Source organism: Tachypleus tridentatus, chromosome 1, assembly GCF_004210375.1.
Source record: "Tachypleus tridentatus isolate NWPU-2018 chromosome 1, ASM421037v1, whole genome shotgun sequence".
Classification (NCBI taxonomy): domain Eukaryota; kingdom Metazoa; phylum Arthropoda; class Merostomata; order Xiphosura; family Limulidae; genus Tachypleus; species Tachypleus tridentatus.
In genome coordinates this window covers 74,073,030-74,200,175 of record NC_134825.1, presented here as the reverse complement: position 1 = coordinate 74,200,175, position 127,146 = coordinate 74,073,030, and the positions used below count along the sequence as shown (strand labels likewise).

Genomic DNA, 127,146 nt, shown 5'->3' with positions numbered 1-127,146 from the left:
TTGTTTTATGATAACATGGTTTACTGCGTTGCTTATGGTTGTAAAAACGGTTCGGCATAAGGCAAAAGCTTCTTTTCGTTTGCGTGGAAGGAGAAGGAACCGGCAAAGTGGCGACAGTGGGTGCGGATGGTCAATAGGAAGAACTGGACTCCTTCACATTATGCAAAGCTTTGTCAAGATCACTTTGAATGCTCATGTTTTGTGTTGGATCCTACTGTTTTGGATTCCGTGGGTTTCAAGTAGGATCATAGTTTTGAATAAACAATATCTTTAATTGTAGGTTAAACTCAAATATACTATTTTAGGTTTAACTGCATCTTGAAAAATATACACTCGTGACTTGGCTCCTCATCACCGAAGGGACCATTCAAGTCAACAGATTCATAGTATGATGCTTCCAAGACATCAATATTCAGGCAATTTCCATCAAAGCCTTGGGTCTGGGTAATGCATTCTTCATCTTTTAATCGGTTTGACACCTTGTCGTATGAGCAACAACAAAAGCAATATCTTCTGGTTAGCATCTGCTCGCATAAACCACACCTACATCTTGCACAAACATACGGAATATGTCATATAAATTATATATTTATGGTAAATATTAAATTAACTATTCAGACTGCTACATCTAGTTTGATTTTATAGACAGAATTATGACGTATAATTGAAATTCATTTTGTTACGAGTCATAAATACCCGGTACAATGATTGTGGAAGGGCCGAGTATTAGTTACCATAGTCGGCAAATTATAAACAATTAAAACCCAGTCTGTGATACCAATAATTTATAAACACCAGACAGGTTTCGAGATGCTTAAAATTGCACGTGAAATAATACAGATCATATTTGTTGTCATGACTTAGACTTACCATTCTTCCACTGGAGGTATGACTGACTCGCAACCGGCCTGGGCGCTATCAATATCACTCACAGTTCCGCTACTGTCGCTCGTGGAACTGTCCTCATCACTGGAACTTGTCAGATCTGTATCAAAAGTAACTGTTCTAGGTTCGTTCAGAGTAGGTTTGAATTGATATGGTGCTACTCGACACTGTTCAGAACACAAAGTCAAAACAGACTCCGGCTCTGTTTCTCCGATGCACTTGCCATGTTTATTTACATTCAACGCGCTAGTGTTGGCAGTTTGTTTGGCAACTATTACGTCACAGTACTTTTCCTAGTGGCAAACGTAAAAACTAAAGCGTTCGGATTGCCGCTCGGAAAGGGCTCTTTCTGCACCAAGTTCTATGTTTCATTTATTAGCACATATTTTTTATAAAAATGTGAACCTGCAAAATTAATAAGTATGAGTAGTTTTTTGACTGCAAAGTTTTCTTTTTTCTGTAAAATTCATCTTTAATGGGATATTAGTGTGATGATTCTGTTCTATAGACTGGTTGAAAGAAAGCTAGATTCCCGAGATATTTAAACATATCAAGACTATATTTTACTGAGTGTTCATTGGTAATAAATGGTTTTATAAAATCATCGAAAATTTTCTCCAGTTTACCTTTCATTATATGTAGGTCCGGCATGGCCAGATGGGTTAAGGCGTTCCACTCGTAATCCGAGGGTCGCGGGTTCGAATCCCCGTCGCACCAAACGTGCTCGCCCTTTTCAGCCGTGGGGGCGTTGTGTCATCTGGGTGGTGATGACTAGCTGCCTTCCCTCTAATCTTACCCTGCTAAGTTAGGGACGGCTAGCGCAGATAGCCCTCGAGTAGCTTTACGCGAAATTAAAAAAACAAACAAACATATGTATAATTATACGTGTCTGTGTTAAATGCAATAGGTCTCATAAGACAGTTTCGTGACTTATACAATCCAAAAAGCATCGCACAATCTTGAATTTATGGGTTTGATACTCTGATGAACTATTTCAGATGTGACTCTATTCTTTTTAGTTTTAACATATATGTTTGTAGTTTATCTTCTTTTCTTCGAGTAGGAGCAAACTTAAGTTTTATAAATCATGTGGTCTCTAACAATATGCGATTGACTTTATCTATATATGAGTCTATGTCTAAAATTACAATACCATTACCTTTATCGGTTTCATAGACAAATCAAAAGCTTCAGCGCTGCAAGTTCTCAATAGATAACTTATGTATTCGAGACCAAACCTGAAAGTTAAGTGGCTATGTTGTAAAAATTATCTCCTTCTATTCTGACAAATGTTTTATTTCTTAAATTGTTATAAAATTTCAAAAGAAGTAAAGAAATTTGCAAAGTTTAATTTAAACTTAGTTACCGAAAAAAGTTAAACCAAAAGAAAATATAGTTTCTTTAGTTTTCCTTTCGGGAACCGAAGACTGCCTGGAGGAATCACTTGTTTTAACCACTCTCACCATTATACAGTAGTGTGTTGTCTGTCAGTCAGCAGACACTAAAATGGTTTCACATGTGGGTCGCTTAACGATGCAATTTGTACTGCTGTGATGCCAGTAAAACGTGTACGTGCCATGAATCACAAAAAGTATTATGCACCCTGTAAACTACAACACAGTATGACATATGAACCTCAAAGACAAGAAATAAAAATATTTGCTACTCTTAATTTTAGTTTTATTTACTTTTGAAACAGAACAGTTTCGGGCACCCTGCGCAAGTATTTTTAGTTATAGTCAGTATATAGCTAAATAATTGTGTATTATTTTAGATGGGTTTACAACTTAACTACCTTCAAGTACATTTTGTCTTTTTAATTTGTTTAATTTCTTAAGTTCAACAATTCTCTATATAAGGAGACATTTATTGCTTTCAACTTCAATACATTTGTTATGTAGTGAAATATCAACTGTGTTAGCGACTTACCAGTAGGTTGTTAAACAAGAATGTTAACTTGTAATGCTTCAACTGAGATTAAATATGAAACCGTCACAATTCAGATTAGAACTTTAGTTAATAAAATATCAACACCTTTTAAACATAAATTCACAGTTTGTTACCATAAATAACGTAGCATTAACTGTGATTAAAGAAGAGAAATTCTATATTTTCCCTCCTGACAAGATATGTTACTCACACAGTGATGAAATCCTTCTGTTTTAACGGATTTCCTTTCTTTTCTAGTAGTCCAGGAAACTTTGATTGCCATTTAGGCTTAGGTTCCCTAAATGTAACCTTATGTGTACTTGTGCACAAAATATGATAAAGTTTTTCTTCCTTATGTGTTCAGCCTACATATAAATTATTTGTATGTTTTTCAGAATGAGCAGTTTCTGTCTTAATGTTTTATCGTCACTAATTTATAGCTAAAATGTGATTGTTTTATGTTTATTGTGTGTTAAACATGTAAAATACAGCTTTATTACGATTGGCGCCTCTGCATAACAACACCTTCGACGTTTAGCCTAAATTTAGTCCACTAGTAACCAAAACATTGGCCTCAAGCACCACTCTTCTTATAGGACGTGCAAGTAGAGATTGCAAACGAAACACATTTTACAATTTCGTAATAATACTAATTATTGTTTCTTACGAGTTTTACATAAAAGATAGATATATGGGCCATGTTCGTGCATCCACAAGTTCTTCGCGCCTTACCTTAAGAACCACTGTTATACATTGAATAGATACAACAAGCTTCTTTTGCTTGCTGGGGTCACTGAGGGCAGATGAAGCATGGCTTGTATCTTCTATAATGGTTGACGACCGCGATTTCTGAGAAGATATTCCATAGGCTTTTAGATGACTTACAAGGGTAACAGTCAGAATAGATACGTCAGTGTTAACATATTATCATTTTTGTTTTTTAGCTATAGAGATCTGTAACTCTTTAAGTGCATGACTGATAGTCCAAGATAATTATTTCTTTTCATAAGTTACGTAACTGGCATTAAACAAGTGGAGTTCTCAACGAACACGTATTTTTGGAGATTTTAGTTTTTTTACGTGTTGATCTTAGAAATAATCCTTATCAGGTAGTAAAGGCTAAAGATGGTTTGTAATCGAGGCTTTTTAAAGTGACGTTAACGAAACTTCTATGTATCGTAATATACAGAAGAATAAAGTAAATGTTTTCTAAAAGACAAAAATGACAATCACACTTACATTTTTTTAATCATAAAATGACTGGTTAGTTTCACATGTCGAGAAAAGCAAAGAATTCTGTGGACGAAATCCAGACATCTACTCTGTGTGATGTTGCACTTAACATTTAATAGATCACTGTAAAACTGCTTTGAAATTCCGAGCCCTATGGGAAATGATGATAAACAAACAGTAATACTTGAGCATTCCAAAAGGTTTTGGGTATCCTTACAGGGAGCATAACACACTAACTTTAGAGTAACAGAGGTACTTCCTGCCAATTTTAAAGTGTTTACATAATACGCTTAACGTGTTTAATGTCCATGTAAAATAATATTTTAAGAGGAAGGACAGTATACAACACAAAAAAGTTATTTAAATATATGTTTATTTTATGGAAAAATATTTCGGTTTCTATCTCATTAAGAAATAAAACGCCGTCAATAATGAGACTGTAGTGTTTTACTATTATATTATATTATATTAATAAGTCAGATTGGAAAAAAATCTCGTTTGTACAATAATTACCATAATTAATGCCATAAAAACGTACAGAAACCCATTTAAATTTACAAGAGGAAGAGACTACCAAACATACAGGTTATTTGGACACGACTGAGGTGTGGTTAAATATGCATTTGTTTCATTGCCTGAAATGGGATTTTCGATTATATGTAGTTAAAGAAGAGGTAGGTTTTGATTGGAGAGCAAGCACACTTGTTTAAGTAAGATTTTGAGGCAAGGAGGTGGATAGCTTGAAGAAATAAATAGGCAGAAAGAAAGAGTACTAAGCCATTAACTATTATTTCATTCTTAACAATTCCGAATTCTTGTTTACGTACAGTACAGTGAGGGTTTTTACTTGTTTGTCAGTTTATTTTGTATTAATGTTTACGGCCGTTCATATACACGGGTATATATATGTAGGTGTCGCTGTTTTTTAACATCTACAACTAAAAGTTTTTTGTCAATGTAAACAACATGTCCCATTTCTCTTCTCTCTAAACTAGATTGTATCCAACGGATACTCTCAGGCTTCTAAACTTATCATATCCAATGTATTCTATGCCTAAGTATAGTTCATTTCCGATCCCTCTTCACTCGTGTTTGGGAATTTTCCTTTTTGCTTTTTTAACTGAGGGTCCTGCATGGCTATGTGGTTAGGACGCTTGATTCGCAATCTGAGAGTAGCATGCTCGAATCCCTGTCTCATCAAACATCCTCTCCCTTTTAGCCGTGTAGGTGCGTTATAATGTTACAGCCAATCCTACTATTTGTTGGTAAAAGCGTAGCCCGAGAATTGGAGGTCGGTGGTGAAATTAACAAAATAAAATGTTTTCTTTATATTAACGTTTTTAGCGAATTTAGCAGTACAGTTGGAAATGTGGATGTTTCCTTTCCATAATTATGTAACTTTCCCCATATCGCGGGAGGGATTAAATATTGAGAAACGCTGCTCTAATATTCGTAAATCATGAATTTCTTCTACTTAAACATTTCCAGATTACGAACTAGATACAAAACACGTGTAATATGCATATATTGAAAATACGATTCAACACGTTTCTTCTATTAAGATGACGACACTGCTCTTTTATGTTGACTATCAGAAATACTAAAATTTTAGTTATTTGTATCTTGTCTTATACTGTCAAGTCCTGTTTAACGTAAATTCTTTCAGATGTACTTTGGAACGTCATACCGATTTGGTGATAAAATAAACTGCCAAATAACTGCCTTAATAAAGAATAAAAACAGAGTCTGAACTTGAGTCAGTCTTTTAAGATTTGTTTTATGGAGTAAAAAAATAAAACACCATGACAAAAACGAAAGTTAAAACACATCAAATTCCGAGGATAGGAAAGGAGAAAGCTCACCAGGAGAGGGAACAATATTTTATTTGTTTGTTTTGAATTTCGCACAAAGCTACTCAAGGGCTATCTGCGCTAGCCGTCCATAATTTAGCAGTGTAAGACTACAGGGAAGGCAGCTGGTAATCACCACTCAACGCCACCTGTTGGACTACTCTTTTACCAACGAATAGTGGTATTTACCGTAACATTATATCACGCGCACACGGCTGAAAGGGCGAACATGTTTGGTGCAACCAGGATTTGAACCAGCGACTCTCAGAGTCGAACGCCTTAATTCACTTGGCCATGCGAGGCCTCATTTCTGTCACACTTTTTTCTTTTATGTATGAGAATCAAAAAAAAAAAAGAACCTTCGCATGTCAAGAAGTAAAAGTTGGTGACGTTTCTATGTGTGTGCGTATTTGCGTAGGTAGGTAACGAGGGGTAATTAGTGGACAACCCCTCCAATATGGTTGTAGAATTTTGCAAGAGAGAGAGAGAGAGAAAGAAAGTGAGAAAAAATTAATTATTACCAGCTTTTAACACTTCAGTTACTATTTTTGTATTTGAGCTGTGCGTGAAGACGCTATCGCATTATGACTAAGCATTTAAATCTTTTTATATAAACTTCGTCACGATAAAAAAACAACAACTTTTTATTAAGTTGTTGATCTTTTCTTTTAGAGGTGCAGTTATCATCGTAAAATAATCTTTCTCTCGAGTACACGTTGCCCATGCGGTAGGCCTTGGATTTAGAAATTGGCAAGCCAGGTTGGATCACATGCGCTATCGCAACGTATTCACACATTTTATATCGTGGATGCGTCATAAATGTGACAACCAATCTCTTAACATGGATGGTAGATGATAGGGTACTACTGGCTGCCTGTCCACCCTCTTGTTAGTAGCTCAAAATTAGGAAGTATCTGTAGTATTTTTCCCATAATTAGAAAATAAATATACAAATATCCCTCTTCATATATAAGTCTACACACAAATACACACACACACACACACACACACACACACACACACACATATATATGTACCTACCAGTGGCTCAGCGCAAGCTATTGTGGGCTTATAACGTTAAAAAAACAGTTTTTGATAATCGCGAGAGATAGTCAACTATGTAACTTTGTGCTTAAAAGCTACAAACAAAAGCATTTTGTTCACTAATTATTGTTCTTTACTATTCGATAAACTAAAATCAATGTAAAACTGATACATATATATGTACATTAACATTCAATTACTGCTTAACTGTGTCAACATAAAATAAATACATTTTTATTATATCCAAGCTAGAGAAGTGAGATGAGTCATCCTGTCCTTCAAATAGCAACATTTATTGCTCCTTAATTATAATGGCATCGCCAGGTGGTGAAGGCACTCGACTCGTAATCCGAGGGTCGCGGGTTCGAAGCCCCATCATACCAAACATGCTCGTCCTTTGAGCCGAGGGGGCGTTTTAATGTGACGGTCAATCCCACTGTTTGTTGGTAAAAGAGTAGCCCAAGATTTGATGGTGATGACTACCTGCATTCCCTCTAGTCTCACATTACCAAATTAGGGACGGATAGTGCAGATATCCCTCGTGTAGCTTTGCCCAAAATTAAACAAAACAAACAAACAAGTATAATGTTCGGGCTCCCCAATGAAACGTTTCTTGTTCTAAGGGTCGACGCACATACACACAAATAAACAAAACCTGACTGTATGTGAACCTGAATTCAAATTTGAATCACATGCAAGTAATTTAGGTTGTTAGAAAAACTTGATTTGTGCAAAGCTTTGTATCGGACCACCTGTGTTCTGACAGTTACTGCTAATCCATCGTGGGAAGGAAGGAGCAACACTTTTTAGAAAGAATTGGTAGTCGTCCTTATAAACAAAGTTTTTGACTTGAATGTAATATAAACCAATTGAACACTTAAACATCGAGGTTTTCCTTTCTATGTATTATCTATTTTAACAAGTAAATTTACAGAAGTATGTCTGGAGACTTATACCTGTAGAAACCGGGTTTCGATACTCGTGGTGAGCAGATCACAGATATCCCTTTATGTTGTGCTTCATAACGAACAAAAAAAGATAGTCATTAACCTATAACAAATTTACTTTATTTGAGCTTATAGTTCCAATGAAAATGTATTACAGTTACTATGAAAGTAATACATTGTTTTGTTTTAGAATTTCGCACAAAGCTACTCGAGGGCTATCTGCGCTAGCCGTCCCTAATTTAGCAGTGTAAGACTAGAGGGAAGGCAGCTAGTCATCACCACCCACCGCCAACTCTTGGGCTACTCTGTTACCAACGAATAGTGGGATTGACCGTCACATCATAACGCCCCCATGGCTGAAAGGGCGAGCATGTTTGGTGCGGCCGGGATTCGAACCCGCGAACCTAGGATTACGAGTCGAACGCCTTAACACACTTGACTATGCCAGGCCTTATATCATTGTAGAACTTCATAGGAACAACATTTTAATTAGAATGAAGTTTAAAACTTTAATACATCAAACACTAATTTATTATAATAAAAATACTAACACAAAAACTACAAAGACAAAACTAGCTGTGTGTGTGTGTGTGTGTTAGTTTCCGTTGTTTGGTTGGTTGGTTTGGCGTTTTATGGCGCAAATCAACTTGGTAATCTGCGCCATAATTATGGATCGTTTGATATAAATATTCGTCCATAGTCTCACTTTTGAAGTGATAGACTAAAGGGAAGGCACTATTCAACAGCACGCAATGCAGAATCCTGAGCTACTCTAATGTGTGACTGAATAATGCGGAGGAGATCATTATTATTATTTTAACAGGATTAACCTTTGACCTACACACCCATAGTCTGGCAAGCTTATCACAGAGCCGTGCTCTACTCTATCAAAACAATTACAAACAGATGATGATGAAAACGTGGTTGACCTTTGGCTTCAAATGTCTGGGCAGTCAACGAAAAACCATCTTGCTCACTTTTTTTTTTTTTTCATGTTGTTATTAATTCTTTTTAGGCCAGTGAGCCTATTAACATCAGGTGGTCGTGGAACTAGAAGAGCAAAAAGCTTAAGATGGAATAGGTAAAAACTCTAACATGAAAAAAACAAACAATAAATAATATATAAAGTCACAGAAATCCTGAAGTGTGAAACATCGTGATCCCAAAGAGTATTTCTACCAAGAAGAAATCAACAGGGTACAACTAAAGAGAAATCATTCAAAACGATTGAGAAGATGACATAAGAGAAATATTTGTACTCATTTGGAAACAAAGATATTCTCTGTTGGAGAGTTAAAGGAAGGGAATAAGAGTGATATCTTTTAAGAAGTTGATCCTACAGTCGAGTTGCGTTACTGGAGGAAAGTTTTTTTGGTTTGTTTGGGAATTTCGCACAAAGCTACTCGAGGGCTATCTGTGCTAGCCGTCCCTAATTTAGCAGTGTAAGACTAGAGGGAAGGCAGCTAGTCATCACCACCCACCGCCAACTCTTGGGCTACTCTTTTACCAACGAATAGTGGGATTGACCGTCACATTATACACCCCCACGGCTGGGAGGGCGAGCATGTTTAGTGCGACGCGGGCGCGAACCCGCGACCCTCGGATTACGAGTCGCACGCCTTACGCGCTAGGCCATGCCGAGCCCTGGAGGAAAGAATAAAAACTTTTAACTCCAGGAAACTCATGTAGTGCAAAAGAAGTTTTCGTATTTTGCTAAGTATTACATGGCTAGAAGATAGATAACTGGAACATTCTATGAATTATCATCTGAGGAATGGTTCCACTGACTCTGCAAAGAGGGAAGTGTGGTACTTCAAATTTATGTAACGTGATATTCAGTCCACGAGTTTCAAGACGAGTGTCGGATATATCAAGTGTTTTCCACCCGAGAATAACGTGTGTTTTTTTTATTTTTTTTTGTCACGGAAAGGCTTCAAAAGTGAAACACTTTGTCGAGGGCCAAAGAAAGGATTTGATGTAAAAGTAGAATATAATTACATGTGTCATAGAAAAGATAATACATTAATGAGACTGTGAAGACTTCTTATGCTAATTCTTAGAGTATTCTTTACCAACAAAAGCGAGACTGACCGTCGCATTATAAAGCTCCCACATATAAAAGGACATGCATGTTAGGAGATATGAACGATCGTTCTAACCATCAGCTTGATAAAATGAAAAAGTTGGTTAATCAGAAAAACAAAGTAATATTTTTATTCACAGAGAGGTTTTACACGATCTTTTCTTCTAAGAAGATACACTGATAGCGTTTAAGTCAGATGTCCGAAGAATTACTTCAATCCTGTCCATTCGTTCGGATTTATCCAAACAATTGTCGCGTACTCCTGAAGGAACTGTGCCTGTTTAAGACCTTCTCTGGACAACTGTGCTATGGTTTACTGTTTCTGGAGGGTGTCATTGTTATTGAGTTTTATGTTTATACAATAATTGTATTAAGCCTGGATCTTTACGTGGTCTTTCTTCAATTTTTGACAGTATAGATCAGGATACCATGATCCGTTGGTCTCTTATAAAATATTCCATAGTTTGTTTTCCTGTTAATATCAAGGATTTCAAATTTCAAAGATGAGGATATCCCCTTTATTTAATGGCATTTGAAAACAATGGGTAATATGGATCACTGGAGAATCGGGAACATCCAGAAAGAGAAGAAAACAATGGGTAATATGGATCACTGGAGAATTGGGAACATCCAGAAAGAGAAGAAACTGCAACAAGTTGTATACAAATTTCATAAGTTAGTTGGAAGGAGCAGAAACCACGTCAAACAGTCATGTGATTAATCTGTTTTGTGCACTGAATATATAAATATTATCTGTAAATTTTGAAACATTCAAATACTTTCATAAGTTATATCACTGAACAGTTGGTTTTTGCTTTTATTGACTTCAGTATTTATTGAAAAGACTTTTTCCCTGGTATTCTACAGAATTATTGTTCAGAAATTCTTTCTAACGTGCTCTCTACATAAAATCATTGACTACTTTGTCACAGGGTCGATGGGGTGATGGGTTTGCACTTATACAGGGTTGATGTGTTGTATTTAAACCATTCTTAATAAACAAATCGGTTCACTTTGCAGCCAGAGTTGATATAACATTCGTAGTTGAATGGTGTAAAGCAAAACTATATTTTAATATTTTTTTTAGTTTCTTTCGTAGCGCGATACCAACGAAAGTTGATCGCTTTTATAAATGTTGTGTAAAAGTGGCCAGGTGGCTAAAGCAATCGACTCGTAATCCGCGGGTCGCGGGTTCGAATCCTCGTCGCGCCAAACATCATTGCCCTTTCAGCTGTGGGGGCATTATAATGTGACGGTCAATCCCACTATTCGTTGGTAAAAGAGTAGTCAAAGCGTTGGCGGTGGGGGGTGATGACTATCTGCCTTCGCTCTAGTCTTACATTGCTAAATTAGGGACGGCAAACGCAGATAGTCCTCGTGTAGCTTTGCGTAACATTCAAACAAACCCAGTTAAAGTTCTGTAAAATCGTTGGGGTATTTTATTTGCTAACCCTTCCTCTAAAATCCCGTACATGCGGTAATTTAATTTCTTCATTTCTCCGTCACCTTTTTATCCAACATCAAAAGATATTTATAACCAATAAGTTATTTTAAAAATAAAACGATCGCAATCTGATAACGGTTATAGTTACAATTACTGGAAACTTCTCTACGGTTCCTTTTGATCTGCGACGTTATTGGTGACTTACTAAAATTCGTGGTTACATGTTTTTTATCGTTTTCAGATTTGAAAATGATCGTTCGGTGCTTCCAAATATTACTGGAATTGTTAAAAAACATCGTACAACCTGTGCTCACTCACCTGGAAAACTCGATCGCTACTGTGTCCAATAATAAGAAAGTTAGTCAAGTCTTTTAACAATGGATACTTAAGCAATTTTCTTCCCTAGAGCTGATCGCAAAGCTAAGAAAAAAGGTATTGGGATGTTTCAAGTTCATAGTTTGGGGAGGTTGATGATTAAAACTTACTCAGTAATTCTTGTCTTCACGTTCAACAATTTTCGAGTAAGCTATACAAAATTAAAAAAAAACATTATTATTGTTTTTCAATTGTTGTGATTCTTTTTAATACAATACAACTAAATATTGCTGTAACAACAAACGAATGTATTATTTATTAGCACTTTTTTACGTGCATTAATTTTCTTATGTAGTTTTTAAACTTTAATTGTTTTACGAATCAGTCAATCTGTAAATGGCACGCTTGAAAGTTTGGTGAATTAATATTGAACGTGAAGGCAAAATCGCTACTAATTTTTTCTTGTCTTTTGACAATTTTATTTTCAGAATGTTGGTTTCGTTATTATTTACCTTTAATATTAAGCCTATGCGATTTTAGAAGTCTCTGATGTTGTTATAGTGTGTGGTATTAGATTATGCTATTCGCAAAACACGCGTTCACCTTTGCTGTGCCAGTGATAAATCAAACTCGGATAGCTAAAGAAAAACAAGTTTACACAAGCGAACAAATGAGAACAATTATTAATCACAAAATATTGCGTGTTTAATAAATTATAAACACTTGTTGGCTGAATTTCAATCCGAATGGGGCCTGGCATGCCCCAAGTGGTTAGAGTGCTCAATTTGTAATCTGACAGAATTCCCATCACACCAAACATGATCGCTCTTTCAGCCGTGGGGGCGTTATAATGTGACGGTCAATCCCACTATTCGTTGATAAAAGAGTAGACTAGCTGCCTTCCCTCTAATCTTACACTGCTAAATTAGGGACGGCTGGCGCAGATAGCCCTCTTGTAGCTTTGCGTGAACATTCAAAAGAAACAAACAATCCAATCCGAATAACTACTGGCCGTTGAGGTCGAGAGTAGAAACAAGAGCTTGGTACAACAGACAAGTAGGCTCAAAGTAAGTGATATAATCATGGAAATATCCCCCTTTATGGTCGGACCAAAGCCTCTAGTAACGTATCCCATAGTGAATTTGGTTAGGCACTTAAACCAATAGTCTACATATAACTCTAAATTACGTTAAGCTAGTTTGTGAAGGCAATTTTATCACCTGTTTGAATAGGTTACTTTCCTAATGGTCTTAACTGAAATGCAATTACACTTGCTTGAGACTTAAGAACAAAAATTGTTTTGTGTCATCTTTACTAGTGTATAAGGATTAGTACATTCTTACAAACTTGTTATATACGATCAAAACGAATGGGTCTTACTATATGCAGAACCCACAAGAATATAATTAGAAAATTTGCTTGAATATAGCTAAATAAAGACATATTCAATATAAAACACGGAAGGATAGAGTTAGTACCTATTTCAGATATGACAGCTGTGTTGTTATACACACACACACATACATACATATATATATATATATACACATACATATATTATCGAAATGGATTGTTTGTTTGTTTTTTTCCGAATTTCGCGCAGAGCTACATGAGGCCTATCTGCCCTAGCCGTCCCTCATTTTGTAGTGTAAGACGAGAGGGAACGCAGCTGGTCATCATCACCCACGGCCAACTCTTGGGCTACTCTTTTACCAACGAATAGTGGGATTGACCCTACATTAAAACGCCCTTACGGCTGAAAGGGCGAGCATGTTTGGTGTGACGGGGATTCGAACCCGCGACCTTCGGACTACAAGTCGAGTGCCTTAACCATTTGGCCACCAAATAATTATAGTTTGAAATGCTTTTATATCTCACTGCAAACTATGTTCCTGTGACATGTTTTAACTAATGCAAGTGCCAAGTAACAATTACATTTCAAAAGCAAGTTTCTAGGAGAAGATAGCCCTAAGATTGGAATTAGGAAAATGTGATGGATAACGAAATATTTCAGGCTATTAGCTTGTGAGACGATCTGTTTAAAGTATGTTAGCGAACCTTTTAATATTTGAAAATTTTAAACTCAAAAATTTGTTTTTGAATTTCGCACAAAGCTACTCGAGGGCTATCTGTACTAGCCGTCCCTAATTTAGTAGTCTAAGTAGTGGGAAGGCAGCAAGTCATCACCACCCACCGCCAACTCTTGAGCTACTCTTTTAACAACGAATAGTGGGATTGACCGTCACATTAAAACGCCCCCACGATTGAAAGGTCGATCATGTTTGGTGCGACGGGGAGTCGAACGCCTTAACCACCTAGCCATGCCGGGCTATCTTAAGTGGATCAACTTGTGTTTTTTTATAGCAAAGCCGCATTGGGCTATTTGCTGAGTCCACCGAGGGGAATCGAACAAAAATTACTAGAGGAGAATTCTCTGGTAGATTAATACAATAATGTTCTATACAACTTGCATCGCCTGTTAATGAAGCAGTTAGCAAAATAAGCAGTTTGTCTCGGTAAAAATAATTGATAACGGGTTTCTGTATAGGAAAATCTAGCCTACGACAGTACTACAAGGTGACAACAGAAATGACGTATGGGCCGCTAAAGTATATTATAGAACTGGATTGGTAATTTTCGTCAACTAGTCTAGACAAACAATGTGCTTTAGGTCGTTTCTCTGTTACATTTTGAACGGTTGACAATCAATCTTCCTCATTCGGAACTAGTTTGGTTTGTATTACTCTTATTTACATTTCCTGGACGTTTTGTTGTTGTTGCGGTGTTAACACTTCTAGATGTTGCTCTGGTTGTTATTATCCATGAGTTCCTGTAATTCTTTCTGCTTATACTTTCTGTTTTACTGTATAGTATAGTTGCCTTTTTTAAAATTGTCTTTCTTATTTCTTCATAAATTTCCCAGTTAGTTTTTAAGTTTTGTTTTTTAGCATCCTGGCTTTCTATAATGTATCGAAAAATAAACTTCGAATGTTTTTATGTACTATTTTGGTTTTTCTTTGATTTTATCTATCGCGTTTTAGTGTTAGCAATTTTCTTGCTGAAAGTTATGTTTTAGTGTAACTTTGTCTTTTGTATCTCATTCATCATTGAACTTTAATAATTATTCTGGTCTAAAAACCCACTTTTTCGTAACACCTAGTCCTTTCTTTTAAAACCTGCGATTATATTTCGTGTCCTTTTTAGATCACATCTTTTACCTTCAGTCTTTGTGGTATTTTTATCACATCTCTTTTTATCAGTCTCTGTAATCTATTGGAATACTTTTATTGTAGCGTCTACGATATCCTTCAATCGCATTTATTTGTTTTCCAAGCTTTTTAATTATATGTTTGGTTACTATTAAGAAACTGTATTTATTTGTCAGTGTCAAAAACCTGTTCTGCTCAAAGCATGTTATTATTCTAACCATAACCATGGAAACATTTTCCTGGATGGATTTTGTACTTAAACTGTACATAACAGACCTTGTAAATATATCACCCTGCTAAATATTAATGACTGATAAGAGAAGAAAAGATTGATAAGTCCAAATGTTCGACTTAAATTAAGTTATAAGTTAATATCTGTGACGTCAGTTGGCATAAAATTCATTTAGCAGAGATAGATAGGTAAACGTCTTGTGTGAGCACAAGACGTGAGTTTGTAAACTAGAATGTAGTGTGTTTGTCTGCGTCTATTTAAATTTCAGTATTTTACAGAAATAAAGAGAAAATAAAACTATTGTTTTTATTCTTCCCTGACTGTGTAGTCTTAAGAGAGTGATCCATATGTTGGAGTATACAAATGTATATGTGTTTTATTTTATATTCTACTTTCAGACGCTCTACCATCTGGTTATACTTTACCTGCTGTGGAGTCGACAAAACTTTTCATATACTAAGATTGCTACACAACACAGAACTCTATAATTATCTTAGTTTTTGTTCCAAGGGTGAATTCTTGAAAATGTGGGTGCTCAGTTGTAGTCATTTAATCTGTGGCATTATGAATCGTTTTAAGCTGAAAATTGCACCTTTCCAAAATTACTTGAAACGTAGTTTCAAAATAAGCATAACAAACAAATACAGTTACAGCAGGATAAGAAAACAAATAAATGAGAAAAATACAGAGAAATGGTTAAAATCGATGTAGAGGTAAAATACAATTAACCTATACCATCGTTTCGGTGAATCGATTTTTTAATATTTTACCCTTACAATGATTTTCGCACCCCCGCTAGTACAGAGGTAAGTCTACGGACTTACAACGCTAAAATCAGGGGTTTGATTCCCCTTAGTGGGCTCAGCAGATAGCCCGATGTGGCTTTGTTATAAGAAAACACCCACATACAACAATTTTATGTAGCTGCTGTCTTTTAGACTTGAAACATATAAGGTCGTTATTAGTAGGAACCAATGTAATACATTAGAGAGAAGACAAATAATCGACAAAATCCATCACCAATTCGTGGCTTATTTTGACCAAATAGCGAGATTTTACTGTCGCTTATAACACACCCATGGCCCCAGAGTATGCTATGCGCGAATTTGTTTTAATGAAAACGAGGCGCGAACCACGGAACTCTAATCCATTGTGCGGCACGCCCACCAGTCTGGTTGTGCTTGGCCCACAGTGCTAAAATTATTCACAAGGTGGTCATGCCTACTTTTGAATCTTTCTTTCTCACATATACTTATTATTTTTTGTTATTACTAAGGATGTTATTGTTCAACGTTAAGACAACTTCTCAATTAATCTAACCCCATTAAAAAAGCACATCCCCTGTGTCTGTGAATGAAGTTTGAAACAAAAGTCTTAAAGTCCGAATTGAATTTGTGGTACCGAACATGGTGAGCATTTTTTATGTTATTCATCTCATACTGACTCTGTGAAATATCTGTATAGAATGCATAATATTAGCCCAAACAACTTATTAAAATAAACTTTATTAGTTATGTTATCTTGAACGCGTTGTAGATTTTTTTTTTATTCCGTGCAAAGTTACACGAGGGCTATCTGCGCTCGCGTTGAAACAAGAAAGAAGTGTTTGATCATGCGATTTAATGCAGAATTGCTGAACACAGTTTTAATGTTGGATAAAATATAATAGAAAATTTAGCGTTGGAACGCACACCAAAGTTTATCAAGTCAAACATTAATTGCTACACAGCATTACATTGCATTCCAGACCTGTTGTTCAACTTGTATTAAAGCTTAGTACATGTAGCGAATGGTGTGCAGTTTGTGACAGCCACGAAGAGTATGGTTAACGCCACGTGAATCAAGAGTTTAGTGGTAAGTTCTCGAGTGCATCTTACCCGGCAGATTTAGAGGGAAATATTGAAACGTCTAATACTGTCAGGTAAAGATGTTCACGGGAGCTGTGAACGCAGCATCATGAAATAATACAACGTTTAATACTGCCTGATTAATAGTTTGTGAACACATCATCGTGAAGTGTATTCTACTGCCATGTTGAGATGCTCAACATGTAAAGATACTCATTGCAGGTCCCAACACAGAGATATAAGACAGTTTTGGATTTTTTTTTTCATTTTGCTAATTTTTCAGTGAGGAAAGCAGAATTTGGGATTTTCGTGAACAATTACACAGGAGTTGGTAAAAGATATCTGCTTGCAGGTCCCAAGCAGCTATATAATCACTTTTCGATTTTTCAGTTTTTCCACGATTGTGTGTGTGTGTGACAAAACTGGCCACGTTGGTATTGCATGGCAGAGACAAGTTGCATTTGCCCGCTAATGGTGGCCTCGTTAACTGTTATTAAAACCTAACAATGAACATAGATTACTACGTTTATTGTTAGTAACAGCTGATTAAATAATATCCTTTTTGAAATATAGAGCTCATAATATTTATATATAATGCAAAAATACAAGATATAAATAAATAGCTTAGTAGAATTTTGTTGTGACTGCCATGTAATTGTGAGTATAGATTACATGACTAACGCTAACTTTTTAAAACCTACAATGTAAGTAAAACATGTCAAAAAATAAGATTCCCTTAAGTGTCATCCTGTTAAACAACGCTTACCGTAAGGACAACTTACGAATTTTATTTTGGTTTAACCTTAAAATTTTCAATAGATTCTGCATAAAACTGTCTACGAGTCCACGATTTTGTTAGTTATAAGTTCACAATCATACACAAGTCACATTACATTTATAAACAAAATGTTGCAGTTAATCCTGTTTATTATTGATGGAGTCCCTAATGGACTTTCAACAGGAAATAAGTGGTTTTGCACAAAGTGTTTTAGTAATATTTTTACAATGAGCATTATGAACATACAGAAATAATAATATTACTCAATATAATGCTATATGTGGATCCCACTGTAAAATCAAGTCGAGGTAGCCCTAACAACTTTATGGTCATTAGTTAAGACAGCGTTCGATCGTTAGGAGAGAAAAGTAAATCAGTATTAAATAACAGAAAACATGGACGAAATCGGAAAGTTTAAATATCGACATCTTAGCATTGCAATTTTGTATGCTCTATTGAAAAATATTTTTTTTTAATTTACTTTTACAAAAAAAATTTAAGCGTAATTTTTGTCTAAATTTTGAAAATTGATAAAATTTTGCAATAACTTCCATCATGTTCTCTTGATCTAGAGAGAATAGTTTTTATTATAAATTCGTGACTTAACCTACCTTTTTATTTATTTGTTTCTACAATTATATTCAAGATAAGATTCCTATAGCCCATCTTCACGAGTAGTGCAAAGTTTGAGTGAGCTGAGCCGACAAAACAGTAGAGAATTAAGATGAAGCAAGACGACTGTAGTTTCACAAATACGTCATTTATTCATGACCATGGTTTCGCCAGTAAAGACATCATCAAGTATTTGTGAAACGTGCATTTGTCTTGTTTCTTCTCAATTCTTTATTATAGATTTTCACTAAATGCCGACGGTCTCAAGTATCAATTGTATAAAACAATACAGTTATATTTTTGTTTTATAAGCTGAAATATTTCTTCAAAGTGTAGCTATGTCCACCATCTAGTTAGCATATTAGCTCACTAATCTTGACTTGAGTATCAAGAACGTTACTTATTTTATCACCGTGATTGTTTTCTCTTTTATTTAATTGTCTCTTTTTCTTCAGTCGTGGGCCTTTTAACAACTGACTATTGTAACACGACAAGCCATGTAAGAAACATGTTCAAAACATGTTATCAGATTTTTCAAGGGCGGTTATTTCTCTACTTTACAGAACCCAAAAATTCTATCGTCATAATGCCATAGCTGATTTTTAAGACACCTGCCTGCAAAATCTGATTATTGGACATCGTATATTTCTGTACAAAGAAAAGTTCCACATTTTAGAAAAACTAAATTTATTATTATTACAAAAAATACGTATTTTCATTGCAATATCTGTGCGTTTATTGTATCTTTCTTACAAGAAATGTTTTTATTTAAATACATAACTGTGATATTTACGTTTTATACATTTATGAGTGCATTCCCGAACCAATTCTTCTGAAAAAAACTAAACTATAATATTGTTTAATCTTTTAAAATCTAAAGCAAATTAACCACCCGCATTTCCTTGTATCCTCCCTGTTGGGATTTACGATGTTAAAACCCACAGTAGTTTTGTGTTAAAAAAGACAAGCTTGGTTGTTTTCCATGTTTAACTTTCATTACAATAATCTTTAAAAAGAAGAGTATGTTGTATACGAGAATAGATTCAACTTCATTTGATTTCAATTATCATTTGCAACTAATACTGGCTGCCATTTTCTTGTTTATTGTAGCGAACATATGTTATATTTATTGTTTAATATTTTGCTTTTAAGTTTAAAATAAACAAACTTTATCAAAGACAACACAGAGTAAAGCAGATCCACGATGCCATCGTAACTAGATTTATTCCTCCATTGGAATAAACTGGCCTCTTGTCTTCAATGGTTTTGCAATGCAAAAAAAAATTTCCCACTTTCCTCACGTGGGCGTCAACGTGCAAGTTGGTGATTTACAATAATGAAAATGAGAAATTACGTTGTTGTTTTCTTTGTTTTAGAATTTTACATTAATTCTGCACAAGGATTATCTGTGCACAATTGTACCTAATTTTGAAATGGTAAGGCAGCTACTCAACAACTTCCACCGTCAATTATTGTGCTCGTCTGACCAAATAGTGGGATTTTTCTGTCACTCTTATAGCACATTTTTACTACAACAGATTGCAACCCTTATCTTTTGATTTAAAGTCCGAATACGCTAACAACTAGGCCACACTTGGCCCATATTGTTTTGTAACTCACTAAGAGACAGATAGTGGACGTCCTAAACCCACCACCAAACACACACGAATACGTAGCTGGCATCCCTTTTAAATAGAAAAGAAAGTTCCCCTTAGTCCTCACTCAGAGTCAACACAGATCAAATAATACATAATGTGAATGATCTTTAAAACAGCTATCCTTAACCTAAAACTGTTTGATTGCGTATATGTTTGGAAGGGCTGGCGACTGGTCAGGTGCAACTCGATGTATGGTAATAAATAAAATTGTTCTGTATCGCATCAAAACCAATTATCATTAAAAATAATTTAACTAGAATGTTTGTATTTGAGAAAATCCACATATATAACTTGAATTACTGGATTCGTGGTTCATTACACCAAGAATACTTAAACTATGAAGAACACATGTTTTGCGCTTTTTTCTTTTTTGAAATATTGATTTAGTTGGATCAAAAACATACAGTAGTGTGTGTTAGTATGACACGTCATAACTGAAAGTGTTTTATCGTAAAAGCTCATAGTTAAAATAAAATTATAATAGTAATATTTAAAAGAAATTCCGTGGTTTGCCAAAAACATACATGCATTTGTTTGTTGTAAATTAACACCAATGATTGAGCTTCAATTATTACGAGAATTTTGACACATTTCTTGTTTGTTACAATGACTTTTGTTGTTGATTATGATGTATTATATCGCAGTCTACAGCTTTAACTAACTTTATCTCGAGTGTATATATATATATATATATGCATTTGAGTATCAGTTATCTTTATTGTGATGTGTTCTTTACTGATAATTACAGTATTTCACTGCTTGTCTGTCATGATGTCAGGAGCAGGATATTCGTAGATTTTACTGACTTTAGTATATATAGTGGAAGGTATAAAGTAACCGGGTCGATAATATTTCATAAGCCTTACATGTTAACATTTGATCATTTTAAATAGTTTGTGTAAATCTGCCCACCACCAGAATTTTTTTGGTGAACCATTCAAAACGTATGCAAAATTCTTACACTACATGATTTCAACCGCAGTTGAATGGTTAAATAATTTGACTTTCGTCTCGTGATACATCATATTTGGATAGTCAGGCATTAAACATTTCCAAATGCTTAATACACACGAGTGAAGATGGCCATTTATAACTTTGAAGATACAACACTATAGGTATATACAATAGTTACAATGAACTATGTCGACTTACTAAAACCACGAGAAATCAATCAAGTAAGCAACGGACAATTAAATGATTAATGGTCAAGAAACTAATCCCCGTTAAATTATGATACTTATACACTGCTGGCCAAAATCTTAAGGCCAATGAATATAAAGAAAAAATATGCATTTTTGCGTTGTTAGACTCAACTATTCATTTTAGTAGAGCTTCGAAAGATGAAAATAAGAAAAGGGAAAATAAAAATAAAAAACCTTTTATCATTTAATAGCAAAACTGTGAACACTTAGAAATTAGCTTAAATACTAGCTGGTCAAAAGTTTAAGACCATACTGAAACGAAGCGTTAATCGAAAAACACGTAACGAAATTTAGTCATTTGTGTTCAAGCATTAGCGTTGTCAACATCTTCCACTGACATCTCCTGTGTTACATTGGGCTAAAAATACAGCAACGGCTAAAAAAGTTGACAGGGTTTGAACGTGGCAGAATTGTCGAGCTGCGAAACCAAGGTTTCTCTCAACGTGCCATCGCTGGTGAGATTTGGCGTAGTAAAACTGCTGTTGCAAATTTCTTAAAAGACCCTGAGGGATACGGAACGAGAATTTCAAGTGGTCGGCCCAAGAAAATTTCGCCAGAGTTGAGCAGGAGGATTCGACAGGTTGTCCGGCAAGACACCAACCGATCGTCAAACCAGGTTAAGGCCCTTGCGGACGCAGAATGCAGCTCAGTACCAAACATGGGACGTAGAAAAGTGGACGAAGATTTTGTTCTCTAATGAGAAAATATTTAACCTGGATGGTTCAGATGGCTTCCAACGTTACTGGCACGATAAGAATATCCCACCGGAAACATTTTCTACATGACACAGTGGAAGAGGTTCCATCATGATCTGGGGTGCTTTCTCCTACCATGGAAAAATAGAGCTTCAGGTTATACAGGGGCGTCAAACAGCAGTTGGCTACATTGGCATGTCAGAGAGAGCATTCTTATTGACTTAAGGCCCTCGCTTGTGTGGAAATGACTCGATCTTTCAGCAGAATAACGCTGCAATCCAAAATGCCCACAGGACAAAGGACTTTTTCGTGGCGAATAACGTGATTCTTTTGGACCATCCAGCGTGTTCACCCGAACTGAATCCCATTGAAATGGGAAGTCTATAGAAATGAACGTCAATTCCAAACAGTGCATGATCTTCGTGAAGCCATCTTCACCACTTGGAATAACATTCCAGCCAGCCTTCTGCATACGCTTATATCGACCATGCTAAAGCGAATATTTGCAATTATTCGCAATGACGGCTGTGCAACTCACTGCTGAGACCTATTGTTGGGCATTTCCTACCTTGTTCAGAACTTCTTCTTGGTATGGTCTTAAACTTTTGACCAGCTAGTATTTAGGCTAATTTCATAGTGTTCACACTTTCCATATTAAATGCTAAAAAGTTTTTTTATTTTTATTTTCCCTTTTCATCTTTCGAAGCTCTATTCAAATAAGTGGTTGAGTCTAACAACGCAAAATGCATATTTTTTTTATGTTCATTGACCTTAAGATTTCGGCCAGCAGTGTATAACAACTGCTGCTAACTCTTGAGTTGCTCTTTATCAAAGAATAGTTAGATGGACTGTTACGTTTTAGAATCTCTACGACTGAAACAGCGAGCATGTTCAGTGATGGGATTCAAACCTGCGATTCGAAGATTGTGAGTTGAGCTTTTGCATTGCTGTGAAAAGCTCTGTAGCTGTGTTAGTTGTTTTAGATTTTAAAAGTATATTGCTACATCCTGACGACCAAATAGATAACAAAGACCGATTCATTAAATCTGTATTATTCATTTTAGATACAAGCCTTACTTTTTGTACCATACTTATTTACTACGAAAAAACAAAGAATGATTTAGTTAGAAAGTAGGGTTGAGTTGAAAAAATTGAATTAGAATTATGATTACAATACGATCTATCAGATAAAATCAACTAAACTTATCCTGTAGGTTTAGTATTCTTCCAGAAAACTGAGTCTTTACTGAGTATGGTATTAAATTACTTGAGTTTCTCACAGACGGCGGTGGGTGGTGATGACTAGCTACCTTCCCTCTAGTCTTACACTGCTAAATTAGGGACGGCTAGCACAGATAGCCCTCGAGTAGCTTTGTGCGAAATTCATAAACAAACAAACAAATCAAAACTCTTGAAACTGAGCCACGAGTTCAGTTATTATATGCATGTCACACTGTAACAGGAACACCACATCGGCTTCATTAAGAACATAGGCTAATTCAAGCACAGAGCAATCGTTCATATAACATCTGAAGTGATAATACTAACACCACGTGACGGTTATAGAAAATGACGGTTCTCGCTAGTAAAGTTTTGTGAAAGATTTAACCCTAACTCAGGTTACAAGATGGAAATATGAAACTTGACACCATACTTAGCAAACACGAGATTGTTTTTTGTTTGTTTTTTGAATTTCGCGCAAAGCTACTCTAGGGCTATTTGCGCTAGCCGTCTGCGAGAATCTCAAGTAATTTAATACTTGATTAGTGGGATTGACTGTTACTTTATAACGCCCCCACGGCTGAAAGGGCGAACATGTTTGGCGTGACGGGGATGCGAACCCGCGACCCTCAGATTATGAGTCGCGCGCCTTAACACACTTGGCCATGCCGGGCCCAGTTTCAAAAGAAAGACGAATCTTAAATAAAATGCTGGTCTTCTCTTAATTAAGAAGCTGGAACAAATGGGTACAGAAGAACGTCGAGTCAGAAGAACAGACGTTTCACTTTGAAAAAAACTCAAATGTAGGTTTTACGGCTTAAATTATAGCAGCAACTACATATTTTAGTAAGAAATTAGACATCACCATTCCCAAATTCATTCAAACAGATCATACATAAAAATATGTTGGTTACACAAGATTTTTTTCTTTCTCTCTTTAACAAAATAAAGTTGTTCCCCCTTTTACGTCTAGCTAATTTGACTCATTAACTGGATGTGTACATTGTACTCATCTTGACACAGAAGACAATTACATTCTCATAGAAGGGGAGAAAGAGAAATGACGTGTGGTTTTAAGGAATATTTATTTTTCGAAAGTTTTAAAGGGGTTCATGTGGATCTGGTCTTGGTCTATTCTGTTTTTTCGTACATATTGAAATGGTATCTACTGTTGACACATGCCATGTTGCTCCTTTGTTGTTTACTGTTTAACAAAACCCAATATAAATTAACATAATTAACTTATCTGATTCTTACGACTGAGTTTCATCGGAATTTCTGGCAAATAACTTATCGTAAAAGTAAACACAAATATATCTTTGTTAAACGAATCGTCTTTGAAGAAATTTTTGCTTTAATTTTTTCCTTGATAATGATTTTAAATTGAACGTAATTTTGTTTGTTTACAGTTAGGCATAGAATTATACAATTAGCTATCCGTGCTCTACCCGCCACAAGTATCAAAACCTGGTTTCTAGTGTTGTAAGTCTCCACACTTACCGCTTAGCCACTGGAAGATTTGAAAGTTCAGTTATGTGTTTCGAAGCAACAAAATGTTAACGTTCTTTTCGTTTCTACTTGTTATAATAACGTACTTAAAGCATTATGCGACGTTCGAATGCATTATTTAATAGAGCGAATATGGTGGTACTTGTGTATGTATATATATATATTAAGATCGAGAACGGAAAAAAGTGACAATAATCTGAATTGGTTATTGCATCCCTAGCTCACTCAACTGTTATCTTAACGGTATCTCAGACTTCCGTTTGCGAAAACAGTACATCATTCCGTACTACGCGTTACAGAGTAAACGTGTTATTGCTTTAGTTTCAAGGCCTTCGAAAACAACATTCTCGTCCGATTATTTTAACGAAGCTTGAACAAATAACGTGGGTTTTCTTCGCCAGATTGGGTTGGCTTTGCGTATTGTTTTAATGACTGATGTTAAGGTAGCGTTTTACACCTAATCGAACAAAGCATGATTTTCACCTTAAACTCATTCGTTTACGATTTTGTTCCATTTCAAGACATCTACAAGCCCGTTTGTAAGCACTATAATATTTAAATAATTTTGAAGCATTTTAGTTATTCTTGTTACAACCCTTATTTAAACATTATTTGTTTCCTAATGGGCGATATTCACTGAATTAATTATGTATTACTAGATAGCCTTCCGTAGAAACCAACGCGATTCTGTTGTGACACCAAACATGCTCGCCCTTTCAGCCGTGAGGGCGTTATAATGTTACAGTCAACCCCACTAATCGTTGGTAAAAAAGTAGCCCAAGAGTTGGTGGTGGGTGGTGATGTCAAGCTGCCTTCCCTCTAAATTTACACTGCTAAATTAGGGACGGCTAGCGCAAATAGCGCTTGTGTAGCTTTGCGCGAAATTCAAAACAAAACTATCAACTAAATATATTCGAACCAAAAGAGAACTCTTTTATCTGTACTAGCACGGTTCTCAATGCATCTCCCTCTCTATTGAATGCTCCGGAATGCAAGGAAGAAAATACCAGGTTCGTGTCCGCGTCAGTTTATTTATTTTTGTTTAAGAAAGGTTTGACGATTTGAAAAAGTTATCAGAAAAAACATAAAACTTAAAACTATATTTAATATGCTTATTTTTCCAGGTGGCATCCTTTGTAGAGACACTTCAGACTTACGCTGTCTGAGTGTCTTTTCTGGTTTCGTCTTTTAAACTTTAAACTATGGTAAGGCGGTTACTTTTTTGTTTTGTTATATTCTTAGCTCAGGTTCAAAGTCTGAGAACGACCGATTTATAGAACTTTCAATGTATAAATTGCTTTCTCTTGCAACTTAATTCTTAAAACTGAGTAGCTGATTCTTTTTGAAAGGACATGATGTTGTGGTAAACTCACGGTAAGTTTCGGTTGCAAACATAGAGAAAGGTTTTGCCCTCATCCTTACTTTCAGTCAGTTTAAGTTTCTGGTGGGTATAAAACGTATATATATATGTTTTGTTTATTCAGATTAAGTAATACGTCGATTTTAAGTAGAGATTTCTTTCTAGTACACGTATGTTCGTTAATTATAAGAATGAGCCTTATTTGACTGAAGAAGTTGGACGTTGCGAAGCTAGTTAGTTATACTGATGTATTTATTTATCTTGTGATACGTGTTAACAGTTTCTATTACGTCTATTATTAAGATATAGCACTATCCAAACAACGACCGCATTAAATTACATTTTTTTTCTTATCAGAACTTTAAATTTTGTTACAAATCTAAAAAACATTGTTCTTTTAGTACTGTGCTCCAACGGGACAGTGGTAAGATTACGAACTTACAGCTCTAAAATCCGTGGTTTATTTCCCCGCGATGGACACAAGATGTATGGTTTATTGTTATGTTATTGTGCTCTTGACATATATGAAACACAAAAAACCTTCGAAAAATACTGGTTTAGATAGCTATAAAAAAACATAAGTACTATAAGTATCTAAGGATAATCGAAAAAATAAAATCGAGCGAGATTAAAACATAGTTTTCATTTCTCTAAGCCAGGTGGCTAGGGTGCTCAACTCGCAGTCTGAGGGTGATCAACCAGAAGATACTATGTTTGTTTATTTTTGAATTTCGCGCAAAGCTACACTAGAGCTATCTGCGCTAGCCATCACTAACTTAGCAATGTAAGATTAAAGGGAAGGCAACTGGTCATCACCACCTACCGTCAACCTTTGGGCTACTCTTTTACCAACGAATGGTGTTGCTGACTATCATATTATAACGAAAGGACGATCATGTTTGTTGTGAGGAGATTCAAACCCGCGACTCTCAGATTACGAGTCAAAATCCCTCACCTCCAGACCATGCCGGGCTTCAGAAGATATTGAATGACACTTCATGTAAATGCCCCTGCAATAAAGCTATCGCCCATAGACAACTTTTAATAAGTCGGTCAAAGGTGTATTGGTTCCAAGGTCTAAACATGAAACTAAAATAAACATTTTAAAATGATAGGAATGTGTGTGGAAATGAACTAAGAACTGAAAGGAGACTAAGTCGTGCAGGTAAGAAGACGACGCTTATACTTAAATAGAAATCAAATGCCAAAGAATAGTTTATATAACAGCAACAACCTTCTTAGTTTAAAAGGAAAAAAACCTTACTGGAAATAACTTTCATTGCTCGAGCGATATCATATATTTATAGTGATTCATTTGATAAAAGAAGGCAGTTGGAGTATGTGTTTTTCTTAGAATGAATATTAAGTGGTGTACTCGGTTAACTTGAAATGTCATTATCGTTGAGCTTGGGATAGAAGTACACGTAATTCTAAATTAACTGGCTTATTCGCAGGTAACTTTACTATTTCAGATTATTCCCCATAAATCGACACAGACAAAAAAAAATGGGATTTTAATATTTTATTTTCTTGGTCTTTAGTTTCCACTAACTTTAATCTAACAGCAGGTACTTACTTCTCTCGGTAGTTCTGTAACTTGTCTGATGTTTCAATTGCTGTTAGGCTTAGGAATTTCAAAAACAGCACAAACTATGACAGGAGCTGATCAATAGATATGTTTAAAATGAATATTTACAACTTGTTTAGATACTGAACTGTCGAAACTTATCCCCCTTACTTATGTTTGTCAAAGTTCATAAAATCAGAAGTTGTTTCCCTTCATTCTCGATGTATTTCAAACAAGTATTGGGTATATTGTCATCACTTTTATCGAAGTAATGTGGACACTATAGTCGCAAAGTGGTTTGAAGTCATGTGGACACTGTCTTTGACGCCCTTCCAGCCATGGGGGTGTTATAATGTGACGGTCAATGCCACTATTTGTTGATAAAAGAGTAGCCCAAGAGTTGGCGGTGGGTGGTGATGACTAGCCGCCTTCCCTCTTGTCTTACACTGCTAAATTAGGGACGGCTAGCACAGATAGTCCTCGAGTAGCTTTGTGCGAAATTCAAGAAACAAACAAACACTGTCTTTGAAAATGAACTACAGAAGTAATCATGTTTTATTTGACAGAGGAGTAAGATAAAAATTCTTGGAGTAAAAATTTGCAAGGACATTGAATTAGACTTCTAATGGTGTCTTCATTTTGTGCAAAGTTGAAAATGAGGTTGTATCACACTTCTTCATCTTTGTTGTTTTAATATTTGTGAATATATGTATATTTAAAGTTTTAAACTTTATTTAAGTGAAAGGCGTTAGTTATTCTTATGTATTATAATTTGTAATAACCTGAAACTGAGTTAAATTTTAATTTGAAGTTAATTGAATGTCGAGAAGTGTGAAATTTATGATATTTACCAACAAGATTGGTGCACACAGTTTTCATTCTTAATACAAATATATTTTAATATACAAATTATAATACAATTGATAATAATGATTATTATTATTATATATAGTTAATACAAATAATTATTTACATACAAAGGGTGTACAAATTTTCAGATAATATTAAGTCTTCTTTTCGGTCTGGAACTTCCTTAATATCTTATCGCGGGTTCACAATGAGCGAATTAATTCTGAGTTAACGAAGGTATAATTCACTTAACAAAGAGCTGGTGAGCTCTGTATTCTTCAGTTGTCTCAAGCTGATTTTTCACCGCTGAACTTATGTAATGTTTTCGTAAAAATATTGATGTCCCACATGTATTTGCTGAAGTTAAACGGTTTATGACGTTCGAAATCTATAAAAGTTCCTGGACAAATATCTGAAGTTTCCCGATTAATAAGCATTTATCACAGTAATAGCTTCCGAGGTTTATTATATACCAACTGTAGCAAACCAACAACGTATACTGTCTCTTGGCGCGTAAATTTATAAACATTAAGCGACTTTCACGAAATTTCACTTGTCTCAACAATACGCTAGTGCTTTCGTAAAACATATATTGCTGATTCTCACATTCAAGAATGATCTAAAAATTTAGGAAATAGGCGGGAATTTCGCAATACACATTTAACAGTATAATTTACATGCAATTCTAAATATAAATTGAACTTATACAAATGTCGATATTAAAATAAATATATAATAGTAAATCCGTTGCATTATATACCACAAAATTACTGAATTTGAATAATATGCCTGATTATTAAAATGATGACCAGCCTTTCGATATGGGTCGAGGCTTCTTTTTTATTATACGTCAAAGATACTAGGGCTGTATATGCCATTGTCCTTGATTTTTAAACCACTGACTAATCAGTCAGCAACACCCTACCTCCCCATCATCTATGCTAAGGGACTGAGTGTCACTCTTATAATGCACTCACAACTTAAGAAGTGGGAAATATTTTGTGGTATCGTACAGATTTAGACTAGTTTCCTAAACCTCGAAATCCAGAGCTCTTTTACATAGCCAACCTCCATCCTTACAGTGTTTGTATTCTGTCAGATATAAACCTGCCTTTTTGTGTGACAATCAGAAAGAGTATTGTGTTACGCTAGTCATCAAAATGTGTGTTCGTGTTTTTTGTTTGTTTGTTTGTTTGTTTTATTTTCTGCTGGTTTTATGTAGTAAATACTTCCTGTGAAAGAAAAGAAAGAAAGTTGGCAAATAGTCAAACCCACCCACTGCCAATTCTGAACTACTCTTACCAACGAATAGTGAGATTGACCGCACATTATATAGACCCCACGGCTGAAAGGGCTAGCATGTTTGGTGAAGGGCATTCGAACCCGCGACCCTCAGATTGTAAAATGAGCCTATTAACCACCAAGCCATGCCAGGTCATATTGTTTAGTATTGCAAAATTATAAACTTAAATACAAATGTCGTATTTTTATGTTATTTCTGCGTAAAGATATAGTTTTATAATTATTCGAACCAGAACATGTAGAAAAAACTTGAAGTAAGCAGGATATAAATTCTTGCTTTTCGGCGTCTTAATTAACTGGTGTAGGGAAATAACAAATGTTCATTCTACATAAATTCCCAGTGTAGTTTGAAAACTACGTTACGTTTAAGGGAACGGAAGACACTAGTGTAGTGTATCTTGGTAGACAATGGCGACGCTGCTCTGATTTCCCTCCAGTGGTACAGCGATATGTCTGTGGGCTCACAATGCTAGAAACTGGATTTCGATACCCGTGATGAGGAAAGCACAAATAGTCCATTGTGTATTCTTTGATAGATTGTTTAGGGAGAGTATTCATAATGAAACTTTGTAGAATGAACGGCAACTGCCTGTTGTGGAGATACAAAGTCCTCCGCCTTTAAGTCTTGAAGACGGAAGGCGGAAGACTTTCGAAACGTCGTCCTCTACTCTTGTGTCTCCATTACAGGAAGTTGTCGTTTATTCTAGTCTATTGTGTCGCTTTGTGCTTAATTACAAACAAAGAAACTACTCTGATTATTAATATTGTGTTTTTTTTGTAGACAGGTACATTGACTTGCACACTTGTGATAAACGTTTCTACTATTAATTTTCAATTTTTACAACTTTGCGTGCACGTGTTTTATTTTATTATATGAATCAAAATTATAGACAGTCAAAGTTCGACAAATAATTTTTGAGATATATATTATAAAGAGAACACACGTAATGAAATAGTTCCCCAATCTTTGCCAGATTATTTTTAGAGCCCGAAAATAAATTTAAGTGCTCTATATATGAATGGAACTGTAATTGGCATTCTTGCAGAACTGAAAACTAAGTATTAATTAATTCCTTGTAACTTATAAATAATATAAAATATTGTTAGTGATTAATTCTGTGAAGAAGTGTGTTGCTCTGGCGTGACTTTCGTGAACACGTGATTAATGAGATGAAGAAAACCCAAGGTCTAAAATAAAAATTGCGAACTACCATATGTTCTTCGAGGTTTTCAAAGAAGTGAACCGACGTTTGTGTATTAATGATTTATGAATTCATACTAATAACTTAACTGCCCCTAAAGTTAAAATGAAAATAATCTTAAACAAAATGTACATTAATCAAGGCAATTCGACGGTTCTATGGTAATAAAAACATATTCAATTGTTGTTTGCACTAAAATTTAAAGAAACCACTAGAACTGAAAACAAGATGAATATAATTATAAAACTTGACACTTGTAATCAGGTTTTGCTGTGATTGCGTTTAACGCGGTTCGGCTTACTTAGGAAAGTTAAGTTAGGGCTAAATTCAAACACCAGGTAATCTCATTCATCTTTATTAAAATCATTGCAATTCAAGTTATTCAACAACTTTAAATACACGAAATATTAACACGTAGATTTGTAATAATTACACATGCTACATAAAACGTAACAACAAAATCGCACATTATTCTCAGATATAACATTCTTTATTTCCTAAAACACGCTGTTATTGTAAAAGAAACCGAATAATGATCGTTCGTCATTATCTTTAACCTTTAAACAGCGAAAGTATTGTAGGTAGCAATATCATATTATGATGGCCGTCGTTTAATGGTTAAATGCTAACTTTGAAGGAGAAAGAAGTGTTTCGGATAGTCTAAATTATCTTGTTTAGCAAGTTCTGGAAACAGCTTCTAATGGCAGAATGGTTAATGATATAAAGCTAGAAAAATAAATTATCGTTTCACATAATAGTAATAACAAGACACTTTAATAATTTAATACATAATACTACGAAATGTATTACTGTACACTTATCCATATAGACATTCGACAATACAGTCAGATTTTTGAAAGTGTTACTTTGTCACTCAGTTGTAAAAGTAAAGTTTGTTTTCCTTTTCAGGACTTACTACATTTATTTAGAACGCTCACACAATGACCTTTTAATCCAGAGATAATATAAACAGATAATGATAAAATATGAGATATAAGTATGGGCGGCTTTGACCGTAAAGAAAATTTCCGGTAGGCCGACGGTTCATTAAAAACAAATTGTTAATTTCTTAACACTATCTAAATATGCTGTCCAATTTGCTGCTAATGATTTTGTTAACTTTTAACACTACTTAAATGAAGTGCCCACTTTTTTTATTGTCTTTGTTAATTTTAACACTATTTAAATGGGGTTCCTAATTTTCTGTTAATGATTTCATTAATTTTTAACACTATTTAAATGGGGTACCTAATTTACAATTAATAGCTTAGTGAAATTTTAAAAGTTATTTAAATGGGATGTTCAATTTCTTGTTTATGGCTTTATTAGTCCTTTTTAATGGCTGAAGAGTAATAAAAAGGTAATTACATTATACTTTTTAAAATTATCGTTGTGTGTAATTTTATGGTCATGCAGGTCTATATTTTACTATTATGGATAGCAAACGCAATTAACTTTGATTGTAAATGCAAACGTTTGCACAACATATTCTTATTTCATTTATAACACTAGCAGTGGTATGTATTATAGTTTATGTGGCATTAAAGTTCTTCTCCCAATATTACTGGAGCGACGTTAGGAATATAATTTTTTCGAGCTGTTTTTAATCTCCAATCTGTCCCTCAGTACGAGTAAAAGAAGTCAATGTTATATATGTATGCTGTGTAATAATGAAAGCTAAGCAGTAATGAACTGTGTAGTTGCGATGCCTAGCAACTTTAAAATACACATAACCTTTTATTATGTAAATCTTCTCCACTGACGTACGAACAACCCTCCTCGAAATATGTTTTAAACTTTTACGTACACTCCATTTAAAACTGGATTTCTTTTAATATTGAGGGCAATAATAAAGAATAAATACAACGTTTTGTAAGTATCGAACACGAGAAACACACGCAAGAAGAAATATCTGCGAACGACATCTGTTGGTGGATTGGTGATATAAAAAGTTGGAGATTAGGAAGGAGAAATATAAAACTGTAATTCACGTGTTAATTCATGTGTATATATATATATATATATAGTACCAGTATTATATAATACGGAATACTCTTTTACCTTGAAATTCTTGTCTCAAAGACATTTTGTCGTGTTTCGTTTATTTCACGTTTTGAATTGTATTTTAACGTTTAAGAGTATATGAATCTAACATATTTAGTCATGGTATATACTTCCACTCAAATAAAATTAAAAAGTGTTGAAACAACTTGTCAAACTTTTTCAACTTTTGTGTTTTTCACTATGGTTTACGTATGAGCTAACGGCAGTTCATATTACTGAGATAATATATTATAATAAAATTATCTTCTGTCCAAGAAACAACATGGACACTTCCAAAATTATATAAATTATTCAGACCCGCAAATTTCAAGTTCATAAAAGTTGGTTTGATTTTAATAATGGATTTTCCATAATTCAGCCACGCAGATTTCGAAAATAATATTCATTTTTTTCTATCGCATAAGGATCTTTAACAAATGCGGATGCAAAACTTACTTTGATCAAATTATTATTTCGTTTACCACAAAGCATTTTTTAAAATAATTATATTTGTTAACAAAAATACAAACGAACTGATTTTTGTGAAGTATATATCTTTAAGTTTCAAATCTACGTGTTGTGGTCCTTCTTTTATGTATTGCGTTTCGCGCATCTCGTTTCAATGAGCAGCAGTAATCCGCCATCATGCTGATGTTCCACCTAACTTGATACCACCTCTCCATTTCTTTGATGTCTTCATGAAACATTTACCCTTGTTCTTCGCTGGAGGCACAGAAGTTTTTAGAGAAATAGTCAACATGTGAGTGCAACCGAACATGTTATTTACAATATTTTTTTGTAACTTGGGTCCTTTCGAACTGTTCAACCGAAGTCAATTTCCTAATCTGAGGTTGAACAAAAATCCTTTCCACATACATACTTGAAACAGTCGCCATCTTTTGTCTAAGGTCGTAACAAACTGCTTAATCAAGCCAAGTGTTATGAGAAGTGGAGGAAATAGGACTTTTATTTTTGTCAGCCAAACTATAATGTTCACTGTTTTTCGATCATAGTATCGGTTTGGTTTGTTTTGTTTTGAATTTAGCGCAAAGCTACTCTAGAGTTATCTGCGCTAGCCGTCTCTAATTTATCAGTGTAAGAGTAGAAGGAAGGCAGCTAGTCATCACCACCCACCGCCAACTGTTGGGTTACTCTTTAACCAACGAATAGTGGGATTGACCATCAGATTATAATGACCCCACGGCTGAAAGGGCAAGCATGTTTGGTGTGACGGGGATTCGAACCCTCGACTCTCAGATTACGAGTCGAGTGCCTTGACCACCTGGCTGTGCCAGCCCCATGGAATCAAGTTGACACTAACTATGTGTCTTCTTGCAGTAAAGTCACAGTGGGCTATCTGATGAGTCCACCGAGGGGAAGCGAACCCTTGACTCTATGTGGCCGTTATTTCTTTATACAATGTTCTGCTGTCCCATTCATACAAAAAAAATAGAAACTTTGTACAATCAAATGTTGACTCAAAAACGTAAATAGAACTTTTAAGTCCCCACAAAGCAGTCAACCATGTTCTTTGTATTTGACCTCAATAAGAAGAGGTTCGAGATTTTCGTACGTTTCCTTCAAGCAAACCGAATAAGCAATGTGTTTAGACCTTTTACACAGCCTCTTGCTGCCATAGCGACGAATACATAATATTGAAAATAAAGCAAATTTATCAAAGTGCATGCACAAACAATGACATGTCATGCGACCTGTTAACTGTTTATATACAATCGGTGTTTTTCTTGTGGGTTCTAGAACGATCGATAAGGTTCTCACGTCGCGATTGGTCTAGAGAACTCTATAGCCAGTGGTTGTCAATATTTTAAGCATAACAAAATGTGACCTGATTTCAATGGAAGTGTTTGACTTATATAGAAGTACGTATGACATTTTGTTGAAAATTTGTATATGGTGTAGAAAAATAGATATTTTCGGATTCAGCGTACAAGAATTACCGTAGAATATATAAAAATGTCAAGACAATAAAACCATCATAAGCTTGTGTTATGTACTAGTTGTCTTTTAAACTTTTGTTTATTGTTATGGTAACTGTAAAAAATTCTCAGTTCTCCAACATTTCTTACATTACTATGGTGAGTTTTTTCAACGTCTATACAAGTATAAAAGCTGTTACTATTTAGTAAATACCGCATTAAGTTTCGATTCTGCCAAATTCAACAGACATTACATTAACAAGTTACTTTAATCAGACAGTTAAATGAAGTCAATAAAAATATAAACGAAATACCTTTAGAATACACAACTGAACGATTATGAGGGAAAATCCTTGATATACACTCGCCTTGTTTTTGCTATAGTCAGTATAGCATAGTGACCATTAAGTCGTTATGAGCACTGGTTTGTGTAGTCTCTTCAACTGTGATAGTAAGTTTGAAGTTGTTTACAAAAAGTAAGTCTTACAACCTGTTAAATGACCTTGTTTCACAGTAAATACACTAATGTCATTTTTCTTTCAACTTTGTTTTAATTTTGCTTCTACCGCAATGTGTAAGTTCACATATGGTCAAACATTTTTCACCAGAAACCAAAACAACAACTTATAGTACGATTGTGTCCAGGGGCATGGCGTAACGGGTCATATACCCGTGAATATATATCACCAGCAAGCAGTTTCAAGATGTACCTCCTACTTCATCGTATTACAAATACAGGTATATTGGGGAGCTCGGAAGGACAGGGCACGATTGAAAACTTGGCTGAAATTTGATTTTTCCTTAGGGCGGTGGTGGAGGGAGCAAACAAGATGCCTGTCCGAAAGTTTCTGTAGTCGGCGCTATCTTGACTGTTATGACCGTCTGAATTATTTTCGTAAAATATGAGGACAAGGAGACCGTATGAGAGAAACTATTTAGTTAATAAAGAACTCTAACCAAATGGTAAAAGCTTTGATTGTTTACACGAGGGCTATCTGCGCTAGCCGTCCCTAATTTAGCAGTGTCAGATTAGAAGGAAGGTGACTAGTCATCACCACCCACCGTCAGCTCTTGGGCTACTCTTTTATCAACGAATAGTGGGATTGACCGTCACATTATAACATTCCTATAGCTGAAAGAGTGTTCTTGTTTGGTGGGACGAAGATTCGAGTCCGCGACCCTCAGACTGTGAGTCGAGCGTCCTAACCACCTAGCCATGGTAAGAACATGGCTAAATATCAATAAAAAGCAGATAATGTAAACCCCATCTTTAAGTTTTTGGAACTGATTACAGAGGTTTTGCCCCCAAACTTTAACAACCGTGCCACTGAGCAGTAGTATACTAATTAAAAATAACAATAATACTATATTTTTCTTCACTGTTTGCTTACATTTTTAAAATGTCCATTTACATTATTTATAAGATCTTAAGGCCCGGCATGGCCAAGCGTGTTAAGGCGTGCGACTCGTAATCTGAGGGTCGCGGGTTCGAATCCCGGTCGCACCAAACATGCTCGCCCTTTCAGCCGTGGAGGTGTTATAATGCGACGGTCAATCCCACTATTCGTTGGTTAAAGAGTAGCCCAAGAGTTAGCGGTGGGTGGTGATGACTAGCTGTCTTCCCTCTAGTCTTACACTGCTAAATTAAAGACGGCTAGCATAGATAGCTCTCGAGCAGCTTTGTGCGAAATTCAAAAACAAACAAAAAGATCTTAAATAATCCAAGTTTTTCTAATTACTTTCCAAATAAACAAAGAGCTGTAGGCCATAAATCATAGCTTTCCCTGCCAACAGCAGGCGTTGATATATTATTACTTTTGACACGAAGAGAAATGATTGTTTATGTTGGATTTTTTGATTAACAATTTTCGTATTTATTACGTTAAATTGTCACATGAATACTTATTTACCAATTGTAATTGTTGGCCAAATGCAATTTGTTTTCACTATTCGTTTAGTTCAACGCATCGTTTAAAATAATAACAAGGATATGTTAAAAGGAAGAAAGAAGCCGACCAAGTGAACCACTTTCTAGAATTGTAATTGTACGTCAAGTCTGTAGAATAGACTATTATTGATTTTGGAGTAAAACTTAATTAACGTCAGAAGCGTTTTTGTATTAAACTGTTTTATTGGTATCTTCAACAGTTAAATACAACTTATAAAGAAAGATGAAGGCACTTTGGGGTAGGCGGCGGACACTGCTGACCTCCCTCTGGTCAGCAGTTTTAAGTTATGGTTGACTATACCTGAAACCTTTGGTCTCTGACCTGGTTGTTTTCGGTCATGTGTACGTAAGATACAATTTAAGTTGACCATACCAATACTTCTTTTAATAATGTTCAAAAAATAATTATGTGAGAGACGTTGTAAAGGATATCCATCTGTTTATTATGGCAGCGAAAAACATCGTTATCTAATTAGAAGAAAGGATTATTGAAATTCTAGTGTTCCTCGCATGAATTGAATTATTCATCTTCTATAATGATACTCCATAATCAGGCATCTCAGCTTTTTACGTATTTTCCATGGATAATGGTCCACTCTCATTATGTTGTAACTGTTTTTCTCTTTGAAGTTTTTAGGAAAACGCCCAGAATATTCCACAGAGGCATCTATAACTTGCTTGTTAACTGTGCTTTCCTGGCAGTGCGCTTCGTTATTTTCATTTGCTAATTCACACTGTGTCATTTTATAAAACTACTGATTCAATTACTATTCGTTCGAGTTATGGTTACAAACACCTACTTCAAAACGTGAAATATCTCAGTAGGTGGTGTACACACAAATAAACTCAAAATATGGTGGATGACACGAGGCTGGTTATCTTTAAAAAGAACATTTCAAGAGTTAACAAGTTGTTGAAATAATTCTGCATAATCAAATGTAAATCAGATTTATTAAAAAGTACATTCATTTGTGTAAAAACTGTCAACTTTGAATAAATTTGTTGTAGTTAGTTTTAGTCGCGAACTATGTTCCATTAATTTATCTGTTCTTTGTAGAAGGTAAGTTATCATCATTTTAGAAACTCACACACCGCGTCCTTCCATCTATCACGTTTCTTCTAGAAGATCGGATACGAAGTGCTCACAGATCTTACCAGTATGCCGTCTGGAATCATGTCCGTTGCTTAATTTGTAACTTTAATTTTGAAGAGTCACCTTTTACGTTGTTGAGCTTTGACGATCCCTGTATTTTCAACGGATAATATAAAAATAAATTCTCTAAAACTCAAAGTAAGTGATGCATACTCGATTCTAAGGCTTTCCTAATGTTTTAGTGGCGTACAGTCATGTGAAAAAGTTAGGACACCCTATGAAAGCCTGTGTATTTTTGTAACATTTTTGGATATATAGGTATTTAATCTCAATTTTAACAATACTGAGAGATTATAGGAATATAACTAAACAATTAAAACTGAAGAAAATGCATATATTAACTGAGGAAAAAGATAGGACACCCCCACATTTATTCCCACTTAAAATGGCTCAACTCACACACAGGTGTATCGCACCAGGAGCACATGATTAGAAGATCGTTACTCAGCATTTTGAATGAGACTTGCATATTTAAACCTCAGACATTTAGTTTGCTGTGCTCCTGACTGTTGAAGTGAGAGTGAGCACCATGGTGAGTGTGTTTTGTGTGTTTGTGTGTGTTTTTCTTTTAGCAAAGCCACAAAGGCTATCTGCTCAGCCCACCGAGGGGAATCGAACCCCTGATTTTAGCGTTGTTAATGACATAACGCTGATGGGGCGCACCATGGTCAGAAAAGCTGTCTGATAGAAAGAAAATTATAGCAGCTTATGAGTGTGGTAAGGATTGAAAAGATCCCAAAAGATTTTGAAATCAGCCATTCCACTGTCCGGTAAATAGTCAACAAGTGGAGGGCTTTCAAAACAACTGCCAACATGCCCAGGTATGGTCGTCCAAGCAAATTCACACCGAGAGCAGACCGCAAGATGCTAAAAGAGGTCTCCAAGCACCCTAACATGTCATCACGGGACGTACAGCAGGCTCTGGTTACTGTTGATGTCAAAGTGCATGCCTCTACACTCAGAAAGAAACTGCATAATTTTAACCTGCATGGGAGGAGTGCAATGAGGAAACCTTTGCTCTTTAAGAGAAACATCAAGGCCAGACTGAAGTTTGCCAGAGAGAATGTAGACAAAGACCAGGACTTCTGGAATAATGTTCTTTGGACAGATGAGTCCAAAATTGAATTATTTGGCCACCAGAACAGAGGACATGTTTGGCGTAAACCAAATACAGCATTCCAGGAAAATAACCTCATACCATCTGTGAAGCATGGAGGTGGAAGTGTCATGTTTGGGGCTGCTTCGCTGCATCAGGACCTGGACAGCTCATAATCATAGAATCCACCATGAATTCTACTGTGTATCAGAGGGTGCTTGAGAATCATGTGAGTCCATCTGTACGAAAATTAAAGCTGAAGCGGAACTGGGCCCTACAACACGACAATAACCCAAAACAGACCAGTAAATCCACCAAGGACTAGCTGAAAACAAAGAAATGGAGAGTCCTGGAATGGCCGAGTCAAAGCCCAGATCTTAATCCTATTGAGATGCTGTGGGGTGACTTGAAACGGGCTGTGCATGCAAGAAACCCCTCAAACATCTCACAGCTGAAATAATTCTGCATTGAGGAGTGGGGCAAACTTTCTTCAGGCCTATGTCAGAGACTGGTAGATTGCCACAAGAAGCGTCTCACTGCAGTTATTTCAGCCAAAGGGGGTAACGCTAGCTATTAGGGGGTAGGGTGTCCTAACTTTTTCCTCAGTTATAATTTGCATTTTTGTAGAATTACATTTACAGAAGATCTTAAAAAGTCTTTTCTTCAGTTTTAATTATTTAATTATATTCCTATCATCTCTCAGTATTGTTGAAATTGAGATTAAATATCTATATATCCAAAAATGTTACAAAAATACACAGACTTTCATAGGGTGCCCTAACTTTTCACATGACTGTACATAACAAACATAGAGTAATAGATGTTTCGTTAAAGAAATAAATGAACTGAATCATAATAACCCATTGGTTGAGAGATACCTTCAAGGAAACTGGATTTGGCCCCAATATCTCCGGACTTGACTCCCATTGATTTCTTTTTATAGAAGCGGCTAAAGGTATTTGTATACAAAGAGAAGATGACGGACACTAAACATCTGAAACAACGAATTCGCGATCGGACTATTAACAATGAAAAGAATGCAATTTGCAGTGTTCAAAGAGAATAGAAATATCGTCTTCAAAATTGTTTCGAATTACACTTGACATGTGAAATACATTCTTAAACTTCGTTTAAGTACCTATGGTTACAGACTTATCGGACACCCTGTATAACAATGCATGTTTTCTTATTGCAAAGCCACATCGGGCTATCTGCTGAGTCCACCGAGGGGAATCGAACCTCTGATGTTAGCGTTGTAAATCCGTAGACATATCGCTGTACTAGCGGGAGGGCCCCCATACAACAGAAACGTAATTGTTATTTTTAAACACGACTACCACTAAACGAGATAAATATCGTGAATTTCTGACATAAAATGATAGATAACTTAAATTCACTTAAATGTTTTCAAGCAGCCGAATTTCGTGGATCGTCTGGGCGTTCGAGTACATAATTTCATTAACTGATCACGCAAACGTATTTCGTGATGGCTGTTTTTTGTCAGTTTTTGAATTTCGCGCAAAGCAACACAAGGGCTATCTGCATTAGCCGTCTCTAATAAAGCAATGTAAGACTAGAGGGAAGGCAGATTTCGTAGATTGTTTATTTTTGTTTGTTCAACTTCGCGAAAAGCTACTCCAGGGCTACTTGCATTAGTTTAAAAGTGATAGGTCAGAGGGAGGGAAGCTATTCAAAACCATCCATTGACAATTCTTACCAACAAAAGTGAAATTGATCGTGGCATTATAACGTTCCCACGGCTGAAAGAGCGAACAAATGCGGTGATAGGATTCGAATCCGCCACTCATAGATTGTGAATGTAACGTTCTAACTACTAGGTCATGCTAAGCCCAACAGGTGGTTAGAAAGCGAGTGACAACATTTAACTGTTTTTGTTGGAAATACTTTTAGTTTTCTGTAATAAAACAGTGTTCTCTTGAAATCTGTTCCTTGGTGTATCGAAGACGTTGAATAACCCCTTTACTATATTGAGAGCTCTGCTAGACCATTTTAAAAATTTATGGTTATATCATATAGTTTTAAAGTTCATTTTACTTTCTTCCAATAACCACTTTTAAAAGACAACCTAAGTGTATTGGGAGCTCTGCTAGACTTAAAGTAATTTTCGGAAACTACAAGATATTGCAGTAAATATTTGAAGTTCGTTTTACTTTCTTCCAATAACCACTTTTGAAAGATAGCCCAGAGAGCTTCTTAATAACACGTCCTACAGTTTTCACAATCTAGACACCCATCCTTGGGCTGGATTAAAACATAACCTACATCGTTGATAACGTCACACACACACTATATTGTTTTAACTGGCGGTCCACAAAAATTGTATTATTGATACTCTGGTGTAATCATATAAATAAAAGATTATTCATCAGTTGGTATATTTGGCTTTATGTTGGCAGAATGATTTCTGATATGTACCATAATGGCATATGATATATCCACATATGTTACAAAACCGAAATGTTAGTAAACCTATAGAGACAAATTTATCTGTCAGTCTGTTTCACCCTATCATCTAGTTCTCTAATAAAATAACGAAGAGATATATGGTACATGGCTTCTGTCGCTAGGAGCATTAAACATTGGTACGATAATAAATATATGTATTAGTTTTAACATTGGTACGATAAATATGTGTATCAGTTTTAACATTGGTACAATAATGAATATGTGTATCAGTTTTTACATTAGTATGATAATGAATATGTGTATCAGTTTTAAGATTGGTACGATAATAAATATGTGTATTAGTTTTTACGTTGGTACGATAATAAATCTGCGTATCAGTTTTAACATTGGTACGATAATAAATCTGTGTATCAGTTTTAACATTGGTACGATAATGAATATGTGTATCAGTTTTAACATTGGTACGATAATAAATATGTGTATTAGTTTTAACGTTGGTACGATAATAAATATGTGTATTAGTTTTAACGTTGGTACAATAAATATGTGTATCAGTTCTAATTATTCCTGTTCCTAGTGCATGGGGAGAAAGTGTATGATATATTTTATGAGGTTACACGAAGATAATTCCAATAGAAACTGAGAAGATGTGAGGAATCTTATTATTAGAAATTTGTGATGGATTGTTTTTTCACTGACAGATATCTTACTGAACTGAATACACACGTTTTTCACTGACAGATATCTTACTGAACTGAATACATACATTTTAGGATTGAAAAAAAAAATCGGTTTCCTAGAGTTGTTATTTAACAACTGTGCGTTACTTTGATTTTTGTTACTCTGATCTTCCCAGTTAGTTTTTTTTTTGTAATTAAGCACAAAGCTACATAATGGGCTATCTGTGCTCTGCTCACCACGGGCATCGAAACCCAAATCTAAGTTATAAATTCAGATATCAAGCTTAATATGGGTACGCTCAAATCTCAAACTTCCGTTAATAAAGTACACAAGCGTTGCTTCGGGAGCTCTAACAACAGTTTCATTCAACAAAACTTTGAGAGTAAAGTCAGACAAAATCAGGCTTTTACCATTAAAAACAACCAGTAGTAGCCGAAGACATAATCAATAATTTTCACTTGAATTTTTATGTGAGGTATACCGAAAGAAAGTACAGTCTTCTGGTTTATGTTTTGACGGATTTTTTTTTTCTTTTATTTAAGCACACAACTTTCTCCCAATTTGCTAACTTTTCCACGTGTCGCATACATTATGGTTTTCTCGGGCTATATCACCTGCTAACGCTTGTCACGTGATGGTAGAAAGTTGCAGGTATATTTAACATATTGAAACATCTGCTTGTATAAAAGATAAGTACATATTCAAAATATTCTCTAGTCGCGTGCACTGGGGTTTCATTTCAGTAGAATCCTGAAAAAGCCAAAATGTAATAATGCCTTAAAATGAAGACTTATCAGTTATTCATACGAAAACATTAGGGTTTTTTATTTAATTTATATTAAATAAAACATTAGCAACATAGATATGTTTTTTGTTACAGAAACTAACTTATCCAGTTTGTTTCTTGTTTATAGACTGTATTAATGATTTATTTGACTTTATTGTAATAAATACTTGTTGATTTAAACTAACTGACAAATTGATTTGTCCTACCACAAGAGGAATACAAAATATTTTGAGATAAACTGTCCATTTTCTTATCTATCTTCTTAGCACATGCGCAGAATTGTTTATGATGTGGAGACGCACTTGTTTTCTGTCACTAGCTTAACGTCTGGGACACTTTTAATTAACAACGCAATATAAACGTATCTACAATAGCGTAATAAATATGGGTGTTTTGTTGTTCTTTGTTTGTGACTGTACCAATTAAAATCTATTCACAAAGAGAGATTGTTGCAGTGAACACAGACAATGATGTCTGTGTAACTGGTACGTTATTTAAGATAAATATATGTTACCCTTTGACCTAGACTGACTCTCTTCCCTCCTGGTAAGTTTGTTGCTTTATACGAGTGGAGTTGAACGAATGATTGTTTTGCTTTTTGAATTTCGCGCAAAGCTACGCGAGGGCTATCTGCGCTAGCCGTCCCTAATTTAGCAGTGTAAGAGTAGAGGGAAGGCAGCTAGTCATCACCACCCACCGCCAACTCTTGGGCTACTCTTTTACCAACGAATAGTGGGATTGGATTAACCGTCACATTATAACGCCCCCCACGGCTAAAAGGGAAAGCATGTTTGGTGCGATGGGGATTCGAACCCGCGACCCTCAGATTACGAGTCAAACGCTTTAACCCACCATGCCGTGCCGGGCCTGAGCGAATGATCAGTTTCTTGTACCTCATTCCGTGACCTTTTAACTACGTGCACGTTCGAATTCATGAGGTGTTTATGAGTAAATTAAATAAGAAATTTATCGATAATAACCTTATAAGTTGTTTCTATGAACAGATATTTGTAATCATAATAACATAAAAATAAAAGAAGAACGTCGAACAGTTTTTGTTTTCAGTTTTCTACTTACAAAATACATTATTAAAATTCTCTAGGAAAAGAAAATTTGGATTTTTTATTTTAAATTATTGCGTGCAGGTTAAGTGTATCACTTGAAAACGTTGAAACAATCAATTCATAAACTACCATCGAATAGATAGTAGGCTTAACCTAAAAGAAGCTGGCGGTAACATGAATGGTATGTTTATTGTGACGAGCTTTTAAACGGCGCAGTAGCCTAGTTGCTTCGCGCCATAAAACGCCAAACTAACCACCCAAGCTTTTAAACGCCTCAGAATCAAAATTTCAATAAATGTTTTACTATTACAATTGTTTGCAGGAACTTAATTCTAATAATACCAGTCTACACATAAAACATTTTTCTCACATACACATTGAATTGAATAGCAAACTGTTTGACTGACCAATAATTACTCATAATCTGAGGGTCGCGGGTTTGAATCCCGGTCGCACAAAACATTCTCGCCCTTTCAGCCGTGGGGGCGTTATAATGTGTCGATCAATCCCGCTATTCGTTAGTAAAAGAGTAGCCCAAGAGTTGGCGGTAGGTGGTGATGACGAGGTATCTTCCCTCTAGTCCTATACTGCTAAATTAGGGACGGTTAGCGCAGATAGCCCTCGTGTAGCTTTGCGCGAATATAAAACAAAAACAAAAACAGATCAATTTTTACTTTACATGTACAATTTTTTTTTTCCAAAAACACGACTAGAAAATAACTTTTTTTTTCATCATGTATGTAGCCAATAAAAGTTTCGTGTGGGCATAACACGCATATTGTGTACGAGTTACTAAATACTTTTCATATGCACAAATGGTGATTGTTTAAGTGTTGTCTACAGCTCGAACTTCTGCTATCTTTATTATGCATATGTTATATGTTTGTACATTATTTAAATATGTTGAAATCATAAATGTTTTGTCCGATTCATTATAATGTATGTTTTGTGATATTAGAAATCTGAATATTTGAAAACAGAGCATCCACTTTGATGAAGTCGCCAACAATGTTTTCAGATGTTGTTTTGGATGTTTATTGTTGTCACCAGTAGCATGGCAGTATGTCTGCAGACTTACAACATTAGTAACCGGGTTTCAATATTGTTGTTGGTAGAGCACAGATAGCCGTTTGTGTAATTTTGGGCTTAATTACTAATAAACAACCAATTATTTTTTTAAGAATCCATGGTTCATTGTTCTATTTATTTTTTAACAATCCAATCTATTTTGACAATTATCTAAAAGTCATACTCTTCCACATTTCAAATTTATTGCTTAAAATTTAAATAAACATTATCGGATCTTTCGTTCATAATACACAGTCTCCGGAACGATCTAGTGGTTAGAGTACCTGGCTCTTACCCAGCAATCTTTTGCCGAATATGCTATGTGGTACCTGAATGGTGTGGACTATTTATCAAAAATAGAAGCCACAGAAACAATTAGCTAATAACATAACAGGAGATGTTGGGTGCAAACTAACTAATCTGACTCTAAGGTGTTTCGACGAAAGAAAACAAAAATTATGGTTAATATAGTCCAGTCTGACTGGACCCACATTTACCAATGGAGTGCCTCAGAGGTCAGTGATTGGGCGTTTGCATTTTCTTATTTACGTTAATGATACTGATAATGGTGTAATTAGTACACTAGTAAAGTCTGCTGATGAAATTACACATGAGTATTTCTAGCTGTACTGAAGATGACGGGGTGTCACGCAATGTCTTTGATAAATTGGGAAGATGGACAAATTACCTTTAGTTATATAATTAAGTGCAACGCAATGCACTGCGATTATGATAATTAGGATGGCATGTTTAATATAGATAGGAACCCACTCATTACCATGACTAAAAAGAAGGATCTTGACATTGATAGAAACCATCATATCAGTGTTAGCAGAAAGCTAAAATAAGTTTAGAGTGTAATTATAAACACAATTATTACAAGTCGAAAGAGGTAATTAACTCTTTCTACAAATCTCAAGTTAGGCCTCACTTGTATGTAATACTATGTACATTTCAGGCTTCTACATCTAAGAAAACAAAAAAAAATATTAACCTATTGGAAACGGTTCAAAGGCAGGTTACAAGAATGGAATGTTTTTTTTTTTAGGAAGTTTAAGATGTCTTATTTTACTTTGAGAAAAGAAATGTAATGGATAATCATATTAAAGCTTACGAAATTACCTGAATGATCAACTGGATGCAGGCCTGTTAAGTTCATTGTTCTATATACTGAAGTCAATAGGGTGAGAGAACATAAACTTACGATTTGGAAAAGACAGGCTAAGCTCCAGTTAAGACAGTTTTATTTTCCGAACAAAGTGTTTATTCAGGTTATGGAATGAGTAGTTGCCAACAATAGCGAAGGCCAGAACATTACAATATTTTAAGAGGGGAGACAATGCTTTCTTAAAACGTAAAAGGTGTGTTTGTACTTTTGTTATAATGACAGCCGTGAGGAACAAAGTACTTGATCCCTTGTGTTTCATATATTTGATGGGAAATTCAATCATTTCAATGCATGTTCATGAACGTGCTCTATGGAAGAAATATAGAATATATTTATATATGTATGTGCGTTTTTATAGCAAAGTCACATGGGGCTATCTGCTACGTTCACTGAAGGGAATCGAATCCTTGACTTTAGCGTTGTAAATCCGTAGACTTACCACTCTCCCACCGACGGACATATTTGTGTAGAATATCTTGCAAACCACATCAATGTTCTAACACTTCATACCTACACACGGTCAAATTCAAATTATTGGTTACTGGTTAACACTTGTAATATGTTTTTGTTTCATTGAGAGTTCACCACTACATGGATTGGGTAATTCCCTTATACATAAAGTTTTCGTTAGAAGCTTTTGAAACGTGAAGATGCAATTCCACAGTGGTTCAGTGATAAGTCTGAATTCTTATAACGCTGAAAACCGGGTCTAAATGCTCGTGGTGGGCGCAACACAAAGAGCTCATCGTGTAGCTGTGCGCTTTACAACAAACATGTTTTTTGTAGTTTTTTTTGGTTTTTTGGAATTTCGCACAAAGCTACTCGAGGGATATCTGTGCTAGCCGTCCCTAATTTAGCAGTGTAAGACTAGAGGGAAGGCAGCTAGTCATCACCACCCACCGCCAACTTTTACCAACGAATAGTGGGATTTACTGTCACAATATAACGCCCCCCACGGATGGGAGGGCGAACATGTTTGGCGCGACCCTCAGATTACGAAGCGCACGCCTTAACGCGCTAGGCCATGCCAGGCCTTACAACAAACAATCGTGATGGAAACTATCAATTACGTCAATGATTGTGTCGTTTGAAAACAGCAAAAGTATTACTGAAAAATAAATTAAAATAGATATGAAGCTAACTAAAAAAAATAAAGTTATAATCTTAATATCCACTGAAGCAGGTGATTCTGTAGACTTTTGTTTGGTTGTCATGGAAACGAATTAGTCAACATCACCGTTGACACGAAGTACGGAAATTGAAAACGGGATTTCGTGACTAGATTACGTGCACTTATAGAAGCGCCATCTACTAATTGATATCAACCCTTTCAAAGTATGAAATGTAACTGCTGTTCATGGTTTGCAGACATTTCTGACTTTGTAAAAACCGTCTTTTATTTACATTAGATTGCTATTGCGGATACGTACTTTCATTTCTTGCTGATTTGCAACACGAAGTTTAACATTAAAAATATCCTGGCCATTTACAATTACATAGTCTTTCACCCAACTGTTAACTGAAGCATTTCCAACATATCATCTTTCAAGTTGGATATGGACTTATTACAGCAAACATTACCCTGTACTGTTGGTAGATAGGGTAGTTTGTTTTCTTAAAGACGGCTGGTATGGGTATTAAAATTTTAATTAAAATAAAGTACAGAACAACGTTTCGACCTTTTCGTATCCTCTTACACTCTCGTCCTAAAGACATATGCCCGCAAACGGTCAGTTGGCAACCATCTTTATTAACCTGAAGATGACTTAAGAAGATCGAAACGTTATTCGGTACTTTATTGTAATTAACATTTTAATACACATACTAACCATCTTATGAATACATTTTTATTTCAAGTGAGTTTCTCGCCATCATGAGTTTGATTGTTTGTAGTTAAGCACAAAGCTGCACAATGAGCTATCTCTGCTCTGCCCACCAGTATCGAAGACCGGTTTCTAGAGTTGTAAGTTCGCAGACAAACCGCTCGGGGGCGGTATTGTTTGAAAACATTATTTTTGGAAGTAAAGGTAACACTAAATCACTAAATTATTAATTTAAAATCTAAAGGTTGGATTTACCTTATTCCTAAAACTTTTCTTTCTTCTGAATTACGTTTCGTACATTTACCTTTTCACTTCTTTCAAATCTCCGTTGAAACCGCTGTAATCGTGTGTCAATATTTCTATTTTATTATTGGCATTTTGTCGTGGCCAAGTGGTTAGGGCGCTCAACTCGTAATCTAAGAATCGCGGGGTCGAATCCACGTCACACCAAACATGCTCGCCCTTTCAGCCGTGGAGACGTTATAATGGGACAGTGAATCCCACTATTCGTTGGTAAAAGAGTAGCCCAAGAGTTGATGGTGGGTAGTAATGACTAGCTCCTTTCCCTCTAGTCTTACGCAGCTAAATTAGGGACGGCTAATGCAGATAGCCCTCGTGTAGCCTTGCGCGAAATTGAAAACAAACCAAACAACCCATTTTAACCCAACATTTTCTGCTCTTATGAAAAAATATAAAGCATATATCTTACTTTCAGAAGAGTGTTTATATGTGTGTGTGTTTCTTATAGCAAAGCCACATCGGGCTATGTGGCGAGTTCACTAAGGGGAATCGAACCCCCGCTTTTAGCGTTGTAAATCCGTGGGCGTACCGCTGTACTAGCGGGGGGAATGGACAAAAAGAGGAAAGAAGAAACCAATAGAAGATATTAAATCATTGGGTTTCTTTTTACTACAATTAGTAACTAAAGAAATCACATAATAGTGGAATGAGTGTCAAAGCCAACGGTTTAAGAATCAAATTAGGTGATTAATAATTGTTTATCAATTGATTTCCTACCTCTTGAGATACACGGGCTATTTCTTTTAGTTTTAAGATGTTCTTTGTCAGAGGAATAATTTAATATTGCTAAATATTTTATCCACAACGCTTCCCTTTGAGTTGAAAGAACTTAAATCTCACATCTTGTTAAACTTTCTACAGATCTTCCAGACATCAAAGTACTGACAAGTACTTAGCTCAATGGCAATGCTGTGGTTCTAGTTGCTTCAGTTATATTTATTATTAAAGCAGTTGTTGATTTTGAGGTGCGATCTTATAAGCTCTTCTTAACGTCAGATTCTGTTTTATGGTCTCTTTAATGTAGCAGGAGATACGCCACCTTCATCACAATTTTTTTTTGTTTTTAGTGGGGTCAAAGTATGCTTTTTCGTAATCATGACCTTCATCCTATGGATGAAAACATAGTTGGCCAAAGTGTGATTTTGGAGCTGATTGCCAAATTTTTTTCGTTTCCACGGAGACTGGTTGTTGTTTTGTTTGTTTATGAATTTCGCGCAAAGCTACACGAGGACTATCTGCGCTAGCCGCCCCTAATTTAGGAGTGTAAGAATACAGGGAACGCAGCTAGTCATCACCACCCAACGTCAGTTTTGGGCTACTCTTTTAATAACGAATAATGAGATTAACCATCACATTATAACGCCCCTACGGCTGAAAGGGGCGAACATGTTTGATGTGACGGGGATTCGAGTCCGCGACCCTCACATTACGAGTCGAACATATTTTCACGGAGGACACTGAAATGTTAGGCTCTTTAGTGTGTGTTTTCTTATAGCAAAGCCACATTGGGCTATCTGCTGAGTCCACCGAGAGGAATCAAACCCCTGATTTTAGCGTTTTAAGTCCGTAGACTTACTGCTGTACCAACGGGAGACTGACTCATTAGATCTGTATTGTTTAAAAATCTCCCAACACGAGTATTCTTCCACGGAGAATGCTATGTAATTCCTCCAATATTAAAATTATTCTGACGACATTGCAAGTAAAGTAAAAAAACAAACAAACTCAAATCAACCAGATTTCAAACCCCACTTACTGAAGTATAATTTAACTATTGAACTTGAATCCTCAGTTTTTTCATGGCTAGTTTAGTAACGTATCAAATGGCACGATTCTTAAATATACTCTTCAAAACAAGAAACGCAAAAGGGATATTTTTGTTATTTTAAAGAGAAATATATGTAATAATGTTACAAGCTCAGAGTATGTGATGTTACACGTGTTAAGACACTGATTGTCAGACCAAAATGACAATAAAAGTTGTGCACTTTGAAAACGGAGGAAAACATAGGATTTTTCGCCAAAACGCATGCGTGTCCAATAAATTTGTTTGAGAGATCTGCATGTTCTGCAAGTGCAACATGTGCAAAATCCCTATAAAAGTGACGGGTTCTCGGTTTCCATAGCTCAGTGTTAAGCTACCGACATGCAATACAGTTACGCCAAGACTGACTGAAGCACAACGCAACAACGCCATTGGTCGCTTGGAAGCAAGCGAATCTCGATAAGATGTTGCCAGAGCTGTGAATGTCCACCCAAGCACCATCACAAGGCTACGGAATCGTCACCAACAACATGGATCAACTCGTGACCGTCCACGATCTGGCAGACCTCGTGTGACCACGCCCGCACAAGATCGCAACATCCGGTTACGTCACCTTCGGGATAGAACCACCACTGCGACATCTACTGCCTCAACCATACCAGGGCTGCTTAGGATTTCCGATCAGACCATACGCAACCGTCTACGAGATGCAGGAATCCGACCTCGACGTCCAGTCAGAGGCGTCATCCTCACCCAGAAACATCGTCAAGCACGGCTGCAGTGGACTCGGGCACATCGGGTATGGCCTCATCGACGGTGGAGGCATGTTTGGTTCAGCGATGAATCACGTTTTATGCTTCGTAGGCAGGATGGAAGGACCCGTGTTTACCGTCGCCTAGGTGAACGTTTTGCAGCAAACTGTGTGCAGGATGTTGACAGATTTGGTGGTGGCAGCGTCATGATGTGGGCTGCCATCGTCTACAATGCCAGAACAGACCTTTTGCACATTCGAGGGAATCTTACGGCTCAACGATACGTCGACGAGATTCTTAGGCCCCATGTGCAACCCATCATGCTGAATGTCAACGACGTTTTTCAACATGACAACGCCCGTCCTCACAAAGCCCGACTCACCACTGTCTTCTTGAGACACCACAACATCAACGTTCTTCCCTGGCCCTCCAGATCACCAGATTTAAACCCCATCGAACATCTTTGGGACGAGTTGGACCGACGTCTGCGACGGCGACAACCTCAACTGCAGACTCTACCTCAACTTGCAGCAGCTCTGTAGGCTGAGTGGATAGCCATTCCACAGGATGTGATTCGTCATCTCATCGCTTCCATGGGCAGGAGATGCCAAGCAGTTATTGATGCTCACGGGGGGCATACTCGTTATTGACGTTGAGTGACGTTCAACTTCAACTAGTGAGCGTGGACTTCGCCTTTGCAGACTTTGGATGCTCAGCAGTGAATGTGCAAAGTTTCACACATGTCATACAGAACTACCCGGAATAAACTTGTTAACAATTTGTCTCATATTTTGCCTTTTGCGTTTCTTTTTTTGAAGAGTATATTTAGAGCTCATGTACTGTTATTTCTAGTGGAATATACCGTGATTAAACTTTAAGTTCAATAATAAAAGTTTAAAAGTGGAACCCCATCAAGTATACTTGTAAACTACTTAAAAAAAATAAAACAAAAAACTGACAGGGTTGAACCCACATCTAAGCTAATTATTAACCACCCCATTAACTTATTTAATGGTACTATTGCTATCAATAAATTGTTGTACAGACTTGTCATTTTCTGCTTATAAGTAAAACATTTTGTAGACTTGGTCGATAATACAACGTCAACAAGATTACTTGCATTGTAGAATTCACCGACAAGCATAATTTTTGAAATCGAAATTATTATTAATGTTTTATTTTTGTATTTTTCTCTTCTATGACGCTACTGATTTGTAACTCTTTAACACGGTCTTCTAAGAACGTATATTGTAATTATGGTACTAACCGCAGTGTGGGTACCTACGATATTGTCCAAGCATTCTTTAAAGCTGTATAATTTATAGTTATGCAGCATGTAGCAAAATGTATGTTTTTATAGTTTGAGCAATAAGATTGGTTCTCAAAATATAACTAGTTTTCAAAATGAGCATTTACCTGCTGCTTTCGTATTGTGCCTTCTGTTTAAACAGATTAATTTCTAAATTCCATTCAATAAGAAATATATAACATTAGAGCAAACAGATTTATTTATATCTTTTCTTTTCTTTTTGTACAGCACCTCAATCAATAATAAACAATGAAAAAATTGTAGCGTATGAATCCACTATATTAAATTATGGTAGCATAGCGCCACCTCTGGAATAACTAGTGCGTTACAGTATTAACATTATTAGATAATAGAAATGCAGTTACACTAGAAATAAATGGTCGTTACCATAATAACAATTATTAGAAAGTTTCATTAAAACCCATTTTCATATAAATGGCAAAACATGAACGGATTACAAAATTTGTACTACGTTAATGATGGCATTGGTAATAGCATATATCAATGTTATTTGACTAACAGTATTATATGAGTTTTATAACATCATAAAATACGTGGCCAACACGTTATCATATTAATTAAAAGACATTAACTTTGGAAATATACTTACAAAATCTCGCACATAAACAATCTATCGTTCTGAATGGTATATATTCACATATCATTTACAAAATTAGAAAGAAGAAAATATTCTGTGCTGAAAATTACCTAAATTGTAATTCATAAAAATAAACTGCAGTATCCCAATGCTACTGGCATGGTAACAAAGATGGGTGAATTTTTACTAACAAATATATATACTTAAATAAACGTAATGAAATTAATAGTAACTTGACATATAACTATTTATAATCATCAAGAAGTGGTTATTACAGATTCCTCCAAAATAAAACCATTTCATTATGCTTCTAAGTTGTCATCTGTCAACTAACTATTATATTAGCATAATGTTATTCCATACACAAGTAACGAAACTAACACAGAACTTATAATCTATACCAAGGATCACCTAAATATAATTATTAATTGTTTGCTTTCTTTTTTTACTACACGTTAGTTTCTAATTAATTCATATCCAAAATTTCGACTGTCAATCTTGTGCCAATTTTAATGAACTTAAAATAGATTCATGTCTATGGATTCTTGTGAGAAAGGCTGATGTGCTAGGGTTTTCCAACTGTACCATATGGTTCAACTCCTGTGCTAGGGGTTTCCAACTGTACCGAATGGTTCAGCTCCTGTGCTAGGGGTTTCCAACTGTACCGAATGGTTCAGCTCCTGTGCTAGGGGTTTCCAACTGTACCGAATGGTTCAGCTCCTGTGCTAGGGGTTTCCAACTGTACCGTATGGTTCAGCTCCTGTGCTAGGGGTTTCCAACTGTACCGTATGGTTCAACTCCTATTATTTTAATATGATTCAACTTATTACATTAGCCTCCTACGTAATAGACCTTTGCATCAAAAGTATTGAAACTCTTTTATGTCGTTCTTTTACCTCTTTGTTTCTCAAATGTATTGGAATCCACATTCACGAGGGATACTGCACATAATACCTTTACAGACACACAGTTATATTAATATTATGCTAAACTATTTTAAGACTAAATGGAGAACATACATCATTCAGTCCGCAGAAGTAGGTAACACATCAGCCTTTAAAATCCAGAATCGATATCCGACTTTTATCTGCTTAAACAATTCTCGTGTCTTCCCTGGATACGGCATCAGATTAATGGCCAAAACGTAGGATATAAATTAATTAAAAGCTAAGAAAAATATAAATAATTAATAACTAAACTTGAATAACCTATGATACCAAATGCAAATATATATGATCAACATTTTCACACTTAACTACAAAACTTTTTATGTTTGTGTTACTGATATTTAAAGAAAGACTAAAATATTCTGCGAACTACTTAACTGAATGAGAGATTGAAAGGAATATATACTGTTGGTGTGAACGTGCTTTGTATTCATTAGGAGCAAAACCTGTACACTGAATAGGTGAAGTGAAAAAAAAAAAGTGTCATTGGCCACTATTTAGTTCTTCATATTAACCACACAATAGCGGATATAATAAATAAATTTCTCTTTCTCTTTGGTGAACTTGTGTTCAGAGCTACTGATGAGAAGTTGAATTATCCAAAACTATTTTAACCCAATAACACACGCTGATTAAAGTGTAGATTGAATTGGACCTCCCTTGAACTTAGACTTCAGAAATTAAGCAGTTTTGTAAACAGGTTATTTATGTAAATATAACATTTCAGCCTTCATACGTACATGTAATAATACAAAGTTAATAATAAACTTATATTTTCTTGTTTAGCTTTTAAAGCAGACACAAAAAGTAGAGGAAACAGGTAATTAGAACTTAAAAAAATATAATTTATGTGGGCTAAGTCAGAAATACGTGCTTTCAACTGTTGATGACAATAATCTAAAATACAAAAAACAAACAAGGAACGATTACAATATCTATCGCCATCTAGTGAATACTTTCAGAAACATAAGCTTTATACCTAAAACGAAATAATAATATTAAAAAAGATATTTTTCATACCTCAAGAACGTTAAGTTTATTCAGATAGAAATCCGTGTGCAAAAAATAACATTGTTTCTGAAAAGTATTAGTTAACTGCTAAACATAAAATTAAAAAGAAAATTAAACTGAACGTTCGTCCAATAGAATATTGCAAAAGTTTAAGGATGTGCACGCGTGCGTGTATTTTTCTTTTGGCAACGCCACATTGGACTATCTGCTGTGTTCATGGAGGGTTAAGAAACAATTACGTACATTTAATACGCATCAAATGCTTTAGAGAATATAAGATAACGTTAGACTTCTTATGATTATCTGGTTGTTTTATCACCCTAAAGTTTGTTTAACACACTTCCACCCTACTGACTCAGGGACAGTCTATTATGCTTAGTTACTGTTGTAATTTATTATTCTACTTGGTCAAGGGATCTTTCTAACGACGAATACATTTTAAGATATATTTTAATAAATATACCAACAACATATATATGTAAAAAGGAAATAATAGCGCCGTATAATCTGGATTTCTTACAGGTAGTAAAGTCACTGAATTTTACAGATTTACCTACATTACTGACACATGTGACACTACAAGAGTAATAAAAACATGTGTAAATTGAAACTTCGTTTCTTTCAACCATATTATAATTTACTATTCGTCTATACTATTTCAATGAAATTAAAGTATACGGATTGGTGGCGCTCCAACATATCCATGTAATGTAAGCCAAAGTATGTAATACGTAAGCAACCAGGTAATACGTTTCGATACGTGGAATCCATATGGTGCCACGCACAAACTACTTGATTATTCAAAGTCTTCGTAAGCTTCTAAATGAGAACAACAAAGCAAATCTAAATCGCAAACAGAATAAAAATATTGTTTTCTAATTCAATCATCCATAATATATTCGTGAAAGCTTTCTTTTAGCAAAACTCAAGTGATTCAGAGAAGCCCAGATTATCTATAGTTCACATGGTTAATAACTCGATCAAATTTATTTTCGGACCCTTTTCATCACCATAATTTATTGTACTCCGAGATTAAGTTCTCAAACCATCTCTTTTGAAGCCTAGACAACCACATTTGCTCATTCTCTTTGCTGATATATATATTATTTGTATAAAAGACAATTTTTGTAGATTCAACAGCCACGTTTCATGTTATGACTCAATAGTAAATACAAATAAAATGTACATAACTTCACTGTTCTTTTAGATGATATTAGTGGGAACCTTATAAACAAAACTGCCGGATAGATAGTGTCGTTCATTGAAAACCTATCAACTAATTTACGTGAAACGGTTTATGCATGTATATATACACACTAGAAAATAAAATAAACCTGGATCAAAATAATTTTAAATCAAATGCAGAGCTATGTTTATCTTACGCACTTATTTCCATTCAGACGAATTTAAACAATACCGCTTAAACCTGAAAAAACGTTTAGTACCTTGGAAATGATTATATAAAAAAAAGCCACTTGAAACATCAACTCCCTCATGTATTAAACCCACAATTTATAAAATAACTTGAAACACCATAAAATTATTTAAAAACATATTTTTGATGAAAACGTACTTTTAAAATTATACGAAAACTTTTCTCGTGGAAGTGCGAGACAACTCGCAAACTATAAATTGACTGTTAACTTCTTCATTTAAAGCTTTCTACGTAGCTAAGGGTTCTTTTTTTTCTTTCAACCACGTTCTCTGACAGAACTTTCAGATGTATAAATATCAAACTGTTAACAAAGATCTTTGTGCTAATATTTGTATTAATACTTTCACGTGATCACAATAGGCCTCAGCTGTGGTAAGCATGAACTGACTCTTTTTCCTACACGTTTCCTTTAAACGAACTTAATTTTGTAACAATCGTTACGTTATTACAGTTTACAATAAACGATTTCTAAAATAATACCAGTTTTATTTCACCAAACACACACACAGTCTGTAATGTAAGCCTAACCTATTTCCTCACGCTCGAAGACGAAGCCATATATGCATCAATGTTTCACAAATTGCAACATCTGGTACATCTTATCATAGAACGTTTTTGTAAGTGTCAATTTCTTTAGCATAACGTCAAGTGACAATATTAGACTAATAAGAGATACAATACAATCTTATGTGTTGTACGGTACCTGATATGAAAGTTGAGAACCACGTAATTTACACAGTAACCTTAAGTATAGCCAAAGGTTCTATAATAATAATAACAACACACAGTACAGTGCATGCTTGACAAACCCTACGTGTTAACTAAAAGCGGAAATAACGCTAGAGAATCTACAGGTTTTGCTAAAAGATGTCACTAGCTTCGCTATAATACTAAGACCAACACTAATACACTAAAGATTCAGTCAAACGCAACACTATGTACAATACAAGTTTGATCTACAGAAGTAACTATTCCAGCGTTACCCGAAACAAAACTACTTTTCTCATAAACTAAAAAAATATTGATAACATAAAACTGAATCATTTATTTTCAAATGGTCACAAAAGGAATCTGAAAACTAATGAATCAAAACGTAATACGGTTATTTCTTGGTATAAAATTCAAATTATGATGAAAACTCTACGTTACTAGTTATTATTACAAAGTTTAAGACACATTGAATAGAATACATATAATAATTATCTTCTTTTGTCAGAATTATAATTACAAATACCTTAACATATGCACTACATTTATATACATAGTTATAATATACAAGCAGCTAATCTATTTATATATATATATATATCATGAAAGTGTCTAAACTAAAAATCTTTTTAACAACAGATCACACTTGTACAACGTTGTTTTATTTCTTTGTTTATTTTACAAAAATCAAAAGATAGCGCATGGAAGTTGTGATTGAAAAAGTATGTGCAAGCATGTGTAACTCATATCTCCTTCACATGTCTAGTAAGTCACTGCTTTTGATAACCAAAAACAAAGTTGTAATGGAATGAAGATAAATGTTTAGTTTTAACAATACTAATGGTACCAGTTAATTCATTTGTCCAATGAATTATTTAATCTTGAAGTTTCTAATGATGACAGACAATACTGAACAACAGGAAATTTCAAACTGCTGAAGGTAGTTGTTTGGTCTGTAGAACATTGATGACAAAACAAATTCACTTATCAAAGAAATGATAGAATTTTCCTGAGAGTAGAGAGTATTAAAATAATGGAACATAAATCAAACACCTTGAAACCTTAACCTCAAGAGTTTTAGGAAGGACCTGTGAAAGAAATTGTTTTCTCTACTTATCGCAAGCATGATAAGTTAGCTAGTTAGCTTTCATAGCATAATTTTACCCTGTTTTTTTAAGACTCAGTTTATTGTTTGCTAATTGTATTTCAGTCTTTGTCACAGGGAATGCTACCTGATTCTTCACTGTGTGGAGACTTAGATTCTACAGTAAAACTTTCTACTCCAGAATCAGGAGTGAGAGGCCCAATGTCATTGCCCATGTTGCTCACTGTGTGCACTGGTTTTGGCACAAGATTTTCTTTCATTTGCATAACCTCCTGCTGTAAAACAGTCAACTGTTCCTGAAGGACTTTATTCTGGTTTATAAGAGCAGAGTAATTTTTACAAAAGCAGCTTTCTGAATTTATTATCTTACCAATTTCTTTACTATCTTCCTCTTTAATGATGTTATCATCCTCTCTCAGTCTGTGGTGCTGGTTTTTCAAAACCAGAAGTTCTCTGTTTAAGATTCTATTGATGGTCTGTAGCTGAATAAGTTTCTCTAAATTGGTTCTTTTCTCGATTTCAAATTCCTTAAAGAAAGAAAAGAGGCACTAGTATTGAATTGTGTACAGTATTCAGTTTCTATGTGAATTATAGCATTCGTATTATACTTAATATCACAGCATTCCTCCTAAGTAACGGATAAAACAAAATGTTGATTATCTTAATATATTCTAAACTTGATCACAATATCTTTTCTGAGTTAATAACTTTAAACATATAATTTTCAAAACTATTTTAAAGCTGATTATATAAGATAACTATTACATTTTCTAAACTACTGTCCTGCATGGTATTTGTAGCCAAATCATTAATTCTAAAACATAAACTAGTTTTAAATCATTCAATTAAAGATATTTTGATGGGTTTTGCTATTTAAGAAGTTGTAAGTAATATAAGCAACAGATTTTCATATAAAGTTATTGGAGATATAAACAGTTCTTCCTGTTGTGTTCTGTTTTGAATTGTTAAGGAAATACTAAACCACATCTAACCAATGAATATGATACAGTTTTACAATCACTAAGACATTATCTCACCTAATGTCAACCACAGGAAAAACTTCTAACAAATATCTCCTTTGTTATTTTCAAATAAAAGATATCACAATTAATTTAGGAAAACAGAATACTTCTACAACAAACCTGTAAGAAAAAAGACACTGAGTTCACAAAAGTTATAAGACCAAAGAGTATTATTTGAAACTAACAAGATCAAGATAAACTGTTAAGTAAGGTTTACAAATGGGGTACGGTAGATATGCACCCTGTTGTCAAATTTAAGCTACTTTTGTATGATGTCATCAGTTCTACGCAAAAGATAGCTTACTATATTTGTTCATTTTATGACCATATGAATGTCAACAACAACATTTTTTGTAATAACAACCACAGGTAAGGATAAAGAGCTGACTGATGATAATATGATAACTTCAGCTAACACACCATCTAGATGTTTGCAAATCTGTTTTTACGTGAACAATGATACCTGATTTACATATCAAAACATATATCAATGAAACAGAACAATCAACTTGTTTTGTACGTTCAGAATAGTTTCTATGAAACAAAGATTATTTTAAAAAATGTTTATACTTTCTATGATACAGTTTCATCTTTCTCTCTCTCTAAAATGTGGTAAAGAATGATATTTGAATTTCACTGGCCAACATAAGGGTCATTTCCTAAACTTGGATAATTATTTTTACTTCATACATAAATGTTAAAATTAGTAGAATTTGAGTTTGTATATCTAAAAAATTCCAACTCTTTCCAAAAAAATCTCCAATTAATACTATAAAAGCAAATTAATACAGCATACAAAAAATTACTGAAAATACATGCCATTCATGAGAAGTCTCAATCAAGTCCCAAAGCTCTACAATAGAACTCAATAACTATTATCAGAGGGCTGTTTCATCATAATGAAACAAGTTAAATTTAACAAATGAATTTGTGTCTTCAACATTTAGTATAGTGAAAAATATTGCACCACATTCATAAAAAAAATTGACAGGAAAGAAATCCTTCAGCAAAAAACTCAGAAAAAGTCTCTTTATTCCTATAGCATGTGTCATACATAATATTTATCAAATTAAAAATAAGCTGCATTTATTTCAGTAGTTGGAGTTGTTAAAAAGTATCTAACTAATGGGTTAGTCTTTCAGCTGAATTGGTAGAACACTTGATTGTAGTTTGAGCAGTCACAGGTTCTAATCCTGATCAAACAATAAAATGAACACAAACACAGCTGGTATCCCAGTAGTTGTCTTCTCATGACTCTTAGATAACTATCAAAGACATGTTAAGAGGATGTGGTAATTGGAATTAATAAAGAGTGCTTTATTAGTAACTTTTAGTAGATTAATGCTTTAGTTCAATTTGTATCCAGTTTGAATAGTCTTGAAAATACAAAAGCTTATACTACCACATTTGGAAGAATTGCTAGTTTTGAATTAACTTTTGGAAATGGTCATGTAATGGCTCTGGTCTTACCAAAAACATAATAACAACAAATAAATAGGCACAAGTTAAAAATGCCCAATGCTAATATAAACAATAATTAACTTATGAATTACCACTTTATAAACACATTTTACTAAACTATTCCTGAACCATACGTTTTGTGGGCCCAAGAATTTATTAGTTACATGGTTCCTACTAATATAAAAACTGCACAAGAAATATAGACAAAAATTCCACTAGTTACTACTGGGGTTTGCTATGTATTTTACACAAATAATGAGTGATTTTATCCAATAATGTTTGTTAATTTTTGTAACAGACAATTATATATAATTAATCATTATTACAAAATATGAAGACCCCACAGTGAGCAGTATCAAAGAAAAATTGGTACTTTGAGAACAAACAGTAGAAGATTCCTCATTGCACAATGGTCTTGTATGTTGTTATTTACAACAGAAGCAACATGTCCAGTTGCAGGGGTGCTACCAGATAAAGGAGTGAAGCAAGCTCCAGATGAATAATTTTATTTATATTTAATTACTTATTGGAATGTAAGTTTTATAGTTCTTTATCATGTCACGTATTGATTTCGAAAGTTGTGAGTGAATAGTAGAAGGCCACAAAAATTAAATTTCATTTCCATAGGAAGAAACTTTGGAGTGATCAGGCTATTAGTACACTGCCATTTCTAGAGGTTCTGGGAGAATGACCCTCAGGAAAAGCTTGATAAGTTAATGCTATGAGATTGAATCTTGAACCATTTTAACTTCAAACATACAGTCATACAGACAACATAATGTACTGAACTAAAAGAAGCAACTTTTAAACATAAGTTGTAGCTATACATGCCTGACTGGCCTTACCACTTCCCATGATCTACAAAACATGCTAAAAGTCTCAGAAACACCAGTTAAGCAAACAACACAGAAATAATTGATATATGACAACACTTTGTGGAGCCACGAGCAAGCAAAGTCTCCACAATGAAAGTTTACGTGAAACAACAAGAGACTACAGTGAGTATTGAATGAAATCTTAATTAAAAATTTGTACCATAAAGTTCACAATATTGAAACAGAAAAATGTGATATAGAAAAACATTTTTAAATGAACATGAAAGTAGAAACAATGAGAAAGCAAAAAATAATTACAAGAGAAATTAATGATCAAAGTAACAAAATAAAATTGAAATGAAATCTAGAAAGTACAAAGAACAAGCTTCTGCAACCATTACCAAAAGACTATAAATTACACATGTTAGAATTATAAAAGTGAAACAAATAATAATAAGAAATCTCTCTTATACAGGCAACTAATTAATATTAACTTCAGATACAGATAAAAGCAAGCTACCTACTGAGAAGAATAGGAAAAAAAAACAACAACCTGGTAATGACTATAGTAAATCAAGTATATTGTTTTTACTTAAACCATGAAACAACACCAATCAAACACACAACAAGAATCTGTTACCACAGACAAGTAACTCATTTTGTTACTCTGGTGATAAACCGAACAGCTGTAATAGAATTTATTTCAGTTAGCATTATTACATTTGTAAAGTAAATTATTTCTTGTGCAGGATATAAGAAGCTCTCTTCTCATATAGATAACAAGCCAACATATATTCTTCATTGTAACATGTATATATAGAAATATTCAGTACTACTAGACCAGTTAAGCCGTGTCTTCCATTTCAACAAAGAAATCGTGACACAGTTTGTTAACGTATGAATATGTTGCAAATGCTCTTTTTTATTAATGACTAATTCCCAGAAAAACTGTTAATCAAGAAGTAACTGATAAAATAATTTATTTTCATTCATATATTAAGGATCTGAAGTTGGCATAGGTTAAAATATTATTAACTTAAAAATGTAAGTTATATTGAAAGTTTAAATTAACAATTGAATATGGTGTTGCCTAGTAAAATAAGAATAATACTGGACTTCATAATGGATTTTAGTTTGGTGTTATGAAATTCATTAGTAGTTGTTTAGTTTTAGATCAAGTTATCTGTTGAATTTATAATGCAACCTGTATGTTTCAATCAGAAATGTACCAACTGGTAGCTATATGTTTTATAAGAAATAGCATAAAAAGAGTGTAAATATTGTACCTACTTGTTTTCCTTTGATTTGGAAATATAAAGCATATTGTAATAGCTTCAGTTTCAATTTTACTTTTACATTGTATTGTGGTATTTGTAATATAATTCTAAATGTTATCTCTTCTTACTGGAACAAAAATGGAGGTATGAAATATAATTGTAACAACAGTAAGTATGACTTACTTAGGTTGGCCTAAAAGTAATTTGACCCACTTTAAACGTAATTAAGCATGAGATCATAATATATTTTATTGTAACATAAATCACTATTTTAAATAACCTTTTGAACATACTTTAGAAAAAGTGGAAAGTTTGGGGCACTAATGTTAACTAATTCATGGAACAGGGAAAAAAAATATTATAAGAGGATAATAAGAAGTAGATCCAAAAGGTGATACCTGACTGATAGTTATGTTAGAGACTTAACTAAAGTTAAGTCTGACCCTTATTACTAACCTCCTGCAAGCACTGATGTTTCAGAATGGTCTTAGCCAGATAAGAACAGTACTTTGAGATGATACTTTCTACCTTGGACATAACCTTCTCCTGTGCATCTACTTGTAGATGATGAATTTGAAGCAATGTACTAAGTTCACCTAGCTCTCCACTGACATCTACACCTTCAGATGCTTGCAGAGTTTCACTGGATATTGGTTGTTCATCTGTCTTTGTTTCCACTGATAAAAAAAAGAAAAGGAAGATTATATGGTGATATTACATGATGTAAGATAAATATGTTTGGACAAGATTAACAGAACCACATAAGGAAACTTAATTTTTTTGTGTTAAATTTCTTAACATATCCTGATTGGACAAACATTATACATAAATTTATTTTTACTTATGTTCAGGCCTAATTACTTCACAATGAAATGATGTAAAAGGCACGTACTGCCAATGAGTATTTTATCTATCAAGTTTTAGCTTACCTGGATGGATTATTTTATATGTATAAAAATTATAGTCTTACTATAAGGCCTAGTGAGGAAAAAAATTGGAAAATTATAGAGATGTAAATACATTTAACTTCATACTTAGTTTAGTTTTAATAAGAGACACATGAAATGGTAAACTGAACTCCAAGTTCAACAAGTGGATAAATAATAACTTTTTGATATATTTGTTTTGATTTTATTGAAACAGTGTTTTAGGTAGTGAATGATAATTCATGTGGAATGGTGCATGAAATTTCATCTGCCTGTAGTATGTTCGAGATGGCATTGTAAAGTACAAAAGGAAATGTAGTAAATCTGTGCTAGAAATGCCATCTACAAACTGCTGAAGATGAATAAAGCTTGTTATGCTGTCCAAAATATTTTAGTTTTCTTACGCAAAAGGCAAGTATATGCAAATGAAATTACCTGCAATTATAAAGAACATCTCTTAAATGTCAGCTATACATACAGTCATGTGAAAAAGTTAGGACACCCTATGAAAGCCTGTGTATTTTTGTAACATTTTTGGATATATAGATATTTAATCTCAATTTTAACAATACTGAGAGATTATAGGAACATAACTAAATAATTAAAACTGAAGAAAAGACTTTTCAAGATCTTCTGTAAATGTAATTCTACAAAAATGCATATTCTAACTGAGGAAAAAGTTAGGACACCCCCACATTTATTCCCACTTAAAATGGCTCAACTCACACACAGGTGTATCACACCAGGTGCACATGATTAGAAGATTGTTACTCAGCATTTTAAATGAGGCTTGCCCAATTTAAATCTCAGACATTTAGTTTGGTGTGCTTCTGACTGTTGAAGTGAGAGTGAGCACCATGGTGAGAGCAAAAGAGCTGTCTGAGGCCTTCAGAAAGAAAATTGTAGCAGCTTATGAGTCTGGTAAGGGAATTGAAAAGATCACAAAAGATTTTAAAATCAGCCATTCCACTGTCCGGTAAATAGTCAACAAGTGGAGGGCTTTCAAAACAACTGCCAACATGCCCAGGTCTGATTGTCCAAGCAAGTTCACCCCAAGAGCAGATCGCAAGATGCAAAAAGAGGTCTCCAAACACCTTAACATGTCATCACGGGACATACAGCAGGCTCTGGTTACTGTTGATGTCAAAGTGCATGCCTCTGCACTCAGAAAGAGACTGCACAATTTTAACCTGCATGGGAGGTGTGCAAGGAGGAACCTTTGCTCTCTAAGAGAAACATCAAGGTCAGACTGAAGTTTGCCAGAGAGAATGTAGACAAACACCAAGACTTCTGGAATAATGTTCTTTGGACAGATGAGTCCAAAATTAAATTATTTGGCCACCAGAACAGAGGACATGTTTGGCGTAAACCAAATACAGTATTCCAGGAAAAGAACCTCAAACCAACTGTGAAGCATGGAGGTGGAATTGTCATGGTTTGGGACTGCTTTGCTGCAGCAGGACCTGGACAGCTCACAATCATAGAATCCACCATGAATTCTACTGTGTATAAGAGGGTGCTTGAGGATCATGTGAGACCATCTGTACAGCTGACAGAATTCTGCATTGCAGAGTGGGGCAAACTTTCTTCAGACCGATGTCAGAGACTGGCAGATGGCTACAAGAAGCATCTCACTGCAGTTATTTCAGCCAAATGGGGTAACACTAGCTGTTATGGGGTAGGGTATCCTAACTTTTTCCTCAGTTAGAATATGCATTTTTGTAGAATTACATTTACAGAAGATCTTGAAAAGTCTTCTCTTCAATTTTAATTGTTTAGTTATATTCTTATAATCTCTCAGTATTGTTAAAATTGAAATTAAATATCTATATATCCAAAAATGTTACAAAAATACACAGATTTTCATAGGGTGTCCTAACTTTTTCACATGACTGTAGTTAAGTGTGTTTGTTTCTAAGGTAATCACAAAGCAATACAATGTGCTATTTGTACTCTACCCACCTTGGATATTAAAACCCTTATTTCTAGAGTTGTACATCTGCAGACATACCACTGTGACATTGAGGATCATATAGTTCAGATGTACAATAATTTTAAAATGTAACTTTTGAATTAATTATAGATTTTTTCATTTAATTATACCATGATTATGAACATGCTCTAGTACAGGGCTAATATATTTCTCATAGTAATTACAAACCAATAATTCCTAGGAAACTACCACACTCATCTTTAATTGTTTTTAAAGCATATAAAATAGTCTTACAATTCTAACTACAACAACCACACTCACCATTAATTGTTTTTAAAGTAGCTAAAATAGTCTCAGTGTTATAACTGGAACAACAACACTCACTTTTAATTGTTTTTTAAGGTAGTTAAAACAGTCTCACAGTTCTAACTGGTACTATCACACTCACCTTTAATTGTTTTTAAAGCATATAAAATAGTCATACAATTCTAACTGGAACAACCACACTCACTTTTAATTGTTTTTAAGGTAGTTAAATAGTCTCACAGTTCTAACTGGAACAACCACAGTCACCTTCAATTGTTTTTTAAGGTAGTTAAAACAGTCTCACAGTTCTAACTGGTACTATCACACTCACCTTTAATTGTTTTTAAAGCATATAAAATAGTCATACAATTCTAACTGGAACAACCACAGTCACCTTTAATTGTTTTTAAGGCAAGTAAAATAGTCTCACAGTTCTAATTGGAACAACCACACTCACATTTAATTATTTTTAAGGTAGTTAAAATAGTGTTACAGTACTAATTGGAACAACCACACTCACCTTTAATTGTTTTTAAAACATATAAAATAGTCTTACAATTCCAACTGGAACAACCACACTCACTTTTAATTGTTTTTAAGGCAGTTAAAATAGTCTCACAGTTCTAAATGGAACAACCACACTCACCTTTAATTGTTTTTAAAGAATATAGAATAGACTTAATATTCAAACTGGAACAACCACACTCACTTTTAATTGTTTTAAAGTAGTTAAAATAGTCTCACAGTTACAACTAGAACAAGTACACTCATCTTTAATTGTTCTCAAAGCAACTATAATAGTCTCACAGTTCTAACTGGAACTACCACACTCAACTTTAATTGTTTTTAAGGCAAGTAAAATAGTCTCACAGTTCTAATTGGAACAACCAAACTAACCTTTAATTGTTTTTAAAGCAGCGATAATAGTCTTACAATTCTAACTGAAACAACCACACTCACTTTTAATTGTTTTAAGGTAGTTAAAATAGGCTCACAGTTCTAACTGGAATAACCACACTCACCTTTAATTGTTATTAACACAACTAAAATAGTATCACAGTTGTAATTGGAACCACCACACTCATGTTTAATTGTTTTTAAAGCATATAAAATAGTTTTACAATTCTAAGTGAAACAAGAACACTCACTTTTTTTGTTTTTAAGGTAGTTAAAATAGTCTCACAGTTCTAACTGGAACTACCACACTCACCTATAATTATTTTTAAAGCAAAGAAAATAGTCTTACAATTCTAACTGGAACAACCACACTCACCTTTAAATACTTTAAAAGCAACTAAAGTAGTCTCACAGTTAAAGTGGAACTACCACACTCACCTTTAATTGTTTTTAAAACCTATAAAATAGTCTTACAATTCCAACTGGAACAACCTCACTCACTTTTAATTGTTTTTAAGGAAGTTGAAATAGTCTCACAGTTCTAACTGAAACAACCACACTCACCTTTAATTGTTTTTAAAGCATATAAAATAGTCTTGCAATTCTACCTGGAACAACCATACTTGCTTTTAATTGTTTTTAGGGCAGCTAAAATAGTCTCACAGTTCTAACTGGAATAACCACACCCACCTTTAATTGTTTTTAAAGCAGCTAAAATAGTCTCACAGTTCTAATTTGAACCATCACACTCACATTTAATTATTTTTGAGGTAGTTAAAATAGTGTCACAGTACTAATTGGAACAACCACACTCATCTTTAATTGCTTTGAAAACAACTAAAGTAGTCTCACAGTTAAAGTGGAACCACCACACTCACCTTTAATTGTTTTTAAGGCAACTAAAATAGTCTCACAGTTCTAACTGGAACTACCACACTCACCTATAATTATTTTTAAAGCAAATAAAATAGTCTTACAATTCTAACTGGAACAACCACACTCACCTTTAATTGTTTATGAAGCAGATAAAATAGTCTCATAGTTACAACTGGAACAACAACACTCATCTTTAAATATTTTAAAAGCAACTAAAGTAGTCTCACAGTTAAAGTGGAACTACCACACTCACCTTTAATTGTTTTTAAAGCAGCTAAAATAGTCTCACAGTTCTAACTAGAACAACCACACTCACTTTTAATTGTTTTTAAGGTAGTTAAAATAGTCTCACAGTTCTAACTGGAATAACCACACTCACCTATAATTGTTTTTGAGGCAACTAAAATAGTCTCACAATTCTAACTGGAACAACCAAACTCACCTTTAATTGTTTTTAAAGCAGCTATAATAGTCTTACAATTCTAACTGGAACAACCACACTCACTTTTAATTGTTTTAAGATAGTTAAAATAGGCTCACAGTTCTAACTGGAATAACCACACTCACCTTTAATTGTTATTAACACAACTAAAATAGTATCACAGTTGTAATTGGAACCACCACACTCACATTTAATTGTTTTTAAAGCATATAAAATAGTTTTACAATTCTAAGTGAAACAAGAACACTCACTTTTTTTTTGTTTTAAGGTAGTTAAAATAGTCTCACAGTTCTAACTGGAACAACCAAACTCACCTTTAATTGTTTTTAAAGCAGCTAAAATAGTCTCACAGTTCTAACTAGAACAACCACACTCACTTTTAATTGTTTTTAAGGTAGTTAAAATAGTCTCATAGTTACAACTGGAACAACCACACTCTTCTTTAAATACTTTAAAAGCAACTAAAGTAATCTCACAGTTAAAATGGAACTACCACACTCACCTTTGATTGTTTTTAAAACATATAAAATAGTCTTACAATTCCAACTGGAACAACCTCACTCACTTTTAATTGTTTTTCAAGCAGCTAAAATAGTCTCACAGTTCTAATTTGAACCATCACACTGACTTTTAATTGTTTTTAAGGCAGTTGAAATAGTCTCACAGTTCTAACTGAAACAACCACACTCACCTTTAATTGTTTTTAAAGCATATAAAATAGTCTTGCAATTCTACCTGGAACAACCACACTCAATTTTAATTGTTTTTAAGGTAGTGAAAATAGTCTCACAGTTCTAACTGGAATAACCACACCCACCTTTAATTGTTTTAAAGCAAATAAAATAGTCTTGCAATTCTACCTGGAACAACCACACTCGCTTTTAATTGTTGTTAAGGCAACTAAAATAGTCTCACAGTTCTAACTGGAATAACTACACTTAGTTTTAATTGTTTTTAAGGCAACTAAAATAGTCTCACAGTTCTACTTGAATAACCACACTCACCTTTAATTGTTTTTCAAGCAGCTAAAATAGTCTCACAGTTCTAATTCGAACCATCACACTCACCTTTAATTATTTTTAAAGCATATAAAATAGTCTTGCAATTCTACCTGGAACAACCACATTTGCTTTTAATTGTTGTTAAGGCAACTAAAATAGTCTCACAGTTCTAACTGGAACCACCACACTCACCTTTAATTGTTGTTAAGGCAACTAAAATAGTCTCACAGTTCTAACTGGAATAACCACACTCACTTTTAATTGTTTTTAAGGCAATTAAAATAGTCTCACAGTTCTAACTGGAACAACCACACTCACCTTTAATTGTTTTTAAAGCAGCTAAAATAGTCTCACAGTTCTAACTAGAACAACCACACTCACTTTTAATTGTTTTTAAGGTAGTTAAAATAGTCTCATAGTTACAACTGGAACAACCACACTCTTCTTTAAATACTTTAAAAGCAACTAAAGTAATCTCACAGTTAAAATGGAACTACCACACTCACCTTTGATTGTTTTTAAAACATATAAAATAGTCTTACAATTCCAACTGGAACAACCTCACTCACTTTTAATTGTTTTTCAAGCAGCTAAAATAGTCTCACAGTTCTAATTTGAACCATCACACTGACTTTTAATTGTTTTTAAGGCAGTTGAAATAGTCTCACAGTTCTAACTGAAACAACCACACTCACCTTTAATTGTTTTTAAAGCATATAAAATAGTCTTGCAATTCTACCTGGAACAACCACACTCAATTTTAATTGTTTTTAAGGTAGTGAAAATAGTCTCACAGTTCTAACTGGAATAACCACACCCACCTTTAATTGTTTTTAAAGCAAATAAAATAGTCTTGCAATTCTACCTGGAACAACCACACTCGCTTTTAATTGTTGTTAAGGCAACTAAAATAGTCTCACAGTTCTAACTGGAATAACTACACTTAGTTTTAATTGTTTTTAAGGCAACTAAAATAGTCTCACAGTTCTACTTGAATAACCACACCCACCTTTAATTGTTTTTCAAGCAGCTAAAATAGTCTCACAGTTCTAATTCGAACCATCACACTCACCTTTAATTATTTTTAAAGCATATAAAATAGTCTTGCAATTCTACCTGGAACAACCACATTTGCTTTTAATTGTTGTTAAGGCAACTAAAATAGTCTCACAGTTCTAACTGGAACCACCACACTCACCTTTAATTGTTGTTAAGGCAACTAAAATAGTCTCACAGTTCTAACTGGAATAACCACACTCACTTTTAATTGTTTTTAAGGCAATTAAAATAGTCTCACAGTTCTAACTGGAACAACCACACTCACCTTTAATTGTTTTTAAAGCAGCTAAAATAGTCTCACAGTTCTAACTAGAACAACCACACTCACCTTTAATTGTTTATGAAGCAGATAAAATAGTCTCATAGTTACAACTGGAACAACAACACTCATCTTTAAATACTTTAAAAGCAACTAAAGTAGTCTCACAGTTAAAGTGGAACTACCACACTGACCTTTAATTGTTTTTAAAACATATAAAATAGTCTTACAATTCCAACTGGAACAACCTCACTCACTTTTAATTGTTTTTAAGGCAGTTGAAATAGTCTCACAGTTCTAACTGAAACAACCACACTCACCTTTAATTGTTTTTAAAGCATATAAAATAGTCTTGCAATTCTACCTGGAACAACCACACTCGCTTTTAATTGTTTTTAAGGCAGCTAAAATAGTCTCACAGTTGTAACTGGAACCACCACACTCACCTTTAATTGTTGTTAAGGCAACTAAAATAGTCTCACAGTTCTAACTGGAATAACCACACTCACTTTTAAGTGTTTTTAAGGCAACTAAAATAGTCTCACAGTTCTAACTGGAACAACCACACTCACCTTTAATTGTTTTTAAAGCAGCTAAAATAGTCTCACAGTTCTAACTAGAACAACCACACTCACTTTTAATTGTTTTTAAGGTAGTTAAAATAGTCTCACAGTTCTAACTGGAATAACCAGACTCACCTATAGTTGTTTTTGAGGCAACTAAAATAGTCTCACAATTCTAACTGGAACAACCACACTCACCTTTAATTGTTTTTAAGGCAAGTAAAATAGTCTCACAGTTCTAATTGGAACAACCAAACTCACCTTTAATTGTTTTTAAAGCAGCGATAATAGTCTTACAATTCTAACTGAAACAACCACACTCACTTTTAATTGTTTTAAGGTAGTTAAAATAGGCTCACAGTTCTAACTGGAATAACCACACTCACCTTTAATTGTTATTAACACAACTAAAATAGTATCACAGTTGTAATTGGAACCACCATACTCATGTTTAATTGTTTTTAAAGCATATAAAATAGTTTTACAATTCTAAGTGAAACAAGAACACTCACTTTTTTTGTTTTTAAGGTAGTTAAAATAGTCTCACAGTTCTAACTGGAACTACCACACTCACCTATAATTATTTTTAAAGCAAAGAAAATAGTCTTACAATTCTAACTGGAACAACCACACTCACCTTTAATTGTTTATGAAGCAGATAAAATAGTCTCATAGTTATAACTGGAACAACCACACTCATCTTTAAATACTTTAAAAGCAACTAAAGTAGTCTCACAGTTAAAGTGGAACTACCACACTCACCTTTAATTGTTTTTAAAACCTATAAAATAGTCTTACAATTCCAACTGGAACAACCTCACTCACTTTTAATTGTTTTTAAGGCAGTTGAAATAGTCTCACAGTTCTAACTGAAACAACCACTCACCTTTAATTGTTTTTAAAGCATATAAAATAGTCTTGCAATTCTACCTGGAACAACCATACTTGCTTTTAATTGTTTTTAGGGCAGCTAAAATAGTCTCACAGTTCTAACTGGAATAACCACACCCACCTTTAATTGTTTTTAAAGCAGCTAAAATAGTCTCACAGTTCTAATTCGAACCATCACACTCACATTTAATTATTTTTGAGGTAGTTAAAATAGTGTCACAGTACTAATTGGAACAACCCACTCATCTTTAATTGTTTTTAAGGCAACTAAAATAGTCTCACAGTTCTAACTGGAACTACCACACTCACCTATAATTATTTTTAAAGCAAATAAAATAGTCTCACAGTTCTAACTAGAACAACCACACTCACTTTTAATTGTTTTTAAGGTAGTTAAAATAGTCTCACAGTTCTAACTGGAATAACCACACTCACCTATAATTGTTTTTGAGGCAACTAAAATAGTCTCACAATTCTAACTGGAACAACCACACTCACCTTTAATTGTTTTTAAGGCAAGTAAAATAGTCTCACAGTTCTAATTGGAACAACCAAACTCACCTTTAATTGTTTTAAGATAGTTAAAATAGGCTCACAGTTCTAACTGGAATAACCACACTCACCTTTAATTGTTATTAACACAACTAAAATAGTATCACAGTTGTAATTGGAACCACCACACTCACGTTTAATTGTTTTTAAAGCATATAAAATAGTTTTACAATTCTAAGTGAAACAAGAACACTCACTTTTTTGTTTTTAAGGTAGTTAAAATAGTCTCACAGTTCTAACTGGAACAACCACACTCACCTTTAACTGTTTTTAAGGCAACTAAAATAGTCTCACAGTTCTAATTGGAACCACCACACTCACCTTTAATTGTTTTTAAAGCATATAAAATAGTCTTACAATTCTAACTGGAACAACCACACTCACCTTTTATTGTTTTTAAGGAAGGACTTGTTGATGATGTTTCCTCTGAATCCAACAACATGCTCATATAGGAAGTGTTGTATTCCAAATCAATTCCATATGAAGGTTCTTTCTTGATTTGTTTTAGTTCTTTTACATGTAATGAAGACAGTGATGGAGACTCTGTAGGATCATGGGTTTTTTGATAGCTGCAACTACAGTAAATAATGATTAATATCAGTTGCTGAACCAATATTCAAAAGGCATGTTTAACATTATATATATATTCTAAATTGTATGTATTTTATGACTGTGCATTGATTTCAAATCCACAATAACTCTTCTATTATTAGCAGTCTGCTGCTCTACCTTAACAAAATAATCATAGGTTTACGTACACTTGAGTGGTAATGTTAAAGATAGAAGACAGCTTGGACAGAATCATCAATCATATTTGGTGATTATGTAGTGATAGAGTGGTAAGATTTCCAGCAGATTATAATAATTTTGGATTTGTGCCAAAAAAACCAAAAAACTTCTAGAAATAAATGTGTTTTCAAAAGAACTGTCAAGATATCTTCAATGTAGGTGAATCACTGAGTGCAATATTCTTCCCTGTATGCTGATTTTTTGATAAATCATATTATAGATTTCTAGAGTTTTATCTATGTATTCTCATACTTTTTTTTTTTAAATTGTATTATTGTTTCATTAAACTTTTCATAATATTTCTATAGAAATATATTTTCATCTTACTACTCTAGTCAAACAAATTTATAGATACTCAAGATTAAATGCATGGGCCCTCACAGAAAGGGGAAAGAGAAGCATTTGCCTTTCCTCTTACATTTCACAAAAAAACTGCATATGTGATGATGTAAACTTAACATTGTATTTAAACTAAACATTTTTAGTAATTCTGTTAAAACTGTAAATTTGTTTGCATTTAAGTACACAATATACTGTTTTATTCTGGTGACTTTTACTGAAGAAACTTATCCCCTACTAATATGTTTTGCCCCATTTTGAAAATATTTATTTTGGTGCCCATGACTAAAACAATACAAAAATGCTAAATCAGAGAACTAAAAATAGAATAAGCCTACAATTTTAGGAGAAAACAATAATTACTTAAATTGATTTTGAATAGTTACCACTTGAGCAATTATAAATGTGAATAACTGCATATTGTCCCTAGGTGTACTCAACATAGCTGATTTAACAGATTTTTTTATCATATAATTACTCGTGGATAACATATGAATCAAACTATCATATGTAGATAATACCATACTAAGCCATGAAGTATGAGTGTGTTTGTTTTTTATTCTGGTGGATAGCTATATTATGGTGGATCTATATTACTTTATACAGCAAACACAAATAAACCTTTATATATAAAATGCTTAGAATACCATCTTTGGGTTGATAATACATCTAAATATTCCTAACAGTATGTTACATGAATGTATTGAGCAGAATTATGTAACATTTTGAATAAAATTTAAATGTTATGAATGTCAGCCTGGGTTTAACTCATTTAAATATGTTTATTCATTTTTTTGAGCTTTGTAAACATGTTCATATAAAATCGCACATCTGTAAGTGCTTCTGAATCATACTAGAAGGATTTATCAAATTTTAGTTGCTACATGTTTTCTAGGTCATTAGCTCACTAAAGTTAACAATCTCCTTTTGAAATGGTTATTTTCTTTCTTCTCAAAAATGTGCAATGGTTTCAACCTTATAGTATGCTTATAAGCATACTTATAAGTATAAGTATTATAAGTATAGTTCTAAACTTCATTCAATTATGTAATAAAACATAATTGAATTAGTGTGTAACTCTACATCTCTTCTTTGTATCACCAACTTCTAGCATCTGCATATACTTCAAACTGCCTCAGATTTAAAGACATAGTTGTCACTGTACAATTAGCTTAACATGGTACCCAAAACAAGCATCAAAATCATGCTCACTGTCTTTTCCATTCTAGCCTCATTCATCTACGTCAGTTGATTAATGTAAGTGTAGGAAATATTATGTGTAATACTTGGATTACACGTAAGAGTACCAATATCCGAAAAATTAAATTCTTACTTTTCTGATTCATTTTCAGGACTACTTCTGTGAATAGCTGGTTCATGTTGAAATCTTTCTGATGTTAGATAGGCTGAAGGATTGCTGTAAGTTAAAGACAGCAAACTTATTTCATTCTTTAGGTACACGATAGGGTTAGTAGAATAATTTCACATGAAAGTAATAAACAAAATATATTCCAGATTGTAATTACATATTATAGTTTTACATATTATTTAAATTGCCCTATACTTTCCCTCAACACATGTAAGGAAAATTAAAATGAAGCAGCAAATCAACTTCTTTATATTAATCGACAAGCATTTATTGACTGTCTTTTAAGGGTATTTCGTAAACGTAATAATTGTGCAGTTTGTAAGAAATGTTACATAACATAACCAAAGTTAAATTTTGTTTCAGAATCCAAGATAAAATATATAAATTGTTAAATCAGGAGCAAATATTGCAAGAAATTTCAGAACTGGCTTGCGAATCCTAAAACAATCACGTGTACAAAAAATTCAGGGTTAATAATAAAACAAAAGCCATTATGATCTGTTTCTTTGTTTTTGAATTTCGCGCAAAGCTACTCGAGGGCTATCTGGGCTAGCCGTCCCTAATTTAGCAGTGTGAGAATAGAAGGAAGGTAGCTAGTCATCACCACCCACCGCCAATTCTTGGGTTACTCTTTTACCAACGAATAGTGGGATTGACCGTCACATTTAACGCCCACACGGCTGAAGGGGCAAGCATGATGGGTGTGACTTGAATTCGAACCCGCGACCCTTGGACTACGAGTCGAGTGCCTTAACCACTTGGCCATATCGGGCCGTTATGATAGGATCTGAATATAACGAAGTATTCCTTACACAATTTATGACACTAAATTGTTAAGTGATTTGAACCATTTGAGTAACGTTGTATTATATGTGTAGCTTTGTTTAAAAAAACACTGTTCTTAACAAATTGTACAATTAACATAATCCGTGTTATTTTAACTCAAATAAAACATCATTTCTCGAAATAATTTAAAACAGCAACCAAACATTGAGTTATAAACAAATGTTTTAAAATTAGTGCTTAACCTGACGGACGCTTGATAGGTTAGCAGTAAGTTCATAGACTTGCCATGCTGAAATCCAGAATTCGATTCTCCGCAAAGAACAGAGCACAGATAGCTCATTGTACAACTTTCCAATAAGACAAACAACAAGACTGAACGATAGTTGGTACAATTAAAGCATTAACATAGTAAACGAAAACACACACACACACCTTTCTATGCAGTATGACATGTTTGGAGGTAGTTGTAGTAATACTTTTGGTTGTGTAGATGCTGGCCAGGAACTGAAGGAAGATAACACGGGCGAGGAAGCACACGTGGGTTCAGTGTGGAGGTAGGCTAAGGCTGATTCCCAGGTAGCGGGCATGTACGGATAGGGAAGGGATTGTTTCATTTTCGTTTTTTTCTGGAATCCTGTATCTTCAAATATCATCTAAAAAACAATAATAATTCTGTCACATAGATGATGACGTTCATAATGAACTGTAGAACGCTTATTTGCTAGAAATACAATTATACAAATAACAGTAATTTTAACTAATGTTATATTACTGACATACAAATATCTCAGATATGGTAGTACGTTACAAAACTATTGTGTTTCAAAATCATTAAATGTCACAGTTTGTGATTGAGACATTTTTTTATTTTCGTAAAATTCTGTAATTTTTCACTTGAAAGTTGAACAATAAAGAGAATGAATTATTATCACTGCTTTGAATGTACACATAAACGCAACATAACTCATAGTTTTTTGTCGAAGTTCTAAATTACTTATGGTAATGTGTGCAAATGATTAATATACAAAAGCAGTTAATATCTGAATTTATTTTGAGGTATTATACGACCTCCGTTGTATCACGTGAAATCCAAGATGCTACTACAAAATAGATTGCAAAACGGAATTTCACCTTCTTTAATATCAGAATTTAAACAATGGTACTCAGAGTAAAAAAACTGGCTAAATTCACTCACCTTTTTTTTTTTTGTAAAATATACGGAAGGCACCGTCAGTAATTAGTGCGTTTAACTGCAGCATTTATAGTACTTTTATGATTAACTAAAGCATATGTGGCGCTTTTTTTTTCTTCTGGTGGGTTTGTTTGTTTTTGAATTTCACACAAAGCTACTCGAAGGCTAACTGTGCTAGCCGTCCCTAATCTAGCAGTGTGAGAATAGAAGGAAGGCAGCTAGTCATCACCACCCACCGCCAACTCTTGGGCTACTCTTTTACCAACGAATAGTGGGATTGGATTAATCGTCACATTATAACGCCCCACGGCTGAAAGGGCGAGCACGTTTGGCGCGATTGGGATGCGAATCCGCGACCTTCAGATTACGAGTCGGACGCCTTAACACGCTTGGCCATACCGGGCCCCTTCTGGTGGGACTGATGTAAGTTTACAAACTTACAACCCTAAAACCCGTGGCTCGATTCACCGCGTGGACACGGCAGATAGTTCAATGTGGTTTTGCAAAAAGCAAGCAAAAATATATTCTGTTCGGCTTATAAGTCACTAACAAAGTCAATTACTCATAAAAGTAATTTGGTACATTGATTATAGTCCAAGGAAAGCTATTTAAAAAACAACAACAATGGAGTCGACGCTATCGTTAATTCTAAGAAGTAAACATTTCTTCCATATTCTTTCCTGCTTATATCACGTGGCTCCTTGAGTACTATCAGAAATTTAATGTGCACGTATTTACCGTAATTTTAATAATATACGTTAGGAACATTTTATTATGGAGAATTTTTTCTCTCTCTAATTATGAAAGAGGTTATTTTCGATTAAGCCAATCTCTTTTTTCCCCCAGAGAGTTGTAAAAAAATTCTTAGCAGCCAAAGATTATAGCATACTAAACACAATATAATCAAGGATTAGAAACTTCCGTAGCGACCTACTCTCATTCAGTAGTGAAAGCTAATTACAAACTTCAGTAATAAGTTTACTAAGTTAAACATCGTCATTTCTTTTAAACTTACTAATGAAATTTGTAGGTAACACTGCACAACAAAGTTTTTGCTTCTGGAACACTGTTGGGTGTTCCTTATAGGTTTTTGGCTGCTGATCACGAAGATCACATCCAAATTTGCCCATCACGTATCGTTTCATCGAAAACTTGGTTTCACCAGGACATTGCTACAATGGAAAAACTATATCAGGGCAACTGGAATCCGTCAATGCTTGCTGACTGCTGTTGGACACTGCAACGTGATGCACCGGACATTGAATACAAACGAAAATCAGGAGCAAAACACTTTTAATTATGTTGAGCTTAATAGCGTATTAAAAACATAAACGCTATTAAATACGTTATTGCCGGTAAATAGTTAACTGTCTATTTCTCAAAGTTCCAACGTGATGAAGCAAAACCAAAATTATATTTGTGCATACCCACCAGGTATCTGTCACAATCAGCAAAAACTTTTCAAAGAATTGTTGTGCAGTGTAATAGTGGATATTTATAACATGCTGGTTATATTAATAATCATTTAGTGTTTGAAACAAAAACCCATACTTAACATTAGCATAAAAACTATATTTTACATCCAGTGTTTCTCAAAACTAACCAGAAACAGGACAAAACGAAAAAAAACAAGAGAACTAAAACGCAACAGTCTGAGATACAGTTAGTTTCAAATGTTGTAATATACTTTGAATTGGGGTTATAATGACATTTATCAAAAGTTCAAATAACATACATGTTTAAAAAAACAACAACAAAGTTTAATCGTATATAATAAATATTTAATGTGTTCCATTAAACTTTAGTTTTAACATATGTGTTCTTTTTCGGAAGAGGGATTGCTGTTTCCTTTTCCCTTCTTCTTCAGGTTAAAATTATGACTAGAAAACACGTGTTAGAAGATAAAAAAGAAACTGCTAATGTGGGCTCACGTCCATTGGATTAGTTATCGAGTTAGGACATAAATTCTCACACTGAAAAGCAACTACTAGTACATGCTGCCTTCCACTTTATGCCTTGGAGGTCAGTCAGGTATGTGTATGCCTTACATTTTCTCGTTTGGGCACGCTCCTAGAGGATTGTGGTAAAAAAGACAACAAAAACGTGTTGCTAACAATCAAACAGTACGTACAGAAGTTGGAAGTGTTTGGAAATCATATGCGTGAAAACAAGCGGGGTTACAAATTATCTCTTTTCTTGGCTCGGATCTTCGCATTTTTGGACGCTATATATTTACTCGTCGTTTCGTGGTTGCACGTTTTAATTTACCTTGTGACTTATCACTTAAATCTTTTGTCTCTCATAGAATTGACTGTTCTACAAGGTGTGCAAACCATAAATTATGATTTACAAAAATGAATTAGTTGTATATTTTATCGGTCGACAATCAATAAAATCAGCTCAATACTGCAACTTGAAGTTTCGATTGCCATCGTCTCTTTCAGAATTAAAAAGTTGGATTAGATCTTCGATCGATTATAAATAATCGAAGCAAAATCGACTCACCGAGTAGAAATTAAAACCTCAATTTGTAAATTTAATATATTGAAGTAAAACAATAACAAAAATAGAGGCAAAAGATATAAAGTTTTATTTGTATCCTTTATATCTGCAGCACGAAGTATTTTTAATGCAGTCACGCAATGTTATGAAAATTTCTGTTATTGATTGTTCTAATGCAAATAGTTCATGCCCGTCCCAGAAAATTAGCTTCCTTTGAGTGCCCAATATTATATATGTATGTGTGTGTGAGTATACCTACACACACATACCAGGATATCAGTTTGACTGTCCGCTCAGTATTGTAAATGTATACCAGAATACTGATTCCCTTTATTATATATACCAAATACATACCAGAAGATTGGGTCCCTTTTTATACTATAAATACATGCCAGAATATTCTTTATGTGCTCAACGCTCTAATCACTAGAGGATTGGTTCCCTTTTCTATAACATAGATACATCCCAGAAGATTGGTTCCCTTTTCTATAACATAGATACATCCCAGAAGATTGGTTCCCTTTTCTATAACATAGATACATACCAGAAGATTGGTTCCCTTTTTATACTATATATACATACCAGAAGATTGGTTCTTTTTTATACCTTGAATAAAGGACCTAGATATTTTAATGTGTACGTAAAATCAGTTTTCATTATTTTCGATATCACTATTCACTCACTTTATTAACACAATAACAATAGATATGGATAATTTGTTTTTAGCCGTGGCACAGCGTTATATTAAGTGGCTCAGAGTTTGTTTTTGTTGGTGTGTTTTTTCAAGTTCAAACTTATAGCCCCGTCATCTCTTGTTCGATTCGAGATCTAATTACAGTTTTGCACTCAGGAGGTCAAACTCTTTCGACTAATGTACTTTACCACGCTCAAGGTCTTGCAGATTAATCTACTCTAATCTTGCCTAAAATAATAAATGGGGTACACGCGTGCCCACGCTTGGATTTGCCAGCTCACAAAATTGTACCTAATAAAAAAGAAAAGAAAAGAAAAGTCTCGTAGACTAATTCATTTTAATCCTGCCCAAAAGAATCTGAAGTGTCGCGGCTACTGAGGATCTTCTCTTATTATATTTGCATTCAGAGTTTTAAGCGAAATATAATTAAATGTATATAAATATACAAGCAAATTAGTAAACTTATATTATTACGCCTAATTGTAGGTTGCATAAAATGCAAACACATCATTAAAAAATTAACAAAATAAGAGCTGTATAGATTAAACCACAAGGCTGCCCGAAAGTAACAGAGACTCTTAGAATATTGCGGCTGTGGTTTCTATATTAATAGAAGACGCTTCAAAGCCTTCTTATTTTCGGATCACCGTGTAGAGCAAGATAAATTATATGTTTGTTGTTAAGCAGAAGGCTATAAAACGGTATCAAAATCCAAATGTTAGCGTTATAAGTCTACAGACTTACAGTTTAGTCACTTATATATTCAAATATAGCATTACCACAAATTTCTATTAAAAAGTTAAGGCCCCCATATTTCAATACACATTTAGTAATACACAACTAAATGTATTATGGACATAATTCATTTTTATTCTTTTCATATGGCCTTCCCAAGGAGTAAAGTGATTTTTTTATGAAAAATATATTAATAAACACCAACACTCAAATACAACTTGAACCTCTTTAGAAAGTATTTTATACGATTAATTAACTCAATTAATTGTACTGAATGTACTCCTAGGAAGATTTCTTCATTTATTTATTATTACTCCTTTAAGAATGAGACTTTTTTACATCACTATGTCAAATAAATGCTAAGGAACTCTTCACCGTATAAGACAGTTTACAAATACGTCACAGACACCTTGTAGAATATTGTGGACAACACGTAAAGTTATGCATTCAATTATTTCATAAGTACAAATGACAAGGCAAAACAAATAAACTACATCTCGTGTTTAATGAATGTAAGTTGTATAACAGTATGCAACACAAATTTTGTTCCTCGATAGTATGTGTTCTTTCTTAATTGCTTATGTTGTAAAAGTACAGAAAATGGTCATTATTCCCTTCAAACTTTACCTAGAAATTAGCCTATTTTCTATGTAAAAACAGGCAAATTTGCACATTTTCATTTACATAAAGTCTGAATAAAACATATGAATTAAGATTTACATGTATTTATACAAAAGTTATACAAAAATGTTAAGAAGTGAGTAGTTTTTTGATACTTGCGACCGTAATGTAAATCACTTTCACGTATCAGCCCCCAGATATAGTCTCCCATAATGTTTTCATTATACGCTCCTTGGCAGCAGTGTCCAAAGTTCAATATATCTTGGTGGAAGCGCTCGCCTTGCTCTTTGAGGTGCACCGAATGAGCCAGGGGAAGATATGGATACTTATTCCCGTAATGGAGCAGCGCAGCTTTGAGGCTTTTGGATGAGCTGTCAACTCATTAGGGTTACAAGCAATTCCAACTGCCTCGCACAGACTGGTTACATTATGGCAGAAACAGAGCCCATCTTGACGAGTGAAGAAGCTTGAAAAATGTCGGTGACGCTTCCTCTGATTTGCGACTTGCACACTTTCATCTAATAAATCCCACTTCTTGAGCCTAGATGTCAAAAGCTCAGCATTGCACTTTGTTAGACCAAGATCTCTGATCAAGTCATTGAGGTCTCTTTGGTTGGGGTAGTATGGGTTTTTCTCACTAGATGCACCTCTAAAATTGTAATCTGGATCTTCAATGCCTACTTCCTCTTCTGATTTTTTGCTATCTTCTAAGGATGGCTGCTTTTTCTCTGATGGAGTGTGTACAGAGAGCTCAGGGCATTGTGGCACTGGAGCGATGGATGACAGAAGGTCCGGATACATGATAGCAGATGGATTCTTGCCAGCCCGACGTTTAGAAGGGTCCACCATGCAGTATTAGCAACTGCTTGAGTGGTCGGTGGGTTCGCGCCAAATTTTTGGAATAGCGAACTTCATGGTTTTCTATTCCCCTCTGTACCATCTTGCAAAAGAGCAAAATAAAATTGTTATTATGAAGAATAAATTTATTTCACCCACACCTAATGTGTAAGAGGTTCATGAAAAATATTTTATATGTGATATTTTTTCTATACTATTGGAAATTTAAAAAATAATAAATTAAAAGATATTTAAAATTTAAAAGGTCTAAAATTTGTATAATATAAAATCTTACTATTTAAGAAAGCAAAAATTGTCCGTCTTACCTTCTAGAGTTTTTTTGCAGTGCTCACAGGTAAAATGAGGTACCCAGGGTTTGTCTTGATCCTTGACAGACATGCCAAAATATGCATTGTAGGTTTCACACATTTTAGCAGATGCTGTCACAGAGTACTTTTTTGCTAATGTCTTGATAAATTGGCCACATACATAACAGAATACATCTGGAGAATGCTTGCAGCTTCTTCATGACATCTCTGATAAAATCAGATAGGTCTATGTGTTCACTTAGGCAGCTAGAACTAAACTGAAGTGGTGAGTGATGAGCCTTTGTATATATATTACTGTGGAAAGTTCTAGTAAATTCTAAAAGGTTATTGAAAATTCTCGTAAGTTCTACAACATACTAGAAACTTTTTGTATGTTCGAGATAATTCTCTATCAGCTACACAGCACTGAATCTACCTGGAATATTTTGGAAAATGGGTAAATTTGAAAATTTCATTACCCAAGTCAGAAAAGCAACGTTTGAAGAGAAAAATAGGTCTTTTCCATTTACTTTAGGCATAAGCAATTGGGAAACAACACTTTCTGCCCAGGAACAAGAAAAAGTAAAAATTTTGTTACATAGTGTAATCTAACAGTTATACAAACATTTCAGTTTTCCTCTCTATTTCCTTTTATAATAGTCAATTACAAATCATTAAAAAAAAATGGCATTTTACAATTAGATTACACTAGTACGAAATGTGGTGACAAATAAGTTAAAACTCCTGTCATGAAGGGGATAAAAACGAGACAGGTTATAAAGAAAACATGACAGGCCAAGATGGATTCACGGTAGCGAATTCCGGTACTTGTTTAGCAAGCCTAGAGTTTTGATTAGTGCCCAGGGGCTGACAATGTTACAAGAAAACACGAAAAAAATCAATGCATGATTAATTATCTAACACTAGGAATGGTACTTCGAATCGATATAGCCTACAGTATGTATACATACATATATATATATTGTTTTTTTTTTAGTTGGAGAGTACTGCATATTCACTCTTCAGACCTGGCAGGGTAGAAACATATCTTACAGCGTCACCTTCGTCAGATATATCATTGATCTTGCAAAGAATTAACTGCTTGGCAGACTTGTGGAAACAGAAGAACATAAAACTTAACAACCAAGCTAGACAGGTTAATGACATCTCAAACCACCCTCCTGGTTTGAGATATGGTTGAACACTAGCAGATAAAGGGACATTTTTAATATTTTATTCTCTTTCTACAAGGTTTTGTTTAGAAACCTAATCTTACTCGTTACGTTCCACTCTATCAGTGATATCTCTATATAACCTGCATTTGTGTTATATACTTATTAACATTCTCTTTCTGAAGTTTGCATATTTTTAATCAGGTTAAAGATTATTTATTGTATGATACCATTAAAGAAAAATTTGTAATTTTCACGTAAATTGAAACACTTATAAATAAAAAGTAGTACAAATAATGCATGTCGTTTTACCGTATGCAATGAATTTTACTTTTATTACAAATATTTAACATTGTTCTACTTACTTTACCTTTAGGTCACACACGTACACAAAAGTTGTTAATAGAGGTTAGGTCAAATGCAAAATGTGGATTTCGAAGCTGGCGATCCGAGTTCGAATTTGTGCGATACCATCAAATATTCTCGGTACTTTAAACCATGAGTGCGATGTGAAAAATACAATCAATCTCTTAGCGTGGATGGTGGGTTTTATGGTACTGTCTATTAACTGCCTTCCCTCTGACCAGAAATTCAAAATTATGGACAGTAGCAAGTAGCTATTAGATGCAAATACAAAAATGCTACAAACATGTGGCTTACTTTGATCAAGAGCTGTTATTATCGTACTATCTTAAATCCAAAGTATATGATTTTTATTCACAACAAAATATAAGTCATATGAATTTCTCTCAGGACCACGTTCTATCGTGACAAAACTTATATATACATGTGTGTGTGTGCGTTCAGATGTCGGTACAAGATATGCTTCGCGGGTTCGAATCCCGTTTGCACCAAACATGCTCGCTCTTTCAGCCGTGGGGGTGTTATAATGTGACGTTTAATCCCAATATTCGTTGGTAAAAGAGTAACCCAAGAGTTGGCGGTTGGTGGCGATGACTAGCTGCCTTCCCTCTAGTCTCATACTGCTAAATTAGGGACGGCTAGCGCAGGTACCCCTCGTGTAGCTTTGCGCGAAATTCAAAACAAACAAACAAAACAAGATATCCTTAAAAATTAAAATAAGTCGCAAACCATTTACATTATTAACATCCTGAAAAACGCTCAAAATATGTTGCAAATTATTTCAATTTTTCTAACCTCATGTAATTAAAAATTCAGCTTAGTAAGGCATATTCTTTAGTAGTAATGTAATAATAAGTTCTGTAGTTTTGAGGTCGGCTAACTACTTCACGTCGTTACTCCAGATAAGGGAAGGTGGTTGTGTTTTCTAAAAGTCAGTATATATATATATAATAGGGAGGGAAATAGTCGCAACCTTTCGATTAAATACTTGATAGCTTTGAAATTTTGTCAAAAGTCCCGAAATTTTCATGACTTCTATGAACATATAGCTGAAATATATTGTGTAACGAAATAATTAAGGTTGAACTTGAGCAGCATTTACCTCATGTATAGTACTTGTAAAACTGTATATTTCAATGTTGTAAAGCTTGGCCTACAAAACAAAGGTTATAATATAAAATGAAATTTGAAATATAGATGGACTTTTGGTTCACATTTCGGAGCACTTACTAGTGATAATAGATGGCGCTACTCTTTTGGAGCAATAGATAATATAAAATGTGTAAAGATAAATATTATGTGCGACATTAACAATCAGTTACCTTGACTTTCAACATCATGATTATCTGAGATACAAAAAAAAAAAAAAACCTGCTACGAAAGGCCTACCACTCAATTGTTCTATGATTGTAAAATATATTTGAGTGGCTGCATGAAAAGTGCTAAGCTCACCAAGGTTAGTGTTGCTTGTATACATTCTGACAGAATTGTGAGGATTTAAATATTTTGCCCACCAGCAACTGGTAGTTCTTGCGGATAAATTTAGTGCCTGAAATAAATACGAAAATATAATTAATGATTGGAACCGTCAGCACTGCGATAATATACGATTATGTTTTTGTACGTACTAAAACATAAATATACAGACGCCTGATTTCCAGTTTTTCTGAAAGAAAGAGTTTGGTACTTGCTTTATCAGACTATTTGTAACTGCGATATACCGTTGAACACTATCCTCAGCTTTAATTCTGGGAGCACTACAGCTGCGGGTGTTACTCATTCGTTATCCTTCATCTGGTTAACAGTTCAAAGTTACAGATAGCTGTGCTTGACCCTTGGACTTCTAGACCCACAACCAGGCACGCTAATCACTAGTTCACGACCGACCCAAATAAAAGACTAAAACAAAAGTACGAACTTACTCAAAGAGTTGATATTAACAAATTCATACATCATGACATCATATTACCAAGGCCCCATTCAGGTTGACCTAACATCAGACAATCGAGCCTCGTGTTTTTACGTACATATGTGAAAAGCTACACAAAGGTTATGTGCACTAGTCGTCCCTAATATTGAACTGATAGACTAGAGTGAAGGTTTGTTTGTTTTGAATTTTATCACAAAGCTACACGAGGGCTATCTGCGTTAGCCGTCCCTAATTTAGCAATGCAAGACTCGAGGGAAAGCAGCTAGTCATTACCATTTACAGTCAACTATTGGGCTACTCTTTAACAAACGAATCATGGGATTGACCGTCACATTATAACGTCCCTACAGCTGAAAGGACGAGCATGTTTGGTATGACAGGGATTCGAACCCGCGATCCTCAGATTACGAGTCGAGTGCCTAAACTACCTGGCCATTCCGGGCCCACAACAACAAATATCAACTCTTGGATTACTCTACCAGTGAGATTTGACCGTCACTGTGTGCGATTTTGTAGCGACGTGACACGAACCACGAACCCTCAGATTAACAGTCTGTTGTGGGCTTCTGATAAAGTAGCAGAGCAGGATATTTTTTATCGTAATCTTATTATTATTATTTAATACACCTCACATAAAGGTATAGTAAGTACCGGTTGAAGTACATTTCTATCTGTCTGTCTATTTCCATCTATCTATTATCATTCGTACATTCATACTTGACATGATTCAGTGGCTTACGTAGTGGCTGAATCTAAGATTTAGATAGCAAAAGACTTAGTGCTGCATTTTGTGTGAACATAACGAATCTCCAAGGACTATTCCTCCTGTGAGCTTTTATTTATGGCAGGACTCTGTCATTTCATTTATTTTTTTTAGATCACAGGTGTTCCCAGATAAGTAGGTTAAAAGGAACATATAAGTTCGTGTGACTACGAGTCTTCAACTGCATTTAGAATAGTAGGCCACCGCATATAAATTATTACATAAATAAACGAAACACCTCAGTTCTTTAGATTTGTTTGATTGAGAGTAAATCGTGGAATTTAAAGTGGCATGAAGTGCATTCTAAACAGTGTAAATGCGACTATCATAGTGTCAAATTCTCACAATATTACTATATCGTGATAAAATTTTAAGAGAGCTTGACTGGATAATGAAAAAGAAACAAAATACAAGTTTTATTATAAATATACAAAGTTTCGATAAGATTTGTTGATCCTCTTGTCGAAACGCTGCGATAAGATTTGTTGATCCTCTTGTCGAAACGCTGCGATAAGATTTGGTGATCCTCTTGTCGAAACGCTGCGATAAGATTTGGTGATCCTCTTGTCGAAACGCTGTGCATTTATAATAAAGTTTTTTGGTTTTTCACTAAACAGTCAAGCTGTCTCAAAACTTTTATTTTCTTAAGATCGGGTTCCTCCTTATCAAGTTTTAATACTACGTCTTAATCTATCTTAATGAAGTAATTTTCTAGATTACATATGTGTAACCCAACATCGCCTCACAGAGTAGTCACCATAATGTCAGGTGACATACGTATATCCAAATACACAACTTACTTTAGACTCTGTGTCTTGTTTCTTATATCATTAGCGAAAATCGCTTTATTACAATTAATTTGTATTTGTTTTATTTAAGTTTTAACACAATTAGCTTTATTATAACGTCTTATCATAAGTTTGTTTGATGTTAAACATAAAGCTACACAAGGACCTGTCTGTACTCTGCCCACCATAGGTATCGAAAACAGTTTATAGCGCTGTAAGTCCGTAGACATACCTCTAATGGGCCTTATAACAAGTAACTTCTGATCGAAGTAAGATAAGAACTTTTTTTAAAAAACATATCCAAATTGGACTATCGATTGTGTCCATCGTGAGGAATTGAACCCCAAAATTTATAGTTATAAGTCGGTAAACTTACTGTAGGGGGACAATATAAGAACCAAAAATCAACCTGTTAATTAATGTATCTACCTAGGAACATGAAATGCTATAAAACAAACAATTAATAATCAGAATAACTTGATTCGTCATTTGGATGCTCTTGAGGTGAAGTCAGCCTGGAAGATCTTTCGTTAGTCTTAAATCCATATAGTAAGTTAATAATGCATGTTTAGCATCAAGGTTAAGTCAGCCTGGAAGATCTTTCGTTAGTCTTAAATCCATATAGTAAGTTAACAATGCAAATTTAACATTAGTTTCTTAGTATTTCCCTGTTTTCAGAAAATAATTAACAAATACTGCTATTAGATCTCTCCTTGATCTTAGCGTACATATAAAGAAATCTAGAAGGACACCAATTCAATAATTATCGTTTCTTGTGAACACTTATATTATCATCTTCATTATTTTGTTTCACTTTTATATAATTATTCGGTACGTTTCAGTTATAACTGGAGGTTCATTTCGTTTGTTTTTTTGAGAACCTACATTTTGTTCATAATATTCTTTTTCATAAACGTACCATTTCGCTTCAATCACAACTTAACAACATATACATTGGGAAGAGTTAGAGAACCAAAACTATTCAACATAATTGTATCTTTATCTATCGGTTCTATGTTTTATTATAAGTGCTGTATACCGTATATATAAAATTTTACAGTATTGAAATTTGCCCGTGCCTAAGAGTCAGGACGTACAAGTAAGCTTTGCTGGAGAAGGCGCCCGCCAAGACATAAAAAGATTACTCGGCGCCAGTTACCATGACAACTGTCATATAACTTGTATATCAGGCGACTGTATATGTATAGATTTCAAAGAGAAGACGATAGTAACTGGCACGACACTTGTTTCTTGATCACAGTAAACACGGTTTTGGCTTTAGAGTCCTTGAATCAATACAACAACATCAATATGAAATAAACTACAGGTGTGAATTAGTGATGAGGATAGCTTTTGCAATTTCAGAAAACCTCATGAACTTAATGCTCCCTTTAACAATATTCCTACAGGTCTGTATCTCTCTTTATTTTACATTCTAATACGTATCACAAATAACGGTAACCAAACTCTCGCCTTGTGTTAGCATCTAACATAATGACATAATAGTAAACATGGTTGTCATTCTGCACAAATTTACACAAATCAGGACTGAAAGTGAATCTACTAAATAATATAGCTAACACTGGACAAAAACAAATGCCACTGGAGAAAACTTAAGTGATTCGGGGTAATTTGTTGGTGTTGATTTCCAAAACGTTTTCAGAAATTGCCCAATCACCTCTAGATTTCCAGTTATTGTAATATCTCAATATTTCATCAGCATTGTGCTTGGAGAGTTTATTGGGTAAAAGGCATATATTTTAAATAAATTCAAACAGGGGTTGTATTATATGGGTGAAAATTTCCAAATACGTTGTTCATATATGCTGTTTGTTCTGAAAATAATTGTAGCAAATTGCATTTGCTTCATTCCAACGCTCACCTGCTCCACCTCCGAGTCACGAAACCTTCAAGTGATCGGTTTGTTAAAACATTCGGAAAATACCTCGACTGAGCATGAAAGTGACAGAGTCAGATGCCTCTCCCTTAGTTGCCTCTCACTTATTCATTTGATCACTTCGCCTCGCTCTGTGCACATTCAAAACAAAGTCCGACGATCATCCTTAGATTGTAACTGGATCTAATCAAATTCTGCAAAACTTTATTTTTAATCTTTTAAACTCTAGTTCTGTAACCGTAAATTATTTTATATATTTAAAAAAAAATTACTTGAGATGCTGTTTGCCTCTAGTGAGCTTAACTAATGAACAAAGTCCAAAGTAAAATATTCATGCAAACAGTTCCTGCAAATTTATTTGAGAATATATTACAGTTGCATGAAGAAAAAATATCACACACAAGATGTGTGTTTTTTTATAACAAAGCCGCATCTGGCTATCTTCTGAGTCCACCGATAGAAATCGAACCCCTGATTTTAGCGTTGTAAATCCGTAGACTTACCGCTGTACTAGCGGAGTATCCCACACAAGCTAAAGGTAGATTACTACCACTACTTTTGGTGTAAAATTGAATGCGAAGAAAAACACAGAGTGCCAAACATGTGTTGTACGGTTTACAAGTCTGGCTTGACAATGACTGAACAAGAAGATAGTAAGTATACCATTTACAGTTCCCATGATATGGTGTGAACCCAAGTATCATCTAAATGGCTGTTATTTTTTCGTTACAAATGTTTCCGGATATTCAGGCGAAACTAACCAACACATTAAACATCCAGATATTCCATCTACAATGAAACCAGTACCTCATAGGAATGGTCTTCTAGAGCCACATCCACCAGCTTATTGAGAAAGAGAAGAGTTATCCTGCAAAGAAGACAATGAATCATCTACATCATTTTAATCTAGTAATTCTATTTCTGAAACACCTTAACATAAACCACCTCATCTGAGCACAGAAGACGAGCTAAATAATTTGATTCAGGACTTATCTATATCAAGGTAACATGGGGAACTTCTTGTCTCTTGTTTACAACAATGGAATTTATTAGATCCAGTAACAAGAGTTTCAATTTGCTCAAGTCGCTATCAAAACAGTGCTTCTCACTACAGCATGCAAGGTGCTTTGTGTTTCTTTATAACTGTTGATGTACTAATGGAAAAATTAGGTACTAAACACCATCTTCAAGATTGGAAACTTTGATCAATTCCTGGTTTGAATTTCGCGAAAAGCTACACAAGGGCTATCTGCACTAGCCGTCCCTAATTTAGCAGTGAAAGACTAGAGGAAGGTCAGCTAATCATCACCACCTAGAACCAACTTTTGGGCTACTCTTTTACCAACAAACAGTGGGACTGGCCGTCCCATTATAACGGAAAGGCGAACATGTTTGGTGGGATGGGGATTCGAACTTGCGACCTTCAGATTGCGAATCGAGCGTCCAAACTAATTGGCCATACTGATCTACTTAGTCTGGAAGCTATGCTTTTGCAAATTGGATACTGAGCCATCGATTCCTATTACTTATGCTGTGAACATTAACGAAATTTATCACAGGATGCAGGTTATCCTAAAAGCCTTAGGTGGAACGTGTGTGATTATCGAAACTTTAATTCACTCCAGAGAGGCCTGTATAATGTCAATACCACAAATTAGCTCACTTTGTGTCTATAGACAGTTGAAATGGTAAAAAGTATTTCAAAAGAAGGAATGTCCAGTGAAAGAGAATTTTCCACCAGGAAATCAGTATATTGAGTATCAACCTTTAGTAATCCTCAAAACGTGTTTCTGACCTCATTTCATATTAAATCAGGACTCATGAATAAGTTTGTAAAAGCTATCAACAAAAATGGTAATGATTTCAGATATCTGTATGACAAGTGTTCAAAAATCAGGGAAGCAAGAAATGAAAGGATGTATCTTTTGTTGGGCTATAGGTTCTAGAAGTTCTGATGATGATAATTTTGAAACAGTACTCAACTATAAAGAACTTGCTGCCTCAAAATAATTCAAAATGGTTGTCAAAATTTTCTTAAGAAGTCACAGAGGTAAAACTATGCTGTAATGATTTATGGTATGTTCGAGAACTACTGAATGTCACTAAAGATGTACTTCTTCGATTTCCATTTCGACTTCTTTACAAATAATCTCGGTTCAATGAGCGATGAACATGGTAAACTCTTCCACCAAAATTTTTCCACAATGGAACAACAAATTCTCTATGGAGATGGGAGATCACTGTTCGTTTTTACACGATAAAACTGAGAACATATACAAAGGTGCAAGAAGTCAAGCAGGTATTTTGTAACAAAAAATAACATCACGATAAATGTTTTGAACATGGCCTGAATGTATACAACCTTATTATACTGGTTGCTTTATTAAACTTATCTCACTATTATGTAGTGTTTTGAACATTATTTGTACGCGGTTAACTTAAGTGGGTTATTTCTATAATGCCACACATTTCTGCGTAATTGCCTGTTGAGCTTTTGCTGAATGGAAAAGTAAGCTCCATACAGACGCCCACTATTATGTGGTATTAGCGTGGTTTTTGCACTTTATAGATACACGCTTTAATTTTATCCATCACGTTAGAACAGTTTTCTGGCTACCCACTAGAACAAGAATAAGTTTACAACCTACAAGATTCCTTCCTTATGATTTAAACCTTTGTCGGTTTAAAGAGTTTTCTTATTATATGTAAAGTATTAGCTCGGGCAACCTTTTGTGACTGTGGTTTGTATTGTTTCACAAAATATAAGAGGCTAAGTATCCATAAAGCACATCTTCATCACAAAACTATCTGCTGCTCTGATGTCTCCACTTGTACTCCACAATAGACAGCTTCGTCACAGAGTTCTTAACAGCAGAGCCAAAATATTTCATATTTTGTCTTTCTGTCGATCCCACATAGTTGGATATTATATCAAGCTCTTACGAGAGTGAAATTAGCACCATAAACTTAAAGGTATTTTCGCTAGCTGGTTAAATTTGTAACTATTGTCAATTTTCAGCGGCGGCAAAGCGGCTCACAGAATGGCTCCGAGTTTGTTTTTTGTTTTTTTTTTGCATTTCAAACATTTAGCTCATTGCTCTGTCATCCTTTGGTCGTGTTGAGATCTAATTACGGTTTTGCACTCAGGAGGTCAAACCTTTTCGATTGATGCATTCGATCACACCCAAGGTCTCACAAATTAATCTACTCCAATTCTGCCTAAAATAATTCCAATTTGAGGATAGGTTGGTAGAGATTCCGATGAGTAATAACATCCAATCGGGTGGCATACTCGAGTCCCACGCTTAGTTTTTTCTGGCGTACAAAAAATAGCCATAAAAAAGAGGGGAAAAAGTCTCATAGATTAACTTACTCTAATCCTGCCTATATAATGTCGTGGCTATTGAAGCTCCCCTCTTGTTTCAGTTGTTCTGTGGTCAGCGAATAGTTTGTTTGTTTGTTTTGAATTTCGCACAAAACTACTCGAGAGCTATCTGCGCTAGCCGTCCCTAATTTAGCAGTGTAAGACTAGAGGGAAGGCAGATAGTCATCACCACCCACCGCCAACTCTTGGGTTATTCTTTTACCAACGAATAGTGGAATTCACCGTCACATTATAACGCCCCCACAGTTGAAAGGGCGAGCATGTTTGGTGCGACCGGGATTCGAACCCGCGACCCTCGGATTACGAGTCGAACGCCCTAACACGTTTGGCCATGCCGGGCCCAGTGAATAGTAGTATGCACTATCATACACAGGCAATTGTCCTGTAAAGCATTATTGAGACTGTTTCAATTTAATAGATAATCAGGTAAAATAAACTAGCTGTGGGAATTGTCCTTAAGGGTTTCTGCTGAAACAGTTAATGAGATTTGTTTGTTTTCAACATTAGGTTTGCCCAGGAAAGTTTAATTATGTTCATCCTAGTAACTGTTCCAATAACTAGGGGTGGGGAATGATAGATCACGTGTGTTTATCTCATACTTTGCCATTAACATCAAAATGTGATTGATGTTTATTCTTCAGTAAGTTGCATTGAAGTGTTAAAATTAAATGTCGTCATGATACCTTCTCATTCTGTGGTATCTGTATAGTGCGGAATGTTTATAGCGCCCTCTATATTTGTGATTGGACTAACCAACAATGTGAAGTGAAGCATGTGATATGTAGACGGGCAAATTTAGACATCTGCTGTTTACTGAAGTTCTCTGCTAATGCTATGTATTTATTTAGTTCCAGTATAATACATTTTCCCGAACCAAACCCTTGGTAAATTTATAACATAAATATAGTGACTCAATGTAAATATCGAAAGATTTAGTTTATTCATAAATGTATTATAGAATAAGTCCTTGCATGAAAGTAAACTTTAATGTGATATTTTTTAAATCAAATTAAAATAATATTCTAAAACATATCTATATATATTGCACGTGATTATTATACGTTAGGTAATTAATTGAGATTAAGTAGTTTCCATTGGTTGTTTCATTAGTAAGGATATGTATTTTACTCCAAACCAGAATTTTCTCTCACATAATTGTTTACTGAGGTAAAAGGCTGTTTTTATCAAACTTGTTTTGAAACAAGAAATGAGTTGAAAATTTATTTGAATATTGTTTTGTATGGTGAAAAACTATAGGACTTTTTTACATGAACATAAAGTCTTACATGTAGTTTTTAACTTAGAATAAATCTCCCCAAAATTAGTCTAAAATCATATTTAAATTTTTTTTTTTTTTCATAGATCTGTATAGGTGTGAAACGTTAAGATAACGTGCCGAGTAAGATGATTAACCCTTTCCAGTCAAATGAGAAATTTGGAATATGTATATATCATACACTATCACACACACATCCGATGTCTTAATTGTATACCATATGGCTTATGGAAAACATGTAAGCAGGAAGAGTGTGTTTTGAACATGAGAGCCTTATAACAAGACCTTTCGCAAATAGAAACTACGCTGTAAATCTATTGTCATTTGGTAAAATAACTAAACTGATCCAGTTAATTGATTTTAAAAAATCTAGAAGAATATCTTCAAGCAAGCATTGATTAGATTATTTTTGTTAGTCTCTTTGTTGCTTGTTTGGAACTTCGCACAAAGCTACACGAGGGTTACGTTAACCTTCCATAATTTAGCAGTGATAGATAGAGGGAAGGCAGCACCACCCACCACGAACTCTTGGGTTACTCTTACTAAAGAATACTGGGAGTGATCGACCTTTATCACACCCCCAAGGCCCGGCATAGCCAGGTGAGTTAAGGCGTTCAGCTCGTAATCCGAGGGTCGCGGGTTCGAATCCCCGTCGCACCAAAACATGCTCGTCCTTTTAGTGAGGGCGTTATAATGTTACGGTCAATTCCACTCTTCTTTGGTAAAAAGTATCTCAAGAGTTGGCAGTGGATGGTGATGACTGGCTGCCTTCCCTCTAATCTTACACTGCTAAATTAGGAACGGCTAGCATAGATAGCCCTCGTGTAGCTTTGCGCGAAATTAAAAAACAAACAAACAAATAAACACGCCCCCACGGATGAAAGATCGAGCATATTTGATGACGGATATTCGAACCAGCAATCCTTAGACTGGGAGTGCAGCGTTCTCACTAACAGGTCATGCCAGACCTTTTATTAGTCCTAAGTAAAAACGTATCTTCGATTCGTATGACTTTCCCCAGTATATCTGGAAATATAAATTGCGCGTTTACAAACTTCCTATGTACCTTTGTATGAACATCTTTCATTAGTTCTGTACTTAAAGTTTATTTTTAAAAAATATTATAAGTTCCTGACTTTTCAACCATGTTTACTTAGTAACAGCCATTAAAAAGCGTATAGAGTTGGATCTACATCACGAGTCTATCATGAATGCTGTTTTGGATGGATCAAGATATAAGATTTATATGACTAAATAAGCTTTATTTTAGTTGTAGCCTTTAAGACTTTTTCTTAACCTGCTACAGATACCGTAAGTTGATTTGAAGTTTGGTTTATTACTGCATGGAAAGTTATCTATATATGTATATGGGTTATTTAAAAAATAATGTCAAAACAAGTACTTTCTAAAGTATTTTAGTATAATGCATCTAAAATAGGAAAGTAATTTGGCTTTAAGTAACTCGTAACCTTTACTCTTTTTTTCCTTGCTTTTTATATTTCATTATTGTACCAAGTGAACTTTGAAATATGGTGTTACAAATTTCCTTTGTACGACGTAGTTTAAGACAGATGTATTTCATACTTAATAAACATGTGTAATAAAGCCAGTAGTAAGAAAACTAATTTGAAGGGCGATATTTCAGTTAAAACGAACTCAGTATACTGGTATAAAATGACTACACTGACCAAAGTAATGAATTAAGTAAGAGGGAATCGAAGTAGAATATTTGCAGGCAAACGTTAATTAAATTAATTGTGTTAGTTCTAAGTAGAAAAGAAAAAAAAGTATCCTTACTTCGCCATCTTAGACATTTTGTTCGTCATAATTCTAGGACGCAGGTAAGTTCTGATATTCTATGAAAATGTCTTCTGAACAGTAACGTGTTGCAGATGAAATTCTGAAACAGTATTTCTACAGACCTATTATTCGCAGTTAAAAACTGAAACACGTTAATGAAGAAAAGTTTAAGGGAATAGCATTTGGAGTAAAAGCTATTTTAAGGTTTTGTTACGCCAAAGTTAGAAAATATCTTGAGGTTACTTTGTATCTGAAAAATCTCACTTTTGCTTATGAGATGCTTACTGTATAAACATTTTTTTTCGTGACACAATTTCATGTTCATGCTGTTTTTATCACTATTCAGTTTACACTATATTAAAATGATTTTGAATATGCAAATCAGAAAGTCATGTGACAATCATAGAAACTCACTGTGAAATGGAATGTATGAGAAGTGCGTTTTGATATAGTTTGGCGTTCATATGTAAATTGGTCGCTGTTGGGAAGGTTATTTGACAGCCAAACAGCACGAAAGATTCACACACTCAGATCTTAAAGATGTGTTAATTTCGGGATTTAGAATTTTATATATGCGAACATCCGTCGTACTTAATAACTTTGGAAAATAAAAGAATGTGGATCGACTTGAGGTACCAAACCATCCAGGAAGAGACCTGCTACAAGTCGTATCCAAGTTATGGTAAGCATAGTGGTGCGTACTATAATAGGTGAGGATCCATGATCACAGAGATCAATGGTAAAGCCGTTCACATGCTCCAAGCAACAATACGCAACATAATTAAGAAAGATACCCTCTGGGAAAAGTAACACAGATTGTATGTACACAGACTGCTTCCTTGACATATCCACTCAACCGTCACATACCTCAGGCAGCTTAAGAATGAAACAAATAATTATATCATTTCATAAGAAAATATACCAGTCAAGTAGATGGACGCTTTGAATATAGAATTTTTGTGATAAGATTGTTGAAACGATCGAAGAGAAACCGCCGTCCTCGTACAATAGCTGACTTATGGAAAATGGGTAAGAAGTAGGGAAAGTATGCTTTGACCGTGACAGCCTTCAACGGAGCTTTTCGCAATGAAAACTAATGTCAAGATGGACCGTCGTCAAACTGAGCATAAGTGGATGTGGCGACATACACTGTAACGACGTAGTGAGGCTTTAAATGTGTTTTAATATAATGTGCTCAACCTTTGCATACATAGTCCATGTCTATGGTACTGTGGGCACTGTAAGCCATATTTGTAATACAAAATGTTATTCAAAGTTCTTATTCAAACAAAAACAGTAGTAAACAGCTTCAGTTTTCTTAGAAAAATAAAAAGTTGTGATTCGAATCAGATGATCACTAAAACAAAAGTCAAAAACGTTTCTGTTCTTCACTTAAATAACTTAAATGTGATTTTAAAGCTAATTTCTTCTACATATTCATCATATCCACAACCAAAAATGTTGAAAAGTGTTACAGAATAGCTATTAACTCAGTGATTAATTTTAAAGACAAGATCTAGAACGGCTTAACTGTCGATAAAAGATGTCACAACGTGTAGTCTTAGCAACCAGAGCAGAAAGAGCAACTGAAACTTGGTCACAACATGTAGTCTTACCAACCAGAGCAGAAAGAGCAACTGAAACTTGGTCACAACGTGTAATCTTACCAACCAGAGCAGAAAGAGCAACTGAAACTTGGTCACAACGTGTAGTCTTACCAACCAGAGTAGAAAGAACAACTGAAACTTGGTCACAACGTGTAGTCTTACCAACCAGAGCAGAAAGAGCAACTGAAACTTGGATTTCAAACTTTTAGTCAGATAGCAAAGTTTGTGACGAGTCTGTTTTTATTTCTAAGATGTTAATTCGTCTCGTAAAATCTTTAGACGATTATACTGTGATATTTCACTTTGATCACAAAAAGATGAAGAAATTATATATGTTTATTTGAAGGTACTGAACACATTTCTGTTTGTAAACGTTACTGAACAATAAAGTTTTTCTAGCTTTTTTCAAGCGAATAAGCTTTTACTAATTCTTATAACTAGAAGATACGAATAAAAATTAAACATAAAAAACGCGTGGTGAGGAAAAGATGTGTTATTTAACACGCGCTTACGATTTTAAGACTAACTTGCCGATAAAGGAACAATCAGTGACTTCATTGGTCTTTCTTAAAAGCAGCTGTGTTGGTTCTGAAACTTGCAGGGTTTCAAGTGAGTCAAATTTTTGGCAGAACGGAACAGTAAAAGAGATTTATAAGTAACGGTAAATAACGAAAAAGAACAATTTTTTCTCTTTAATGCCTGTAGTAGGAAAAAGGGTTAGAAACGCGAAATTTTACGAAAAAATACTGTGCATTATTATTGCTCACACTTCTGTTATTTATATCTCGTGTTAGTCAGAGATTCATGAAGGTGTTTGAGAATAGTTAAATATGTCAACTGTTTGTTTTGTGTGTGTTTTTTTTAATTTCACGCAAAGCTATACGAGGACTATCTGCGCTAGACGTTCCTAACTTAACATTGTAAGACTAGAGGGAAAAAAGCTAGTCATCACCACCCACCGCCAACTCTTGGGCTACTCTTTTACCAAAGAATAGTGGGATTGACCATCACATTGTAGCACCCCTACGGCTGAAGGGACGAGCATGTTTGGTGTGAGATGGATTCGAACCCGCGACTCTCAAATTGCTAGTCAAGCGCCCTAACCACCTGGTCATGCCCGGCCTTATGTCAAGTGAGGACATTACAGTGATATGACAAACAGCGCAGCCTGGTGTTAAAAGTATGGTGAGGGTTGGTAAATTAGAAATATAATGGTGTTGTTTTAGGTGTGATATGATAAACAGTACAATGTGATGTTAAAGTATGGTGAGTGTTGTTATAATTACACTCCAAAATCATTCGTTTTAGATCAACAGTTAGCTAATAAGTAATTCGATTAATAAACTTTTATTAAAGAAACAAAGAAGTTTAATGTTATATACTCACTCATAAAATAGTTTATCCATTTACTACAATGAACTGCTGAAATTACACTTCGTCACTGTTATAAAAAAAACAAAAACAGTGACAATTCTATACTAACAGTACCTGAATTACATCGAACTGGACATATCTACCTAAACTTCGAAGCTTTGACACCAAAATTACTATAAAATCTTGAAAATTTTCTTTTTAATTTGTGATTCGCTAAGTGTTTTACAAGTATTATTATGTAGTACCATGTTCTCTGACTGTTTGTGATTCGCTGTTTTATAATATTTACTGTGTAATTATCCTGACTAGTAGTTATACAAGTTAAAACGTTTAATATAGAATAAACATAGAACATTTACATTATAAAGTAGCACATTGTCACCAAACATCTTACAAAGAAACAAATTACACAAATACCAATAAAAAATCTCCAATCCGTGCACAACACAAATGTGTAGATTTGGTTTGTTTTGAATTTCGCGCAAAACTACACGAAAACTATCTGCGCTAGCCGTCCCTAATTTAGCAGTGTAAGACTAGAGGAAAGGCAGCTTATCATCACCATCCACTGCCAACTCTTGGACTACTCTTTTACCAACGAATAGTGTGATTGACCGTCACTTTATAACGCCCCCACGGCTGAAAGGGCGAGCATGTTTGATGTGCAAATGTTTAGGACTTATACACTAAAAATTCCATCATAGAAGACATTATATATAATATATGTTCATGTAACATAACACAGAGAGTTGTATGCACATGTACATAATTTTACCCTATAAAATCTTCGTTGGCTGATACACAATGAACTACTTCTAACTGTTCGCAAACCACAACAGTCGTATTGCACCGGCTTCAACATGTTTGAAGTGATTACAGACTACAAACAAAACCGAAGTCTCTCGTTTAGAGTTAAGCGAGCATAATACAGTTTGCGTGTTTACTTTCGTGTTAACCATTGTTTTTCGAAGCGTTATGTTTGTTCCAGCTAATTCTGACGAACCTTTGCATGGCACAGCCATGAAACGGTAATACTGACGTAGTCCTATCTGTAGGATGCAAGTGCGAGATGAAACTTAGAACAAGAACGAGCCTTACTGTTATTATGTTCATCTGAATGCTGTAGATAAAGGTTAAATATAAAGTCTGTTAACCATTAGGAGAAAACATTATCAAGTAGTTAAACTTCAGAAAACAGAGAGTATAGTTATATATTTATATCGCCATTAAAATGCTTGGTAAAATATAGAGTGAAACATAATGTTTAGAAGCATCTGCCAACCATTGACCATCTTACTTACGTAATTAGAATTTACTTAAAAAATAAATGATACGTTTTCATTTTGAAATTATAACAATTAAAATATCATATCATAATAACGCAGCATAATAACTGGTTTCCCCAGACGCAGCATTTTGTTTAAATTTCGTGGTGAACAAGCAGGATTCTCTGTGTTTTGAATTATTATTTACATTAATTTTAAAAGTTTAAATCACGTTAAAACAATTCAGTTTGGTTTTGAATTTCGTGCAAAGCTAAACAAGGACTATCTACGCTAGCAGTCCCTAATTTATTACTGAAAGACTAGTTACTCTTCGCCATTCACAGCAAATTCTTGGGCTATTGTTTTACCAATAAATAGTAGAAATTACCGTCACATAATAACGGCACCGCGGCTGAAAGGACGAGCATATTTGGTGGGAGGGGGACTCGAATCCGCGACTCAGAGATTGCAAGTCGAGAGGTTCTAACCATCTGGCCCTTCTGGCTCTAAACAAAATTATATTTTACGCATGGCATGTATTTCTTTCAACATATACAAGTGTACATGTATATACACACACAGTGTGTTGGTCTATACGAAGTTAACAAGGTTTCTTGAATCGTTTTTGTTTGCCACGCTCAGTGCAAGTACAACTTGTAATTTTGGTTAATAAGTGTTATATTATGTTTATTCTAGTTCACCAATATCTCTTTTTTTGCTGTGTTTTAAAGAGTTATACTTCGTAAAGAAGTTAGTAGATCATTCAAATGTTAACACAAATCAGGGGTATTACGAAGAGGCAAATAAAAACATTTAATATTCTGGGAGAAATAACGATATGCTTGTTTGATAAAAAATTTTTAAGTTTCATGTTTTAACACAGTAAAATTTTTGCATCAGATAGTCCTCGGTCTTTCAAGAGAATAACCCACAACTTAGTTTTTGCCGTTAGCAGATAGCTTAGTTTTATACGTGAGAAGAGTTTTTTTTTTATAATTCAACATCAAATACATAACCAAGTTAGCTCAACGTGTAGAGTATGCAGCAATTGTTGCTATAATAAATATTGCACAAATAAAAAACATTGATCTCCCACTCTGTGGGTGAAATATTCTAACCATTGGACGCTGATATGATCTTCTCGTGAAGCTTTTTGAACACTCGTATAATTTTCCTTTGAAGCTTATTAAACAATAGCATAATTTTCCTTTGAAGCTTATTAAACAATAGCATAATTTTCCCATGAGGTCTGTTGAACACTATTATGATATTCTTGTGAAGTTTGTTAAATATTGTTGAGATGTACTTGTGAAGTTTGTTAAACATTGTTATGATGTACTTCTAAAGTTTGTTAAATATTGTTATGATGTACTTGTGAAGTTTGTTAACCATTGTTATGATATACTTGTGAAGTTTATTAAATATTGTTATGATGTGCTTGTGAAGTTTGTTGAACATTGTTATGATGTGCTTGTGAAGTTTGTTGAACATTGTCATGATGTGCTTGTGAAGTTTATTAAGCATTGTTATGATGTACTTGAGAAACTTGTTAAATATTATTTGTGCTGATACAATCTCAGAGGTGTCGTCGAGGGTAAAAAAAAGCAGAAAGGGGTCAACAACTTTGGACAAATAGGACTGTGTTTAAAGACCCCTTAAACTGTATTCTAGGTTGTAAAACACAATAATGGTTTTTACTTCTAGTAACATTCTTTAAATACATAAATGTAAAGTATTTTAATTTAATCCGAGTCTTGTATTACTTCTGCTACTGTGGTAAAAGCCATAGGATAAACTTCACATCTGTGTATTCTTCCATTGTAGCAACGCCTCGATAAACATGACCTCTTTAACTGTCCCGTATTGAAGTCGATATCAGAAGTACGAAATCGCTATAAACTTAACTTAATGGTTACACAATCTATGAAAAAATGCTTGGTTAATTAAATAGATAAAGTATTCAGTAAACCTAGCTAACATGTCAGTCTTTGATATGTGTATTAAGGCTCTACTTCTAACAAGAGGGGATCTGAAAGAGATTGTATTTAAAACTGTTAATGGGAATGTTACTTAGGTGTAAATTCCATGAGGTCCCAGCTGCACGTTAACACTATCATCCATTCATTTGACAAATTGTAACCGTATATTTGAAAATGTATGTACTCAGGTTAGAAGATTAAAATATAAGATCCTCACTTTAAGTTTGCAATTGTAGTGGCGCCGCCTATATAATAGTGTTGGTGATGGAGTTGGAAAAAATAGTCTAAAATAAACATATAATTATATGTTGTTCACAATCCCATCTAAAGATACACAAACATAAATACTTACAGAATAAATAAATAAATACCAAAAATATGAGATTAAGTTAAGGCTAAAGTGATATTTCTGACGGAGTGGAACATAGTCTATAAATGAAGTCACAGTTAGGGCGGCTTTTCAGTTTAAATCTCAACAAATTATCATTTGCTTTTTCAGAGTGACACGTCGTTTTAATCTTAGCGTAGGCCTGTCAGAATTGCAGAATAATCAATGTTTGTGTGTATAATTCCGCCACATATATTAGACAATCTGATGTTTTCGCTTACTAGATAAATGTTACCGTCATATTCCTGTATCGAAACGTCTTTGTGTCTATAACCACTAAACAACGAGAAACCTTTTCAAATTTAAAAAATAACTGTGTTTACGTGTGCGCATGTGTGTTTTTTTTTCATAGTGCAAAGTAATGAATAAATCATATACTGGCCTCTCTAAGTAAGAAATGTAAGGAGCCATGGTCTCCTTGGCCCCAATGTATGTGCATGCTTGTGAAACCGTTAAAATATTATCATTGTACGTACGTTTGTTGTACTTGAACTAGATGTTTCCACATGATTTGGAATTAGTTTAGTTATTTATTTAAAGTATTTTAACATTTTTCTGTTTTTACTAACTGTTTAAGTTTGAACGTGTTAAGCATGCACTCTTTCAGATCATGGTTTTATTTTATTCATCATAGAGGCAAAAAATATCAATAATCGTGACAATGTCTAATTAATTAATTATTCTAATATTTGAAAGTTTTTGTTTTTAATATTACTCATCGATCGATCTATTAGAAAAAAGATGTAACTATTTTTGAGAAATTTAACGATGCTGATTCAAAATATTATATTGAAAATTACTGATTACCTCTAGTGTTCTAGTAACGATAGATTTATTCAAAATATTCTCGTATATCGTGAAAATAACTTTCTATTTAATAAACTTATTTATTCACCGAAAATTGCATTTATCGTGTATATTATACCGATCCCGTCGCAAAAGGGATTCTACTTACTGTACTAAGGTTAATCTAATAATACTCATATGCCACTTTTTAGATATTATGATTGATAGGCATCAAATAAAAATGTGTGTAAAAGCTTTTCTGTTACATGCTGTCATAAATGTTGTATGACAATAGTAAGGCACATAAACAATATAACACAAGTCAGATAAGATACTGTTGTTGAATTTGGTGCAAGGTTATACCAGGTTACCTATACACGGTGTATAGGATAGACCTCTGATGTGCATTCTGAACTGAATATCACACAAGTTAAGCAAACAGAATACAATTACGCAGTCCTTAAGCCCTGAACAACTCTACAATCTAAACTGTCTCACAATATGTCTCAAACGTTTATCATAAAATATTTTCGGTTTTGTGACTTATCACACTTCTCAACTTAATCTATAAACGTAATATTTTATAACTGGTTGTTAGTGATAGTTTCCACAGCAACTACTTCAGTTTCTTTGTTTGTTTTGAATTTCGCACAAGGCTACAAAGGACTATCTGCGCTAGCCGTCCCTAATGTAGCAATGTAAAAATAGAGGGAAGCCACCTAGTCATCACTACCCACCGCCAACTCTTGGACTACTCTTTTACCAACGAATGAATTGACCATCACATTATAACGCTCCAACGACGGGGATTCGAACCCGCGACCCTCAGATTACGAGTCGAACGCCTTAACACAACTGACCATGCCGGGCCTCAACTACAGCAGCGTAGAAACGCTGTGCAACACGTTCAAGGTGACAAGTGTGCATTAGAGAACTGACATATGTGGTTATTTGTAGTTTTTGATGGTTTATACACGTGAAAATAGGATTTACCTGATGTGACCTGATTGGGCAGTTGTTATGGCACGTGCAATAAGTGTCATGTTGCCCCAAATGAGCAGAATTCGGCAGAGGTAACTGTAGAATAGAAGTGTCCTTAAATGTAGTTATCACTTCACAACCATCTTGCCCTCCTTGTGCTCAACTTATGCAATCTACATGCAAATTACTTTATGTATTTGCATATATTTATGTACATACATACGCATAATATAAATATTTACAGTGTAGAAATTAACATCTTGTTCCATGGTAACTACTGTTTTTGACGAGAACTCTCTTCACGAATGTATTGACGGAATCGTCTCACCTCAGAGAAGTTAAGCCTGGCGGACCCCTGTCACGTTTGGTGCACCATCTCCCAGGTTGAGAACAACTGCACTGCGCCACTGGTTCAAAGCTACTCTTTCAAATATGGTGGAACCTTGCACACGTAATCTATTGCTTAGTTTCACATTCCTAAAATATACAGGGTGTTCGGAAAGTCACTGTGCAGTTTTGTAATCATATGTTATTATATTTCAGATTTTAATCCCAATATGGTTTTAACAACTGAAGGACGTGTAAGGATCCAGGCCTGTATTGATGTCAACGGGGGTCACTTTTAACATTGTTTATAATTGTCATTCATATTTACCTCCTGTATTCTGTATTGAAACATGTCTGTTAATAAATACATAAGTGCACAGTGGCTTTCTGAACACCCTGTACTTGTAGATGGCTCTTAGCAACGAGAAGCGTTATAGCAACATATTGTTAACAGCAAAGACTGCACGGAAAGTGAATCGAAATGAGATTTAATTTATGTATTCTCAGGACGGCTGGTATGGGTATTAACACTTTCACCAAAATAAAACAGAGAACAACGTTTCGACCTTACGTCATCATCAGGTCAACAATTTGTTTGTTTGTTTTTGAATTTCGCACAAAGCTACTCGAGAGCTATCTGTGCTAGCCGTCTCTAATTTAGCAGTGTAAGACTAGAGGGAAGGCAGCTAGTCATCACCACCCACCGCCAACTCTTGGGCTACTCTTTTACCAACGAAAAGTGGGATTCACCGTCACATTATAACGCCCCACGGCTGAAAGGGCGAGCATGTTTGGCGCGACGGGGATGCGAACCCGCGATCCTCAGTTACAAGTCGCACGCCTTAACACGCTTGGCCATGCCGGGCCTCAGGTCAACAAAGAGTGTTATCCAGGTGCCAACAACAAAAAACGAAGCCAACACGACAAACCCATCAACCAACCTCATAATTAACAGATCCGACCGACAATTAAGCAATAATTAGTTTGGTTTGTTTTAAATTTCGCGTAATGCTACACGAGGTTTATCTGCGCTAGCCGTCCCTAATTTAACAGTGTAAGACGACAGGGAAAGCAGCCAGTCATCACCTTCCACCGCCAACTCTTGGCCTACTCTTTTACAAACGAATAGTGGGATTGGCCATTACATTATGACGCCCCCACGGCTGAAAGGACAAGCATGTTTGGTGTGACGGGGATTCGAATCCGCGACCCTCGGATTACTGGTCGAGGTGCCTTAGCCACCTGGCCACGATGTGCCATTAAGCAATGAAGAGATAATCAGTGATGTCGAGTAAACCCACTTGTAGAGAAATATATATGCAAAATCGGCTCGTTTGGGTTGAGAAAATATTTTACATAGAAGAGCGAACAACGTTTCGACCTTCTATGTAAAATATTTTCTCAACCCAAACGAGCCGTTTTTTGCATATATAATGAAGAGATACATCTGCTTAACCTTTTTTTGGTAAGGTGAAGATAACGTAAGAAGTCGAAACGTTGTTCTCTGCTTTATTTTGGTAAAAGTGCTAATACCCATACTTCCCGTCGTGAGATACATCTTTACTTCAAGTGGGTTTCTCGTCATCACGAAATTTCATTTATGTGTCTGTTACTTTATTTATCTAATTTTCACATGTACGTGTAAATATACATTATACAGGTCTATGCGCATGTGTCACGCCGACACTGATAGTATTACGTGTCGATGTTGTCGTCTGTCTGTTAACTATGGTCAAAAGCCTGATGATTCGTACAATCCGGAATAAACTGATAGTAATTTGAAAACCCTAGTTTCTTTGTTGTCTTCCATGGAGCCTCCATAAATAACATATGAATGAAATGATAAACTTCTATCATACGAAAGAAGAAGCATGTAGTTTGCACTATCATTGGATGAGTTTCCTCTTTCTCGGAAATTATTACTATAAAAAAGCAAAACGCTCCATTAATTTAGATAAGATGTTGTTGCCAGCTGTACAGCACTATAATACTGTGAATTCACTCTTTTAGAGTCCTAGAAAGAACCAAGACGACTTTTTTTCCGAAAAATACGTGAATGTGTATCATCGCATAAACCATGAAAAACACACACAAACAAACAACTCATACGGCACGTGCTAAGCCATGTGGGACACAAGAGTCATGTCAAGATACTAAAGTTGACATACCATCACCAGCTCAAAACACATTCCAACTTTTACGAAGGTTTACATGTTATCAAGCTCAAAACTGCACAATAGACTTCTGTGTTGTACAGGGATCAAAACATGAATTTTAGGGTTATAAGTGAGAATATTATGATTTGTTCAACAGGTTTTTTTATGACGCTCTTATAATTTACTCATCAGAACCTGCTTTAGAAAACGTTTTACTAATTAGAGTTAAAGGGCGTTATCTAGACTTATATCGTTAACCACGGATTTCATTTGAAAATATTTATTAGAACTGAATATACTTTTTCTTTTTTTTTCGGAAAATGGAAAATTTTATGTGACACAAATTTTTCAGTTATACGTTTGGCGTTGTCAACCTGAACAACACCCCATGTAATACGTGGGGTAAGGGTTAGTTCAGACTCAGTGATCCCTGATTAGAACTATATGTCACTGCCAAGGTGCTGTTTTTTAATTGATTTTTAAGATATCTTCCATTTATGCGTGCAGGTATATAGACGTACATTTATATGTGCAGGTATATAGACGTACATTTATGTGTACAGGTGTATAGACGTACATTTATGTGTGCAGGTGTATAGACGTACATTTATGTGTACAGGTGTATAGACGTACATTTATGTGTACAGGTGTATAGACGTACATTTATGTGTGCAGGTGTATAGACGTACATTTATGTGTACAGGTGTATAGACGTACATTTATGTGTGCAAGTGTATAGACGTACATTTATGTGTGCAAGTGTATAGACGTACATTTATGTGCATGTACATTTCATTGTTAGAATTTATCGGTTTGGCTCAATTCAAATCAAGTTACCTATAAAGCTTGTAGCTAGAAGATAAGTCACCTCGGCATGCTCAGGTGGTTTGTTTGTTTTTGATTTTTAAATTTTAAATTTCGCATAAAGTTACTCGAGGGCTATCTGTGCTAGCCGTCCCTAATTTAGCAGTGTAAGACAAGAGGGAAGTAATCCGAGGGTCGCGGGTTCACATCCCCGTCGCGCTAAACATGCTCGCCCTTTCAGCCGTGGGGGCGTTATAATGTGACGGTCAATCCCACTATTTGTTGGTGAAAGAGTTGTCCAAGAGCTACCGGTAGGTGGTGATGACTAGCTACCTTCCGTCTAGTGCTAAATTAGGGACAGTTAGTGCAGATAGCCCTCGAGTAGCTTTGCTTGAAATTCAAAACAAAACCAAAAGAAGGTAAGTTATAAGTTAATGATAATAAATTCACTAGAAAGACTTAATGTTATAAATAAATATACGCAAACATTAAACCTATACTGATTAGAATGCATTAAATCATCGGTTGTGTAACATCCTTTACGCTTGTAATTTCAATTTTTGATTTGTATATATAATCAAAGTTACATTTGAAATATGTTGAGAAGGTCTTACTAATTTGGAACATGTATACAATTATCTTGGTTTGAAAATAATGAAAACCATTACACAAAGAGCGTATAGAGTTTGTCCCTCATACCAAAATAGTTCATTCCATCAAAGTAATATTTTAATAAAAATATCGCAAGTTATTTCCTCGAAAGGGGACCGAAGGCCACCTGGAGGGTCACTTATCTTAACCATTCTCGTCACCTTACAGTAGTGTATTGTTTGTCAATCAATATATACTAAAATGACGTCATATAAAGGATGATTAACGTTGGAATTTGTACTGTCGTGATGTCAGTAAAACGTGCACATGCCAGGAATCGATAGAAGGATTATTTACTCTGTGGGCTATTACACAAAATGACATATGAACTTCAAAAGCCAGAAATAAAAACATTTGTTACTCTTAATTTTGTTTTAGTTATATTCTTTAAACAGTACATTTTCGGGGACCCTGCGAAAACACATCTTGTGACTGGTTCTCCGCTTATGTTATATTCCTCTATTCACTGTTCAGGCAGAGGTCTGGAGAAGTTTGTTCACAAGTTCCAAACGAGTTTGTTCTCAGGAAGTATAGCATATGTCTACGAACGCACTGAACTGAAACCTCTACTTTTCATGCATAATAACTAAGTGTATCATTCGTGATCTAAAAAAAAACACGCATGTATGTCCGACATCTGTGTCTATCTATCTGTGTACGTGTCTATAATACTATGCGCTCTGCACTGCTTAAGGGACGTACAAATAAGCATGGTAAATAATTACACCATTTTGTTTTCACCGTACTTTACGCACGAATAAAAAATGAAAAAAGTGTATAAAGAATACATCCCTACACTGACTCACATAGCCTCTCGAGCTTCAATCGTAACTAATATAAATAAAATGTAAATAATAGTAAAACTAGTTAAAGCGTTTGTTCGTATTTTTAATGCCTACGGTTTTATCTGAACACCCATGTGTTTCCCGCCATCTTCGTCTTTGGATCATCTATTACACGGTGTTATTAACATAAATGCGTAGAAAAAGTCAGTATATCGTTTTACTAGCGCCACCTAGTGACAAAGTCAAAGTTGCAAAGCAAGAATTAATGCATGAACACACACACGCGTACAATGTCTGCGGGAATATTTTTGTTTTTACATCAATAACTGTGTATTTCGTTCTATAAATGTTGACAAGGAAACAAAGAGCCATATATATATATATATATATATTATCCAGCGTACCCATTAACATGAAAATGTTTCACGGTGTTCCCACCATGTAAATGATTTGTTGATTGTGCGCATATCTCATTTAAATTTAAAAAGAATAATTTCATTAAATATTTATCAATTCCGTTATCTAGAAGTGTGATATACTTTAAAAAACAGCAATAGAGTTTAGCTATTAACTAACCAACAGCCACAAATTATTTTTTAAAACACATACGAAATGACATTAAAATAATTTTAGTTTCTGTTATTGTGAGGTTATTCACCATGTCAAAAACCTTACACATTTCCACAGAATGGGGGTAAAAGTGCATATATATATGACGTCCCCAGAGATTATTTGATCGTAATGTAATATGATAACGTTAGGGGGGTAAGTAAGCAGTTGTGACGTTGTTATAGATGTATATTAGTGACTGCTTTACCTATACGAAAACCTTTAGGAGGAACCCGATATTTTTTCAAGAAGGAAAATCTCGGGACAGGGAATACACAATGAAGTTTTGTTGTTTATAAACAACTTTTTAAAGGAAGGCTAAACAGCTTGCACTTTCTAGCATGTTCTTCGTGTATATACTGCTGTGCATCTGGCTTCAGTACAAGTTACAATATGGCATTTGATGTGAACCCTATTCCCTGAACGCTAGATCCTTTGTGACCAACTCTATGTAGGATACTTACAGCATCACAGTTCATGGCTGTGACATAAAATGGCTACTAATGATACGGGCTATTTCTGCTTTTAATTCTGGTTTATTATAACACATGTTAAGACAATTGAAATTCATATGTTTGGTATTACAGTATCAATTGGTATCAAATAATACGTTTCATACATGTTTAATAATAACAACGTGATATAATACTTTGTGTATGTGTTATTTAAATCGTTAGAAATTTTATTTCTTCTTTGCAAATTCTGGTAAAAGTAATACAAACTTATAGTGAGAAAAATTAAAATAATGGTTACCATTTATCTAACACTTATTACAACACTTCTTACATCACTTCTCATGACTATGTGGTTATACCATTCGACTTGTCTGTGAATTGCGGGATCGAACCCCGTCACTAAACATGTTCGCCTTTTCAGCGAGATTGGTAACGTGACGGTCAGTAAAACTATTCGTTAGTAAAGAATATCCCAAGGGTTTATGGTAGGTTGCGTTGATTGGCTGTCTTCACTCTAGTATATTGCTTAAAAATTAGAGACGGCTAGCGCAGATAGCCCTTGTGTAGCTTTAATAACAACAACCGTCCATTGTAGCAAAAAAATAAAATTACGTATAGTATAATTCGAGCCAAATAAAAATCAGTAATTTAGTTTTTCACATTAAAAATTATTAACAAAAGATTCGTTTCTGAAAGCAAACCGACCTTTTTACCCATTCTTTATAACACTCAATGAAAATACAAAATGTGAACCTGAACATTATCTCGTACAGTAATTTCTGGAAAGCTTTATTTACTTCACAAAAGACTATTTGATATATAGTCCAGTTCAAATATTCAGTTGACTACAATAATTCAAATTATGGACCAAGCGTGGTCTAATGGTTATAGTAAGTTCGAGAATTTATGATTCACGACTCATTGTCACGAAACTGCAATTTTGTACTTTTGGGTTCCTGGTGAGCTGAAAGAGTATTGTTGTCTTATTAATACAAAGCTATACATTGGACTATTTGCCCTCTGTCCACCACCGGCAATCGAACCACGAATTGTTAGGGTTTTAAGTACATAAATTCACCGTTAGCCGAACAAGAGAAAGATGAGCGCTGTTGGATATTTACCCTACCTTCTGTCTATCAATTCAAAAGTAATGAAACATTACATGGATATAACACAAACAAATCTGTCACCGTTATTTAGAGATCTATAACTATCTCTGTCGAGTTGAGGCATAATATAAAATACTTGAATATCTTAGTTTATATGATTAGCGTAGGTTAAGATAAATATCCACCAAAAATCCTAATTTGAAAAAAACAAAATCGTTAAAAGCTGTGCATTTTAAAGTGCTCTCTATTTCAACTTCAATTTAAGCCAAAACTAAGTAATTCTGTTTGTTTTGAATTTCGTACAAAACTGCTCCAGGGCTCTCTGCTCTAGCCATCCCTCAGTTTGAAGTCATAGACCAGAAGGAGAACAACTCGTCAACACCACCCACTCCCAACGTTTAGACTACTCCTTTAGAAAGAATTGAAGGATGATCATGTTCAGCGGCAGGTTTCGATATGTCAAAGCTTAGGTTGTGAGTTTAACGCCCTAACCACCAGGTGCCAGCCTTAACTGATTTTAAACTTATTTTTCGCAGCTATCTCAAGAGAAAAACCAAGGAAACACATAACATTGATTTAACTGGTCACTTTTAGAAAAGCTTTAAGAAGCTTCTCTTTGATCTCAAGTCACCAATAGATATTTCCGTTTGTATAATTAACTATATCAGTGCCATTTAAAAGCAACGACAAATAAAATGTGTAGCATTTACGTTTCATGCAAGACGTGGATTCAAATTTAGCACATTACATTATTTCGAAATATTCAGAAAAACCAGATAAGAAAGAACAGACATAAATTCAAACTTGTCACTTCGTGCGAATACGAACTGTCATTCGGATATGGTGTTTCGTTTTATGCTTTTGAAAATTCCTGCCAGCTTTCAATCGATTTCGTTCAGATTCAACCCCTGCCATATTGAGCTGTTATGACTGGACCCTAGTTCTGTGAAGTGTTGAATACACGTAATGTATACATCGAACGCGTGGTATTGACTTATGCACTGTTTATGTTAAAGAAAATTAATTATCTGTAATTAAGATGCAGATTAAAGTAAATTCATTATACAGACACAATCCGCATTCCATCAGTTTTATCACCTTGTAGGAACGCATTATCCAACATTGAATTTTGCCTGCTTTCTCTCTGTTCGTTATATAACTTTAAGACAGTTTTTCTATAACTCTAATGAGCCGTTTTTGTAGCTGTAAACGATAAAAACACATTTTCTTGTGAAATACTGTCCATCAAAATTAATTGTTTGCAGTACTGACACGAAAGACATACGTTAACATAAACAGGTTTGACTGAGTCCACCCTGATCACGTTGTATCGTTGAGTAACAATAAACAAAAAAACCAAAACAAAAATGTTGAACTGACGAACGAAATAAATTATGAAGTTATTTTTAAAATGTAATTATATGCTGATTAATGGCTAGAGCAGGTCAAGCGATCTTGAACCTTCCTTCCTGAATGCTGAATGTTAGTTGTTTTAATCTGTCTGTGCGTGCGTATTCAGGGCTATTTGATAAATGTCAGTTTTTCAAGAAGGACGATAAATAAGCTTTTGAGCTTGATTATTTTATAATGATACGTCTCAAAAGACTTTTATAATTACAACGTCTAATATATAATAATAATAATTAAATGGTAAAAATACTGCCGAAACGGTTAAGCAAGCATGTGCAATGATAGTTCGAACAGCAAATATCTTATAGGAGGTGTTTTCCGACTTACAATGCTAAAATCATGGGTTCGATTCCCTTCGGTAAACACAGCAGATCGCCCGTTGTGGCTTTGCTATACGAAAAACACTCACTTATATGAGAGTATGTGAAACTTAGAAAAAAATAAAAGAATATAAGCAGCAAAAAGGTATGAGAAGATACTATAGTTTTTTACTTGGATTTTACAGACCTCTAGATTTGGCAACTTCGATTCCTGTGTTGAGTTTAAATATATATATAAACATACACGAAAATTAAAAATGTTTAAAAACATGTCTATAAGAGAGGGAAAATGTGGTAACAATTTGGTGTTGTTCACATACGTTTTAATTGTGTAATTTTTTGACTCCATAATTTCGTAGCAAATTATTTTTTTGTTTTTCCACTAAACACCTCATCATACACCCTATCACACTTTCCACTTCTTTAAATCAATTAAAGGTACATGTTCCAACACTTTCAAGGACACTTTCATTGACCGTAAATTGATTTTACTGGTACCGCCCAGAGTCTGCACAGCATGTTTATTGCTAACCATTATTACAAGAACAGTTTGTTTTGTATATACTTACAACAAAAATACGGAAATGGTAACAGTGTTAGAAGAATTTTCCGCACTACTTTCAGACGCATATCGTTGCAAAATACGTGTATTACTACATCTACTGTTATTAAAGAATATAAACAAGCTCTTGTTTACAAACTTCCGCACTTGGAAGAATGCCAAATACAGTAATCATGGAAGCCAATCAAAATTTAAACAGAAATTTATTTGAAAGAATGAACAACGCCCTTGTTATGACTAGCCGTACAACCAACGTAATACAACATCGACCTTGAATTATGTCCCACTAGTGAGGAAGAGGGATAGGGGTAGAGATAGTACATGCCACGCTGAACTGTAAGGGTTAGAAGTAACGTGTATACACCATAAACAGCACAAGCTTTTCAGTAAATACGATTGGGTAATATAATTACAAACACACACAGTTGTTTCATCATAACAAGAACCGTGAAGGATGAGAATTATTATAACAGGCCAGTGTTGCTAATTCTCAGTCTCTTACGTAAAGTACCAATATTTTAAATGTTAAAAACACTAATTTTTTAAACATCAGACTCATTACGGATAGGTTTCTTACAAACGTTCTTATCGAGTTTTATTCCCGCAATGTATCATGGACCCTTAAAAGGCGGCCATCATCAACTGATGTTGCTACGTACAACATTCCCACTGTTTAAGGGTTAACGTGTTTTAACGGTCGTTAGTTTGTATCCTAACAAAATGTCCTAATTGAGTTTTCTCCATATGAACTTTATCTTAGAAAATGTTTTTATTTGGCTTTATTCCGACAATAAGGTTGATGACTGAAGGTTTGTATTCTCACAATATTATTTTGGATGGGTGCATACCTTGACAATACATTCGTTTTGAGTTTTATTCTACACATATGGGTTTTACCTGACAGTATGCTTGGGTTGGGCTTTATCATCACAATATTATGTTGTTGAATTTTTATCTTGGGAAATTGTTCGTATTGGGTTTTACCTGACAGTATGCTTGGGTTGGGCTTTATCATCACAATATTATATTGTTGGATTTTTATCTTGGGAAGATGTTCGTATTGGGATTTACTTGACAGTATGTTGACAAAGTATTCTTGTTGAACAGAATTCTTACAGTATGCTCTCGTTATCCTTGGAATTTGTTTTTTTCTTAACAGTTTTATCTTGTCTACTCTCAGATGTCCTTGTTTAACGGAAGAACAACGCAAGTTCGAAACAAGAATGCTTACCGCCGCCACCACTCGGCCCTACATAAAAAAAAAAATGTCTGTGTCTCCGTCCCTTATCAACAGACATGAACCGTTTTTGGCAGGACAATGAGTAAGAGTATTCTGCAAATGTCCGCCAAAGTTCATCAAAATCCAATCATTTTTATTGAGAGCAAAAACGGTGTGAAAAATCAGCCCCCACGTTGACTGAAAGGGATTTAAAAAAAAATTATTGACTTTGCTGTGACCTTGATCCTCCGAAAGCTAATAACTTCTAAGTTTGGATCATAGTTAAAATGTGTACCACCTTTCGTCTGGATCAATTCAGCCGTTTTCGAGAAATCTTGTTGAGAAACACAGAAACAAACATGCATAAACATAGGTGTGAAAACATAACATTCGGTGATGAAGATACCAGTATCCCAACAATTTTCCAGTTGGTGTTGTTAAAGCCTGAACGAGAACCAACGCATTTCGTCTTGACTGGTATAACTTCACTATAACTCATTATAGTACGTTTCTTCTAAGCTGTCAGAACGTGAGATAACGACTTATCATGAAAAATGGTTAAAACCCTAAAGTAAACAGAGGATCGAGAAAGTTAAACGAACTACATGATATTTTATATTAAAGTGTGAAAACTCTTTCTTTCCAAATGTGTTTTCTTTCTGTAACTAAAAAATAACTAATAAATGCATTTTTTTTTTCTGTTTTACAAAGTTTTATAATATTAAGAAAAAGTCACTTGTACGTACCCGTAAAATAAACTAAGGAAAATCATATACAGTTGTTAGCTCTGTTCAGCTGGTTGATGTGGTAATACTGTAGTTTTGCATCACTTTACTACATATACATATTTAAACCTACAGAATAAAAGACTCAAGCTCATAAGATTGCTTGACATTATTTTTCTTCGCAAGGTTTGTTCAAGTGGTTCCTTGTAGTAATACAATAAGTAATTTTATGTCGCTACAATAAATATACTCATTTCAACCAACACAAAAACTTTCTCAAGCTTATAAAGTTGCTCAAGTTTGTTCTTCTTTCAGTAATAAAATCCACCAGTTCCCGCCCCAGAGGCCTGTTATACCTTCACCCTCATTCGTACCCTAATGTGATCGAGTCACATTCTTCAACTGCATTATCAGAGCAAGAGAAAAAGAATAGATAAGACGTATAACAGATAAACGAAAAAAAAAAAAAACACAACACAACAACTATGATGTGACTGTGTGTTCTGATTGATTTTATCTGCAAACTTTCAACTCAGGGTTGGTTCTACAGGAAGAAAACGGTATTCTAAACATTGTACAAGATAAGTAAACTTGATGGTTTCCCTACTGACATTTACCATCGATTGAAAAGACGTACAAACCGGTAAATTCATGTGCAGAACCTATATTTCGTGACAGAACCAACTACTTCCATTACCTAAAAGTGCCATCTTCTGGAGTGTTATTAATAAATGATTAAATGATGGTGCCAGTTTTTTTCTTCTTCTTCCACTGTGCATACAAACACATGAAGTTGAGAATTAAACCATATCGTACGAATACTAAATATTCCGACTTCGGTTCATTATCTCTTCTGGATTGACTTTTTTATGTTAAAAATATGAAGAAAACTAAAACATTCAGGGTTTACACAATGAGAAGGTTAAAATCAGGTAACGTGACAACACGAAGAAATTTATTGAATGTTAAGTTTGATCTGTTACTTCTTCTCTGTATCTTAAATACTTGATAGTTTATTGATATTGGTATTTGAACAACATACACGAGCCAGTTGACAATCTGGTACAAATTTGTGCTATGAACAATAACGTCTTTCTCTTTCAGAAACCCAGTATTCAATGTGATTTGTGCGATTAGCCGTAGATTAACGGTTGCTTGGTTTGTTTGAAATTTCGCGCAAAGCTACACGAGAGCTATCTGCGCTAGCCGTCCCTAATTTAGCAGTGTAAGACTAGAGGGAAGGCAGCTAATCATCACCACCCACCGCCAACTCTTGGGCTACTCTTTTACCAACGAATAGTGGGATTGACCGTGACATTATAACGCCTCCACGGCTAAAAGGGCGAGCATGTTTGATGCGACGGAGATTCGAACCCGCGATCCTCGGATGAGGAGTCGAGCGTCCTAACCACCTGGCCATGCCGGGCCTGAGACTAACGGTATTTAAATATGTTAGTTTAGACGTGACATGGAAATGAGTAATTAATAAAATATATTAAGGCTTTCTACGTAGATTAAAGGGAGTTTCCGTTATTTATTGAGGGGTATGACTCCCCTGGTTAGTCCAACGATACTCTCTATCAATGTGCACGTCATCACTTCAAGATTTAAAACTGCACTTTTTTTTTTTTTTTTGGATTAGACCACACCACCTTCCCCAGCGACTCAACGGCAAGTCTGTGGGTTTATAACGCTAATTGTCGGATTTCGATACTCGCGCTGGGCTGTGCACAGATAACCTACAGTGTAACTTTGCACTTAACAACAACATTTGACATTTTATGCAGCGACAGCCGAGTGTAGTGTATTGGAATGCAGGCCAGAAGATTTAAGGCTCAAGGTGCTATTTGTCGCCGAGCAGGAACACGTTTCTTTGGAGTGTTATAACCGTGTAAGCCAATTGAAATGTTTGTCTGTACAGGATGCTTGTTTCGAATTTCGAGCAAAGCTACGCAAAGGCTATCTACACCCGTAGATCGATTTTAATATATTCTAAATGTAACGTTCAGATTGAATGTAAATATTGTAAATACGTTGTACAGTTTATACTATATACATATTTATTAATTTTGTAACTTATCTTCCTTTACACGTCTTATGACAGCATAAAATATCAGTAATACAAATACTTATGTATACAGGTTAGCTATAATTATAAAGTACCACACATGTTGTTTTAACCAATCAGGTACATGAATTTGGATGCTAATAAAAGGTAATTTCTGTTTAAACTAATAATTAAAATTAATAATTAATTTATATTCGGATTCAAACGCTAAGATCAACTGCATTTTACAGTTTGGTCACCAGATAGTATTTATATATATATATCGTGAATTTGGATGGCATACGTGAAAATTGTAATACTGTTTATAATAAGCATTTATAATAATGTTTTTAAATATAATTTATTATGGATTTTGTTTAGTAAGATACTTTATAAAGTACTACAAACATTATAAACAGAGAGGGCTAAATTAGGTCATAAACAGAAAATATTTGGTTTATTCAAAGTAATAAGAAGAACTATATTTATTCATCCTCGTTTGTAATTTTTATACAATCTATATAAATGCTGAAAAGTATTAACATAATTTGATGACGCTAATGTTTCTACTATCTCGGCTGATAAACCTAGTATGTAAGGCTGCTTATATGGCCCAAATAAGCTGTTCACGAGCTGTTCTTACACACCAATAAAATAAACACACATACATGCAATATTATGACTACGTACATGCATACAGTTTGTTTCCGTCTGGTACAATTGAGGGTCGCCATTACGGCGATCAATAACGCCCATATTGATCAGAACCGTCATTGAGGCAGTCACAATGGTTGGCTGGAGCTTAGTGAGGTGGGCTTTAAACACCTACTTCCCCTCTCTAACACTAAGCACCTTTCTTGATGAAGAAAAACCTACTTGAAATAGAAATGTATATCAGAACGGCTGGTATGGGTATTAACGCTTTTATTGATAAGCAGACAACAACGTTTCGACCCTTCTAAATCATCTTCAGAAGTTCTGAGATACTAAGCATCTTTCCTTTCGATTCTAGATTCTTCGTAAATCTTTTGGTCTTATTTTCTCACCGGAGCAATTAGAAAGAGGCCAGTTTATTATGATAGCGCTCAGTATTCTGTTGGGGCATAATATCGTTTTATGACCCACAACAGAGTCTATAACTGAAATAAATGACATGGACATGTGGATTGGGCAACTGTAAAATAAAAAATGTTTTATTCTGAAACTGTTAACTATAATAATCTCATAAAACATTTTAGCCTCTGTGTTTGTCAACTATTTCTGACTGTGAAACACGATAAACTGGATATTGTTATTTCTGTACTGAATTGTTCATCAGAACACTCAAGACAAGTTTGGTCGTAATGTATCAGAATATACAATATGCACATGAAACACTTGGAATTTATGGAAACGGATTATACTTGATATAGTTAACTATTAAATCAAAATGTATATATGTATGCGTGGCAAAAAGTGCAACTTATATCCATGTTAACACCCCAAAGGTGATAAACAAGAGTGTAGACTTTAATAATATTCACGTATCTCTTACATACTGGACCATAATGTCTCCAGATTGTCTGTCTTCACATTGTTAGCACCCCAAAGGTGATAAACAACAGGAGTGTAGATTTTAGTAATATTCATGTATCACCTACATATTGAACCAGAATGTCTCCGGATAGTTTAATTTGCCTTCACATTGTGGGATTTTCTGAACAAATCATCTTCACGTTGTGTAAATAATAATAACAATAACCACAAAAAACAAAAACGGCATGAGTAATTACGATGGTTTTATGGGCATTGCTTCGAATAGTTATTTATTGGGTTGAGGAATAATTCGTGAGCGTTTTTTCAAGTTAAAAAAATATATTCATAAATGAAACGCTTTCGCAAAATATTTCATGTCATTTGGTAGATAATTTTTTGCTCTAATAGATGGTGTGTTTGATTTTCATATGTCTTTAATTTTTGCTTTCATTTTCAGCTCATTAAATGGAATGTCAAGTGGACAAAATCGAGCATTTTCGACACCATCTGCTTTTCGCATTTAATTTCTTGCAAATTCGTTTAAAACAATGCATACTATATACCTAGGTATTCCATGAAATAAAGTATCATAATAAATGTTTTGGGTGTAATGTGTTCATGCATTGAAGTATTGTATTGTCTTGCATGTTATGCTTGAATGAAATTATTTAAAACCGCTCATGAATTATTCCTCAACCTAATACAACGTCAGCCGTCAAAATAATATGTGGCTTTGTAAGTTGTTTTCATTCACATTTACGAAACATCAAATGATAATCAACAGAAAACTGATACATAATTTTTAATGGTATTTCAGTCTTAGAGCTTCCTAAACGACCTGACGTTATGGTTTGTTTAAAGTCATAACAACATCTCGATTTAAGTATCATACCTCATGACAAAACAAACTAATACGTGCATATATTGTATATAAGTTTCGTAAAAAAACTACTTCTGACAACATCAGCGTGTTAATGTATGTTGCAGTTTTATGAATATATAACTAATTACTTGTTAGTGGTCTGACAGGGTAAGAAACTCTAAGCAACACAATAGTGTCTAAACTTCACAACGATTGACCTTTCAACCCGGGGTATTCAGCTCGATTTGTTTATTATATTTATCAGCACAGCAAAAATTCTGTGTCTTCTAACACGTTTTATTAATTGTAAACTAATTGTTTTACGGACATTAGTTATAATATATATTTGTGCAACATTAATTCTGTTCACCTTTATGATGAGACTCATTCTAGTATAAATTTTAAGGTATAACCATGAAAGACTTATTGACCGAAATACATTGTTTCACTGATTTATTCTTTAGAATGTTACCTGTTGGGATTCAAAGCAACTAGAAAAATAATAGTTAACTTTATAAAAAGGAAAATACGAAATAGCTAATAACTTCCAATCATAGCAAGTTGCCTATTTAAAGTGAAACTAAAAACCAGCCTGACAATGAATGTATCTGATCAGATGTACTTATTTACGTTTCTCTTTATACAAATTATAATTAATTGTTTCAATAGTTGGGTATCCTCACCTTAAACGATTTTTCGGCCATAATCCCAATAATAATTCACGAGGTTCGGCCATTTTAGGATACTTGGGTTAGGCCTGAATACATATGTTTTGCATTCTAAGCTTAACACTATTAGATAGTGTGTTTAATGCAACTAGCAATAGAGAAATAATACAATATGCCTTACTTACAGAATACATAAACACTAGATGTTGGCTTCAAGTACTGCCCTAGACTTTATGTTTGTTGGTTGATTGTTTCGTTGTTGTACATCAATATACCCACGTATGAGCAAAACCCTACACAATCCCTCTCTAAAAACGTCTTGTGTTTTTACTGTTGTTGTTTTTTTAAGGCAAGATACACAAAGAGCTACCTGCAGAGTGTCCATCGCGAGGAGTAATGTCTTGAGACCAAGGAAAACCCATTAAATAGCATCAAGAGTGTGGCATCTGAGACAGATTACTACGACACACTTTAATGTATAGATCTGGAGTCAAGTATGATGGCAGTGTCAAGAGTTCAGCCAAAAACTAATGTTTATGATTGCACAAAATAATGAATTAAAATAATATCTAAGTCAATAAACAGTCAGAATACTGGTTCTGTAAAAATAAAAATATTAATGTTAAAGGTAATGCAGAGAAAACAATGTTTTTAGCACGACTATACCATTTCAACTAATCGAAGTTAAAATAAACACATACACATAGAGCAGGACGTATTAAATAAAGTTAGTTTTCTAAAAAATCGGAATAGAATCACGATAAACCTCTAAAAAGCCCAAGAATAATAATAATACTTAGAAAGTAAATTTACAACAATCGTAAGAGTGTCAATGTAAATTAACTAATGATGGAATGTAATGTCAGATATGGAACTATTATACAAATAATATTAACTGTATGCAAGAAGAACTGAAATTAACAGGAGGTAAAACCATACAATATAACGGTTTATTATTACCCTAGACAAGTTCCAAAAAAATTAAGTTTTTAATGGGTCATAGGATTCTGTAAAACTTTTAAACCCATGGTCAGTATTAAAAAATAATGTTGAATTTCCTACCGAGTTGTTTTTGGTTTTAATTTCTCTCAAAGCTACATGAGGGCTATCTGCGCTAACTATCCCAAATTTAACAGTCAGTGTAAAACTAGAGGGAAGACAACTAGTCACCGCCAACTCTGGGGCTACTTTTTACCAATGAATAGTGGGATTGACCGTCACATTATAATGCCACCCCACGACTGAATGAAAGAGCAAGCATGTTTGGTGTAATGGGGATTCTAACCCGCGACCTTCACATTACGAGTTGAGTGCCTTAACCACTTGGCCATGCCGGGCCCGTACAAACTGAATGAAATTTTAGTTTAAAATACTAAAGCAGGAACGTTGTCTGTGATAAACATGAGTGAATGTACAAGGTTCGTCCAAGAAGTCCTGTACTATTGAATAAATTATGTAGTATCCAATAAACTGTGAGTAATAAACATTGTGATATAAGGTAGCTAGAATATTCGAGTAGGGGAACAGAAAGGTTATAAAGTTTAAACTGTCCGTTTTATTGAAAAGTTTGAACTTCAACGTTTGATTAATGATATTGATAGCTAGACATAATGTTTTGTCTTTAGTGAAACAGCGTTATTTCTAGAATAACATCCCAGAGTTTTGAAACCTGTCAGGACTAACAAGACTGTTCACTCTCCTATGTATATTATTTACACCGCGATGGAAGGTTCTGGAAACTAGCTTTTCGATGTTCGCCGAGCACTTAGGGCAACAAAATCCTAGAAGACAAAACTCGCACAAGTAATTAATTTTTTAGCAGATACACTTGTATGATCATTATTAATCCAAAACCCTCTAGATAACTGACCTTGGTCAATGATATTCCCATTTACAGCTTCTGAAAATGTATTATATTCCATATCTTCTTGAATTATATGTATAAATATTTACAAATAACTTCAACATTGCCTTCGTATTTTATAAAACTTTTCTACTAACTTGGCTCACTAATGTTAAGGTGATCCGCGGAGAACTCTTTAGTATTAAGAACAAGTTTTCTTAAATAGGAGAGAACAAAATATGAACAAGATTGAGATCTGTGTACTTGATTACGTTGTTATTGTGGAATAATTATAGTTTCACTAGGTTAGAAACCGTGCAAAATTTACTATACGCTCAGTGTATTAATACTTCACTCATTTCGAAGCACTAGTTGTGTCGATTCCTCAATACAACCCACCGTCACACCAAATATGATCGCCTTTTCAGTCGTGGGGGCATTATAATGTTACAGCCAATCGCACTATTTGTTGGTGAAAGAGTAGTCCAAGAATTGGTGGTGGGTGGTGATAACTAGCTGCTTTTCGTCTAGTCTAACACTGCTAAATTAGGGATGGCTAGCGCAGATAGCTCTCGTGTAGCTTTGCGCGAAATTAGAAAAACAAACAAACAAATACAACCCCAACGAGTACGTCATTTATTAGAGAAAGAAGTTTACTATTCATATTACAGCACTAAACTAAAACTTGAATTTTAGTATAATCTTTATAGTTTTTAACACTGAATCTACTTTATATGTTTTATGCTATGTTACACATATAACCTGCTGTATTTCATAAAAGATCAATTGTCTGACATATAGTGATATGTGGTGTGAGAAATGCATATACATATAATACAACAGTTGTAACAAATTTGTTGAAGTCGGTCGCAAATGGGCATACTATGATTAGTTACTAGTTTTTCTTTCATTTTTAAACCTAATTATATGCGCATAGTGTTTGTTGAAGATGAAAGCAAAATAGTAACTTTTGAACAAATAATTTTGACATTCCGAATTTTTATGATTAATTTGACGATATCTTTAGTAATGAAAACGTGTTATATGTTGTTTTTTTAACACGTTTTGCTCTTTCGATAATTAAACGGGGAGTCCTTGGGTGTAGAAATATCAAACGAGCTCATGTTTTAACGAAGCCTCGCAGTTTATAATTTCCTCGGCACGGAAGACAATAAGCCACTAATTTGTTCTCATCCAATCTCAGTATTTGTGGGTGATATCGAAAATGGGTTGTCTCAAACAAACCACTTATGTTTGGTACTTAAACATACACACCGATTGTTGTAATACGTTCGTAGGTAAAATAAGACATGAATCAGAAAATTACATGCATACATAATTGTTCATAAAATGTTAACTAAGTTCAAAATACAAATTAGTATGTAAATGTTTTTATTTTTATAAATCGCTATTTTTGTCTTTACAGATTGAATCCATGTTCCCATGTATGTAACATTAATCACAGACGCAACATGAAAATTTAAACTACGAGTTTTCATTCTTCTTTTTATAAATAAGTAATTCACTATCCTGACAATGTGATTGAAGCCGTCATTCTAAAAGAATAATATTTACATATATCTAAAACATTGCAATGTACAAAAAAAACGCAAATTCCACGTTCTGAAATAAACAGGCAAGTGGTAACCAACAGCTCGTGCACTTCACAGACGCCATGAACCGAGTCTCAGGTCGCGACAAAAGTGGCGGTACTTCCTCTCCAAGGCCGTTATACACGCTAAAGCCAGGTCCACCTTCGTGATAAATCTAATCTATATTAGACACATGACGCCACAAAAATCTAACATTGACTGGGGCCAAATTTAATTTTGAAATTACCAAAGCCTAGAGTAAAATATCTGTGTAAGCTTTGATTCAATGTTTCGTCTCCAACATAAAATGAATGAAAAAACAAAACAAAAACAACTTATCACCTAATATTTTGCCCCCAGTGTTTCAGCGGTATGTCTGCGGACTTACAACGCTAAAAACCTGGTTTCGATACCCGTGGTTGGCAGAGCACAGATAGCCCATTGTGTAGCTTTATGCTTAATTCAAAACAACAACAACCTAATATATTTAGATCGCACTTTTACATGTGAAGCACAGAATTAATTAATACGCGCAATATGCGTTACAATAATACGGAGTAGTATTGTTAAACACCGATAAAATATATGTATAGAACCTTATACGGATAAGATATCACGACTTATTCAAAATGTGTTCACGAATCCCATATACACTATTTACACCCAAACTAATTTTCAAATAACACCAGTAAACTTACAGTAGGTCAAATGATTCTCGCGTTCTGCTAACAGTGAAATACGATCAAAACTTAATGGATGTCCCAGTAATCCATCATCACACGTCCTGGGTGTAAATCAAAGCTGTCACTTACAGGAAACCTCCTGTACTTCGTTTGAATCTTGGTATATTAGTAGATATGAAGTTTACTGATTCATTCTCAGACCGGTTAGAAAGAATCGATTAAAAGATTATAAAGTAATTGATAAATCAATAAGTAAGTTTTTTTTCATTATTTAACCCTTTTTCTCGTCTTCGTTTTTTAAAACCTCTACTATCCCTTTCCTCGTGCAAAGTGGAAATTTCCTCAAGATTAATAATACTACAGGCCTGATTGTTTGGAGAGTACGTTGATAGTAATAAATAAATAATGTAATTGTTCAAACTCTATCTTACAAATAATGCTTAACTGCATTCTGTTTTTCTAAAGATGTTGTTGTTATTTTTCAAAAACGAAACAAATAAACAAACTGTGGAATAATAAGTAAGCTAGTAATTACAAACCAGTATCTGAGGTTTCAAAGACTCTCTATTATATCTTTTCCAATCAGTAACGTACCTGCTTTCTTTTCCGGCTTTGTGTGCGTTCAAATCTGGATTTAACGTCTTCTAAGTGCTGTTGAAGTTTCTCTGAGTTTTCCTCGTCCTTGGATAACATTACATAAGCTCGCCAATTAGAAGAATCAAATCCCCAGTGGCATGTGCGGTTTTCCTTTGAATGGTGTGCGTGGCAAACAAAGACCTCTGGATTCATAACTCCATAGCATTCCGTGCACTCAATGCACCTTGCAGAAGGTGTCGTGTAGAGGTCAGGAACAAGCACTCCTATACATTTGCCAAAACACCGGTGTGCAACGCGGAATTTTAACAAATGTTTCTCACGTATTTCCGAATTCGGCAAAACCGTGTAAAGCAAAGTTGCACACAACCTCTCGGCATCACTTTTTGTGATGAGACCACAACTGGGGGCACTAAGGGGCAGAACGCCTGTAACCTTCAGAACCTCTAGTTGTTCCGGAGTGCAGCGAGAACAGAAAATATGCAGTTCGTCACACACACTGTTGATCTGTTGCAAACTGAAATCCTTAAGAACAGTGTTCAAGATCTGCGGTAAACAGAGACGTTTCTCGCCTCCAACAATGAAGCAAGAAATGGTTTCCTCTTTCAAACTAGTTTCAGATCTCTCACAACGACTGCGGTCTGGTGGTGTAAAAATCGGTGGTAACTGAATGGGGAAAGGCGGAGGCATGAGAAAAGGGTCGTAATCAGTTCCTATCGTTTCATCTGGATCTTCAGATTGTACAACGACAGGAGCAGCCGACACTATACTTTCCGATATATTTCCCACCGTTGATTTCTCATTCGGATGTACCATTGTACCTCCGGTCTTCTCCGCGGTCTCTTCGTTGTTCCACGTAGCCATGAACGTGTTAGGCCCCTGTAAGCTAGCCAGTGCAGCTTCCTGATAGGTTTTCAAAATCCTCTTCAAGTGTGGGGTATAAACTTTAGTAGAAGGCTCTTCCATGCCGTGTCTAATCCAGTTTACCGACTTATTAATCACGTGAAAGTAATGTCCCTTGTTTCTATACACAGTAAAATTCCGAACTCGACATTTAGTTGTGCCATGCTCGTCGTACAGTGAACGTGTGGCTGGACGCGTTTCTCCTCAATCAGTTCGTGCAGACGTAAGAACCTTCTGCTTCTCAGTGATCCGCAAGGACTGTACGAGACACGCTAGCGTTGAAAAGTCCAATCTTAAGCGCGCTTTCTAGTAGTTTTACTGCTCTAAATAGAAGAGTAAGCGATAGGAGTTTTGTCTAGAAACAGTTTGTTGTGTGCGATTTGTGTGTTTCTAGTTAGACTTATCGTTTCAGAATACGTGCGCACTCGTTCATTTTCAACCTGTACCCTATATATTCTCTTTATCACAGGTAACGTCACGTCACGTGATTTAGTAAAACAACAAACCAGTCAACTTATTACAACAACTTGTTTAAAATTTGAGAAGATGAGGCTACAAAGGCTTAGTGTAAAGAAGGAAAGTTCTGAATATTTACGAGAAATAACATTCAGAAGATAACGTTCTAAAGCAAGTAAATAACATTAATCTGATTAGCTTGAAAGTAAGTTTGTTCTGATGCAAGAAACACAGCTACCTCGTGACATACAAAGCTATATAAATTAGCGTGTGTTTTCCTATGTCAAAGCCACATTTGGCTATCTGCTGAGTTCACCGAGCGGAATCGAACCCTTGATTTTAGCGTTGTATAAATTAGTTTTATTCTATCTTTTGTATGTCCGTCGAATAAAAAAATGTATGGCTCAAATTTTCTGTTTGAAACTGTTTTAATATTATTTATTTTACTGTTTGTTTTAGAGCAAAACCACATTATGCTATCTGTTGCGTTCATCGCGGGAAGTCGAACCTCGGATTTTAGCGTCCTAAATCCGTAAACCTACCTTTG

At 34.6% G+C, this 127,146-nt stretch overlaps 1 protein-coding gene across 2 annotated transcripts; it reads right to left on the bottom strand.

Moving 5' to 3' along the window:
- Positions 1–42,819: 42,819 nt before the first annotated feature.
- Positions 42,820–126,778, bottom strand: LOC143252495 (uncharacterized). 2 transcript variants are annotated; one of them, XM_076504732.1, is made up of 7 exons: positions 125,241–126,778; positions 76,094–76,314; positions 74,840–74,923; positions 72,763–72,953; positions 63,130–63,350; positions 58,469–58,625; positions 42,820–43,008 (listed from the first exon to the last, which is right to left on the bottom strand). In XM_076504732.1, exons 1-7 carry the CDS (start codon positions 126,204–126,206, stop codon positions 42,998–43,000), a joined length of 1,851 nt encoding a protein of 616 aa, XP_076360847.1. In that variant the 5' UTR covers positions 126,207–126,778; the 3' UTR covers positions 42,820–42,997. The 2 variants fall into 2 exon arrangements, with proteins under 2 accessions (XP_076360847.1, XP_076360837.1); XM_076504722.1 differs by lacking the exon at positions 42,820–43,008 and having other exon boundaries at positions 52,471–58,625; positions 125,241–126,777.
- Positions 126,779–127,146: the final 368 nt, after the last annotated feature.

Coding starts and splice junctions, on each gene's coding strand:
- LOC143252495 (XM_076504722.1), bottom strand. CDS start 126,206: ATGGAAGAGCCTTCTACTAAAGTTTATACCCCACACTTGAAGAGGATT. Junction 72,954..74,839: donor CCTGAAAATGAATCAGAAAA/GTAAGAATTTAA, acceptor TATTTACTGTAG/TTGCAGCTATCAAAAAACCC. Junction 63,351..72,762: donor TTCCTTAAAAACAATAAAAG/GTGAGTGTGGTT, acceptor TTTTTTTATCAG/TGGAAACAAAGACAGATGAA.